Source organism: Hyaena hyaena, unplaced genomic scaffold (assembly GCF_003009895.1).
Source record: "Hyaena hyaena isolate Hyena2069 unplaced genomic scaffold, ASM300989v1 scaffold_585, whole genome shotgun sequence".
In the NCBI taxonomy this organism is placed as follows: Eukaryota; Metazoa; Chordata; class Mammalia; order Carnivora; family Hyaenidae; genus Hyaena; species Hyaena hyaena.
In genome coordinates this window covers 675,916-816,497 of record NW_024081217.1, presented here as the reverse complement: position 1 = coordinate 816,497, position 140,582 = coordinate 675,916, and the positions used below count along the sequence as shown (strand labels likewise).

The 140,582-nt window shown below is 40.1% G+C and overlaps 3 protein-coding genes and 1 long non-coding RNA gene across 10 annotated transcripts in view; 2 read left to right on the top strand and 2 right to left on the bottom strand.

The window, feature by feature from the left end:
- RBM27 (RNA binding motif protein 27) overlaps positions 1 to 12,076 on the bottom strand; it is a 77,363-nt gene extending 65,287 nt beyond the window's left edge. For all 4 annotated transcript variants that reach the window (XM_039256698.1, XM_039256700.1, XM_039256699.1 and 1 more), the window contains exon 1: positions 11,829 to 12,076. In XM_039256698.1, coding sequence (XP_039112629.1) covers positions 11,829 to 11,887 — 59 coding nt within the window. In that variant the 5' untranslated portion in view covers positions 11,888 to 12,076. The remainder of the gene's footprint in view (positions 1 to 11,828) is intronic.
- A 13,280-nt stretch (positions 12,077 to 25,356) lies between these two features.
- On the top strand, positions 25,357 to 97,649 carry LARS1 (leucyl-tRNA synthetase 1). 2 transcript variants are annotated; one of them, XM_039256694.1, is made up of 32 exons: positions 25,357 to 25,525; positions 33,142 to 33,260; positions 36,920 to 37,007; positions 37,607 to 37,687; positions 40,792 to 40,929; positions 44,564 to 44,725; positions 45,292 to 45,404; positions 46,256 to 46,319; positions 47,996 to 48,063; positions 48,167 to 48,392; positions 50,593 to 50,680; positions 50,767 to 50,843; positions 53,845 to 53,898; positions 54,687 to 54,827; positions 56,393 to 56,470; positions 60,450 to 60,535; positions 60,629 to 60,694; positions 60,788 to 60,870; positions 61,944 to 62,085; positions 63,131 to 63,343; positions 65,842 to 65,899; positions 68,279 to 68,342; positions 76,380 to 76,563; positions 77,610 to 77,700; positions 78,929 to 79,069; positions 80,096 to 80,236; positions 80,492 to 80,602; positions 83,895 to 84,005; positions 86,291 to 86,395; positions 88,646 to 88,741; positions 92,265 to 92,397; positions 97,257 to 97,649. In XM_039256694.1, the coding sequence occupies exons 1-32, from the start codon at positions 25,520 to 25,522 to the stop codon at positions 97,460 to 97,462; spliced, it is 3,534 nt and encodes a 1,177-aa protein (XP_039112625.1). In that variant the 5' UTR covers positions 25,357 to 25,519; the 3' UTR covers positions 97,463 to 97,649. The 2 variants fall into 2 exon arrangements, with proteins under 2 accessions (XP_039112625.1, XP_039112626.1); XM_039256695.1 differs by lacking the exon at positions 25,357 to 25,525 and adding an exon at positions 25,609 to 25,681.
- LOC120248360 lies at positions 50,738 to 51,317 on the bottom strand. The gene is made up of 2 exons (XR_005532561.1): positions 51,177 to 51,317; positions 50,738 to 50,819 (listed from the first exon to the last, which is right to left on the bottom strand). It is a non-coding gene; the product is annotated as an uncharacterized LOC120248360 (long non-coding RNA).
- Positions 97,650 to 100,538: 2,889 nt separating the features above from the next.
- On the top strand, positions 100,539 to 128,315 carry PLAC8L1 (PLAC8 like 1). Of its 3 annotated transcripts, XM_039256685.1 has the most exons (5): positions 100,539 to 100,821; positions 106,400 to 106,505; positions 113,089 to 113,225; positions 126,841 to 126,977; positions 128,115 to 128,315. In XM_039256685.1, the coding sequence occupies exons 2-5, from the start codon at positions 106,444 to 106,446 to the stop codon at positions 128,253 to 128,255; spliced, it is 477 nt and encodes a 158-aa protein (XP_039112616.1). In that variant the 5' UTR covers positions 100,539 to 100,821; positions 106,400 to 106,443; the 3' UTR covers positions 128,256 to 128,315. The 3 variants fall into 3 exon arrangements, with proteins under 3 accessions (XP_039112616.1, XP_039112614.1, XP_039112613.1); XM_039256683.1 differs by lacking the exon at positions 100,539 to 100,821 and having other exon boundaries at positions 106,180 to 106,505; XM_039256682.1 differs by lacking the exons at positions 100,539 to 100,821; positions 106,400 to 106,505 and adding an exon at positions 107,579 to 107,757.
- Positions 128,316 to 140,582: the final 12,267 nt, after the last annotated feature.

Here is a 140,582-nt window from a genome sequence, read left to right as displayed (position 1 = left end):
GGTCCGACTTTCGCTTAGGTCATGATCTCGCGGTTCGTGGGTTCGAGCCCCGCATCGGGCTCTGTGCTGTCAGCTCAGAGCCTGGAGCCTGTTTCAGTCTGTGACTCCCTCTCTCTGACCCTCCCCTGCTCACACTGTCTCTCTCTCTCTCCTAGAAATAAATAAAAACATTAAAAAAAAAAAAAGAAATGCGTATTTCTTTTTTTTTTTTAAAAACTTTTTAAGTATTTTTGAGAGAGACCAAGCGAGCATGAGCGGGGGAGGGGCAGAGAGCGAGGGAGACAATCCAAAACAGGCTTGCTCTGGGCTGTCAGCACAAAGCCAGATGCAGGGCTTGAACTCATGAACTGCGAGATCATGACCTGAACTGAAGTTGGACACCTAATCAACTGAGCCACCCAGATGCCCCAAACACATATTTCTTTTTAAAAGTTTACTTATTTGGGAGAGAGGCGTGATAGGGGGAGGGGTAGAAACAGAGGGAGAGAGAGAGAGAATCAATCCCAAGCAGGCTCTGCATGGTCAGTGCCAAGCTCCCCTGGGGGCTCCAACTCACAAACTGTGAGATCATGACCTGAGCCAAAATCAAGAGTTGGACGCTTAACTGACTGAGCCACCCAGGTTCCCCAATCCCAGATATCTTATACATGTACGCAGTATTCAGACTCTGAAAAAACAAATGCAGAGTAGTTTACTTCCACTGAAATACATTTTGATAGGACGGTGTTAAAACTCAAGATGAGGGGCACCTGGGTGGTTCAGCTGAAGCGTCCGACTTCAGCTCAAGTCATGATCTCACAATCTGACCTCTCACAGCGAGGTCAGAGCCTGGAACCTGCTTCAGATTCTGTGTCTCCCTCTCTCTCTGTCCCTCCCCTGCTCAGGAGGTCTCTCTCTCTCAGAAATAAATAAAAAACATTAAAAAAAAAAAAAAAACCTCAAGATGAGTAGTTACAAGAAGGCAAAAGAGCAGGAAAAAACTAGACACTAAGAGAGTATCTGTGCAATATGAGTAAAGAACTGTTTGTTAATAACTGATAGAATTCTGTACCCAATTTAAAAGCATGTTTCCAGCCAAAGGAATGGGACCATTTAAATTGAACAGTTCCTAATATGTACCCATCAACTACTATGAAGGAAATTACCAGTCTGAAATAATAAAGTCACACCAAGTGAATGGTGAAACTTAAATACACAGAAGAGTTTTTATGCTGTAATTTTCTGTACCTTTATGACTGTTCTTATATATTCTTTCATCGCTCCTTACTATATAATCTCTAAAAGCTGACAATTACAATACTGTAGTAGCTATGGCAGCAACAAAACTTCTAAAAGCATGTCACAAAATCAGGAATGACTAAGACTCTTGGTAATTTATGAGACAAATGCAGGACCACTTCTTACTTCTCTTACTCCGGAGTATTTTAAATCTTTTAGCTGTTTGTAACCAAGGCATATGGAAACTTATTTCTGCTTAGCTATAGGGACAAGTGTGTTTGAGAATAAAAAAGATTTTAAAATTTTGGTTCCATGGCTGTATTAAGCACACACATTCCCAGACAGAAAGGGGCTTCTATTATAACAAAGATTAGAAAACATAATGATACCCATCTGAATTACTATCCTACTATAGTCATTAAAAGGCCTTAACAGTACAATGAATTATTATTCATTTTATAGATACCTAAATTTCTAAATATGTAAAGACAAATTGGGCAATCCACTTAGGATCAGGCAGAAAGCACACCTGTGGAACTAAAACTCAGCTGCAATTCCACAGAGTAAAATCTATTTTACAGCAAATACACTTTCCTACTGTAAATCTGTATGACAAATTAACATATTTGAAGTCTCAACCAATAGTTATCTTACAGTTAGAATAAAGAACAAAAGAAACTTCCTTAGGTTTAATGGAAATTAGAAATAGGACTCCTTAAAATTCACATCCTGCATAATAATGTACTAAGAACACGTTTCAGTTATCTTCTATTTTATTTTTAAAAATCAACTGTAATGAATTTTCATCAGGGGAAGTTAATAGAAATACTGTCCTAAAAGAAATCTGTAAAATCCTCAAATATGTCCTTTCCTCCTGAATGAAATCTGCACTACAGGTTTATGACACATCTGCTCTGGTGGCACATCAGCTTTACAGATTTCAGACATATACCCAATCCCAAGACCAAAGAATAAAGATCTTTCCTTGCCTTGGGCCCTAGCCAAAAAACACTACTTAAAAGTTAGAATTCTTTGTTTTCTTTTTTCTTTTTTTAGGAAAAAACGAACACTATTTAGACCTCTCCCACTTTCAGAAAAATCTACATGCTGCTGAATAAGGGCCCAATTCTAAGTTCTACCTTATTGTGGTATCTGTTTCAGAAGTGAGACAATGAATATGTTACTGAGCCACAGGGGAAGAAAACCTGATCTTAATGTGTATCAACAGCCATTAAAAATGTTCATATTCTCTAAATAGTAGTTGTAGTTACGGGAAATTAGCCTCAGGAAATAAAGCCAAACATAGAGAACACTATACCTCATTAGTGCTAAATACATATACAATTAAATATATACATGATATAAAAACAGCATTATTTTTTAACAGAAAAAGTAAAATCAAGACATTCATTCTTACCGTTTTTTTTTTAAATGTTTGTTTTTGAGACAGAGAGAGAGTGTGCGCGCGCTTGCGAGAGCAAGGGAGGGACAGAAAGAGGGGTACAGAGGATCCAAAACAGCCTCTCTGCTAACAGCAGAAAACCGGATGAGGGGCTCAAAATCAAGAACCGTGAGATCATGACCTGAGCCAAAGTCAGACTTTTAACGGACTGAGCCTCCCAGGTGTCTACCCACTCTTATTGTTAAATGTTTATGAAACATAAGGCATCTAAAGTGATGGTTATAAAAATACACAAATGAGAAAAACATTTCTGATGTAAGGTCAAATAGAGAAATCAAGATAAGAAATTTTACATCTGAGGGCACCTGGGTGGTGGCTCAGTTGGTTAAGCATCCAACTCTTGGTTTCGGCTGAGGTCAAAGAGTTCTTGAGATTTCGTCTCACTCTCTCTCTGCCCTTCCCCTGCTTGCTCGCTCTCTCTCAAAAAGAAATAACATTAATGTTTATTTTTATTTTATTTTTATAAATTTTTTAATTTTTTTTATTTATTTATGAGAAAGAGAGAGACAGACAGCATGAGCAGGGGAGGGTCAGAGAGAGGGGGAGACACAGAGTCTGAAACAAGCTTCAGGCTCTGAGCTAGCTGTCAGCACAGAACCTGATGGAGGGCTTGAACCCACAAACTGTGAGATCATGACCTGAGCTGAAGTCGGACGCTTAACCAACCGAGCCACCCAGGCACCCCTTATTTTTATTTTTGATGAGGAAAGCACACGTGTGGGAAGGCAGAGAGTAAGGGAGACAGAAGCAGGCTTCAAGCTCTAAGTTGTCAGCACAGAGACCGACATAGGGTTCAAACCCATAAACTGTAAGATCATGACCTGAGCTAAAGTTAGAAGCTTAACCAAAGCTTAACGAGGTGCCGCAATAAGTAAACATCATAAAAAAATTTTTAATTTTACATTTGATTCTGATTATAGCTACACGAAGTTCAAACACACATGAGAAACTAGAAATTAATATACGCAAGTAATTTTGTTTTTTCTTTCTGCATTTTCTGTAATATAATAATGCTTTTAATTTTACTTTGTTAAGAAAAAATAAACTAAATAAAACACCAAAATGTCTGATCCTGAGATCTGTGTTCAGATTATTCCTTTGATAAAACAACACTGGAAAAACAAGTACAGGGGGCACCTGGCTGACTCAGCTGGAGCATGCAACTCTCGATCTCAGGGTTTTAAATTCAACCCCGTGTTGGGTGTAGAGATTACTTTTTATCTTAGGGGCGCCTGGGTGGCTCCATCAGCTGAGTGTCCCAACTCTTGATTCTGGCTCAGGTCATAATCTCAAGGTGCAGTCCTGAGATCGAACCCAGGTGGGCCTCTGCACTGGTCATAGAGCCTGCTTGGGATTACCTCTCCCTCCCCCTTACCCTCAGCCCTCACATGCTCTTCTCTCTCTCGCAAAATAAATATTTAAAAATTAAAAAAATAAAACCAAATCTTTTAAAAAACAGGAACAACACCCGGGTGGCTGAGTTGGTTAAGCATCCAACTCTTGACTTCAGCTCAGGTCGTGATCTCTTAGTCATGAGATCGTGGCTGCCTCGGGTTTCTGGCTGGGCAAGGAGTCGGCTTAGGATTCTCTCTCTCTCCCTCTTCCCACCCTTCTTTTGAAAAGAAAAGAACAGAAAGAGAAATATAATCTGATTTGACTTTATTAAAAGAGTTAAAGTGAATAACATTAAGTTCTAAAAACCTGTTAACAAATATTAAAGAGATAGAAATGGGGCACGTGGGTGGCTCAGTTGGTTAAGCGTCCAACTTCAGCTCAGGTCATTATCTCACGGTTTGTGGGATCGAGCCCCGCGTCAGGCTCTGTGCTGAGAGCTAGCTCAGAGCCTGGAGCCTGCTTCAGATTCTGCGTCTCCCTCTCTCCTTGATCCTCCCCTGCTCACAATGTCTCTCTCTCTCTCAGAAATAAAACATTAAAAAAAAAAAGTTTTAAAAAAAAGAGAAAGAAAGAATGGAACTTCTCAAACGAAAGCTTTCATCTTCCCTTAATTAATTAGAGGCTTTCATCAATGGAAGAAAATACCCCTAGATTTATTTTGGAGGAAAAAATATATACACATCTGTCAGTTGCAAACATCGTTTTAATATTTGGACTACATCTTACAGAGCAATAGTCACCAGCTAAGTAAACCCTAAAAATTAGACTATTAAAAAAATATGGGGCACCTAGGTGGCTCAGTTGGTTAAGCACTGGACTTCACCTCAGGTCATGACCTCATGGCTTATGAGTCCAAGCCTGAGCGTTGGGCTCTGTGCCGAGAGATCAGAGCCTGAAGCCTGCTTTGGATTCTGGGTCTCCCTCTCCCCTTGCCCCTCCCTCACTTGTGCTAAGTTTCTCAAAAATAAATAAACATTAAAAGAAAATTAAAAAATAGTACTGGAGCACCTGGGTGGCTCAATCAGTTAAGCATCTGACATTAGCTCAGGTCATGATCTTGTAGTCCCTGACTTCTAGACCCGCATAGGGCTCTGTGCTGACAGCTCAGAGCCTGGAGCCTGCTTTGGATTCTGTGTCTGCCTCTCTCTCTGCCCCTCCCCTGATCATACTCTGTCTGTCTCTCTCTCTCTCTCAAAAAACAACAAATAAACATTTAAAATTTTTTTTAAATAGTACTTTTTAAAATTGTCTATCGGGATGGCTGGGTGGCTCAGTCGGTTGAACATCTTAACTTTGGCTTGGGTCACAATCTCATAGTTCATGAGTTCGGGCCCCGTGTTGGGCTCTGTGCTGACAGCTCAGAGCCTGGAGCCTTCAGGTTCTGTGTCTCCCTCTCTCTCTGCCCCACCCCTGCTCAAACTCTGTCTCTCTCTCAAAAAAATAAATATTAAAATATATATATAAAAAAACTGTCAACCGTGTAAATATACATAAAAGGACACTGATTCATTTAAACATTTACTGAATGTTTACTAAGTACCAAGCATCTTGCTTGGTAATGGAATTACTCTGAGCAAGACAGATCTTGCCCTGCAGTCTAGTGGCCAAGAGATGAAAATGAAAACAAATAATTACAGTACAAAATAACAAATGGTTAAAATAAAGATTCACAACAAAGTAATAACACTGTCAGAGTATGAGACAAGACAGTGATAGGAAACACAGGGCTATAAAAGCAACTTCTGGCTTCTAACCTATAGCAACTGGGCCAAGAAGAATGAAGTCAGACATATTTAGGAGGCAGACCAAAGGACATAAGAACAAGTATGTCCTTAAACTTAAAAAACTAAAACTTCCCAAGGGATGCCTGGGTAGCTCAGCTGATTAAGTATCCAGCTTTTACTCAGGTCATGATCTCATGGTTTGTGGGTTCAAGCCCCGCATCGGGCTCTGTGCTGACAGCTTGGAGTGTGGAGCCTGCTTTGGATTCTGTGTGTGTCTCTCTCTCTGTCCCTCAGCCACTCAAGCTCTGTTTCTCTCTCTCCCCCCACCAAAAATAAATGAACATTCAAAAAATTTGTGAGGGGTGCCTGAGTGGCTTAGTCATTTAAGTGTCCAACCATGAACTCACGATCCATGAGTAGAGCCCTGCATCAGGTTCTATGCTGACAGCTTGGAGCCTAGAGCCTGCTTCAGTTTCTGTGTCACCCTCTCTCCTCTGCTCAAGTTCTGTCTCTTTCTCTCAAAAATAAATAAAAACACAAAAAATTTAAAAAAAAGAAAAAAACTTGCCAAGAAGTCTTCTGGTCAAAATAAGTCCTTTTCTGTGAAATAGATAAGGGTCTCCTTAAGTCCGACAGCACTTTAGAGGCACAATAATTCTTTGAAGCCACTAAGCACACTATCAGAACTTCTCAATCTTTAAAGAACATACTTCCAAAATACTCATTTCCCCCTCCTAACTTATGTAAGAGGCCAGGTCTCATAGCTGCTAGGTGATGATTTTCCTCCTATTTGAGCAGCCACAGACCTTACTAATCGGAACTTAATGTGATAAGGATTGCAGATCTATGGCAGCATGTAAAACTCTACAGAGTTCAAAGTATACTCCCTCCATGACCACTGAACCAATACAGTGATTTGTCTGTGAAGCTTACTGCTACCTTTTCCATCATACTCAGAGATGACAACATATTCAATCTCCTAGTGCACTTAAAAAAAAAAAAAAAAAAACGTTGCTATGGCTGAAGTCACAGAAACTACAGGTCAAAGTCATGGCTTTCACCAGCAATTACCAATCCTACCTACAGGGCCCGCAGTGATACTCTAGCTCTGCCATGCACTAGGCTATTATTTTGTAAGTGGCAGTAATGCTTAACATTATTAAGTAAAATATTTTTGCAAGAAGAGTTTAACATGTTTTCACATTTCAAAAACCAGGAAATTTCATTTATACTTAATGATTCTAAGGTACACAGGCACTTTTTATAGTCTACACATTATTATTGACACCATATTTGAAAGACAGGTAGATGGCTAATATGATTAACTGTTTAGAGAAAATTTTAAAGAATTTCTCCAAAGTCACACAGTAAATCAGAGATAGATACAGTACTAGAAATGAGATGCCCTGATAGTGTTTTTTACTACAATAAATACATGCAACTGTACAAAAAAGTATTACAAACCCCATCACTCGTTTTAAAACATATACCAAGGTGGGGGTTGCCTGGGTGGCTCAGTCAGTTGAGTGTCCAACTCTTAATTCGGCTCCGGTCTTGATCTCAGCGTTGTGGGATGGAGCCCTCCATCTGGCTCCCTACTGAGCACAGAGCCTGCTGAAGGTTCTCTCTCCCTGGCTTGTACTCTTTCTCTCAAATAAAAATAAATAAATGCAGACGTTTTCAGGTAGAAATGTGTGTTTGTTATTAAAAAAAATGCTTGCCTGAGGGTGCCCAGATGGCTCTGTTGACTCTTGATGTGAGTTCATGAGTTCAACCTCCAAGTGGGGCTCTGTGCTGGCAGCGTGGAGGCTGCTTGGGATTTTCTCTTTCCCTTGCTCTCTGACCCTCCCCCACTCGCTCCCTACCTCTCTCAAAATAAACATATTTTTAAAAATTTTTTATGTTTGTTTATTTTTGAGAGAGAAACAGAATGTGAGCAGAGGAGAGACAGAGAGAAAGGGAGAGACAATCTGAAGCAGGCTCCAGGCTCTGAACATAGGACTCGGAACACAAACACAAACTGCTAGATCATGACCTGAGCCGAAGTCGGAACCTTAATTGACTGAGACATTCAGCACCCCAAAAATATTTTTTAAATAAGAAGAAAAATGCTTGCTTGAATTTTTTTAAATGTTTATTTATTTCTGAGACACAGAGAACTAGTGCAAGCAGGGGAAGGGAAGAGAGAGAGGGAAAGAGAGAACCCCAAGCAAAGCTCTACTGCCTAAACTTTTTCTAAACTTGTGGTTTCTTCAGTTTTTAACTTATCCCTTGGATTTACTTAGACTTTACTCTTCAGGGGCTCACCTACTGAAAATGAGAAGTTATTTCTAATAGAAAGAAACCATGATGTCTCCCAATCGTACATAATCCCTACATGGTCTCTAAGACTGACATCTAGGATATTTTGAAAGTGAGGAAAGATAAAGACCTTAGACAAGGGGTGCCTGGGTGGCTCAATCAGTTGAATGTTCGACTCCTGACTTCAGCTCAGTTCATGATCTCAGTTTCTGATATTGAGCCCCGCATCCAGCTCTGTGCTGACAGGGAGGAGCCTGCTTGAGATTCTCTCTCTCCCCCCGCCCCAACCCCAGCTCCGAATCGTGCTCTCTCTCAAAATAAATAAATAAACTTGGAAAGAAAAAAAAAGACCTCGAACAAGACTTGTGAATTCAGTCTGTTCATGCAGCAGTACGAAAAGAGATATAAACTTCTTGACTGAGATGGTTTCTCTCCCTTGACTGCATTGCCAACAAAAATGGTACTAGGTTTTCCCAGCCAGTTAAGAAAGTCATTTCTTGGGGCGCCTGGGTGGCTTAGTCGGTTAAGCGTCCGACTTTCGCTTAGGTCATGATCTCGCGGTTCGTGGGTTCGGGCCCCGCGTCGGGCTCTGTGCTGTTAGCTCAGAGCCTGGAGCCTGTTTCAGTCTGTGACTCCCTCTCTCTCTGACCCTCCCCTGCTCACGCTGTCTCTCTCTCTCTCTCCCCTAGAAATAAGTAAAACTTTAAAAAAAAAAAAAAAGAAAATCATTTCTTCCGGACACTGTCCTTTTGTCTTTTGTCTAGTAAAAATAATAGATAGGTCTCTCATCTACAAAAGGAATGGAAGGTAACAGATCAGTGCTAATATATGATATTTCTAATTTGTCTACAGGGAATAATTATATGTAAAATGGCTTGGTTTAGAAATACCCCAATGCATGAGACACACACAACATGCTTAAAAAACCCTAAAAATTATAATCTTTTATAAATTTAGTTAACTTTAAATTAAGCTAAATGAAACACAATAGATCATGGGCATGGACAGTATGACTCTACCATATCCACTTCAACTCCATTATCTGAAACCCTAACAACTGCTCTGAAACACTATGTCGTAAAAAGATGCCACGCTGCCATGAAAATTTTCTTCAATCTGTAATATGCAAATTTACAAATTTACAAATACAACCCATTTTAGCCTATCGTTTATTACATTTTAGGGTGTTTAAAAAAAACAAAAAAATAATATCCCATGACAACTAATGAAAATACACATATCTGCATTTGTTACTTCTTTCCTTTTTGCATTTGCGATTTCTTATTAACACTTCCATCTAAAACCATACTTCTATGAGTTAAAAATTAGTATTTTTTTAATTTGTACTTCCAGGAAGGCCTCAGTAGTGATTTTTGGCTCTTTTTTAGCCCCAAAAAAGTAATAATTTTTTTATAATTAAAAAAGCATTTTGTGTTTTCAGTTGAACCTGCAACTCAAATGGGGAAATTAAAGCCAAATAATCACTTTAAAAGAAATTATAGAATACCTATAAACTTACCAGTATTAAGAGTCAAAAAAGTGAAGAGAAAAAACACTATTAGGTTTAAGTTTGTACCCAAACTAAATTTCCACATTAAGAAAAAAAAAAAAAACCCACTGTCCAGAATAAAACATTTTAGGCATGATTAAAAGAAAAAAAAAGACAATTAACTATAACATTGAAACTAGTTACCTTCTACCAAAGACATATACATATAATTCTTTTTGCAGAATCTCTACCTACAAACAAAATCAGAGTGATTTGCAAAACTGTCACTCACACACACACGGTTGTTTTTTTCTGATATTAAGTAACATGAAGGTAAACAATTTTTTAAACACGACTTTTTTTCAGCCTTTTCCACATATGGTCAATTTCATTAATCTATTTCACTTATTTTCCACCTCCATCACAATGCTTCTCCATCTCTGCTCCCAAACTTTACCACAGAAAAAGGTAGCCAACTCAAGACACCCATACTCTTCTACAGAACTTTCAAGGAGACCATCACTAATGTAAAACCCAGAAGCCCTTAGTGTACTTTCAGTCATACCTGTACTCTCACATACTCCTCACCCTCAGAACGTAAATAGCATTTCAGACACCAGCATTCCCCTAATGCTGCCTCCTTGAACCATCCTACCTTCACAAGGCTGACACATGGGACTAAAGAGGACTGACTCTCTTCTTAGGTGTTCACATCCAAGAAATCAAAGTAGCAAAACAACAACAAAGTTAACAAGATTTCTCAGGAGGACCAGTAAATAAACTGTGAAGTAGCTGTCTCCCAACAGCCCCAACTTTACCACACACGCCTCCAGGCCTCCCCAAACTATCTCAGTGGAAAAACTCAGTGTTTCCACGAAAATGGTCTAATCTAATGAATCATACAGCTGCCCATCTCTTCCTCTACCCCCTTCCTTTCAGCCAGCAAGTCCTCACCTCTAACGGAGAATAAACTAAGCACAAGAAATGAGGAGGGGGCAGGAAATGATCCCTTCCCTTCTCTTTCCATACTTTCTTTCCCAAGAGAGTTAGAGAGCATCTCTCTCCATCCTTCCCTTCAGCACTCCTCCTCTTCCCTCTGTGGGATGTTTCAGAAACTAGCTATCCCCCAATATCCCAAATAAACTCACCACAATCCTAACCTCTTAAAATGGTTACAAAACAAAACAAAAAGCTGGTACCTTTGTTATCTCTTTCAAGAGTCTCAGAATTTCCATAACTAATACTACCCAAAATATTTTTTTAAAAACAAGCCCTTCTGATTCTTCAGCCCCTCAACAATAATCCTACACCCCAGTATGTGCAGGTGCCCTCACAATCCTTCAACAATATTTACCAAACTCTTAGTGTTTCTACTACCCCTTTTATTGTTCCAACGACTGTACCTAAAAATTCCTACAAACTGTAGGTATATCCCCTTTCAACTACTCCTCCAATAATATTAAATACCAAGGTAGCCCTTTGAACCCTCAGACTTCAAAATCTCAGTATTTTCCAACTCTTAATGGTATTTAAAAGTTATCAGTTCTCCTAGCACTAACAACTCCCGGATAATATTTTAAAATCCCTTCATATCCTTGTTATCCTATTTAACAGCTTTCCAGTAATTCCCAAAAACACTTGAACGCTCACATAACCCTTCCGACTACCCCATGTTTCTCAAACCCTTCAAAATTCTTGAACCCTTACAGCTCATCAATAATCGCTATACAGCCCTCAATGTCCCTACTATTCCTTTCCGTCTTCATGTTTATAAAAGGCCCTCGATACTCTGCTTCTGGATCTTCTAGTCTCGTACTAATGTTGTTAATAAAGCCCTCGACATCCTGCTACACCCTTAATTTTCACATTCAAAAATCCCTCGATAGCCTTGCGATCTACCACTGTTCTCAAAGAGTAAAATTTTAAATTCCCTCACTATTCCTGCTACCCCTTCCAACAACCCCAATATTTATATTTTAAAAGCCCTCGCTGTCCTTGCCGCCGCCCCCCCCACCCCCACCCTCACCCTCCGGTCCCACAGCCACACCGCCTCTACGCCCCTGGCTCCCCCCCCCCCCCCCCCCACAATGGTGATAGTACTACAGAGAAGACGTCGCCGGGACCTACCGACCGCGGCCCCTCCGCTCCGCCCTTCCCCACGCCGCCTCCCCTCCCCCCACGCCCCCGCGGGCCCCCAACGCCCACGTTCGCCGGCCCTGGCCCAGCCTGGCTCACTCACATCGGCTCCAGTAACTTGGCCAGCCAGGACTTGAGGGCATCCACATCCTCTATGAGCATGGTGCAGGGAAGGCGGGCTCGGCCGCGGGTCGTGTTCAGGCCTGCCACGGGTCTCCCCTCGCCGCCTCTTCACGCTCTCTTCACAGACCCCAGTGCCCCAGCCCACCGGGCATCTTAGGAGACTTCAATCTACTCCCCCGGCCGGGGCCTAACAGGAACTAACCCAAGAGCCCTCGCTCAACCTAGCATGACGGCTCAGGCGGGCGGGAGATAGCGCCAAGTGGCGGGCGCAATAACCAATAGAAATAAGAGGGCCGTGCGCGCAGAGCCAATGAAAAAGCTCGCTCGCCCCGCCGGCCGGCCGTACCCAGTTAAGGAGGAGGGCTATAGCAAGGTAGGTAGAGAGCTTACGTGAACTCCTGGTGCAAGATGGTATCTTGGAGAAGGTGCTGTGCCTCTTAAAGGGGCCGCAGCGCCTTTTTTGACCACGCCGTCGCCCGCCGCGCAATACCGGTATCTGCTACTGGGAGTGCCTGGGGGAACCCGGCAAGCCCCTCAGCCTGGTTCCTTCCTCTCGTTTTTTCCTGGAAACACACTTGTGTCCCGAAATGACTCAGCTGTAGTAAATCTGCAACACAACGTGCAATACGTTCACGTTCGGCACATTGCACAGAATGCAAAATTTTACTTATTTTTCCTTACACAATCATTTTGCTCAGCACACATGCTTGTATTTTTCGCCGCTCTGCTTAAGTTACGCAGAACGTTTCCGACAACCATTCCTTGGACTCCAGTAATCGTCATTTTTAAAACGTGGCGCACCGCTGTGAAAGGCTGAGGCCATTACAATTTTACCAGTATTTTAAAAACATGCTTTCTTTAGAAAAAAAAATCTATTATTTTTTTTAAATACTCTGTTCCCTGGATATCTAAAATTCAGTAAGGTTTTTTTGGAGGAAGAATTTTCGTCAGCAAAAAAGTTTTTAGAAATATGTTTTTTCAAATCGAAATTCCAAAATTAGGCAACTTAGTTTGTATTGGATCAAAAATTTCCTTTTGACGTTTTGAAATTACTAGCTTGGCACTGGTCGTAGAATGCTTATTCAACAACAAATACTGAGCACCTGCTCTGTGCTAGCACTCTGTAAGGCACTAAAGATTCCAAGGGTGAGCAAAACAGTCTCCTCTTAGAAAACTGAACAGTGTGTGGGATTGTGCAATATAATAATATTTTGAAAAATACCTGATGAGCGCAAACCTCATGTAAAAGAGATGGGCCAGCCCCAAATCAGCAGGTATGCTTACACATATAGAAAAGGAAAAAGCAAACTTTCTCTCAGAAGGGCTAAATACTAAATATCTCCTTTATTTTGTGGGCCATATGGTCTCTGGCAACTACTCAACTCTGCCCTCTTGGCATGAAACTGTCCATAGGTAATATGTAAACAGATGATTATGACCGTGTCTGAATAAACTTTATTCAATTTTAGATAATTTTCAAATGTCACAACCTATTTTCTCGATCTTTTTCAAAAACCATTTAAAAGTGTAAAAGCCATTGTTACCTTACAAATATACAGAAGCAAGCTTGTGGACCCCTTACATAGAGTAATAAAAGTGAAATGCACCTTGAAATCATCTAATGAACCCCTTCACTGACACCTCCTTAACTTTGCAAATAAGGAAACAAGGCCAGGGACTAAGTGGTTTACCCAGAATTACACTTATCTGTAGATGAGGCAGAATTTGCATCTAGGTCTTCTTACAGCAATTCCAGAGCTTTCTCATATCCAACTGTTGCCTCTTCTTTCCTCTCTCCTCCTCCCCTTCGTTATGCTTATCCACATTTCCTTCACTTCTTCTTACTGCATGGATGAAGTGTTATCCAAAAATGAAGAAATTTTTTTAAGTGTAAAAGTGATATGTTTCGGCTTAAGGCTAGGAAAGAACTTGACAGTGTGATAGAAATGGAACAGGAATTGCTTTTATCACAAATGTTTGAAAAGTTACATCCATTTATATCGATCCCTCCTTTTGGGAGCTCAGATTCCAGTAGTCAAACAGTCATGTATTGTAAATAATAATGAGAGCCACAGTTGTTGAATACAGACTCTATGCTGACTCTGTGATGAATATTTGAATGTGTTGTTGCTTCTCATCTTCACAGCACCCCTGTAGAGTAAACAGTATTCACAGATGAGAAAACTGCATCCCAGAGAGATCATGAAACTAATGAGTGGAAAGACCCAGCCTTGACCATGTGTCTTTGGCCACAAAGCCCACACATATAGCCTTTGCTTAAATATCTCACTAGCAAACACTGAAATATTAACTATGTGGTTCATTCAAAATTCATTCAACAAATATGTATTGAGCCCATTACCGTCTATTAAGCACTGTTCTTGGGATAATAGAGAGTAAGAGTAATATCAAATGAATGCTCTTTCCTTAGTTAAGTGGACGTTAAAGTGGATACTTGACAAAGATTGACTTTTCTCTCAGCTTTATCTTCACAGGAGGAGAAAGGGATGCCAATTTATCTAAGAGAGATTATCGATACAAGGCACTGAAAAGAAAGAGTGACTACAAGAAGAATACACATCTAAGCCATCCTGATTCAAATTAAGTTTGCTTTCTTGGCTTGAGGGTAACTGCGCCTCAACCAGGAAGAACTGTTAACTATGCAGTTTCACACAAGTGTTGACAGAGGGAGATGGGCCTTCCATAATCAGAGTGGATTTGTCCACTTTTTTTTTGTCCTATTCCCTACCCTGTGGCTAAGAGCTGTCCCGATGTATGATGACAGAAGTTGAGAGTAATTTTTCAGATTTAAATTTCTGTGAAATTTATAATCACAATGTCATCAGACAAAGCTTTGGTAGGATTTCAAACAAGGAAGTTCATAGTTACAAACAGCCGCTCTCATTTCTGTATATTTATGGTAATTATCTGATTAAAACACACCCATCAAAATATCAGTGCCTCCTGAGTCTGGATCACCAGTTGCAGCCCATCTGGCTCAGAGAAAAGTGTCTTCAGTAAAAGTCACTTAGGGGTACCTGGCTGGCTCAGTAGGTGGAGCATGCAACTCTATATCTTGGGGTGGTGAGTTTGAGCCCCACATTGGTCTGGTTGTAGAACCTACCTAAAAGTAAGCAAGTAAGTAAGTAAATAAATAAATAAATAAATGTCACTTGAATGTTGGTTATGCAAAGGCAAGGTGACTTAGCAGAAAAATAGCAAGTCAATTGGAATTGTCTCTCTTCGTTATGGAAATGTAGATTTGTTTTCTTAGGAAACTATGTTATAAGGTTTTTTTTTTTTTTTAAGTTCTGTCACACTGCGTAACTGTAAGAATGGCTAAGATAAAAGGCAAAATGGTACAGCCACTCTGAAAACCGGTTTGGTATTATCTCTAAACATGAATGCAGCTACTGTATGACCCCACAATTATGCTCCTGAGGATTTATCCCAGAGAAATCCAAACATGTTTATAGACAAAAACCTGCATACAAGTACTTACAGCAGTTTTGTTTACAATAGCCCAAAACTGGAATCAGCATCAGATGACCTCAAACATGTGAATGGTTAAACACACTGTAATACATACATATCATCATACCATGGAATATTACTCAGCAAAAGAAGGGAACTATTGATAATATGCAACAATTTGGATGAATTAGGCTGTGTGAGGAAAAAGAGCCAATCTTCAAGGTTATATATTGTATGGATCCACTTACATAACATTTTTTAAATGACGTAATTTTAGGAATGGAGGACAAAGATGAGGGTATAGAGGGAAAGTTGGTGTAGTTCTTAAGGGGCAACATGAGGGATCCCTGTGGAGTTGGAAGTGTTCTGTATCTAGACTATGGGGGTAGACACAGAGGTGATAACATTGTTAGAATCAAATTCATATGTGGGGTGCCTGGGTGGCTCAGTTGGTTGAGTGTCTGACTCTTGATTTCAACTCAGGTCATGATCTCATGGTTCATGAGTTTGAGCCCGGTATCAGGTTCTGCACTGTCAGAGCCTCCCTCTCCCTTTTCTCCTTCTCTCTCCCTCAAAAATAAATGAATAAACATTTAAAAAAAGAAGAATCAAATTTATATGTATATACCCATGCAAACATGTATAATGAATAAGCATAAAACTTGTATTGATGTCAATATTCTGATTGTAATATTATACTATGGTTTTACAAATATTACCATTGGGGAAAACTGGGAAGCATGCAAAAGTTCTCTCTAGCATTTCTTACAGCTGCATATGACTGTACAAGTATTTCAATTTAAAAAACAGTTGCTTCTAAGGGTGCCTGGGTGGCTTACTCAGTTAAGCGACCAACTCTTGACTTTGGCTCAGGTCAGGATCTCACGGTTCCTGGGTTCAAGCCCCATGTCAGGCTCTGGGCTGACAGTGCAGAGCCTGTTTGGGATTCTCTCTCTCTCTCTCTCTCTCTCTCTCTCTCTCTGTTTCTGCCTCTCCTCAGCTTGTGCGCACGCTCTCTCTCTCTCTCTCAAAATAAATAAATGTAAAAAAAGGATTCTCTCTCTCTCTGCCTCTCTACCCATCTCATGGGCACACTCTCACTCTCTCTCGCTCTCTAAAATTTAAAAAAAAAATTTAAACAGCTTTGTTAGAAAAAATAAAAGTAAAGCCATGGTCTTGGATAATATTATCTAAGAAGTAACTATATCTAGAAAGGCCATTAAGGTATTCCTTTATTTAGGAAGAAAGTGAGTTAGTTTTTCAGTAAAATAAACAGAAAAAGGCAGGGCTGTGAGGCAGGAACACAGAGAAGAAATTTATCTTAGGAAAGACGGAGTTTTCAACTGTACCATTTGTATAGTTCTTGGGTCAAGTAAGATGAAGATATAGAATTGACCACTGAATTTGGTGGTGTGGAAATCACTGATGACCTGGACTGTTCTACAGAGTTTAGATAATAAACACCTGATTGGAATAGGTTCAGGAGAGGAATTAGAGACAGTAAGACAGTTCTCTTGAGAGTTTTACTCTAAAGGGGAGTACGGAGGAGCAACAAAGGGCCTGGAAGGCATTGTGGGATAGAAGGCATTTTGTTCTGTTTTTTCTTTCTCTTGTTTGTCTGCTTGCATTAGGTGAGATGCTATGTATGAATTCAGAGGAACATGATGTAATGCAGAAAGAAAAATCTGCTGATGTGAGAAGTGAGGAAAGCAACTGCAACAATAAAATCTCTTACTTGGAAAAAAAAGAATGGGATTTAGTGTGCAAATATCATGTAGGTCTTTTTAAAAAACTAAGCTTATTTATTTATTTTGAGAGAAAGAGAGAGCACAAGAAGGGGAGGAACAGAGAGAGAGAGAGAGAGAGAGAGAACCCAAAGCAGATTCCACGCTGTCAGCACAGAGCCAGGCTAGAACTCACAAAACTGTGAGGTCACGACCTAATCCAAAATCAAGAGGTGGATGCCTAACCTGACAGAGCTACCCAGGCGTCCCCGTAGTATAGGTCTTTTTTTTTCTTAATTTTTTTTTAATGTTTTATTTATTTCTAGGAGAGAGAGAGAGACAGCGTGAGCAGGGGAGGGTCAGAGAGAGAGGGAGTCACAGACTGAAACAGGCTCCAGGCTCTGAGCTGGCAGTCAGCACAGAGCCCGACGTGGGGCTCGAACCCACAAACCGCGAGATCATGACCTAAGCGAAAGTCGGACGCTTAACTGACTAAGCCATCCAGGCGCCCTGATCTTTTTTTTTCTAATGTTTATTTATTTTTGAGAGAGAGAGAGAGAGAGGGACAGAGAACGTGACCAGGGAAAGGGCCGAGAAAGAGGGAGACACAGAATCTGAAACAGGCTCCAGGCTCTGAGCTGTCAGCACAGAGCCCAATGCACGGTTCAAACCCATCAACCATGAGACTATAACCTGAGGCCAAGTTGGATGCTTAACTGACTGACTGATCAACCCAGGCGCCCCATGTAGGTCTTAATAGGAGGTCCAGTTGTGAGAAGTGGAGAAAAGAGCACGTGTTGATGGAGGTATGGTGGTACATGTAGTAAATGTAACTCACAGATGTTCTTAACTGATTGCTTCTATGTATTTACTGAATTAAGAACTCAGAGTTCAATTCAGAAGAATACGTAGGGGGTGGTGCTGGATGTTTGAGAAGAGGGGAGTGAGCACAAAGTATCTTTGGCTTCTCATCCATTTTTTTTAATGTTTATTTATTTTCAAAATAGAGAGAGAGAAAGAGAGAGAGAGAGCAGGGGAAAGCAGAGAGAGAGACACAGAATCAAAAGCAGGCTCCAGGTTCTGAGCTGTCGGCACAGAGCCCAACGTGGGGCTCAAACCCATGAACCGTGAGATCATGACCTGAGCCGAAGTCAGATGCTTAATCGACTCAGCCACCCAGGCGCCCCAGGTTTCTCAACCATTTCAAGCTCCTTCTGACCTCAGGGCTTTTCTGGTCCTTTTGCCTGGAAATCTTTTCCATACATATTTGCATCTTTTTTTTTTAATGTTTTATTTATTTCTAGGAGAGAGAGAGAGAGATAGCGTGAGCAGGGGAGGGTCAGAGACAGAGGGAGTCACAGACTGAAACAGGTTCCAGGCTCTGAGCTGGCAGTCAGCACAGAGCCCGACGTGGGGCTTGAACCCACGAACCGCGAGATCATGACCTAAGCGAAAGTCGGACATTTAACCGACTAAGCCACCCAGGCACTCCACATATTTGCATCCTTGACATGTTCTTATCAGCTCAAATAGCCCCTCCTTAGGAAGGCCTCCCCTGACCTTCCCATCTAAATTAACACCTTGACTTCCCTCCTCTAGTTATTTTCTAGCATGCAATTCTGTTTCATAGCATTTATCATGGTCTGACATTTTTTTTATTTATTCATTTTCTCTATCTTGTCCTAACTAGGCTATGAATTTTCATGAAGTCAAAGATTTTGTCCTCTTTGTTCCTTGGCACTGAAAACAAAACCTGGTAGGTAATAGATGTTCAGTAAGTACTAATAAATGACTATGACAACATCACAACACTATTACTACGTGAGTACTATTATCATCAAGTTACTGGCCCAGATAGGCCAAGTGATTTGCCCAAGGTCACACAACAATATTGGAATAGAGGAAAGGGGGGTGTCCATGATTCAAAGCCAGGCTAACACTAGAGCCCACATTTTCAGACATTATATAGAAGAGCATCTAGAGAAAGATACTGACTTCTGGATACCAAGATGTTGAGAACCTCACCAGTTTGTTAGGAAAAAAAGAAGAAAAAAATTTTTTTTAATGTTTTTAATTTATTTCTGAGAGAGAGAGAGAGAGACAGCGTGAGCAGGGGAGGGTCAGAGAGAGAGGGAGATACAGAATCTGAAGCAGGCTCCAGGCTCTAAGCTAGCTGTCAGCACAGAGCCCGATGCAGGGCTCAAACCCATGAACTGTGAGATCATGACCAGAGCCGAAGTCGGCTGCTTAACCGACTGAGCCACCCAGGTGCCCCAGAAAAAAATTTTTAAAAATGGGGATAGGAAGGGTGCACCTGGGTGGCTTAGTCAGTTGGGCATCCAACATTAGCTGAGGTCATAATCTTGCAGTTTGTGAGTTCAAGCCCTGTGTCAGGCTCTGTGCTGATAGCTGAGAGCCTGGAGCCTGCTTCAGATTCTGTGTCTCCCCCTTTCTGCCCCTTCTGTGCTCATGCTCTGTCTCTCTTTCTCTGAAAAATAAACATTAAAAAAAAATCAACAAGAAAAAAAAAGAAGAGTAGGACAATGGTTGTGCTGCAAATTTATATGGTTTAGGGCTATAATATTTCATTGATAGTGTAAAAATAGGTATCTTTAATATTTTTTAATGTTTATTTATTTTGAGAGAGAGACAGAATGTGAGTAGGGGAGGGGCAGAGAGAGAAACACACAGAATCTGAAACAGGCTCCAGGCTCTGAGCTGTCAGCACAGAGCCTGATGTGGGGCTCGAACCCACAGAAGGACCGTGAGATCATGACCTGAGCTGAAGTTGGACACAACCAACTAAGTCACCCAGTTAACCCAAAAATAGGAATCTTAAACATCATAAATGCATAAAGTAAATTTTAAAAATATAGTCCTTAACACTGGAATCTCAGTAATATGTAATTAGTTGTCTTTAGCTCTTTCTTTGCTCTTTCTCCTCCCTTTCTTCTTTTCCTCCTCCCTCCCTCTCTTCCTTCCTTCTCTCTTTCCTTCAGTTCTTTAAGGAACCCTAGGACTGCTCCGTGATGGCGATGGTAATGCTGGTGACCATATGGATAAGTAGGCTATTTAGGAACTACAAGCAGTGTTTTGATGACTCAGGTGTCACGTTTCCCATATGAGCCCATGACATAGCTGGTAATGCTCTATGGAATGTTGACAAGATGGCAGGCTGAAGCTTGTGGGTCCTGACTCTGGAGTGATATAGCATGAGTGAGGGATTGCTAATTCCTGAAAATCACTAGTATCAGTGCTTTAAGAGAAATCTAGGCAACAGAAATTGTAACAGAAAGTTTCAGTTGAGAAACAGAGTTTCTCAGAATTTTAGTACCCGAGAAGTGCAGCTTCTCAGATTTGGTTACATTTGTCTGAACATCAAGGCTTCCTAAGATTTGGTTTCATTTGTCTAAACATCAAAGTCTCCCTAATTAACATGGCTACTTGTTCCTAGCTCATGTCAGTCCAGTTTAGAATTTCCATTTATTAAATGACTATCTTAGTCTATTTGGGCTGCTCCAACAAAACACCACAGGCTGGGTAGCTTATAAATAACCGAAGTTTATTTCTCATAGTTTTGGAGAATAGAAGTAGGAGATCCAGGTGCAAGCATGGCTGGGTGACGGCCCTCTTCTGGGTCCCACATTTCTCTTTGTTTACTCACAAGGGGGAAGGGTTTCCCTTTTTTGTTTGTTTTGTTTCACTTGGGTTCTCTTTTATAAAAACACTAATCTCATAAGGGCTCCATCGTGCTTACTTAAACACTCCCCAAAGTCCCTACCTCTTAATACTATCAGATTGGGCATTGGGATTTCAATATATGAATTTTAGGAGGGAAACAAACATTCAGACCATGACATTGATCAAACTAGCTTTCTGTATTCCCTTCCTTCCTTCCTTCCTTCCTTCCTTCCTTCCTTCCTTCCTTCCTTCCTTCTCTTTAGTTTAGTATTTCTTGAGCATTCACTTACTATTAACCAGGTATTGGGCTTATCACCTTGCTTAGTGTACCTCATTTTATTCTCACAGCAAGCTCAAGAGGTAGGTTATCATAATCCACATTTTACATACGAGAATCCAGAGTCCCAAGGTTGAAGGAACAGAACTAGCATGGGACAGAGTCTCAATTTAGACCCAGGCACCGTACTTCAAATCCTGTGAGCACAACCACCACACACACTCTTTCTTTGCTGCCCATTCACTTTCAAAGACTGCACATAGAGCAATCTCAAGATCAACAAAGCCCATAAGTCCAAGAAGGAGTCTTCCTTTCTCTCTTTATACTCATTGCTTGTATCATTACAAACAAACAAACAAAACTGTTCACCATTCAGAAAGCATAAAATTAAAGATACAACATTGATGTAGGAGAGGCGCCTGGGTGGCTCTGTCGGTTAAGCATCTGACATTGGCTCAGATTCTAATCTCATGGTTCGTGGATTCAGGCCCCACGTCAGGCTCTGTGCTGACAGCTCGGAGTCTAGAACCTGCTTCAGACTATGTGTCTCCCTCTCTCTCTGTCTCTCTTCCACTAACGATCTATTTCTCTGTCTCTCAAAAATAAATAAACCTAAAAAAAAAAAGAAAAAAGAACATTAATGTAGGAAAAAAACAATTTAAGTAGAAATGATGTCTAATAGGGCAGAGAACTGACAACCTATTCTTTGAGTGCTGCATGCCTGTGGAACTGAAGTATCAAAAGAAGTGTCCCAGGGTGCCCTGGGTGGCTCCTTTCGTTGAGTGTATGGCTCTTGATTTTGGCTCAGGTCATGGTTCATGGGTTCTAGCCCTGCTGTGGGCTTCGCACTGGTCTGAGAGCATGGAGACTGAATGGGATTCTCTCTCTCCCCATCTCTCTGCCCGTTCCCTGTGCATGCTTTCTCTCTCTCTCTCAAAATAAATAAACTTTAAAAAAAGTGCCCATAATTCCTTCCTCTGACTCTGTCCTCTCAAGATAAGGAAGTGAGGTAAATATGCATGAAAAACAAATACAAAGGGACTCAGAGACAAGCCAAAGCTAATTATAGCTTTATGAATCTAAATTGAGAAGCGGTGATTCAGTTGAATTTAGTAGAGTGACTGATGGCGTGAGTTTGGAAAAAAAAACCCATAGGAAATTAGTTCTGTTGTGGAGTTTTGAAGAATGACCAGTATGGTCTGACCGTCAGAGAAGGTATATCACACAATAATATGGTGATAAGTAGCTCAGTGACGTTAGGGAAGAGATTAAAATGGGGCACAGGTAAGCTTTTCTATTTTAAACAGCCTTAAAATACACCAGACTGGTTTATAGACCAGTTTTCCTAAAATAATAATCAATATAGCTGACATCTTAAAGTTCTTACTATATGCCAGGCATACATATATATGTACTTTGGTGTATATGTGTATTATTATACGCATACGTATTATATACATATTATTTCTTTAATCCTCATAGAAATCCTATGAGGTACTTACTTTTATGACCCTTATTTTACAAAGTGGTTAATTGAATTGCCTAAGGTCACCCAGCTATAATTGATGAACTCAGTCTGATTCAGACCCTGAACTCTTATCCACCATGCTGCCTTTCCAATTTCATTTGTCTAGAAAAGGTATTCCACATGGCATAGCAAAGAGCCAACAATTCTCAATCAAAAAGCCATATTACTATGGTGTAACAAATTGCAGTCTCCTAATACATCTTGAATGTGTTTCCTGTTCTCTACCTTGACTGCCACTACCATAGTGCAAACCATCCTCACCTTTTACCTGGACAATCGCCAATAGCCTCCTGCTTCTACCTTTGCCTTCTTCCAATCCTTCAGAGTGATCTTCTTTACATAAACAGGACCATGTCCTATGTCCTCACATAAAACACTTCCGCAGGCTCCCATCTCTCCACTCGTTTCAATGTTTTCCTCTTCCACTAGGCTGGAGGTGACTGCTCCTGTCTTGTTCAAATGCTGTTATCTCCAGCAACTAGCATAGTGCCTTATACTTAGTAGAAACTAAATTAAATTTTGTTAAATTAATGGAATCTAAATGATCCTTCAAAAAAAATTAGTTCCTTAAATACGGAATAGGCTAATAAGGAATAAGGGATGGGGGCATTTAACTAGCGGAGAGGCTTTCCATAATTTTCATCATTTGTAATTACATAACAACTTGTTTACCCTTTTCTTCTGTCTTGTTCCCTGCTATACCCTAGCTCTATGTCAGGTTCACAGGAGGTAACCAATGAATATGTATTGTATGAATAATTTCAGTTACCAACTTGAGTTGGAAGCTGAGGAATCAAAGATGACAAATAGTACTGATAAGGGCAGAATTGGAATTGGAACAGAAGACTATAAGCATAGTTATGGGAGCTGTGGAGGATGAGGATTCTTTTTTTAAACATTTATTTATTTTTGAGACAGAGAGAGACAAGCATGAGTGGGAAAGGGACAGAGAGAGAGGGAGACACAGAATCCGAAGCAGGCTCCAGGCTCAGTCAGAGCTGTCATCATAAAGCCCATGCGGAGCTGGAACCCACAAACTTCAGGATCATGATCTGGGCCAAAGCCGGATGCTTAATGGACTGAGCCACCCAGGCGCCCCAATATTCGTTCAATAAATATTTATTAGTCACCTACTATGTGCCAGATTCTGCAAGGCAGCCTCTGCTGTAAGGAGCTTACAGTCTAGCGATAAATAAATAGGCGATTAAATTCAATGAGAGAAACTTCCTAAGAGAAGACAGGAAGAGTGTCGTTCAGGGAAGATTTAGGAGGGGACATTTAACCCAGACTTGGTTAAAATTAAGTGTATGTCTAAACTGTTAGTTGCTAAAGTAAGAAGATATGAATAGTGATGGAGAGTATTTGTATGAGCAAGCCTGGAGGCAGGAGAGCCACTGGTTGGTTCTCTGTAGCCTAAGGTTTCTCGTTAACTCCTTTTCATCCAACACATTTTATTGAGCTCATACCATGTGCCAGGCATTGTTAGGCCATCATTAAATTTTTATTTTAAAAGTAGTTGTTGAGCATGAAGGAGGGCACTTTGGGGATGAGCACTGAGTGTTATGTAGAAACTAATTTGACAATAAACTATTTGTAAAAAAAAAAAAATAATAAAATAAAAGTAGTTGTTGAAAAATGTCAATACACGCACATATATAATTTTAAATTCATTAATTTATGAAACTATTTAGACATTTTTTCTTTCCCTTAGTTCTTTAGGAAGACACAGTTCTGAGCTGGGCACCCTACCCCCATCCCCAAAGTGCTTTGCAGATGCTTTATATTTACTGAATTAATAAATAAGTGCATGCAAGAGTACCTAATCTGACCCCAGAAAGTAAAAGCCTTGCATCGTTGCTTATCAATACATCTTTCTTCCTATGATGGAAATGTTCCAAATCTGCACTGTCAAATGATATGGTAACTACTAGCCACATGGGCTACCAAGCACTCAAAAGGTGGGTGCGGCCGAAGAAATAAATTTTAAACTAAAAAAAAAAAATAAGTTATAAGTTTATTGATTTGTGTGTGTGTGTGTGTGTGAGAGAGAGAGAGAGAGAGAGAGAGAGAGGGAGGGAGAGAGAGATACAGACAGAGCTTGAGCCAGGGAAGGGCAGAGAGTCCAGGCTTGGAGCTGTCGGCCCAGAGCCCTTTTCTGGGCTGGGGGCTCCAACCCTACTCCAACCCACAAATGGCCAGACTGTGACCTGAGCCGAAGTGGGAACCTTAACCCTGAGGCACCCAGGTGCCCTTTAAGAACTTAATTTTAACTTTTCCTGCATTTTATTTTAAACGTAAATAGCCACACGGGACTACCCTACGGGACAATTCAGCCTTGGATGGCAGAGCAGTTGAAATAATGGGCTTGGATTGGAACCGGTAGGTTGCCAGCCTCACGCTTAAAAATAGAGATTGTTAATAAATGGTTATAAAATGTCTGACTCCTGGGCTGTTGGATGCCACTGACAGCATTAAATATCTATGCACAATGGCAAGCCATAATTAGCACTTCGGTCACTTCAGACGAATAACCCGTGCATCCTGGCATCCTGACAGACACCTTAACCCAGCGCCACGGGGTGAGAAGGTTGAAGGCCAGGCAACTGGACCGGAGGCGCGCTCGCGACTTCGAACAGCCTCATGGACTTTGTAGTTCAACCTGCCCCTGACGTCACTACCGTTGTCACCGCCGCGTGACCTGGTGGGTCATTTCCGGTAGCCCTTAGTTCCTCTATGGGAATTGTAGTCGACAGGTGACTGCTGGACTGGGGCTCTAGTGATCTGGAAACTACAATTCCCGGCGGGCGAGGAGATGCACGAGGCAGCGTTCGCTGTGAGCGGGCGATTGCCTCATCAGGTGTGAAGTGTGTGCTCTAGGGAACTGAGAAGCCTGGCTGCCCCCCGACGGAAGGGAAAGGTTGTGATCACTGCTTTGGGAGGATCGCCGAGGTCACTGTCGTAGGTTGCAGAGTTGGCTGGGCGGTGCCATGGCGGTGAGTGCCGGCGGGAGCAGAGTCCGCTCAGCCCGGCCTATAACCCGGCTGATGTCTGCTTTTGCCAGAAGCTAGGGGGCTCCATGTGGTAGCCGTTGTCCTACAGGGAAAAATCCTTTTCTAAAGAAAGGGAACGCCTTGACCCCCACGCTCAAGGTGTGCATGTTGTGAGGATATGCCTTTTCTTGCTAGCTGTTGAGCCCGGAACTCGTATCTTTAACTTTACACACTATTTAGTGTTATGTGTTTTAATTTTACTGAAGTGTCTAAAACCCATTTGGAGAGAGAGAAGTAGGTAACCTTGTACCTTCTTTTAACATAAAAATTATTGAGTGCTTCCTTTTAAAACAGACTAAACTCTCTATATTCATGGCGTTTACAGGCGTGTGTGTGTGTGAGAGAGAGAGAGAGTTATATAGTAAAATATTTGGCAAAATAGCCAGGTGACAGTAAGTGTTGTAGAAAAAAATAGAGCAGGAAGGGGAGACTCTTAGGTGTGAGGTGGGGTACGGTTGCAGGTTTAAAACGGTGATCAAGAAAGGCTTTGCTAAGAAGGTGGCGTTGTGGCAAAAAGGAGGTTAGGGAGCAAGCCAGGCAGCTCCATTGAGGAAAAGGTTTCTGGACAGAAGCCACGCTGAGTGAAAAGCAAGGAGGGTCCTGTATCCAGTGATACTGGAGTTAATGATAGTGTATGTGATGTATATTGATGGGTGGATGGATGTAGGTCATGTAAGGCTGCTGGGTTCAAGAAGGCATGGGAAGAAGGGGACTGGAGATAATGAGTATGGATAAGTCTTGAGGTATTTTATAAAGGAGAGCAGAGGATTGAGGTAATAGATGAAGGTCAAAAGAGGACTTTATTTTCTTTTTTTAAAAACAGAAGAAATTACCAATACTTGTGTGCTCATGGAAATTGGCTCGTAGGAAGGAAACATTGATGTGGGAAAAGGATGATTGCTGGGGTGCTGTTCCTGAATAGAACAGAGGGGAGGAGATCAAGTGCATCTGTGGAGGGGTTAAACAGGACCACACTCATCTATAGTTAACAGGAAAGAAGACAGACTATATAGGTACATAGGCATGTGGGTAGGTAGATGCGATGAGGGAGGCTGTGAAAATGTTCTGTTCACTTCGTGTTCTCATTGAATTAAGAAAGAAGGCTATCAGCTAGGAATAAGGATGGAAGAGGAAGTGCTGGAGGCTTGAGGAGAGAGGAGAAAGTTTAAAACAATTGTCCAGGACCTTTCTGTCGATAGAACTTTCTGTATTTGCACTAATTGGGTAGCCACTAGCCATATGTGGCTATGGAGCACTTGAAATGTGGCTAGTGCCGTTGAAAGCCTGAATTGTAACATAACTGTAAAATTAAGTCACGTGTGGCTAGTGGCTACTGTATTGGACAGCATCCACATTAAAGTTTGAGAAGCGCTAGTCTAGGAGAAGGAGTAACTAAGTGGATTTCAGAAATTAGTGTTGCTGACATCACTTGATATTAGTGGACATGAATTAAAATTTTTTTTTAACATTTATTTATTAAGAAAATGTTTAATGTTTATTTATTTTTGAGAGAGAGAGAGAGAGAGAGAGAGAGACAGAGTGAGGGGGTGGGGACAGAGAGAGAAGGAGACACAGAATCTGAAGGAGGCTCCAGGGTCCGAGCTGTCAGCACAGATTCCCGATGCGGGCCTCAAACTCACGGACTGCAAGATCATGATCTGAGCCAAAGTTAGACACTCAACCAACTGAGCCACCCAGGTGCCCCATAACATTTATTTATTTTTGAGAGAGAGAAAGAGACAGAGTGTGAGCAGGGGAAGGGGAGAGACAGAGGAAGAGAGAGAATCTGAAGCAGGCTCCATCCAGGCTCTAAGCTGTCAGCACAGAGCTCCATACGGGGCTTGAACTCACCAACCTCACCAACGGTGAGATCGTGACCTGAGTTGAAGTTGGACATTTGACTGACTGAGCCACCCAGGCGCCCCAAGTGGACATGAATTTAAATTGAGGCCAGTGAACATGGTTGAGTGCTTATCTGTTGCCACTTTGAGCTGCCCACGTGAAGGAACAGAGCAGGTGGATAGAAGGGATGGAGTTTTGCCAGGCAAGAATGGTAAAGGGAAAAGCAAAGGATTATACAGATGGATTTAAGGAATAGAAAAGAGGACGTAGGGTGGTAGGCGCCTGAGGATTAGTGAAAAAAGGTCATGGTCAGTAGGACCTAGTGGGGTTGAGGAATTACTGGAGTTGGAATTCTAGCAGAGTTGGGATCAATAATATCAATAACTAAAATTTCTTATTTGTCATGCTTTGTGTTTAGCATTTTATTTGAATTGTCTTATTGAGCCTCCACACTAATCTATTCGAGGTAGGCACTTTGCAGTTCACAGGTGAAGAACCCCAGGCTTAGAGAGCTTACCTAACAGGTCTGACTTCTCATAACTAGGACAGGATGAAAATGATTAGACCTCAAAGGGATTGATTCATTTTTCAGTCACTGTGCCATCCTGCTTTCCAGGAAAAACATGCCTTCTGATTCCTGGTCCAGGGCTTTTTCTGCTGTTCCAAGTTCCTCAGTGCCTCCCCACCATCTGCTCTCCCCCATGATGATATCCTTAGCTGATGTGGAATTTGCAGGTCTGTCTTTTTCTTTCTTTCTTTCTTTCTTTCTTTCTTTCTTTCTTTCTTTCTTTCTTTCTTTCTCTCTCTCTCTCTCTCTCTCTCTCTCTCTTTCTTTTTTTCGTTGGTGTTAATGGGAATGAGCTTTTCAGTTTGGAAGACTTTAATATATTTTTCTTCATTTTAGGTCTTATATAAGGAACTGGCAATATTTCTGGTAGATCTGATTGTTTACTTACTTCTTGGCCTCTGGAAATATTCATGTTTTACACTGTCATGGTACTGGGCTGACATTAAAGTTAGTTTCATAGGAAGAATTCAATAAGAACTCCCTTTAGAAAGAACAAGTAACAATAAAAAATAATTAAATGTACTGATTACTTATTCTGTGCCATTAGTGTTTTACATAATTTTTACCAGAACAACCCTATAAAAGTAGATGCTATTATTATCCCCATTTTATTGATGGGGAAAGGCATCAGGTCTACTTAGAGGAAGAATTAGAATTCATTTGGTCCCACACTGGAGCCCAGTCTCCTTTTTTTTTTTTTTTTTTTTTTTTTACAAATAGTTTATTGTCAAATTAGTTTCCACATAACACTCAGTGTGGAGCCCAGTCTCCTAATCTTTGTGCTACCCCTGAGTGCAAACTAATTAGAAAATTTCTTTTGCAAACATCTCCCCTAAAGAAAGTTTTCTCTTGCCAGAGGAAATCTTACCAGTAATGAAGTGTGTAAGACAATAAACATGTGATAGCATTGATAGGATACTAGTTTTTATTTTATAATTGAATTTATATATAGCAAACTATAATTTTTTTCATATCAGAGTAGTTTTTATTAAAACAATTTTTTTAATGTTTATTTTTGAGAGAGAGAACACGTGCACGACCAGGGAAGGGGCAGTAAGAGCCAGGCTCATCACAGAGCCCAGTGCAGTGAGGGGCTTGAACCCACGAACCGTGAGCTCATGACCTGAGCTGAAGTCAGATACTTAATAGACTGAGCCACTCAGGTGCCTCTTTAAGATTTTATTTTTAAGTAGTCTCTCTACCGAGCACACAGCTGGAACTCACAACCCCAAGATCACGAGTTGCATGCTCCACTAACTGAGCCAGCCAGATGTCTCCATGACTTTTCAAAGTATGGAAACCTTTCTCGTTTCTTCTGTGCCTCTGTGGCAAAGTTATTCCTTTAATCCGTCATTTTACCTCCTCCTTAAGCAGATATTTCATCTTTCTGTTGCTTGTCTTTGTCTCCTATTTTAAACGTAGTTAAAAAGTAGGAAACCATTCTTCGGTTTAAAATATAGGAAACAAAATAGTACAACAGAGCGGATGCCTTTTAGTAGATGGGTATTAAATCTTAATTTAAATAATATTGGTTATTATATAATACACAAAGTATATTTAAGATGGTTCTTGGAGAAATAGTGTTAAGTTTGGAGTTTTTTTGATTGCACAAAATCCCTCTTTGCAAAGTGCTCAAAATTGTGTAGCCATTTAAAAAGTAGCTAAGAATCCAGTATTTTTGATACAGTGAGAAAACTTATTGATTGATTGATTGAGAGCAAGGAGGAGGGAATGTGAGTCGAGATGGGCAGAGACAGAGAGAGAGAGAGAGGGAGAGAGAGAATCCCCAGCAGGGTCCACACTCAGCAGAGAGCCCAGTACGGGGTTTGATCCCACAAACCATGAGATCATAACCTAAGGTGAAATCAGGAGTCAGATGCTAAACCAACTGAGCCACCCAGGCACCGTGAAAGCAGTTTTTGTAAGCTCTACATACATTGTGGGTCTTTGACTCATAAAACCGAGATCAAGAGTCACATGCTCTATTGACTGAGGCAGTCAGACATCCCATTTTTTTTTTAAAAGTAATATAAAATATATGTGTATGGATATATATTAATTTTTTTAAATGTTTATTTCTTTTTGAGAGAGAGATACAGTGCAAGCAGAGGAGGAGCAGAGAGAGGGAGACACAGAATCTAACGCAGGCTTCAGGCTCTGAGCTGTCAGCACAGACCCCAGTGTGGAGCTCCAACCCACCAGCTGTGAGATCATGACTTGAGCTGAAGTCAGATGCTTAATCACCTGAGCCACCCAGGTGCCCCCTTTTTAAAAAAAATTAAAGTTTTAAAAAATTTTTTTAGTTTTTTAAAAAATATGTATTTATTTTTGAGAGAGTGCCAGCAGGGGAGAGGCGGGGGGGGTGGATAGAAGATCTGAAGCGGTGTCTGCACTACAGCGTGAGCCTGAGGCAGGGCTCGAATTCATGAACTAGAGGATTATGACCTGAGCTGAAGTCGGATGTTCAACTCACTGAGCCACTCAGGTGCTCCAATTTTTAAAAATATTTATTTGAGAGAGAGAGAGCGCGTGCAAGCGAGCGTGCGTAAGAGTTGGGGAGGGACAGAGAGAGAGAGTTTAAAAAACTTTTTTTTAGGGGTGCCTGGGTGGCTCAGTCGGTTAAGCGTCTGACTTTGGCTCAGGTCATGATCTCACTGTTCGTGGGTTCGAACCTCTTGTCGGTCTCTGTGCTGACAGCTAGCTCAGAGCCTGGAGACTGCTTCAGATTCTGTGCCTCCCTGTCTCTCTGCCCCTCCCCTACTCACGCTGTCTCTCTCACTCACTCAGAAATAAATAAAATGTTAAAAATATTTTAAAAGAACCCTTTTTTAAATGTTTATTTATTTTGGAGAGAGAGACAGCATGCTTTTTCTAAACTTAAAATTAAAAAAATTTTTATTCTAGTGTTTATTTGTTCTTGAGGGAGAGAAATACAGAGTGTGAGCAGAGAGGAAAATCCAGAATCCAAAGCAGGCTCCATGCTCCAAGCTGTAAGCACACAGCCTGATGTGGGTCTTGCACTCATGAACTGAGAGACCATGACCTGAGCCGAAGTTAGACACTTAACCAACTGAGTCACCCAGGCTCCCTGAGCATACTTTTTTTTTTTTTTTTTTTAAAGTAAGCTCTATAACCAATGTGGGACTTGAACTCATGACCATAAAATCAAGAGTCACATGCTCTACTGACTGAGCCAGCTAGGCACCCCACGTTTTTTAGTAATATAAAATATATGTTTAGATATATAAATGTATATATATATATTAAAGTTTATTTGAGAGAGAGGAGAAAGAGGGCACAGGGAAGGGACAGAAAGAGAGGGAGAGAGAGAATCCCGAGCAGGCTTTACACTGTCAGCGTGGAGCCTGATGTGGGGCTCAGACTGATGAGCTGTGAGATCATGATCTGAGCCACCCAGGCACCCACCCCTAAATATATATTTTTAATTGAACTCTATGCTCAGTGTGGGGTTTGAACTCATGACCCCAATATCAAGAGTTGCGTGCTCTACCGACTGAACCAGCCAGTCGCCCCAATGGAAAGCATTTTTTTAAATTGTTGGGTGAAAGGACAAAGAGAGGCACTATTAAAGGAGACTGAGTTGCAGTTATTAGGTAACTTTTTTTTTTTTTTAAATGTTTTATTTATTTCTAGGAGAGAGAGAGACAGCGTGAACAGGGGAGGGTCAGAGAGAGAGTGAGTCACAGACCAAAACAGGCTCCAGGCTCCGAGCTGGCAGTCAGCACAGAGCCCGACGCGGGGCTCGAACCCACGAACCGCAAGATCATGACCTAAGCGAAAGTCGGACGCTTAACCAACTAAGCCACCCAGGCGCCCCAGTCATTAGGTAACTTGGCAAGGTCGTCTTGTGTAGTAGAACCCAGGGGCACCTGGCTGGCTCTGCTGGTAGAGCATGTGACTCTTGATTTTGGGGTTGTAAGTTTGAGCCTCATGGTGGGTGTAGAGATTACTTAAAAAAAAATCTTTAAAAAAAGGTATGAGTAGATATTTCCTCATTTGAAAATTTGCAGAATCTGGAAGTGTTCACGTGTAAGAAGGGGAGCAAAATCTAATTTCAGTTCTGATAACTTTACCAGAAAATACAATTGTAGAGACTAGTACTAAATTCCAAAACAGAATTTGATTTGTGTATGGTCCATTAGCATCCAGCTTTCACACTTCTGTTCCATAAGTGTTCCATTCCACTCCAGCTTTTGCTCACTTGCTTTTAGAGCATCTGGTTGTTTTTCACAGAGTCGTAAACTGAGAAGGAAGCTCTAACCTTTTTTTTTTTCAGCGGTAGAACGATCATGCATGTTTTTGTGCGTTTGCTTTCATCCACAGGGAGCTTATGGAATGATGGCAATGTTGCTGGTACAGCCGATATGTTAGAGACATGCTTGCCCTTCTTTGTTTCATTTAAATTTCATATTAATAGTCTATTAACCAATTTGAAGAGAAGTTCTTCATCAGTTGCCTTGAGAAACACATGCAGATGACTAACTCTTCCTCAGCCTCTTCCCATTGGGTTTCAGCATCCTTCTTTGATTGGGCATAATTGCAGCTTGGCCATTTTGTACTTTTCTCTTTCTTTAAAAAAAAAAATTTTTTTTTTAAATGTTTATTCCTTAGAGAGATAGAGAGAGACAGCATGAGCAGGGGAGGGGCAGAGAAAGGGAGACACAGTATCAAAAGCAGGCTCCAACTCTGAGCTGTCAGCACAGAGCCCAATATGGGGCTCGAACTCACGAACTACGAGATCAAGATCTGAGCCAAAGTCAGACACTTAACCAACTGAGCCACCCAGGCACCCTGATCTTGTGCTGAATACCAGCCAAGTATTCATGCATCTTAACTGAACAGGAACTATCCTAACTAAATATGAACAGTATCTGTTTCGGTGTCTGATTTAACAAAAGTATTTCAAAGCTCTTTATGTATTTTAGTAATTCATTAACTAATCCCTTTGATGTTTAAAGTAGACGGGTCCTGATAACACTGATTTTTAATCTTGTTTGTTTAAAGTTCATGATGATGATGAAAAAATTGCCTTTCAGTAAACAGCTTGTTCTGTGTGAACCTATTTTTTTTCTTTTTCAAGTAAGACTAAGTATAGAGTGGATTGTGGTACCTCTTTTGTGTCTATTAGGAAAGAAAAGGAACAGCCAAAGTGGACTTTTTGAAGAAGATTGAGAAAGAAATCCAAGAGAAATGGGATACTGAGAAAGTGTTTGAGGTTAATGCATCTAATATAGAGAACCAGACTAGGTGAGTAATACTTTATGATGTTGAACACCTGTGTTCCCCACATTGTTGGCTACAGAAACCCTTTGTGGAAAGGATAAGGCAGATAGTATTTATAATGTCTGAAACGGGCTGAAGGAGGTAACTTTTACTTTCTGGATTTCAAAGTAAGATTTTTTTTCCAATAGAATTTTTTTTTTTTTTTAAGTGAGCTCTGCCTACTGTGGGACTTGAACTCACCACCCTGGGATCAAAAGTTCAATGCTCTACTGACTGAGCCAGCCAGACACCCCTCCTACAGAATTCTTAAAGGACTTTTTTTTACATAAGAGTTTTTTTTTTTTAACTACTGTTTTTCATATTTAGACAAAGGAGAATGTTTTGAAGTTTTGTCTTCCCTGACTGATAAAATGAGATCATTCTATCAGAGATTGATATTATGGTGCTACTTATTTCCAAAGACACGAAGTATTAAATTTTGAAGGGTTTCAGGGGCACTTGGGTGGCTCAGTCAGTTAAGCGTCTGACTTTGGCTCAGGTCATGATCTCGTGGTTTATGAGTTTGAGCCCCGCGTTGGTCTCTCTGCCATCAATGTAGCGCCCTCTTCAGATCCTCTTGTCTCCCTTTCTCTTCCCTCCCTTGCTTGCTAGCTTGCGTGTGTTCTCTCTCTCTGTCTCTCTCTCTCATAAATAAATAAAAAACTAAAGAAAAAAACAGGCCCAACTCTTTAAAAAAATTTTTTTCAAGAGTTTCTGTATTTGAAGATCTTTTAAAAATAAATTTTTTTAAACGTTTATTTGTTTTGAAAGAGACAAGAGACAGAGTGAGTAGGGGAGGGACTGAGTGAGGTGGAGACAGAATCTGAAGCAGGCTCCAGGCTCTGAGCTGTCAGCACAGAGCCCAACGTGGGGCTCGAACCCATGAGCTGTGAGATCATGACCTGAGCCGAAGTTGGACACCCAAACGACTGAGCCACCCAGGTGCCCCAAAGATCTTATTTCATAAATACTATATTGCCTTAGTGTTAAGCATCAATTATAAGACAAGCCTCAGATAATGATATGATACTAGGGAAAAACAAAAACAAAATCAACTGCCCCCAAACAGTACTGTAACAAATGTGTGCATCAATTATAAGATGCATCTCAATTTCAGATACGTTGAAATGTAGAAAAATGTTCTTGTTACAATGATGAAATGCATTGACAATAATTATGATAGTAGCTAATCTGAAAAACTTATTGGTCATTATGCAAAAGCTTAGGAAATAGGCCATTTTTAATATACACGTTATCATTTAATCTTTTTAGTAACCCTTTAAGGTTAGCAGTATTTTTATCCCTATTTTATTTTATTCATTTATTTATTAATATATTTTTTAAGTATTTATTTACTTTTGAGAGACAGAGAGGGACAGAGCACAAGCAGGGGAGGGGCAGTGAGGGAGGGAGACACAGAATCAGAAGCAGGCTAAAGGCTCTGAGCTGTCAGCAGAGAGCCCGACACGGGGCTGAAACCCACAAACCGTGAGATCTTGCCCTGACCCGAAGTCAGATGGTCAAGTAACAGGGCACCCACCTTATTTTATAGATAAGGATACTGAGGTACAGGGAAGCTCAGTAACCAGTTCAGGGTTGCTTAGCTAGGAATTGACAGGGCCTGGACTACTTTTTAGGACTTTTTTTTTTTTTTGAGAGAGAGACAGCATGAGCAGGGCAGGGTCAGAGAGAGGGAGACACAGAATCCAAAGACAGGCTCCAGGCTCTGAGCTAGCTGCCAGCAAAGAACCCGACGCGGGGCTCAAACTCACAAACCGTGAAATCATGACCTGAGCTGAAGTCAGAAGCCCAACCGACTGAGCCACCCAGGCGCCCCTACTTTTTAGGACTTTCTGATTTCAAAAGATATCTTCCTTGCTACTAAGCAACACTCTACAGGATTTTTTCTTCTATTTCTTTTTTTTTTTTAATTTTTAATGTTTTATTTATTTCTGAGAGAGAGAGAGACAGCGTGAGCAGAGGATGGTCAGAAAGAGATGGAGACACAGAATCTGAAACAGGCTCCAGGCTCTGAGCTGGCTGTCAGCACAGAGCCCAACGCAGGGCTCGAACCCACGAGCCGTGAGATCATGACCTGAGCCAAAGTCGGACGCTTAACTGACTGAGCCACCCAGGCGCCCCTCTAGAGGATTTTTTTTTAATTTAAAAAAATTTATTATTATTATTTTTTGTTTATTTCTGAGAGAGAGCGAGAGAGAGACAGCATGAGCAGGGGAGGGTCAGAGAGAGAGGGAGACACAGAATCCGAAGACAAGCTCCAGGCTCTGAGCTGTCAGCACAGACCCCGACGCGGGGCTCAAACCCACAAACCGTGAGATCATGACCTAAGCTGCAGTCGGACGCTCAACCGACTGAGCCACCCAGGCACCCCTAGAGGATTTTTTTTTTTTTAATGTTTATTTATTTTTGAGAGTGAGAAAGTGTGCATGTGCAGGGGCGTACAGAGAGAGAGGACAGAGGATCCACAGTGGTCTCTGCATTGACAACAGAGAACCCCATGTGGGGGTCAAAGGCACTAACTGTAAGATCACAACCTGAGCTGAAGTCGGACACTTTACTGACTGAGCCACTCAAGCGACTCTGAATTTGGATTTTTTTTTAAGAGTTTTTTTTTTTTTTTTTTAAAGAAATTAAGAGTGTCACTGTGATATAGTCTCTGATGTTATACTTTATAGCTTTTGTTGGTTCCAGAATTTTGGCCAACTTCAGGGAAAGTTACCGAGAGTGAACTGAAAAAGCTGCTTTGTTCTGTGAAAGAAAATGAAGTGAAGAACTTAGAAATTAACATTGAATGAAAAAAAGTTTTTTTAAGTAATATCTGCACCAACATGGGGCTTGAAATCCCAACCCTAGAGGTGCTTGCTGTACCAAGTGAACCAGCCACATGCCCCTGTATATAATTTTTAATGAAGCTTACACGTGAGCAAATAAAAGTGATGCATTGTTTAAGGACACAGACTTAGATACCCCCTATTCAAAATCAAGGGTATGACAAAAGTAGAGGGGAGGGGTAAGGAGCACACCATATAGATTCAGGGGGCCCATCACTTGGATAGTGTGTTTACAGGCATTCATTTTATTGTGCTTTGTAACTTAACATAGGTACGTTATACATTTGTTTATAAGAGAAGGTAATATAGTATAAATTAAAAAGCTTTAGAGAAGTGCTTTTTAACTTAATTTACCATGTGTCACGTAATACTGAGAATGTTTTATTTTACCTGATGGGCTTTGAATTGCTCTATATATATCTTATGAAGGCAAATCTCATTTAATCATGAAAATATTAAATAAATCCGGTTTCCTAAGAGTATTAAAATTATCTTTAGTAAATTATTTTTACTCCGCATTTTAGCTTGTTAGACCTTCAGTGTTTGCTACAAGAATATTTATTTCTTTAATATCTAACTATAAATATCCTATTTTTTCTGAATCAAAAGTAAGTTTCAATTTCAGAGGGCTTTTAATTTCCAGATTCATATATCTGCTTTTAAATGTCTTTTGAATAATAAAGTTTAAACAAGTTGTTTGTAGTAAGCCTTCTCTTCACCCTACCTCCTCATTTTAAAAGGAACTTAACGTTTTCTTTTCTGTACTTTGTTTTTCTCATGGTTGTTTTGCAGCAAGGGCAAGTACTTTGTAACCTTCCCATATCCGTATATGAATGGGCGCCTTCATTTGGGACACACATTTTCTTTATCCAAATGTGAGGTAATGTTTCCTCTGTGTTTAACATAATGGGATGGAGGGTCTTTGATAAACACTATTTTGAAGAAAATGGCATGTATAGAATTTATTTCCTGTTAAGTGAACTTAGGATTCCTGAATTTTAAGCATAAATTTTATGTTTTTACTTAAAGTATTCTTATATTTAATTTGCATGTGCTGTGTGTATGTGTGCAGGGTTCTAATTATTTATGCGTGGTCATAAGTAATTGCTTTTGGTGAAAAGACAGTAAAAAAGAATTTTGGAATGACTTCCTTTTTTTTTTCCCTTTAATATTTATTTATTTATTTTTGAGTGGGGTCGGGAAGGGCAGAGAGATGGAGGCAGAGAATCCCAGGCAGGCTCCACGTTGTCAGTGCAGAGCCTGATGTGGGGCTTGATCCACGAACCTGAGATCATGACCTGAGCAGTAATCAAGAGTTGGACTCTTAACCAACTGAGCCACCCAGGTACTCCAGGGAATGACTCCTTCTAAAGGAAGAGGGGAAAAGGAAATCTGAATCCATGATCTTCTTGAACAGTCAACATTCTATATTCATCTAGCATTTAAACTTGTAATTTAAATTTATTTTTCTTTTTGTAGTTTGCAGTAGGATACCAGAGACTGAAAGGAAAAACTTGTCTGTTTCCCTTTGGTTTACATTGTACTGGAATGCCTATCAAGGTAAGATTGCTTTTGGGATTGGTTCCTACTCTTTTTAGCTTAAAGCAAATGTAATGACCAATTTAAGAGGTTGAAATAGTATTTTCAGGTATTTATTATAGTGCATTATCTTGGAGTGGATCGAATTCATTATAGTGAAAATTATTATTTTTTTCAATGAGTAACAATTAACATTTTTTTAATGTTTATTTATTTTCGAGAGAGAGTGTGAGCAGGGCAAGGGCAGAGAGAGAGACAGACACAGAATCCGAAGCAGGCTCCAGGCTCTGAGTTGCCCGCACAGAGCCTGATGCAGAGCTCCAACCCATGAATGGTGCGTTCATTACCTGAGCTGAAGTTGAATACTCAAACAACTGAGCCATCCAGGTGCCCCAAGAGACAATTTTTTTGAAGTTTATTACGTATTTATTTATTTAAATGTTTTATTATTTCTGAGAGAGAGAGAGAGAGGCAGCGTGAGCAGGGGAGGGTCAGAGAGAGGGGGAGATACAGAATCTGAAGCAGGCTACAGGATCCGAGCTGGCTGTCAGCACAGAGTCTGATGCGGTTCTCGAACCCATGATCTGTGAGATCATTACGTGAGCTAGAGTCAGATGCTTAACTGACTGAGCCATCCAGGTGCCCTTTTATTTATTTTGAGAGAGATATAGAGTGAGCAGACAAGAGGGATGGAGAATGAAAGGGAGAGAATCCCAAGCAGTCTCTGTGCTGTCAGTGCAGAGGTCAATGCAGGCCTTGAACACACAAATTGCAATCATGATCTTGAGCCAAAGTCAGATGCTTAACTGAGTGAGCCACCCCCGTGCCCAGTGAAAATTAATTTTTATAAGACATTTGAAGAAGTGCTTAAATAAAAGGCACACATTAAGGTCTAAGTGATTTCTAAGTAATCTTGATATTTCTCTTGGTGACCTTACATATTGATATTTCTGTTTTCAGGTTAGATAATAACTATTCTCAAGTATTCTTTTTTTTTAATGTTTTATTTATTTCTAGGAGAGAGAGAGAGACAGCGTGAGCAGGGGAGGGTCAGAGAGAGAGGGAGTCACAGACTGAAACAGGCTCCAGGCTCTGAGCTGACAGTCAGCACAGAGCCTGACGCGGGGCTCGAACCCACGAACCGCGAGATCATGACCTAAGCGAAAGTCGGACGCCTAACCGACTAAGCCACCCAGGCGCCCCTGTTCTCAAGTATTCTTGACATACGTAGTATTTTGGCATAAAGTAATGAACAGGTTTTTTTGAGTTGTATCATATTTTGATCATGTTTGCAAATGTCTTCATTTGTCATAAATTTATATTAGAAATAATTCTCAGTAAAGAAGGGGCCAATTATTGTTGAAAGGATTCCTTAAATGAAAGAGGGTTGGGAAATTTAACTCCCATTTCTTTTGGTTCTCCAACCTTTTATTTTGAAAAGTGTCAAACCTGCAGAAGAGGTAAAAGGATAGAATGAATACACATATACCCTTCACTTATAGTTACTAAGTATTAACATTTTCCATAATTCCTTTGGTTTTCTTAATGCACATGCAATACATGCATACTTTGTTTTCTCTGTTTCTGTGAACTCATTGAAAGTAAGTTACACATATCATGCTGTGTTAGCCCTAACTACTTTAGCATGTATCTTTTGAGAACATAGTTTCATTGTCCCTTCCAAGAAATTTAACATTGATGTAATATTGGCATCTTTTTTTTAATGTATGTTTATTTTTGAGAGAGAGAGAGACAGAGCACGAGTCGGGGAGTAGGAGAGAGAGAGGGAGACACAGAATCCAAAGCAGGCTTCAGGCTCTGAGCTGTTAGCATGGGGCCCTACATGGGGCTCCAACTCACTAACCATGATCATGACCTGAGCTAAAGTCGGCTGCTTAACCGACTGAGTCACCCAGGTGCCCCCGTATTAGCATCTTCATCTAATCTCTAGTCAGATGTTTCTAGTTGTCCCCAAATCTCCTTTCTGGCCTTTTTTTTTTTACATTGTATGTTGTAGGTCACACGTTGTATTTGGTCATCACTTCTTTTTGGTTTCTTTGAGTTTGTCATGACATTGATGTCGTTGAAGAGTGTAGGCTAGTTATTTTTGCAGAATGCCCCATATTCTAAATTTTCTGATTGTTTCTTCATGATTACATCTGGATTAAATATTTTGACAAGAATACTACCTTGGTGAGGTGTAAACTTCCTAATGTATCACTTCAAAAGGCATATAATGGCACTTTGTCCCATTTTAGTGATATTAAACTAATAACTGTCAGATTTCTTCATTCTGAAGGTGGGGTGTTGAAAAGTAATTTGTGGATGATATTTCGAGAGCCTCGGAATATCTGGTTATTCCGTAACCCAGTGGCTTTAATATCCTTTGATGATCCTTGTATGCTTCACTTATTGAATAAGTGGTTATAAAATGGTAACTTTCTAGTTGTGTCATTCTTTCCTTATTAATTAGCTGAAATTCTTTTGCATGGAAGAGTCCCCTTCCTTTTTAAAAGTCATACTCCTCTATTTGCATTTTTCTCTTTACTTTAACTTTGTATCATCTTTGTTTTTGACCGTGGACTCATTATAGTAATTGAGAGGAGCTGGGGTGGAAAGCTGAAGTTCATGTGTTAGTTCTCTGCAGCTTACTAGATTTGTAACTTTGGATAAACCCCTTCATCTCTCAAGTGTGTTTTTCCTAACTAAATGCCTTTCCTATCTACCTTGTAGGGTTGTGATGATGATAGAGGTAAAAGATAGTAATCTTTACAGTGAGAAATGCTGTGATTCATATTATTATTCAAAATGATAACGCTATGTCTTATGTATTTTTGAACTTCTAATGTCTAACAAAGTGTACTACATTAAGTACTTTGAGTGTTGAATAGATGCTTGCTGATAAATGCAGTAAAATACTAAAGTATAAAAATACTAATGTATATATTAGTGAAATTTGAGGTACATGAATTTTATCTTTTGAGTTTTCTATTGTGATCCACATGTGTATAGATGTATTGCAGAAAATTTCAGAGTCCATTTTAGTTGGCCACAGAAATACCAAAAAATTCAAATTGTTTCTACCTCAAGTTTTGAATTTCACTCTAATGTTGTATTTGTTATAGGCATGTGCTGATAAACTGAAAAGGGAAATAGAGCTTTATGGTTACCCCCCTGACTTTCCAGATGAAGAAGAGGAGGAAGAAGAAATCAATGTTAAAACAGAAGATGTAATAATTAAGGATAAAAGCAAAGGAAAAAAGGTTTGGTGGTTAATAATATTAATTTGGTTGAAATTTTATATTTGTCTAATTTATATTTATCTTTTTTTTTAATGTTTATTTATTTTGAGAGTGTGTGTGTGCGGGAGGGGTAGAGAGATGCAGGCTCTGTGCTGTGAGTGTAGAGCCTGAGGCAGGGTTTGATCTCACAAACCATGAGATTACAATCTGAGCCAAAATCAAGAATCAGTCGCTTAACTGACTGAGCCACCCAGGCACCCTTGTCCAATTTATCTTTGTATTCCCAGGATTTGGAACGTAAAAAGTACTCAGTAATTTTGAAAAAGTACAATGCCAAAAATTATTTTTCTAACTTTTCAATGGCTTTTTTTCCCCTTTTTTACTTTTTTTGGAAATAATTTTTGGATTTAGAGAATAATTGCAAGGCAGAGCGGAGTTCCCTCATGATCCCCTAAGTTCCCGTAAGGTTACATCTTATATAACCACATGCAGCCCTGAAAACTAAGAAATTAACATTTGAACAATACTATTCTCTGAAATACAAACTTCATTTGACATTTTTTCTTTAACATCCTTATTCTGTTTGTAGGTCTAATCCAAGATCCCACGTTGCAATTACTTGTCCTATCTCCTTAGTATGTCTCCCTAGTCACTTCTGTGTTTGTCTTCCTTGATTTTGACACTTTTGGAGAGTACTGGACAGAAAATTTATAGAATGTCCCTCAATTTGAGTTTGTCTAATGCTTTCTCATAAGTCATGAGTAGATTGAGAGGTGACATGTTTTCCTTATTGTATCGTATCAGAGATTATATGATATTGGTATCTCATTCCTGGTGATGTTAATCTTGATCATTTGGTTTAGGTGGTGTCTGTCAGGTTTTTCTACTGTAGAGATTCCATTTTTCCCCTTGGTTCATAAATATTTTGAGAGATACTCTGAGGCTATGGAGATAATATCTTTTTAAATTAATTAATTAATTAATTAAAACATTTATTTATTTTTGAGAGACAGATCATGAGCGGGAGATGGGCAGAGAGAAAGACACAGAAACCAAAGTAGGCTCCAGGTTCTGAGCTGTCAGCACAGAGCCTGACCCAAGGCTCGAACCCACACACTGTGAGATCATGACCTGAACCGAAGCAAACGCTTAACTGATTGAGCCACCAAGACACCCCAATATTTTCTTTTTAAATATTTTTCTCATTAATTTTAGCATTCATCTGTGGATCTGTGTGATAGTTATTACTGTGTTGTTCCTTTTTTTAAAAAATATTTGTTTATTTTTGAGAGAGGGTGGGTGGCGGAGTGGCAGAAAGAGAGGGAGAGAGAGAATCCCAGACTTCACACTGTTACTGCAGAGCCTTATGTGGGACTTGAACTCAGAAACCATGAGATCATGATCTGAGCTGAAATTAAGAGTCAGATGCTTATCTGACTGTGCCACCCAGGCACCCCATTACCATGTTGTTCTAATAGTGATTTTCCATTTCCTTCATTCTTTTCTCCATTTATTACCTAGAATTCTTCTGAAAGGAACAGTTGTCCTTTCTTCCTTGCTTAATTATGTATTCAGTCTCTTTTTATATCAATGTGGATTTATGCGTATTTTATTCTTTGGGTTATAGGTGTTTTGGAGGGTTATCATTGTAATTACTCAACTTGTTCTGATTTTGGTCACTGAGAGTCTTTTACGCTGGCTCCTGTGTCCATCTGACATTGCTCCTATCTTTTTGCTTTTCTTTTTTAAGCACTTTATTATTTTCTGATGACCAAGATACTCCAGGTTTATCTTGTTTTTTCCGTGATCCAGCCCTGGAATCAACCACTTCTCCAAGGAGTCCTGTTTCCTTTTATTGAGAAATGGTATTTAGAAAACTAAGTTCTGAGTGCTAGGTACACTCATTTTGGCTCCTCTCAGTAGACAGAGCAACGAAATATATATATTAACCCTGGTAACCTACACATATGCACCTGCCTATAATAGTTCTTTGTTTATCTCTATATACGTTTAAATAGTTCATACTGTGAGGCACCAGGCTGGTTTATTTGGTAGAGCATGTGACTCTTGATCTTGGGGGTCATGAGTTTGAGCCCCATATTGGGGTTAGAGTTTACTTTAAAAAAAAAAGTTCATACTGATAACCTTGGCTCCCTATTAGCACTATGAAGCTCATTCCAGCATTCTCCTTTTGCTAATTTGTGACTTCTTTTTCTGACAGTGAGAAATCTGGCCCTCATTATTTATACTTTGTAATTTATTCAGTACTAGTCCACTGGTAGTTTCAGAACTGCTAATCCATACTTCTGGGAGAAACAGTTTTACCAACTGAAGTATGGTGTTTTTGTATACTTTTTGTCCTTACAATCTACTCAACCATTCTTTTCAGTTACTTCTCCCCCCCCCTCTTTTTTTTTTGAGTAACTCTGTGCTGAACGTGGGGCTTGATGTCAAAGTCTCTGAGATCAAGTTGCATGTTCTACTGAATGAGCCAGCCATGCACCCTCCAAAGTTCTTTTTATTTATTTTTTAAATGGATTTTATTACTTATTTTTGGGAGAGTGTGTGAGCAGGGGAGGGGCAGAAAGAGAGGGGGACAGAGGATATGAAGCGGGCTTTGTGCTGATAGCAGCAAGCCCAATGTGGGACTTGAACCCAAGAACCTTGAGATCATGACCTCAGCTAAAGTCGGATGCTCAGCTGACGAAGCCACCCAGGCACCCTCCCCCCCAAAGGTACTTGTAAAGCCCCTTTCTTTTTCACCCACTTCAAACTGTGTTTGTATCATACATTAATAATACTGTTAGATACATTTGTCACAGTCTACATCTCATCTTTGCTTCCTCCGACATCCTATTTGATTTTTTAAACATGTATGTACAGTAAAATTCAGTCTTTTTAGTAGATAGTAGTGTTGGTTTGACAAAGACATTGAGTTGTCTTTTTTTAATTTTTTTAAATGTTTGTTTATTTTTCAGAAAGTGAGATAGAGTGTGAATGAGGGAGGGCAGAGAGTGAGGGAGACACAGAATCCAAAGGAGGCTCCAGGCTCTGAGCTGTCAGCATAGAGCTCGATATGGGATTCTAACTCACGAACTGTGAGTTCATGACCTGAGCTGAAGTCGGACTTTTAACCAGCTGAGCCCAGGCGCCCATGGAGTCGGGTTTCTAACACTTGAGTACCATACAGAGCAGTTCTATCACCTCCAAAATTCCTTGCTCTGTCTTTTTATAGGTTTATAGTTCAACTTCGTTACCTACCTCCAACCCCTGACATTTGTTTGCCTTTTTGATATTGGTAAATATTAAAAAAGGACAGAACTCTAGTTAGTAGCTTATTCATAACTAAAAAAGTTGCATGTGGTATTAGGAAAAAGGAAATCGAGATTGATGCTGACATCTTATCTTTGATGATAATTCTTTATGGTTCCAGTGATTTAGTTATCTCTGGTGTCAAGGTCTTAATATCAGACTGTACAGTTTGACAGAATAGTACATCTCAATCCTTTAGTATTCTGACATATCAATAGCATATTTTGGAATAGAAAAATACTACTAAATGGGATTATTTACTTAAAATGACTGTGGTCCTAGAATTTGCTAACCAGTTGTTGGTTGGTCCTTGATGGAGTTTGTTTTTACTGGTTATTTTCAGAGTAAAGCTGTTGCTAAAGCTGGATCTTCTAAGTATCAGTGGAGCATTATGAAATCCCTCGGTCTGTCTGATGAAGAGATAGTCAAATTTTCTGAAGCAGAGCATTGGCTTGATTATTTCCCACCACTGGCTATTCAGGACCTGAAGAGAATGGGCTTGAAGGTATGTCCATCACCCCTGTGGTTTAAGAAAATGCGAAGAACACATTTGTATTTATGTGATTATATGAGTTTGGACCACCTCATAATTTAGAATAATTTATTCCACCTGTATTCCACTAATGACTTAGTAGTGTTATTGTTATGGGCCTGATGTAAGCAGTGAAGTACCTTAATATTTGTTGTATTGAAATATATTTTAATATACTAGTGATTAGAAGGGAATTCTGTTCAAAGACTGTGAAGAAGCCAAAGGTTAGCTTGTATATTTAGGAATTATTTGTATTAATAATACAAAGGTATTATTTAAGTGTTCCTTCTTAACTTTTTATAATTTCTATACATTTGTGCATATGAATGTGTGTTTAAAAACTTGTAAGTTAAACACAAGTTAATATGATATATATATTTAATAGGCGGAACCTGAACATTGTTTTCCTTTTATTGTTCGATATAATTTTAAGTTGGAAAATAAAGAGTAGAAGAGTAAATAATTGATTGGTGGGCATATTTATTCATAGAAATTCTGCACATTTCTCAAAAATCACCTATTTCTTTTCTTTTCTGTAGGTAGACTGGCGTCGCTCCTTCATCACCACTGATGTTAATCCTTACTATGATTCATTTGTCAGGTGGCAGTACTTAACGTTAAGAGAAAGAAAGAAAATAAAATTTGGGAAGCGGTGAGTTTGTTGTCCTTCAGTATAATAAAGCAAAAATCATTTAAATCCTGCACTGTAATTCAGTGCCTGACAGATAGTCTTCTTTTTCCTGTGATCCTTTCTCTTCTTATAACTTTTTTCCTTTTTGTTCTCTTGTCTTCTTTGTTTTCCTTTTTGTCTTACCAGTGTTTTAATGTTTTACCCGTGTTTAATGTCTCTGAGCTGCTAAAAACAGGGAGAATAGGAGTATTGGCTGTTAATGATCTCCCTGAAGATTCTTTTCAGTCTTTCCAGCCAAGCAGAAAAACAATTTTATTTATGTGTTAGTTTATCCTCTTTTTCTATAAAGTGTTTATGATTTTTCCTTGATTCTATGGATTAATTAAAAGCCACATGTACTTCATAACTGAATTTATATTTTATTTTATTAAAAATTTTTTTAAATGTTTTATTTATTTCTGAGAGAGAGAGAGACAGCGTGAGCAGGAGAGGGTCAGAGAGAGAGGGAGATATAGAAACTGAAACAGGCTCCAGGCTCTGAGCTAGCTGTCAGCACAGAGCCTGACGTGGGGCTCGAACCCACCAACTGTGAGATCATGCCCTGAGCCGAAGTTGGATAGTTAACCAACTGAGGCACCCAGGCGCCCTTATGTTTTAGAATCTGTTTCATACCACAAAGCCATGACCGGTGTGTATTTTTCAGGGGTATTATCTTTGATGAAGGTGGAAAGTTTTCATTAAATTGGCTGGCAACTACTCATAAAAGCATAAATAATTGATGTAGACGTTTGTTCAGTTAAAAGTTTTAGTTAGAAGAAATATTGTTAGATATATATTAAAATAATATTTGTCACTTTCTATTTACTTTTTAGGTATACCATTTATTCTCCAAAAGATGGACAACCTTGTATGGATCATGATAGGCAAACTGGAGAGGTAATTATTTGTGATGTAGAGTAGCTATTATAATAATTCTCACTATGGCCATAGAGTTTATGGACTAGATCAGGAACCTAAAAATAATTTTATTCCAGTGCTGAGGTATATTCTGGGGGCTGTGAAGAAGGAAACAGAATGTTATTGTAAGGGTCTGTGTCTTGTTTAGGACCTTATTATGCCAAAAGTTCTGGTACCAGCTGTATCTCATCTGCCTGTGATAGAAAAGCACATTCTTGGGCCTCATCCCCAAATTGCTGAATCAGAAGCCCTGAGGGTGGAGCCCAGGAATCTGTCTTTAATAAGCTCTCACTGTGACTCACATGTAGGCTCATGTTTGAGGAGCGCTCCCTGGAGAATACACTGCTCTAAAAAGAGTATGGGGCAAGGAAATGAGATATGTGGCTAACTGATATACACAGATTCGTTTTATACTTGCTTTGATCATGTGCTTCCTTGCCTATTTCTAAAGCACCTCTAGCCATGCTGACATCAGTTCTTTCTGCATTCCTGTAAGACACATTAGTAACATTATTCTTTGTAATACTTGAGTAAAGCCCGGGTCATTTGCCTAAAGCCGTGGCGCAGTAAATCAACAACAATACCAGAATCTGAACTTAGGATTCCCTATGAGTGCATCTTCCTTTATTACCATCTTTGAATGCATCTGTAGTCTAGCGACTGCTTTTCAAAGTTAGCATTCAATTATGGTGCAACTTATCTAACAAAAAGTGAGAATTGATCAAAATTTTGAATTCATAAGACCCAGTTTACTGACTGTATTAAGTTTTAATATGGTCAACACCAGCAGTTTCCTAAATTCCGGTAGTATGTCAGAGGGTTTTCAAAGCTATTTATTTGTCTTTTGTGTTCTTTGGGATAGTCCCGTGTGAGTCACAGTACAGTTATATTATAGTTGAAGAAATGCAGTCTCAGAGAGACTGTGACTCCCTTGGATCAAGGTATCAGTAACAGCCCAAGCTAGGCTTTGAGTGCAGGTGCTCTGGCCCCTGGTCCAGTGTATTTCTTTTTTTTTTTTTTTTTTAAATTTATTTATTTATTTATTTATTTCTAGGACAGAGAGAGAGACAGCATGAGCAGGGGAAGGTCAGAGAGAGAGGGAGTCACAGACTGAAACAGGCTCCAGGCTCTGAGCTGGCAGTCAGCACAGAGCCCGACGCGGGGCCCGAACCCACGAACCGCGAGATCATGACCTAAGCGAAAGTCGGATGCTTAACCGACTAAGCCACCCAGGCGCCCCAGGTCCAGTGTATTTCTATGATGCCTGCTCTACGGGATTGTTTGATTACATACCCTGACTCCCATTTTGGTAAACACCATTTTGGGTGATTACTCTAAGTCACTCCCCTCCCCTCCCCTCCTCCACTCTCAAGTGAGTTCTTAGCAAACTGTCCTTATTTGTAGAATAAGGACTTCCTTTACCAGTTCTGATTTGGTGTGGAGTGGGAGAGTGGTCTTTCAAGTCACTTCTTATACATGAGACTTTATGTGAATGTAGTCAGCTCCCTCATGGCTGTCTCCTCATTGTAAGAAAGAATTATTCTAACAATGCAAGAATCCATCTAAGAAATTTGAATCCAATCACTCACTTACATGAGTGGGTTTAATTCAAATCTTTTTTCTTCTCAAAGTTTTGTTTGTTTTATTTTGTTTAGGGTGTGGGACCTCAGGAATATACTTTAATCAAGTTGAAAGTGCTTGAGCCGTACCCATCCAAATTAAGGTAGGTTTGCCAAAGAGTTACTGCTTTATCTTTCTGAAATAACAGATGCAAGAGAATCCACAGCACTTTCTTTGCATACACATATATATTTTTTTCTTTGTAGTGGCCTGAAAGGGAAAAATACCTTCTTGGTAGCTGCTACTCTCAGGCCTGAGACCATGTTTGGACAGACCAACTGTTGGGTTCGCCCTGATATGAAGTACATTGGATTTGAGACGGCGAATGGTGATATATTCATCTGCACCCAGAGAGCTGCCAGGAATATGTCCTACCAGGGCTTTACCAAACACAATGGCGTGGTGCCTGTTGTTAAGGAATTAATGGGGGAGGTGAGTTGGGTGGCAGATTTCTTATTTTAGTGCTTAAATTTAGAGGAACATTTCATCTATTACACTTGAGAAAAGAACATTGAAAAAAAATTTGTAATTGAGGAATACATGCAATGTGCAAATCGTAAGGTCTCTATTCTGGTGCAGTTTTATTACCTGTGTACACTCCCATAAGCACCACTCTAATCAAAGTACAGACCAGTTCCGGTAGTCCAGAAAGTGCTCCCACATCCATCTTGCAGTCGGTACCCACCCCTCTCCCGCACAGGTAACCACTGCTCTGCCTTTAGTCACCAAAGATTATTTGCTGTTGCTGAACTTTATGTAATTGAATTATATAATCCGTACTTTTTTGTGTCTGGCTTCTTTTTCTCAGCATTATGTCTTCAAAATTCATACATGTTGTGTGTAGGAGTAGTTTTGTTCTTTTTTATTGCTGTGGAGTATTCATTGTGTGACTATATCACCATAGCATTTTTGACTCTTACGTTTCAGTTCAGTAAGTGTCTGCTTGAAAAATATAGATAGTCCTCCCCAAGAGATTTAATGGTTGCAGTGGAATATGATTACCTGTGTTCCTGTTATAGAATTGCAGCTATTTTTTTTCTGAAGAATCTTGGTTGATGGTAACTAAATCTGGACAGTTACATAGCTTTGATCCTTACACTTTATTTGCTTACTAGAATTTCAGGATATATTTTATTCCCTTTTGTAAATGCTAATCTTAGGTATCTTGATAAATAACATTTAAAAAATTTTTTTTAATGGTTATTTAATTTTATTATTGTTTTAATGCTTTTTTTTGAGAGAGAAAGACAGAGCATAAGCAGGGTAGGGGCAGAGAGAGAAGGAGACATAGAATACGAAACAGACTCCAGGCTCTGAGCTGTCAATTTGGGGCTCGAACCCACGAACCGTGAGATCATGACCTAAGCCAAAGTAGGACGCTTAACCGACTGAGCCTCCCAGGCGCCCAGTGCATCTTGCTTTCTTGTTTTTCTTTTTTACTTAGCTGTGACTTGGTATTTGCCTTATGGTGCATAGCTTCCTAATACCTTATTTGCAACCACATAAGGAGTCCATTATGTGGCCATACCTCAGCTTATTTAACCACTCTTTTTTATGGATATTTGAATAGTTTCCTGTCGTTTTCTGTTACAAGCAGTGCTGCCACATCTCATCAGCTGTCAGAGTTGTGTCTGAGAGGTTTTTTGTAATACTGTTAATGACACAGATTTTTCCTGTTCCTAACACATTTTCTTTCTGTGTAAATTTGAACAGATTCTGGAGTGAAGAAAATGGGTGGTATTAATTAAAAAATAGCTTTTAACTCTTAAGACTGTTAGGATATTTGGCCTTCACCCACATGACTGTAGGTTCCATAAAAACAGCTTCTCTTTGAATAACGCGGATGGCTGGGAACTGTGTGTGTGGAACTGAAAAGTGCAGTCCTTGGCTCAACAAAGAGCTGTGTTTTGAGAGTATGGGTTCAGTATTGTTGAATCTTTGGATTTTCTTTTTTTAAGAGAAACTAGATGTATGTTTTTCATTCAGCTTGTCTTCCTAGTCTTTATTTATTTACTTATTTTTATTTGAAGAGAGAAAGCAAGTTGGGGAGGGGCAGAGAGAGGGGGAGACAGAATCCCAAGCAGGATCTGTGCTTTCAGCACAGAGCCCTATGTGGGGCTTGAAATCACCATGAGATCATGACCTGAGCCGAAGTCAAGAGTTGGACGGTGAACCAACTGAGCCCCCTGATCATTGTTTTAAATGGATATACAGTATTTTATTTTGTTTATATCTCATATTTTGTTAAATGATTTTTCTGTCATTTAAATTTCAGCTTTTTTTTTTTTTTCCTTTTGAGGTAGATTCCTAGACTGGATTGCCCGGTCCAAGTTGTGTGAACGTTTGTGTATGTGTCTGTCGCTATGATTCTTAGATCGTTTCCCTGAAGGGGTACAATGTCACCAGCAGTGTATTAGTAAACTCATTTCCTCACAACCTTACCACATCACATTTGGGAATTATAATTATTTACAACTATTTTTAGTCTAGTATGTATAAAATAATGAGTTTTGTTTAACTTCATTTATTTTTTGAATGTTAGCTTCTCAGGGCTTAAAAATATTAACACTTTGAAATTGAGTGGTTAAAATAAATTTTTTCACCTTTTATGATGATTTTTTTTGCTGCACAGGAAATGCTTGGTGCATCACTTTCTGCACCTTTAACATCTTATAAGGTGATCTATGTTCTTCCAATGCTCACCATTAAGGAGGATAAAGGTAAAGAGTTTCTTTCTTTCTTTCTAGAAGTACTTTGGTGATTGCGTTCTGATTGTATTGATTCATTCCATACTTTATTTTATAAGGCACTGGTGTGGTCACAAGTGTTCCTTCTGACTCTCCTGATGATTTTGCTGCCCTTAGAGATTTGAAGAAAAAGCAAGTGAGTATCTGAGTATCATGTTCTTATTAATTCTTTATCATCTCATTACGTACCACTGAACACAATCTGAAATGAAAAAGCTATCGTATCTTTGAACTATTATTTCTACCTTGTTTCTAGGTTTAATATATTTTCCTTGGTTTGAATTTGAAACATACGACTTCTAGAGTTAGGTGTACAATAAAATGGAGAGGAAGGTACAGAGATTTCCCATATTCCTTGCTCCCAGACATGGGCAACCTCCTTATCAACATCCCCCACCAGAGTGGTGCATTTCTTACCACGGAGTAACCTACACTGATGCATTATAATCCCCCAAAATCCATCGTTTACTTTAGGATTCAATCGTTGTGGTATATATTCTTTGGGTTTGGGCAACTGTATAATGACCTAGATTCATCATTATAATATCATATAGAGTATTTCACTCTTAAAGTCCCATGTGCTCTTTCTGTTCATCTCTCTCCTTTGTGACCGTGCTGTCAGTGCAGAGCCCGATGCAGGCCTGATCTCACAAACCATGAGATTGTGACCTGAGCTGAAATCAAGACTTGGACACCTAACTGACTGAGCCACCCAGGCGCCCCTTGTCTTTTAATTCTTGATACTGTCTTTTGCAGAGCAGCTTTTAACGTTACTGAAGTTTAATTGTCACTTCTTTCACAGATTGTGTTTTTGATGTTGTGTCTAAAAAGGCACCACCATAGCCATGGACGTTTAAGTTTTCACCTATATTAGCTTCTAGGAATTTTATAATTTTGTTTTATAACTAGGGCTGTGATCTTTTTTGAGTTAATTTTTATGACAGCGTAAGTTCTATGTCTGGATTTTTTTTTTTTTTTTTTTTGCATGGGGGTGTCCAGTTATTCCAATAACATTTGTTGAAATGACTGTCTTTGAATTATTGTATTGCTTTTGCTCCTTTGTCAAAGATCAGTTGACTGTCTTTATGGGTATTTTTGGGCTCACTGTTTTGGTCCACTGAACTATGTGTCTCTTCTTTCCAGCACTGCACTGTGTTGATTACTGTAACGTTATAGTAAAGTCTTGAAGTCAGATAGTGTCTGTCCTCCAATTTGTTTTTTCAGTACTGAGTTGACTATTCTGGGTCTCTTGCTTCTGTATACAACTTTGCAATCACTTTGTTGATATTCATAAAATAACTTGTTGGGATTTTGGTTAAGATTGCACTGAATCTGTAGGTTAAATTGGAAATTGGGAATAATTGACATCTTGACAGTACTGAATCTTCCAGTCCATGAACATGAAGTATCACTCCATTTATTTAGTTCTTTGATTGTGTTCATAGAGTTTATAGTTTTTCTTATGTAGCTCTTACATATGTATTGTTACTTTTGCACCTAAGAATTTGATTTTGGAGGGAATGCTAATATCAGTGGTGGTGTGGGGTTTTTTTGTTTTTTTTTTTTATGTTTTATTTATTTCTAGGAGAGAGAGAGAGAGACAGCTTGAGCAGGGGAGGGTCGGAAAGAGAGAGGGAGTCACAGACTGAAACAGGCTCCAGGCTCTGAGCTGGCAGTCAGCACAGAGTCTGACGCGGGGCTCGAACTCACGAACCGCGAGATCATGACCTAAGCGAAAGTCGGACGCTTAACCGACTAAGCCACCCAGGCGCCCCAGTGGTTTTGTGTTTTTAATTCTGAAGTCCACCTGTTTATTTTTAGTACATTGGAGTACAATTAAATTTTTTTTAAGTTTATTTATTTATTTTCAGAGAGAGAGAGAATAGTAAGTGAGGGTGGGGCAGAGCGAGAGAGGAAGAGAGAGAATCCTAAGCACAGCTCTGTGCCGTGCAGAGCTCGATGTGGGGTTGAACTGCGGAACCATGACCTCAGCTGACATCGAGAGTTGGTTGCTTTTAACCAACTTAGCCACCTGAGTCACCCCTGGAATATAATGAACCTTGTATATTAACCTTGTATCTTGCAGCTTTGCTATAATTGCTTATTAGTTCCAGGAGTCTTTTTCTTTCATTCTTTTGAATTTTCCTACATAGATGATCATTCCATCTGCAAACAAAGACAGTTTTATGCCTTCCTTCCCAATCTGTATGCCTTTTATTTTCTTTTCTTCCCTTAGTGCAATGGCAAGGGCTTTCAGAACAATATTGAAATGTTGAGAGAGAACATCCTTGCCTCATATCTCATCTTAGTGGGAAAACGGAATTTTTCATCATTAAGTATGATATTAATTATGGGGTTTTTTTTGTAGATAGTCTTTATCAAGTTTTAGAAGGTTTGCATCTATTCCAGTTTACTAGGAGTTTCTTTCAGAAATGGGTATTGGATTTTTTCAAATGCTTTTCTTGCATCCCTTAATAGGATCATGTGATTTTTCTTTTTTAATGTTTTGATGGATTCCATAAAACTTAAAAAAGTTCTGATGTTCGTATTCACATTTTCATTGCAACCTAGAATATGAACTACATTTTCAGTGTGTGTGTGTGTGTGTGTGTGTGTGTGTGTGTGTGAGAATTTTTTGCTTTTGGCTATTTTTTAATCTTTTTAATTTATTATTATTATCTTTTTTTTTTTGAGAGAGAGAGAGCATGAGTGGGGAAAGGGCAGAGAGAGAGGGAGACACAGAATCTGAAGCAGGCTTCAGGCTCTGAGCTGTCAGCACAGAACCCGACGCTGGGCTCGAACCCACAAACCGTGAGGTCATGACCTGAGCTCAGGTCGGACACTTAACCAACTGAGCCACGCAGGCGCCCCTTTTGGCTTCCTACTTCATCATTTAAGCAGTTCGCTCTAATTTAAACTGTTGAGTTTTTTAGTGTCATAGATCTCTTCCTGAGATGTTTGGTAAAATAAAACAATTTCCAGATGAAGGGGAGAACGAATAGTTTATATTTTAAAGTATTTATTTAGGAGAACAAATATTTTTTAAAAAGTTTTGTTTGAGTTTGTTCTCTCACTAATTATGCCAATAGCCCATAAAGTGTTGATCATTAGTGTTAATTTGCAAAATTATTTTGCAGGCCTTACGAACAAAGTACGGAATTAGAGATGACATGGTCTTGCCATTTGAGCCGGTGAGTGTACTGAGGACTCGGAATCTTCATACCCTTCTCTTTATCACTGAAAAAAAGAGCTAGCATTTTCCTTGTAACAAAATTAAATAATTGGTGGATATAAAAATAAGAGGGAGTTTGGCATAGATTCGTTTACTTGAATTTGTTATCTACTGAGGCAGTTAAGAGTGAGAGAAAGACTAACAATAAACATTTTCTTAGCACCGGCACCTGCAATTCTGGAACAAACAAACAACTTTTTTAGCATCGCTGGTTTTGTAGTAGCCTATTTTGCTAGCAGGGCCAATTTCCAAGCCTCTAAAGACAAAATTTTGCCGTGTTAGCCATGACTGTTTATGTTTTCATATTAGTATCTGGAGAAGAGGAAAAAAAAATTTAATTACCAGCAAATAACTTTCCTGAAGAATCTAGAAGACTTCTTCTAAGCCAGAAATAAGATCATCTGTAGATTTAGTTTTTCATATCGTTTTACTAGTTTCATAATTTATTATTTAGTTAATGATATGCCAATACAGGGTTGTGAGCTGGGGAAGGTGTGTTATATAGTGAGGAAGGGACAATTTAGGGGTTGGTGCAGAGAATTTGGGTAGGTTCTGTGGAGGAGAGTAGGAAGACCACTACACATCTGGTTGTTGGTCACTGTGATTATCTAATGTGGTGCTCTTGTAATGATATATAAAATCTGAAATGACTTCATTGGATAGTAGAGGCCAAAGAACTGTGCACCCCAGGGCTGTTTTTATGGTCATTCAATGTGAATAAGTTCCTGAAATTGCTGTTCTTTGCAGGTCCCAGTCATTGAAATCCCAGGTGTTGGAAATCTTTCTGCTGTAACCATTTGTGATGAATTGAAAGTTCAAAGCCAGAATGACCGAGAAAAACTTGCAGAAGCTAAGGAGAAGTTATATCTAAAAGGGTTTTATGATGGTGTAAGTAATAAGTTTTTGGTTTTGCTCTGTAATTTTTTCAGTGACTTAGAAAAAATTAGAAAATTTCAATATAGCTTCACCTATATACTGATTTGAGACAGATTAATATGAGATTGTGTTCTCCTGTTTCCAAATTTACTTAATCTATTTTTTGTCGATTGCATTTATAGAAATTATGTATTTGTGCCCTTTAGGAATCTCTAAGAAATGTTTCTTGAGAAGATTATTTAAAGTTAGTTTATGTTACTATGCAGTAAGTTTCATAGGTTTATTAAATGGACAATACCTAATCCCTTTTGCTTTTTTAATTGAGGAGTTCCTGTTTCAAGTAAGCAGTTTTACTCAATTAATTTACTTGTTAATGCCCACGAAATGCCAGGGTAGCACAACAGACATGGTTTGAACCTCTCTTTTCTCCTTAATTGTGCATGTGTTAATGTGGCTTACACATTTCCATGGGAAGAAGACTAGGCTAGAGAAAAAAAAATCAAAAGTTGCTAGTGACTTGAGGTTGAAATTAAGATTTTTAAGGCTATACATGAGAATTCTTCATTTTTACCTTTACTCTAATTTCTCTAGATAACCAACAAATGGTTATTATGTGCCTTTTTAAAAAGAGATTTATACATTTTGGGTGGTAACAAAAGCCATCCCTTTTATAAATAGCACTTTTGTGTTAACTTATTATCTCAGAATAACCTTGTGAAGTAAGCCCTGTTATTCCTGTTTTACAGACATTAAGTAATTTACCCGAGATCAGCAGATAGGTAGCCAGTGACAGAACTGGCCCTCACACTTGGGCAGCTTGGCTCCAGGGTTTGTGCTCTTAACCACTTTATGAACATGATCAATAAGTATAATAATTTCATAGTGGTGAATTAAATACATGTGAGCACTTCGGCATGTTAGGGGATTGGAAGGTCGAAAAACTTATGTCTTTTCCATTTAAGATAGAAACTATTTCAGAGAGAAACAGGAGTCACATAGCTGGAGGTCAAAATATCTGCCGGAAGGGGATCATGTGGCTTGGATCTGAGACAAACATGGACAAGCCAATACCCAGCCCTAGAATTAAATTTCCTCACTACGTAAAACGCAGAGTTGGAAAAACCAGCCTTCCTATAAGGGCCGGTCTTATCACATGGCCAAGCGAAGGAAAATGCTGACTGGCAACAGGCAGAATTGGAAACAGAAGTCTAACTGGGGCTGGGCTGCGTGAGCTCCGTTCATTTCCCCAAAGCCTTCAGGAATGAGCCGAGTGAGCCGACTGAAATTCTCTCCACGTGGAAATCTGAGAAGTGGGAAGGAAGCAAGAGTTCCTTCCTAATCTTGCTCATGATAGCTATCCTAGTTAAGGCAAAAGAAAAACAAGTATGTTATATATATTAGTCACCCAAGTTATGGCAAAATAAAAACTTAAGATTACAAACGTGGTAGATTGCACACTAAAAATTTCTTTGGTTGTGGATGGAGATAAATGTAGTTAGGGAAAAGTTTGGAGGGAACGCAAGGCACATTTTAATTGTTTCATCTCTGCTTTTTCTCCCCACTTCTCATCCTTTTAGGTAATGTTGGTGGATGGATTTAAAGGACAGAAGGTCCAAGATGTAAAGAAGACGATTCAGAAAACAATGATTGACAATGTATGTGATTATGTGATAGGCCATCCTCTGGAGGCTGTTTTAGAGAAAACCTTTTTTTTTTTCTTTTCATTGCCTTCGTGCACAGCACGGAGCCCAAAGTGGGGCTTAAAGCCACAGCCTTGAGATCAAGACAGGAGTTGAGATCAAGAGTGTCCCTGAATTAAATTTTGATATTTGACAATTATATATGGTCGTCACACAGAGACAGTGGTCTGTAAAGCTTACTAAAATAAAAAACTGGCTCTTTCCTCTCCATCCTTCCCACATTCTCTTCAATTTCTCTTCCTTGGACAGGATTACTTTCAACTATTTTGGTTGTTTTCTTTTAATATTAACCTTCTCTCAGATCTCTAATGTAAATGGTCGTAGAGTAATTTAAAATTTTTGATTTTTAAATTTTTTGATTTTTAGCCATTGACTTCCTACTGTGGAAAATCAAGATTTAACTTTTTCTTCTACCCTGTGTCTTTCTTTCTGACCTCACCACATTCTTGTGTCCTTCTTCGCCTCCCATCTTATTATACGTATATTATAACTTATGTGAGAGCACTAATCATTGCGTACATTTAAAAAAAGTATTTATTTTAATATGTTAATGTGGGAATTCTGTGTTTAATTCACTAATCTCTTTTTAGGCTTATTTATTTTTGAGAGAGAGAGAGAGAGAGAGCACGAGCGAGCGAGAGAGAGTGCACATGGGAGAGGGACAGAGAAAGAGAATCCCAGGCAGGCTCTGCACTGTCTGTGCAGAGCCCGACATGGGACTCAAACTCACAAACCATGAGATCATGACCTGAGCCAGAGTCAGATGCTTAACGAACTGAGCCACTCAGGTGCCCCCACTGATACACAACAAAGTGTACTGTGAGAAGTTTTCTTCCCCAGCTTTTGTTTTTTCCCTGATGTTAGTAATTCTCCTTTTTTTTTTTTTAATTTCCTTACTTTAAAATAGAATTATCAATGCTCTATACACAGAATCTGTCACAACTCTTTATTTCTTCTTTCAGTACTTTGTCACCTCAGTATGCTATTGGTTCCATCTGGGAGAAAGCTCTTCCAGCACCTTCTGACCTGGTTTAGTCTGGACTGGTTACTTACTGTCCTAGTGCATAAATGTCCTCTTGGATCTTCATTTATATTAAGAATTTTCTTGCTTTTCTTGAGTTGGATCTCATATTTCCTTGACCCCATGGCTGCTGCTTAATTATTCCTTCTCTCAGTGTGATGAAGCTTACTCTAGTAGCTTTCCTGAAAAGGGATACCTGGAAGGCAAATTTTTGCAATTTTCCATGTATGGAATATCTTTAGCCTATCTTTATACTTGGTTGCCTGGGGACAGAATTCTAGATTGAAAGTAATTTTGGGGCGCCTGGGTGGCTTGGTCGGTTAAGCGTCCGACTTTCGCTTAGGTCATGATCTCGCGGTTCATGGGTTCGAGCCCCGCGTCGGGCTCTGTGCTGACTGCCAGCTCAGAGCCTGGAGCCTGTTTCTGTCTGTGACTCCCTCTCTCTCTGACCCTCCCCTGCTCATGCTGTCTCTCTCTCTCTCTCCTAGAAATAAATAAAAAATATAAAAAAAAAAAAAGTAATTTTGCCTTAGAATTTGATGGACATTACCCATGGTGTTCTGGTTCAGAATGTTGTTGAGAAGTCTAAAACCATTTTAATAATAACTGATTTTTTTATAAATGTCCTGTTTTTTCCCCCTCTCCCTCTCTTTCTGTAGAATCTTGTCTTTCTTCCTGATATTATGAAAGGTCATGATTTACCTTGATGTAGGTCAATTTTTATTCATTTTTCTCAGTGGTTGGTGGGCTTCTTCAGTCTGAAGACTTACATGCTTTAATTTGAAGAAAATTTCTTGACTTTTTCTTTGGTTGTTTCATCTCTTCCTGTTCCTTATTTTCCCTTTCTCAATTCTTATTTAGTTATTGGTTCTCTTAGACTCTGCACTTCCTTTTCTTTCTGGGAGAGTCCTTCACCTTTTTCTTCCTATGAGTTTTTGTTTACTGTGTGTTTTTTATATCTGCTATTTGTGTGTATTTGCAAAAAATTTTTTTGGTATGGAAAATTTTTAAATCTTTGTTTTTTATAGTTTTTATTTTTTTCTGAGACAGAAAGAGACAGAGCATTAGCAGGGGAGGGACAAAGAGAGAGGGAGACACAGCATCTGAAACAGGCTCCAGGCTCTGAGCTGTCAGCACAGAAACCGATGTGAGGCTCGAACCCATGAATCGCGAGATCATGACCTGAGCTGAAGTCAGACGCTTAACCGACTAAGCCACCCATGTGCCCCTGAGTATGGAAAATTTTAAATTAAAAAAGTGGAGAGTAGTATCATGGTGTACTTATTATCCAGCTTCGCGATTACCAAGGCAGGGCCAGTTTAGGAGCTTGTTGTTCTTATCTAATTGATCCTTTTTTATAGGATGCTATTGTTTCATTAATGTGAAATCTTAATCTTTTATTTCTCTGAGGAAGATTGTTGATATTTAAGAGTAGGTACAGAAAGATGATGGAACCATTTTGGATGTGAGTAGGGCTGCATTGATTGGAGGTGATCTAGAGGGTTGTTTGGGTCTTTGGCAAAGCCTTTATTTAGCCCTGATGTCAGTTATATAGAGCTTATTGGATTTATTAACTTCTTCCTAGAAGGTTCTTCCACTTTCTAGCTTGAAAAGTCTAAGCTAACTGGGAGCTGAAAAAATTGCTAGGGGTAATACCAAACCCCATTGTGCTGACTTTCCTCTTAATCCGTCTGTTCCCACTGTGATACCAATACCCTCAACCCTGTCTGGTTGAGTGAGTCTTGCATCCTCTCCAGAGCCTAAACCTTCATTGTTCTGCTGGCCTAGGGAGAGGCAGTTGCCTGTCTGCATAGTATGAGATTAGGGTATCTGGGGTCCTGACCTCTTCTTTAGAAACTTCAGTTAGTCCTCTTTTCAGCAGAGTTCACTGTCTGTTTTTAATTTACCGTCTTTATATCTAAGTTTTAGCTATTTAAGTTCAGTATGAAGAGTCACATTAAAAACATAGAACAATGAATGATTTTATGAATAATAATGCTGAATATTATTTTAAAAAATAGCCTGACAAGTGTGGGACCATAATACATTAAGAGGTATTTATATTTGGTAAACAATTAAATCCATGGTTAGTTTTCTAGTGGACGTTTTTCATGGCACTATAAATCTTTAGCAATAATATGTTTAATTTTTGTGCATCTAGTGCACTAGTTTTTTTTTTTTTTAAAACAGTGGCTCCATGCATTTAACTTCATGTTTTCTTTATATTCATGTTTTCTTTTTAGTTTTTAAAGCGAGAAATTGAGCATGCGCAGGGAGAGGGGCAGAGAGAGAAGGAGAGGAGAGAGAATCCCAAGCAGGCTCTCTGCTCACAGTGCTCACATCTCCCCTTCTTTATATTCTTATTATAACAAGGATAGGGGCGCCTGGGTGGCTCAGTCAGTTAAGCATCCGACTCTTGATTTCAGCTCAGGTCATGATCCCATGGTTTAAGGGTCTAAGCTCCGAGTCGGGCTCTGTGCTGATAGCATGGAGCCTGCTTGGGATTCTGTCTTTCCCTTTCTCTTGGCCACTCCCCTGCTTATACTTTCTCTCTCAAGATAAATAAACTTAAAAAAAGAAAGTAACAAAGGTAAAAGGCTTCTATAGGCAGTCTAACCTTCAAGCCATAGAATTATAAACTAGTGAACATCTTTCACATTCCCCTGAAAAGGAGTAATTTATATATAGGAAAGATGATCCATTGGACAGAGATACACACCTTTTCAAAAGCAAATGATGTATAGAAAGAATGGCAGATAACTTCTGGGAAGAGGGAAGACATACTGATGATGGGGGGTTTTGGTTATTGGTAGTGTAACATTTTTTTTTTTAGAAGTTGTTTTTTTATTGTCCCTGAGGAATAGAGATTGACTTGACATAATATCTGATATATTTTTATTTGCTTTCATGTAGGGAGATGCTTTTATTTACATGGAGCCAGAAAAACAAGTGATATCCAGATCTGCAGATGAATGCGTCGTGGCCTTGTGTGACCAGTGGTTAGTCTCTCTTAGAGGAAGACATTTCCTTCAGTCACTCTACTTCTTCTTTTGACTTTTATTTTTTTTTTTAATCAATCTGTCCACTCCCAGGTACTTGGATTATGGAGAAGAGAACTGGAGGAAACTGACATCCCAGTGCTTGAAGAACCTGGAAACGTAAGGAGGGAAACAGTGATGAGGGAAGGGAAAGGAGATAAGAAACATGGAAGACAGGGAGGATGAGGAGAGACACTTTATCTTTTACTCCAGATTCTGTGAGGAGACCAGGAGGAATTTTGAAGCTACCTTAGGTTGGCTAAAAGAGCATGCTTGTTCGAGAACTTACGGTTTAGGTAAGCATACTTCAGATTCTTCTGCTTGAATGACTTTGCCAATGAACACTTTTACCTTTTCTCTGTCTTTTCTAGTATTAAAAAATTTTTTTTTAATGTTTTATTTATTTCTGAGAGAGAGAGAGAGACAGAGAGAGAGACAGTGTGAGCAGGGGAGGGTCAGAGAGAGAGGGAGATACAGAATCCGAAGCAGGCTCCAGGTTCTGAGCTGTCATCACAGATCCCGACACGGGGCTCAAACTCATGAACCGTGAGATCATGACCTGAGCTGAAGTCGGATGCTTAACTGACTGAGCCACCCAGGCGCCCCACTAGTATTTTTCTGAATTGAGAGGTTTTGGTTAGAGGATGAGGGAAACTGGGATGTGGTGCCCTACTGTCTACCTGCTGGTAGAAGTATGACCTCTCAAACCCACATAACTTTATGGATGACTTTTTTAATAGAAACTTTCTCATGCTTCAACCATTCTGCCCTTTAAAAAAATGTTTGTTTATTTATTTATTTTATTATTTTATTATTTTTATTTATTTCTAGGAGAGAGAGAGAGACAGCGTGAGCAGGGGAGGGTCAGAGAGAGAGGGAGATACAGACTCTGAAATAGGCTCCAGGCTCTGAGCTGGCAGTCAGCACAGAGCCCGACGCGGGGCTCGAACCCTTGAACCGCGAGATCATGACCTAAGCGAAAGTCGGACGCTTAACCGACTAAGCCACCCAGGCGCCCCTGTTTATTTATTTTGAAGCGTGGTTGAAGGGAGGCAGAGAGAGAGGAAGGGAGGGAGAGGGAGAGGATCCTAATCTGAACAGTCAGCCCCTGGATGCGGGGTTCTTTCTCACAAACCTTGAGGTCACGACCTGAGCTGAGCTCGAGAGCCAGATGCTCAACTGACTGAGCCACCCAAGTGCCCCCATTTTGCTTTTTATTTACAAGTTTATTTTATTAATTATTTAAACAAATTTAAGACTTTAAATAAGTGGCTTTGTAAATACTGTAGACCTTGAAAATACGGATTCTCCAGATGAAGTGTCTCTCTTACGTTCCTCATGAATTAGTTTTCTTCTTTTTATCTTGCAGGTACTCGCCTGCCGTGGGATGAGCAGTGGCTGATTGAGTCGCTGTCTGATTCCACTATTTACATGGCATTTTACACAGTGGCACACCTGCTGCAGGGGGTGGGTAACCTGAGTGGGCAGGCAGAGTCTCCGCTGGGCATCAGGTGGGTAAATGGATATGGCAAAGAAGTGCAGTTTATTAGCAGGAGATGTGATCTTTCTTAAATTATTTTATTTATTTTTTTTAAACTTTTTAAAATGTTTATTTATTTTTGAGAGACAGAGATCTCAGTGTGATTTTGAGTGTGAGAGGGGGAGGTGCAGGGAGAGAGGGAGACACAGAATCTGAAGCAGGCTCCTGGCTCTGAGCTGTCAGCAAGGAGCCCGATGCGGGACTCAAACCCATAGACCGTGGGATCATGACCTGAGGCAAAATTAGATGCTTAACTGATGAGCCACCCAGGTATCCCTTTATATTTATTTATTTATTTATTTATTTATTTATTTATTTATTTATTTAGAGACACAGAGAGTGTGCGAGTGGGACTGGGGCAGAGAGAGAGAGAGAATATCCTAAAAAAGCTCTGCATTGTCAGCATGGAGCCCGATGTCGGACCTGAACTCCTGAACCATGAGATCATGACCTGAGCTGAAGTCACATGCTTAACTGAGTTATTTTTTTTTAAGTTTATTTATTTATTTTGAGAGAGACGGAGACACTGCAAGTGGGAGATAGGTAGGGAGAGGGAGACAGAAAATCCCAAGCAGGCTCTGCACTGTCATCATGGAGCCTGATGTGGGCTTGATCTCATGAATTATGAGATCATGACGAGCCAAAACCAAGAGTTGGACATTCAAATGACTGATCCACCCAGGAGCCCTGAAAGTTCCTTTTTTAAAAATAGTTTTCATTAAGAATTCATTTAGCAGAATTTTTGTTAATGATATTTTTGCTTTTTTGCTGTTGAACTGAGAAGAAGTAACAAATAGCCTCTCTATTATTGTTAGAGAGGCTATTATTGTATAGTCTCTCTATTATTATCTATTACTATTCTTTATTCTTAGGGGAGTCTATTGTCCTCATTTGTTTCTGTAACTACATTAAGAAAGAGGTTCCTACTTCATGGTTAGATGAAAATTCGGATTCTTTCAAGGAAAAAAAATATTTTTTTGCTGCTGTTTTTTTTGTTTGTTTTATTTTTATTACAGACCTCAACAGATGACTAAGGAGGTTTGGGACTATATTTTCTTCAAGGAGGCTCCATTTCCTAAGACTCAGATCCCAAAGGAAAAGTTAGATCAGTTAAAACTGGAATTTGAGTTCTGGTATCCGGTGGATCTCCGAGTCTCTGGCAAGGATCTTGTTCCAAATCATCTTTCATATTACCTTTATAACCATGTGGCTATGTGGCCAGAACAAAGGTGAGTGCTGAAAAGCATGTAGACTAAACTTATGCCTTGTGGCTTCAAATATTTAAGATGTTACTGTGCACGGTATAGTTATATTTGCCATTTACTTTCTTTTTCTTCTATTAAATGCATACTGAAGCATAAGGCACACCTTCCCCTATCTGGTACATCCAGAAATCCTTGTACTTAACGTTAGGCTCACAAAGCACGTCCTTTAGGCTCACAAAACTTGTCACATTTCAGGTACTTTGACAGCCTTTCATTACTTCACTTGACATGTTTTGTGACTCATTTGATGTCTTAGGTGCAGGAATAGAGGTGATTTAAGACAAAGCCTAGAACATTAGAATTGGAAACATCCATTTAGAGTTGAGATTCCCCAAGGTTACGGTATTGTTTGGTAGCGGTATTCTGACTAGAGCCTGAATCCAGGAGGCCTTTTTAAAAAAGGTTTGTTTTGAGAGAGAGAGAGAGCAAGCATGTGTGTGAGCGAGTAGGGGAGGAGTAGAGAGAGAGAGAGAGAGAACCTCATGGAGGCTCTGTGTTGTCAGGGCAGAGCCCAGTCTGGGGCTCAATCTCACAAAAGGTGAGATCCTAACTTGAGCCAAAATCTCGAGTTGGATATTTAACTGACTTAGCCACCCAGACGCTGCTCAGAGGCATTTTTAATATCCTGTGCTCAAAAGTAATCCTTCTCTCATCATCTCGCTTGACCCAGACATGTCTCTGTACCTCTCCTTCCAGTCTCAAATCGCTGAAGCAACAGCTCCTCCCTTGTTCAGATTTTATTTCATATAATCAAAACTGTGTCTTGTGACTTCAAGTATTCAGGATTGGATGCATTTTCTTTTCTCAAAAATAAAAAGATTTTGAAGTAGAAGAATAAAATAAACCTGATGTGGCTCTTGTTACCCAATTATTTTGTTTAAAATGTAGTTTTGGAGAAATTGGATATCTCAGGAGTACTTATAGGTAATATAGTGACGTCTTCATCCCTTTACATCAAGTTTTTGACACGTATTAGGTTTTAAAAATTACAGGTAAGTAATAACATCAGGTGCTTACAAGTAATAACATAGGTAACACCAGGCACTCTTGTAATCACAGTAACTCAATTTTCATGACAGTTTTTCTTTTAAAAAAAAAATATTTTTTAATGTTTTATTTATTTCTGAGAGAGAGAGAGAGAGACAGCGTGAGCAGGGGAGGGTCAGAGAGAGAGGGAGACACAGAATCTGAAACAGGCTCCAGGCTCTGAGCTGTTAGCACAGAGCCCAACGCAGGGTTCGAACCCACGAACCGTGAGATCACGACCTGAGCCGAAGTCGGCCGCCCAACCAACTGAGCCGCCCAGGCACCCCTCATGACAGCTTTTCGAGGAAGGTCTGTAATACCCGGGTTTTATAGGCAAGGAACATGAGCAAGTTATCGAGAGCTCAAATAACTCACCCAGTTACCCAGCAGTGGCAGAATGAGGATGCAAACCCTAGCAGTGTGGCTCCAGGACTCTCGCTCTCAGCCACTATCCTCACATCATCTCATTGCTAGAACAAGTGAACGGTATGTATGTAGTTCAAACATCCAAGTGGGGCGCCTGGGAGACTCCGTCGGCTGAGCGTCTGACTTCAGCTCAGGTCATGTCTCACGGTTCAAGAGTTTGAGACCCGCACTGGGCTCTCTACTGACAACACAGAGCCCACTTTGAATCCTCTGTCCTCCTCTCTCTTTGCCCCTCCCCTGCTCACGCTCTTTCAAAACTAATATGAACATTGAAAAAAAAAATCCAAACAGTTCATAAAAGTAAGAAGTGAACTTTCATCCTTGCCCTCTCATCACTCTACTTCCCAAAGGCCATCCTGCCTGCTGCTTTCTTGTGGATAAATTATTTATGGTAAACCAGTGTCTCTCCTTACTTATTTTGTAGTTTATTTTTTATTATTTTTAAGTTAAAAAATTTTGTTTATGTTTATTTTTTTGAGACAGAGAAAGAGAGAGCACAGGAGGGGCAGAGAGAGAGGGAGACACAGAATCGAAAGTAGGCTCCAGGCCCTGAGCTGTCAGCACAGAGCCTGATGTGGGGCTCAAACCCACAGACCACAAAATCATGACCTGAAACAAAGTCAGACACTTAACTGACTGAGCCACCCAGGCACCCCAACTTATTTTGTAGTTTATACAAAGAAATGCTGTATTATAGATAGTTTTTTTCCTACCCGGTAGTCTATTTCTAAGATCTTTTTATATCCACACATCTAGCCCTGCCTGTATTTTTTAAATAGTTATTACCTAGTATTTCAATGTATGCCTGCACCATAGTTTATGTAACCATTCCTTTACTAATGGACACTTTACTTGTTTTCATATGTTTCGTTATGAACAGGACTCTGAATATCCTTGTACATTTGTCTTTACAACATTTTATAAATAATTTTAGCATTTATCTCAGCTTTTTAAGCTTAAACTAGAACCTTTATGTTGTATTTTCTGTCTTTAAACATTGACCTGTAAAGTGACAAATGGCCTGCCGCTGTGAGAGCAAATGGACATCTCCTACTCAACTCTGAAAAGGTAAGGCTGATGGCCTCTTGAAAGCTTAAAATTCTGCAGAAAACTTTTCAGATATAGGAAGTTGTATTTCTTTTTTTTTTTTTTTTTAATTTTTTTTAATGTTTTATTTATTTCTAGGAGAGAGAGAGACAGCATGAGCAGGGGAGGGTCAGAGAGAGAGGGAGTCACAGACTGAAACAGGCTCCAGGCTCTGAGCTGGCAGTCAGCACAGAGCCCGACGTGGGGCTTGAACCCACAAACCACGAATTCATGACCTAAGCGAAAGTCGGACGCTTAACCGACTAAGCCACCCAGGCGCCCCTAGGAAGTTGTATTTCTTAAATAAAGAGTATAAAAGGCAGAGAGTTAGTCTTCCATTTAAAATGTTTAGGACTACCAGCATAAATTAGGGAGTGAGTAAATAGTATTAATTGAGGGGAGGGAGAGAGTGGGAAAATTTTTTATGTTATGTTATATCATGTTATATAGAGAAGGAGAGAGAGAAAGTATGAGTGGGAAGAGAGGCAGAGGGAGAGAGGGAGAGAGAGGAAAAAAAAAAACTCTTAAGCAGGCTCCACGCTCAGCATGGAACCTAATGTGGGGCTCGATCCCATGACCCCACGGGGACTATGACCTGTGCCAAAATCAAGAGTCGGGTGCTCAACCGACTGAGCCAGTCAGGCACCCCAAACTTACCTATTTTTATTTATATTTAGACAGAAAGTAACACAAATTGTGACTGGAGGAGAGAGAGAGAGACAGAGATAAGAAACATAAAGATCCTAGCATTGTGACCCTAGAATATCTTTCTCATTCAGTTGAGAAGATAATTTGGTGGGATTTGTTTTATACTATGACAAGCCACTGAATTGCAATAATAGAATTTTGAAATTTCTAGGATTCTTGACTGTCATTTAATGTTTCTTCCCAGGAAATATAATATTCATGTTTATACTACTACTGCTTCCAATATTGTTAAAACTAATAATATATATGATTTTTAATAGGCTATGTAAGACTTTATCTCATTAATCAATATCTTCAACAGGAGGTTATGCAAACCTCATAACCAAACCCTTGTTTGTTCCTGTGATGGTTTTTGTGCACATTCGTAAGGGGTAGTAGCCCTCTTCACCCAAACCCTAAATTAAGTTACTATGTTAATTATTTCTTAGTAATACAATTGTAGCAAGTTGGATTTGTTACAGTGAGTGAATTTTGCTACACCTGTTGGAATATTAATGGCAAAAGAGGATCTTTGCTAAAAATATGTCATAATGAGAATAGGTGTAGATTTAAACAAATAATAGATGGTTTGAATTGCAAAATGAAACATCATTTAACCAGTGCCCTAATATCGAAAGAGAATAAAGAAAGTTCATTTAAAATATCTCTATATTAGGCTGAAAAACAGGTCTTTGATTAGAAACATGGGCTATTATGTGTGCCTGGCTGGTGTAGTCAGTAGAGCATGTGACTCTTGATCTCAAGGGTTATGCATTTCATCCCCATATTGGTTGTGGAGCCTACTTAAAAAAAAAAAGAAAGAAAGAAAATCTTGAAAAAAGCATAGGCTATTTTATAGATTTTGTTAGATCAACAAGGACTTTTGATTATCAAACTCATTTTTTACTTTGTGAGTCAAAAGTGACACAATGTATATATTTATATGTATATATATGTGTTTATATGTATATGAGTATGTATCATGGTATAACATGACATTCTCTTTGGTCTCAACATTGTTATATATGGTACTGAATTTCTTAGAACTAGATACTTTATTGTCATGTAGCATAAAACTGGATAATCACCTCTGTTTGGTATCAGCAAAGTTAGGATAAAGATACAACAAATTCTTAAATAGTAAAGATTGCTAGGCCGTGCACTGTGCCTCCTTTGATGTGGTTCCCTCAGGTAGAACACATCTTGAACAACCAATTATTGTGATGCCATTGACAGGATGTTCTCCCAAGTCCTAACTCTGACATTATACACTAGTCCATTCATTTCTGAAGGACTCTAATTGCCGTAAAGCTCTTCTTTTTGACCAGCTGAAATGTTGCAAAGTTACAGTGGAATCGTTACACGTGTCTAAACCCAATTCCCAGGGGCCAGTATAGTCTAATAGTCTATAGTCTATAGTCTATAGTCTAATGGAAAGAGCACACTGAGACCGGAGACCCCGTTCTAGCTCTGTCATTGCCTGCTTGAGTCACTATATTAACCAGACTTTACTTTCTACCTCTGGAATATTAATGCAAGATAACTTTTCCTTTCCCTGTTTCTAATATTTTTTTCATGTTTATCTGATTGTGGTGAACCCATTTATTTTGATTTGGCTGATGTGGTTTATTTTATTTGTATGCTTAATAATGTCCTGTCATTGACTTATTTCAGATGTCAAAATCCACAGGCAACTTCCTCACTTTGAGCCAAGCTATCGACAAATTTTCAGCTGATGGTGAGTATACTTTTTTATTATTGCTATTACTTTATAGGGTCTAATTCTCTTCACATTATAGAAAACAGTTGTTAAAATTGTTTCAGTTTTATTGCTTTTTTTCTCTTGCTTTTACCAGTAGTTTAAAATACTCGTGTTTTCTTTGCGTACAAGCAATGTAATATTTAAAATGTAAGAATTGCTGATGTGCTCTTTTTAGGAACACATTCGAGCTAAGATTATTAGAGTCTTTTGTAAAAGACTGGAATTGCTACCTAGCTTGTTTCTAATTTCTTACTACTTCTAAGGTGAAAGAATTGGTTTGTAGAGATGTTGACTAGGAAGCTTTTCTAAAGTATTTCCTTCACACTTGATATAAACATGGGTCACTTAAACCTGTGAGCATTCGTTTTTTTTAGAAGAATCTTTTCTCCTTGGCCTCAGTACTATTCCGTTTGATTATTACTTTTTCAAGGGAAGAAATAATACTGTGTTGCCTGAAGGAACTATTTATTACTTTCATCATCCTGGTACTTGTTTCTGCTCATCATGGCTAGCACGGTTTGAGGTCACATTGATGGGAATGGGAAGGAATTCACCTAACTAACTTGGAGAAACAGTGTTTTGACTAGACACTGTAAACCAAAAAGAGCAGCCTATCAGTGCCGTAATTGGTAAGACCGTTTATTACAAGAGGTATAGATTAGCAGTGTGTGCTTGGATTGAACAAATAAATCTATTGTAGATGAGCACTCACTGTCAAAAAAAGGTACAAATAATAAAGGGGAAATGCTAGAAGGCACCCTGTGGCATTGGATTGCAATTGGCAATATCTAATGATTTTAATATTGTATACAGATAGATTGATGCAAAAATTAACATAGGTGTATGCAGTGAGTCAGTGCGTGGGCATACGTTTCCCTAGCTGTGTCTGCCAAGAGGGCTTATGAGCAGTGACACCCCAGTAGCAGGGGTACACCTGGCGTTCAGATCTTGGTTTCTAAATACCATTTTCCGATAAATGGAACTAGGGTGCCTAGGAGAAGTGACTGATTTGCGGGCTAAAGTAGGGAAAATAACAAGATGGGTGTGGAACATCTTGTGCCAGAAAATAAGGAAATGTTTCAGTAAGGATGGGGACATTTGAAAGGGCACACATTTATTGAAGACAGAAGATGGCATCAGAATAGGAGCATCCTAGGCTTGCCTTTTCCCAATGAATACAACTGAGTAACTGTCAGGTCATCCTAAATACCCCAGAAATTTATATAAAGACTGACAGAACAAACTCTACAACTAAAGATAGAGAAGAGGCCATATTGAAGAAGGTAGAAAGTGTGGTGATGTGGTTTGGGAAAGAAACAGATCATGACTGCTGATGGGGAGAGGGAGCTGTAGTCATGGAAAAGGATGAGGCAAACTGGCACATGGGAGCACCTGGGGAAGATAAATCCATGTAGCAATTGGCTTGGAAAGCAAGAAAGCCTGAATTTTGAGTTCTTATATCCGTTGGGGGAGTTTTAAAGGTCAGTGTGCTTGGCTCTGGAATAGCCTGGGGGACACTGCGGCTGTGTTTGGAGAAAAGGCAGGCAAACGTGCAGACATACAGCATGGAAACAGTGATCTGAAGAGCACCTGGGACACACAGTGGGGAAGTTAGTTGCTCATCTCATAGTGTCCCAGAGTGGCAGCATTCACAGAGGGACCCCTCCAGGAACATAGGAATTGGGAGGTGCCATTTCCCTTCCCCATCCTTCAGCATAAGCACGGGCCACAAGTAGGAGCCAGTGCACTGCTGATCCTTCCACCTAACTTGCTTAATCAAGCCCCATCCCTCTGCACTCTGGTGGAGCCAAACCTCCCAGTGCGTCAGGCCCCCTTCCCCAGAAGACTGGCTCAAACCCCTGCCCACACCATGTCTCTTGAACTGAGACTTTTATGAGGCCTTGGTTCTGGCAATAACAGTTCTCATTTCACAAGACCAGAGCACACCTAGTTTAAATGCACCACATTCAGTCCAGGGACCAAACATTGCTCACAACTGGCAAAGAGAGGCTGTGTAGATGACTGGCCTGAAGGATAAAGCAGCCAGGAAAAACAGCAGAGCACACGCAGCACACATACTCCTGGCAGCACCAGGCCCTGAGGGGATGGGGATACTATACAGTAGTGTACTAAAGGCTCTTCATAAAGCCATTACCCTCAAGAACAGGAGAAGTTAGCTGACTTTCCTAATGCACAGAAACAGGCACAGACTTGGACGAAATGACAAGACAGAGGGAGAAATTTGTTCCAGATGAAAGACTAAGAGAAAGCCATGGCTGGAGATCTAAGCCAAACAGATACAAATAACATGCCTGATTAAGAATTTAAAGCAGTGATCATAAGGATACTCATTGCACTTGAGAAAAGAGTAGAGAACATCAGTGAGACCATCAACACAGAGATAAGGAATAACAGCACAGATAATGGGCTCAGTAAACAAAATGAGAAACACACTTGATGGAATGAACAGAAGGCTGACAGAAGCAGAGGAACGAATTAATTACTAGATGACAGAGTAATAGTAAGTAATCAAACAACAAAAGAGAGAAAAAAGAATTATGTACAGTGAGAGTAGACTTAGGGAACTCAGTGACTCCATCAAACATAAAATGTTATAAAACATAATAATAATATAATAAAACATAATAATCGTATTATAGAGTCCCAGAAGAAGAGAGAAAAGGGGGCAGAAAATGTATTTGAAGACATAATAGCTGAAAACTTCCCTAATCTGGAGGAGGAAACAGATCCAGATCTAGGAAACACAGAGAACCTCCAAGTGTCCTTGGTATGTCTATACTAAGACATACTGTAATTAAAATGGCAAAACATAGTGATAAAGAAAAAATATTAAAAACATCAAGACAAGGAGTGCCTGGATGAGTCATTCGGTTAAGTATCCAGCTCTTGATTTTGATGCAGGTCCTGATCTCATGGTTTGTGGGTTCAAGCCCTGCGTCGCACTCTGTGCTGATGTACAGTACCTGCTTGGGATTCTGTTTCCTCTCTCTACCTTTCCCCTGCTCATGTTCTCTCTCTCTCAAAAATAGATTTTAAAAAAAGGAGCAAGACAGAAGATGGTTATATGCAAAGGAAATCCCATAAGACGATCAACAGATTTTTCAGCAGAAACTTTCTAGGCTAGAAAGGAGTGACATGATATATTCTAAGTGCTAAATGGGAAAAACCTGCAGCCGAGAATACTTTGTCCAGGAAGGCTATCATTTAGAATGGAAGAATAGATAACTTCCCAGACAAAAACTAAAGGAGTTCATGACAACTAAACCAGCCCTGCAAGAAATATTAAGAAGGATTCTTTGAGTGGAAAGGAAAGACCAAAAATGACAGTATGGAGGTAGGAAACACAAAAGCAGTGAAAAATTAATATATCTATAAAGAAACAGTCAAGGAATTCACAAAATAAAAGGATGTAAAATGTAATATATACGGGAGTAAAGAATGGGTTTAAACTTAAATGACCATTAACTTAATACAATACAGACCATGATATGCAGAAGGTGTTATGTACAAATCTAATAGTAACCACAAATAAAATACTAACAAATAGACAAAGAATGAAGAGAAAGAAATTCAAATGAAACACTAAAGGAAACGAGCAAACCTTGAAAGAGAGAAAGACAAGAAAGGATCAGAAAAAGTCTTCAGGAACAACCATAAAACAAGTAATAAAATTTGGACAATAAATAGGTATCTATCAGTAATTATTTTGAATGTAAATGGACTGACTAAACACTCCAGTCAAAAGACATATGGTGGCAGAATGAATAAAAAAAGCAAGAGCCATTTATATGCTGCCTACAAGAGACTCATTTTTTTTTTTTAAATGTTTTATTTATTTCTGAGAGAGAGGTAGAGACAGTGTGAGCAGGGGAGGATCAGAGAAAGAGTGAAACATAGAATCTGAAGCAGGCTCCAGGCTCTGAGCTAGCTGTCAGCACAGAGCCCTATGCGGGGCTCAAACCCACAAACTGTGAGATCATGACCTGAGCTGAAGTCGGACGCTTAACTGACTGAGCCACCCAGGTGCCCCAAGAGACTCATTTTTTTAAAGATTCTATTTTTAAATAATCTCTATACTGAATGTGGAGCCCAAAATCACAAACCTGACATCAAGAGCTGCATGCTCCATTGACTGAGCCAGCCAGGCATCCCTACAAGAGAGTCATTTTAGACTTAAAGGAACTTGCAGATTGAAAGTAAGGGGTTGGACAAATACATGTCATGCATATGAATGTCAAAAGAAAGCCAGAGTAGCAGTACTTATATTGGACAAAATAGACTTTAAAAACAAAGACTGTAACACTAGGTAAAGAAGGACACTGTATAATAAAGGGGACAGTCCAACAGGAAGATATAACAATTATATATGCACCTAAGTACATAAAACAGTTAATAACAAACGTAAAAGAACTAATCAATAATAATACAATAATACTAGGGGACTTTAACACCTCACTTACATCAATGGACAGATCATCTAAGCAGAAAATCAACAAGGAAACAATGGCTTTGAATGACACATTGGAGCAAATAGATTTAACAGATATATTTAGAACATTCCATTGTGAAACAGCACAATACACATTCTTTTCAAGTGCGCGTGGAACATTCTCCAGAATACATCACATACCAGGCCACAAAACAAACATTAACAAATTTAAAAAGATCAAAGTCATACCATGCATCTTTCCTGATCACAACACTCTGAAACTAGAAGTTAATCACAAGAAAAAAGTCTGGAAAGACCACAAATACATGGTGGTTAAATAACTTGCCATTAAACTTTGAATGGACTCTGGGGTGCCTGGGTGGCTCAGTCAGTTAAGTGTCCCACTCTTCATCTTGGCTAAGATTATGATCTCACAGTTCTTGGGTTTGAGCACCGTGTGGGGGTCTGCTGTCAGTTTAGAGCCTGCCTGAGATTCTCTCTCCCTCCCCACCCTTCTTTCTCAAAATAAATAAACTTAAATTTTTTTTTAAAAAAAACATTGAATGATTCATCCAGGAAATAAAAGAAGAAATAAAAAAATACATGGAAAGAAATGAAAATGGAAATAGAATGGTCCAAAACCTTTGAGACACAGTGAAAGCAGTTTTAAGAGGGAAGTTTATAGCAATCCAGGACTACCTCAAGAAGCAAGAAAAATCTCAATCTAACAGTACACCTAAAGGAGCTAGACAAAGAACAACAAACAAAACCTAAAACCAGCAGAGGTAAGGAAATAATAAAGATTAGAGTAGAAATAAATGATATAGAAACTAAAGAAAAAACAAAAAACCACCCAGTAAAACAAATCAGTGAAACTAGGAGCTGGTTCTTGGGAAAAAAAAAAATCTATAAAATTGATAAACTTTTAAGCAGACTCATCAAGAAAAAAAGAGAAAGGACCCAAATAAAATCACAAATGAGAAAGGAGAAATTACAAACACCATAGAAATACAGACAATCAGAATATTATGCAAAAGTATATGTCAACAAGTTACTAAACCCAGAATAAATGGATAGATTCCTAGAAATACATAACCTCCTAAAGATGAAACAGGAAGAAATAGAATATTTGAACAGACTGATTACCAGCAAAGAAAGTGAATCAGTAATCAAAAAACAAAGGTCCAGAACCAGATGTCTTCATGGGGGAATTGTACCAAACATTCATTTAAAGATTTAATTTTATTTTAAGAAATGTTTATTAATTTTGAGAGTGCAAGTGGGGAGGTGCAGGGAAAACAGGAGGAGCAGAGAGAGGGAGGGAGAGAGAGAATCCCAAGCAGCCTCTGTGCTGTGAGCCCAGGGCCTTACATGGGGCCCAATCTCATGAAACATGACCTGAGCTGAAATCAAGAGTTGGATGGATGCTTAACCAACCGAACCACCCACGCACCCCACTAAGATATTTTTTAATCACGAAAGGAAAAACAGTAGCTTTGTAATGGAGGAAAGTCGACAGCCACTACCTAAGTGATGAAAGCTTGCAACACCAGTAAAAAGTCATACCAGTATCTCGTACCTACCTGATAGTGATGCACTGGGAAGAAACATAACATCACTTCTGTGATATTTTTGCCAGAGGTTTATAAGCTCAGCCTAATCATGAGAAAAACATCAGACAAACCAAGTTGGAAGAAATTTTATTAAATAACTGACAAGTACTCATCAAAAACGTCAAAGTCATGAAAGAAAAAGACTAAGAAACTGCCACAGATTTGAGGAAACCAAGGAGATAAAATGATTAAAGGCAGTGTGGTTTCCTGGACTGGATCCTGCAGCAGAAATAGATTAGAAGAAAAACTAGTGAAATTTGAATAAGATCTGTAGTTTAGCTCATCGTATTGTACTAATGTTAACTTCCTGGGTTTGAAACTATGGTTATGTAAGTTGTTAATGTTAGGGGAGCCTGTTAAATGTCTAATGTTTATGTCTATTCTCTTGCATCTTTTCTTTAAGTGTAAAGTTATTTGAAATAAAAAAAGTGTTGAGCTTCTGTGTGTTATAATGTATATTTAATGCTTACGTAACTTAATGTGACATGTTCTCATCTCCCTTGTAGGGACACATGGTAGAATATAATACATACTCTTCTGAACTTTCACTTTTTCACTTAAGTATTTCACTTATGTATTGATAATATAGTTTCCTCACTCTTTTGCAGCAATATAGTATTCCATTGTGCAAGGATATTCTGTAACCTAATTGGGCTCTTAATTAATTTTTTTTTCAATATTTTAGAATGAAGATTTTGGTTGAAAAGTAAAAGTTTGTTAGAAGGCTTAGAAGAATTGCTTTTAGAAATAAATTAAATATATTTTTGTACATGGAAGGCACCAGTGTGTGCACTCATGCATTAAAGTATAGGATTTTGCTCCCTCTAAACGAGGCTAAGATGCTGATAGGGATTTCTGTTGCCAGTTTATCATTTTCTTCCCCTTCTTCATTAAAGACCACTTTATCTCATTAACTCAGCTCGCCTGAGAAGAAACACATATTGATGCTAAGTATATGCAAATCAGTACACGTGATTCAAATATTTGAACAACATCGTGGATCCTACTTTTGATTTTGATTTTTGTTTTTGATCCATAGCAGTCCTTTATTTTTTTAAAATTTAAAAAAATTTTTTGAAGGTTATTTATCTTTAGAGAGAGAGAGCACAAGCAGGGAAGGGGCAGCGAGAGGAGAGAGAATCCCAAGCAGGCTCTGTGCTGTGAGTATAGAGCCCGATGCAGGGCTCGATCTTACAGACTATGAGATCATGAACTGAGCTGACAGCAAGAGTCTGACATTTAACTGACTGAGCCACCCAGGCGGCCCCATGCAGTCCTTTTTTTTTTTTTTTTTTACAAATAGTTTATTGTCAAGTTGGTTTCCATATAACACCCAGTGCTCATCCCCACAAGTGCCCTCCTCCATGCCCATCTCTCCCCTCCTCCCCCCACACCCATCAGTCCTTAGTTTGTTCTCAGCATTCAAGAGTCTCTCATGGTTTGCCTCTCTCCCTCTCCCCCACCATTTCCCCCCATTGTCCTCCGTTAAGTTCCTCCTAACCCTCCTATACGTGCAAACATATGATATTTGTCCTTCTCTGCCTGACTTATTTCGCTCAGCATAACACCCTCAAGGTCCATCCAGGTGGCCCCATCCAGTCATTTAAAGCATTTGCTATTTCTTAATTTATATGTAAGTTTTGTAGTATACCTAATTGGATACATCATTGGTATTTAAGTAACCATATTTTGTTTTTAAATTATTTTTTAAAAGTTTATTTATTTATTTTGAAAGAGAGAGACATTGAGTGTGAGCAGGGGAAGGCAGAGAGAGAGAGGAGGAGAAAGAATCCTAGGCCCCACTCCGGGGCTCTGTCTCAGGAACTGCAAGGTCATGACCAGAGCCGAAGTCAGAGTTGGACGCTTAACTGACTGAGCCACCCACGTGCCTCGCCAACCACCATTTAAAATCATCAGTTGATCTTTTTTTTCTTTTTCCTCCTCCTGCAGGAATGCGTTTGGCGCTGGCTGATGCTGGCGACACTGTTGAAGATGCTAACTTTGTGGAAGCCATGGCAGATGCAGGTCTTCTCCGTCTATACACGTGGGTGGAGTGGGTGAGAGAAATGGTGGCCAACTGGGACAGCCTCCGAAGCGGGCCTGCCAGCACCTTCAATGATAGAGTTTTCGTCAGGTAATCTGTGGGCCCCGGCTACTTTGTACTTCAGAATTGCTCAGTCCTCGTGCAGTTTTAGCTTTTCTTTTTTTTTCTCCTAAAATAAATTAGATGTTAATAATATACTATTCATTGAAAGCTTACTTATTCTAGGTACTATGCTAAACCCTTTGCATCCATTATCTGATTTTAGCTTCATAGCACCCTTCTGTGATAAAGATATTATTAGCTCTGTTTTAGTTAAAGAAATCGAAGCTTAGAAAAATTAAGTATTAAATGCCTCAAAACTAATAGTTTCAGATAGATGATATGAATTTGCATCTTTCTCCACAGCCTTTTCTCACTACCATTTTACCATGCTGTCTTGCATTAGATTGGGCAGAATGGTTAATTGAAAAGTAAATTAAAACAGTAAGAGAATTGTCAGGGTTTTTTTTCTTTCAAAAAATGTTTATCATCCTCTTTGTATCAGGAGCCATCTTAAGAACTGGTGTTACAAAGTCGAATAGGACTTGATCCTTCACCTTAGTTTAGCAGGAGAAGAAAATATATCCAGCACATTACAAGTGCAGTAATATAGATGGAGGGAATTCTGAGGAGATGGCTTGTGAGTTCTGGGTTTCTTGAAAAATAAATGGATTTTTACAGAGAGAGGAGAAAGCCATGGAGAGAGTGGTATTTATTTGAAGTACCATATTTGGCGGGCAGAGTAGGAGATGAAACAAGTTGGGGCCAGATTAGGCTAAATTATGAAGGGCTGTAGGTGGTGTGAGCAAACATTTTTTTAACAGCCAGTGTCCGTTGTTTATAATGCAGCAAGTACACCTGACTAGTACTTTTGGTAAGCTGTTTTCATATTGCATTTTGGGCTTCATGATAAAGTTTCTGTTAAGAAATGGTTAAACAAGGCCACCACTAACTGTTGTTACCTGGTTTTGTGGCTGAGCGGTCTTAATGTTTCTGGCGTTGTTCTCATTATACTGTTTATTAGTATGTGCAGCAGTGTTTTATATTTTTATGTGCTTGCATTTAAACTCAATCATCTTTTCCCCCCTATTCAATAGTGAGATGAATGCAGGAATTATAAAAACAGATCAAAATTATGAAAAGATGATGTTTAAAGAAGCTTTGAAAACAGGGTTTTTTGAATTTCAGGTAGGTTTTTCTTTTAGTAGCTTTAAGATATAGTAGTGTGAATATGATGTATTTCACCCTTTTTCCCTCCTGCTATAACATAAGAACTCATCTAAAGTAGAGAATGATGGGTAGCCTGGGTGGCTTAGTTGGTTAAGCACCTGACTTTGGCTCAGGTCATGATCTCACAGTTTTGTGAGTTCGAGCCCCATGTCGGGCTCTGTGCTGGCATTTCACAGCCTGTTAATAAAGAGGTTAAGTCTAAAAATCAGCCACATTTTGCAGGACAACATTTTTAAATTGGTAAAACATAAAGGCAAATTTGTCTAATTGCCATTGGTTTGAAAAGAAGCATGTTCTGCTGTTTTCCACAAGGTGTCAGTATTTCCTCAAGTTTGGCAGTTTAAGTGCTGAAAGTAAAAATGTAGGTTTCCTCAATCAGTTTTGTAAAATATCACATTGGGATTTATGTAACTTGCTTTTCATAGATGTGGTTAAATAAGGATAAGTGCTGAACATAGCAATGTGTCATATTTATAGCCTTTTTTGATACTTAGTATCTTTCTTATAGGCTATTCAGAGCATCATCAGCCCTTAACACACAGTTTAAGTTGTGCAGCTTTTATGTCTGTTAATGTATTTTTATTATTTTTATTTTTTAAATTTTTATTTATTTTTAATCTTTTGATGTTTGTTTATTTTTGACGGAGAGAAACAAAGTACAAGCCGGGAGGCGCAGAGAGAGAGGGAGACATAGACTCCAAAGCAGGCTCCAGGCTCCGAGTTGTCAGCTCAGAGCCTGATGTGGGGCTCCAGCTCATGAGTGGTGAAATCATGACCTGAGCTGAAGTTGGACGCTCAACTGAATGAGTCACCAAGGCTCCCCTGTTAAAGTATTTTAAAAATGTATTTTTAAAAAATTTTCCTTGAGAATCATTAATACAAAACCATAATATCCTTTGACAAAGATTGGTACACATTTAATTGCAAGGTGTTAAAAATGCAGTAAAACTGGGGTGCGTGGCTGGTTGAGCCTGTGACTCTTGATTTCAGGGTCATGGGTTCAAACCCCACATTGGTTGTAGAGATTACTTAAAAAAAAGAAGTAAAACCTTTATGAAAATTCATTATGGAATTTGAAAAGACTAAAAGCTTAAAAATATTAAAATAGAGGTACTGCATTTTTTTCTTTAAATTTTATCTTAAAGAAGTATGGGGAGAAAATGGTAAATAATTTCAAATTTTGTAGGCTGCAAAAGATAAATACCGTGAGTTGGCCATAGAAGGGATGCACAGAGACCTTGTGTTCCGCTTTATTGAAGTTCAGACACTTCTCTTGGCTCCATTCTGTCCACATCTGTGTGAGCACATCTGGACACTCCTGGGAAAGGTACCTGTATAAGTTTAAGATGTGGGTGGTTTGATTTGGCCTTATTAAATAAATACAGAATAATGTTACTTAAGAGGAAAAGACTGAAAAAGAATATTTCAAGACTCATGTTGGACTCATCATCTCATAACTATTAAAGTAAGTTAAACTGAAGCTACCTTCTGTTTAGACAAATACATAATATATGTGCCTTTATTATATACACGCAGTGTATGTATTTTAAAAACATGAGACTATGCATTTTGTTTATCATCTAATTCTTGTTAGGAAATGTTAAAATACATTTAAATGTATTTTAAAGACACATTTAATTTGAATACATGTATAACCAATTCTGTTTTTCAAACTGTTAAAAGGTGAAAATACTGACAGAGATATAAATGACTGTTATGATCAGCTTTTAGCAAGATAGAAGTGTCTCTTTGCATTAATATTTTTGTTTTATATAAAATTTCTGGCATATATAGGGCCATATATTTAGGCATTTGTGTTAACATCCTTACTTACTGTGAAAATAAATTCAGTTATTTCTCCTAAGCTTGCAGATAAACAGATTGGATGGTTTAATAATTCCTTTTCAACTTTATTAGCCAAACTCTTTGTATTTTCTAATGTATGAACAGTGCAAAAATGTGCTCATGTTATATATCCTGAATAGCCATGCCTTCAAAATTGGATGTATTAATAGGATAAAAACTGAGAGTTTGTATAATTTATGTAATAATGGTTAAATTTAGGCAAATTAGCATTACATAATTTTCTTTGAAAGTGAGCATATGTGTGTGGGTATTAATACGCTTGTACAAATGGATGCTAATTAAGAATGTAGAGTCAGACTTCACAGCTTGAATTCTAGGGAACATTAGATCAGGGGCTGTGGAAGTGTGTTATGGGTAGTCAGGTTTGAACTCCAAGCACGCAATTACAGATGGTACCCTTGGTATGGATCTGTTATCAAGAACCGTAAAATAGTTGTGTAGTTTAATCCCACTGAATTGTTTTTGTCCTTTTTTTTTCCCCCTAAAGCCTGGCTCAGTTATGAATGCTTCATGGCCTCTGGTGGGTCCTGTGGATGAAACCTTGATACGTTCCTCACAGTATCTCATGGAAGTAGCACACGACCTTAGGTTGCGACTCAAGAACTATATGATGCCCGCTAAGGGGAAGGTAAAGTTTTTGTTGTTTGGTTTTTTTTTAATATTGTTCTTTTAAAAGTATTAGTTGAGTAACATTTGCTGGTGATGAAACTTAAGACAACTATGGTTCACATGTGGCAGGCTCTCTTTATTGCTCAAGCCATTTTGTGGTATGTGTGTGCTTGTTGACGTCAGAGGTGGTATTGGTATATTTCGGGAGAGGGTTCTCTTTTTTTGGTTTATACAAAGTGATTGAATGTTCTTTTCCCTTTCTTTTGCCCTATAGAAGACTGACAAGCAAGCACCTCAGAAGCCTTCACATTGTACCATCTACGTGGCGAAGAGCTATCCTCCGTGGCAACATACCACCCTGTCAGTGCTCCGTAACTACTTCGAGGTGATGCTCTCCGCAGACTGTTCCCCTTCATGGTTGTGTCCTGCCTGTGCTGTTTTCTTTGCAGGATGCTGACAGTGTCTGGGAGAAGGAAGATGGGTGACTTTGTTTAATTATCTTTAGGCATGGAGTGTTTTTTGTTAACCTTGCTGACTCTTTTAAGTGGATCTTGACGGAAAAGATAGTTTGTTTGTTTTTTTTAAATCATTTTGGAAACTTTTGTACAAAAACACATTGGATCTAGTCATATGTAATTAAAAGATATGAGGACTTTCTCCCACGTGGTTAGGATTATGAAGCAAAAGGACTCAAAAGTTTGCCTTTTGAGTGTATTGTGGCTTGAACACCAGGATTCATGAAGCCTTAACCGTGTTATGTTTAAAAAAAATTTGAAGCTTGACTCTTGAATAATTTAAAACAAAATGGTCAATTTAGTAATTATCCGTAGAAATAGAGAGCTCGTTGTTTTTAGCTCTGTCAGGTAAATAGCTGTTAAATATGATTGTCCTATTTTTTTTTATTTTTATTTTTTTTATTTTTATTTATTTCTAGGAGAGAGAGAGAGAGACAGCGTGAGCAGGGGAGGGTCAGAGAGAGAGGGAGTCACAGACTGAAACAGGCTCCAGGCTCTGAGCTGGCAGTCAGCACAGAGCCTGATGCGGGGCTCGAACCCACGAACCGCGAGACCATGACCTAAGCGAAAGTCGGACGCTTAACTGACTAAGCCACCCAGGCGCCCCTACAATTGTCCTATTTAAAGGAAACTCAACACTTAAACTTAGTTCTAAGTTTCCCTTAAGAAAAAAGTTCATCTCCCTTCTTTCTTGCACATTCAAAAACTAGAAACTAAGTATATGTTGTGCAAGTTTTGCTCAGGTTATTAAGAACACTTAAAAAAATTTTTTTTAATGTTTATTTTTGCAAGTGGGGGAGGGACAGAGAGAGAGGAAGACAGAGGATCTGAAGCAGGCTCTGAGCTGTCAGCACAAGCCCAATGTGGGGCTCAAACCCATGAGCTGTGAGATCATGACCTGAGCCACGGTCGGATGCTTAACCAACTGAGCCACCCAGGCTCCCCAAGAACACTTACTGATAGACACAAACTGTTAAGGTGCATTTGAAGAAGAGACAAAATAGTAATTCTGGCCAAAGCATGAAGTGATAACATGATGGGAAAATTCTTAGCTTTGAGTTTTGAGAACTTTATTGAGATTGTATTTCAGCACTTTTCATAATTAAAAATTTATAAAATTTGGGGCGCCTGGGTGGCTCATTCGGTTAAGCATCCAACTTTGGCTCACCTCATGATCTCATGGTTCGTGAATTCGAGCCCCATGTCAGACTATGTGCTGACAGCTCAGAGCCTGGAGCCTGTTTTAGATTCTGTGTCTCCCTCTCTCTCTGCCCCATCCCTTCTCATATTCCGTCTCTCAATAATAAATAAACATTTAAAAAGTTAAAATTTGATGCAAAGAGAAGAGCAAGTGTTTTTGTACTCCTTGTGAGCCTATTTTTATGGAGAGCTACCTCACATTTGATTGTGTGTAATGGAAATAGAATGCAGTGTTTAGAACTGCTTACAGATTTTGACTTAGGCTAACTAAAAAAGTAAAAGCTGCTTTGGTAGGTAGAGAAATGAAATTGTGCCCAGTGGGTTATATATTCATACCAGCATTTTCAAGGAAGCAGTGGTAGAACCAAACACAGAATGTAATGTCCCAGATATTTGAAAATGCATCTTTTATTAAAGACTGCTATTCTTTGAGAAGGCAATATTTTTATTTAGTAATCAGTGATTAGATGTCATATGGTTTCAAAATAGCATCACCTTTTGGCATTATTTGGAATGGTCAGCTTTTTAATTTTTTTTTTGTTTGTTTTTTAGTATTTATTCAGTTTTGAGAGACAGAGAATGAGTGGGGAGGGGCAGAGAGAGAGGGAGACCCAGAATCTGAAACAGGCTCTGAGCCGTCAGCACAGAGCCCGATGTGGGGCTCAAACCCACAAATCGTGAGATCATGACCTGAGCTGAAGTCGGATGCTTAACTGACTGAGCCACCCAGGCGCCCCTGGAATAGTCAGCTTTTTAAAAAAATTTTTGTTTTCATCCCAAAGAACTAAATGTTAGTTTTTATAATAAAGGAGGATGCTCTTGTGCTGTGTATAGTACCTTTTTGGTGACATAAGGAAAAGGAGTGTTTCTTGCCCTCTTTTCTCTTCCATACGTATTTCAGAACAGCACATTGGCAAGTGGAGAAAGTATTTTTCCCCGGTGCCTTAGTAAAGGTTAGAATCGAAAGTAAATAGATTATCAGAAATCTTACTATACCTTACTTTTCACTTAGATTCATTCCCAACCCTTGGTTTTGATGCCTTGCTTTTAGAGTAAGGAAAACATAAGTCACCCAAAATTCTGAAAAGCCCACTTGCTTCATTTCTCACCCTGTGGAAAGGAATACTTGTGTTTGCAGAAATGAAATTAAATTCAGGCAGCACATTTGGGACTCTGTGTATATTAATGATATATGATATAGGCATTTATTTGTGAGTAGATAGGAATGATACAATTTTTAAAGTTTATTTAAGAGAGAGAGACAGAACAAGCATGGGAGTGCGCAGGTAGGGGAGGGGCAGAGAAAGAGGAAGACAGAATCCCAAGCAGGCTCTGTGCTGTCAGTGCAGAGCCAGATTCAGGGCTCAAACTCATGACAGATCATGACCTGAGCCAAAATCCAGAGTCAGACTGGTAACTGCCTGAGCCACCCAGGCGCTTCCAAATGATACTATTTTTAACAAGTTGATAGCTAAGGCTTTTATTTTTTTCACATTTGTGGTAACAGTTTATAGGGAAGAGTGTTGAAAAGCAGACATTATATAAATCTTGTATAATAGTTGTGCAGTTTTCATTTTGATATGACTAGTGAAATGTTTTTACAGGTTTGGAGACAAGACCTTTATAAGACTATTTTCTTTTCTCACCAGATAAGATCTAATGTTATAATCATGGAGGTGTTCTCAGTGTAAGGAAAAATTAAATGTTTAAGAGGATGCACCTATTTTCTTTTTTGCCCTAAAAAACATATATCCTTTACATTTAGAGGGAATAGGAGACTCCCTTCTGTATTATACATTAATGTTCAACTTTCCCATGATGCTTGGGGCTGCACAATTTTCTGCTGTTTTCTTGCAGACTAGTAGAGGCCACCATTCTATGGCTGACTTCCTCCATGTGTACTATTTTGTGTTTTTTATAAAATATTTTTTCTCCACTTTCCTCCCAATTTATGTTTTTTAGGCCAACAGTGGAAATTTGCCTGATAACAAAACCATTGCTAGTGAACTGGGCAGTTTGCCAGAATTAAAGAAATATATGAAGAAAGTGATGCCATTTGTTGCCATGATTAAGGTAAGTTGTGGACCTCGTGCGGCAGTGACTGTGTGAGTAATGGTTAGATGGTAGAAGCAAGGGGGAAACTTTGAGTATAGTCTCTCCCAGGAAATCTGCTAAAATAGCACTTTTTAATCAGTGGTTTTAACAAATGAGCGACCATCTTAGGGGTTTATCTGTACAATTGCTGAGTATGTGCAAATATGCGTTGTGGAAGAAAAACTGGTTTTGAGTTGCTGCACTCAATGATTCTCTTGTGTCCTACCTTCTTTTCTGCTTAGGGGCAGAGCCATATTCTTTTTGGCTTTTACATTAGGGTGTTTTTGTTAGCTCCTGTTGCTGGAACCAAGATAGTACATTTGCATAGGTTTTACTTAAGAAGATAAACATTGTTTATAGTGGTTAGATCAGTTTCTCAACAATGGTTCTGTTCATACTGTGGGCTGATAGTTCTCTGTTGTGGGAGGCTGTCCTGCTCATTATAGGATGTTTAGCAGTTGTTTGGGCTTCTACCCACTAGATGCCAGTAGAACATCCTCCTCACCTGCTCAAGTTTTGACCCCAAAATGTCTCCAGACATTGACAAATGTCTCTTGGGGACATAATATGTTCCCACCCCCCACCTCTCCCATTGAGAATCATTGCATTAGGCTCTTAGCTTCCTTCAGAGAAATAACTGATGTTTTGCATTTCTTAAAAAGAAACTGAAAGATGGCTGTATGTTGCTTAAGATCTCAGGCTCTGGGATCAGACAGATCTTGGTCCAAATCCTTTTTGTCCATCATTTCTTAGTTTTAAGACCTTAGGTAAATCACTTAAATTCTTTGGGCCACATGGTTTTTCATCTGTAAAATGAGGAAATTAATAAAACCTACATTTTAGGAGTGGTGTGAGGAATAAATGAAATAATATACTTAACACACTCTAATACTCTCTGTCAAAAAGTAGGCCCAGTAAATTTTTTTTAATGTAAATTAGTATATTTCAGCCTGCTTGGAACATGGTGGTTATTCTTATAGCTTAGGTTAATTCTTTAATCTTCTAGGCTACAGATGCCTGCCTGATGGAGACCAAAAGATTTAGCTTGTCCTGTATTGGAGTAGATTGTATTCTTAGGAAAGCCTTTTCATTCTCCTAGACCAGAATCAACTCTCTGAGCCTTATGGTCTTTGAAGTTTGAGAAATAATATAGAATTTTGAATTGACCTACACCAATCAAGTTATAACTGCTGATATGCTCCTAATTCATTGGTTCCCTCTGTAGCTAGTGTCACTGGTCGAAATGCCAGATCCATTGTCAATACATGGATCCAACAAAATATTTCATTATTGATTGCACAGGTAATTAAGTTTCATGTTGTGCCTTACAGAATTCAGTGAAATTGATTTAACAAGTTCTGTAGTTATAGGATACTAGATCTAAGAGTTGGTTTTTTACAAAACCAGTGTTAGATTGTGTCAGTAGTGATATTTTTTTCAGTAAAATTGGGGATGTGCCAGGCAAATAAGTGGTTTGAAACTTCTTCAAAAAGCGTTTTGTAAATCTGAGAGTAAGAAAATGGCTTCTAGCACTTTTTCACAGGACAAGAAACAAGTTGGACAGTAAATGAAAGCAGTATTAGGAATCTTCTCAGGTCCTGTTCAGTTAGTGCCGCGTGTTCTATGCGGTTAGCTATACTTGTTCAGATGAGTTTGGATCTCGAAGGTTACATTTTTAGTGGCAAATATTTTGTTTCATGTTCAAGAATATATTGTTCAAGCAAGAATAAATTGTTTTTCATGTGCTGTAGGATTATCTCAGTACCATTATGACCTAATTTTTTTTTAAGTTGTAGAAATTTTTTATTATTAATTCACTGTTCTCTGAACCAACTTTAAAGATATATTGTCTTAGAAAATTTAAAAAAAGACTTTCTTTTTTCTTTTTGGTTACCTGAAGGGATATTTCCACACATTTCTTTGATTCCTTGTCAAAGTGAATTCTTTGGGCTTGCATATTAAGTCATTCTAAATAAACAGTGATAAAATTCTATTTCTTTTATAAATCTGAAAACCTTGTCCCTTCAGGCTTTTCGGTGTTGCCTTAGTCTTATCATGCTTCAACTGATAATTATTCTGAGCCAATAATTTCATTAACGAGCAAACATAGATAAGGGAAACCATGAGTCCAAGGCCTTTCCTTCAACTGTTCAAATTTGAAGATTTTATCAGTTGAGAGAAGAATGATTGCTTTGGAGGAAATGTATTCTTTTCAACATATTCTTAATGTGGTTTTTGTTTTTTGACACTGTTTTGGCTCTTAGGAAAACCTGGAGAAGGTGGGACCTCGTGTTCTGGATTTGCAGTTAGAGTTTGATGAACAGGCAGTGCTAATGGAGAATATAGTCTACCTGACCAACTCCCTTGAGGTAAACAGGGCCAGGGATTGTAATAGCTAGCTAACTGTAGTAAATATAATCCACTTCCTTTGTTTTATAATATAACTTTTTTATAAACATCTTCTGTGTTTATTACCTTTGCCAAATATATCTGTCAGCAATGTTTTTGGAGGGAAAGAGAATGGATGGGTATAGAAGTTGCAGGAATTAAAAAAAAATGATTGTGATCTTATTCAGTTACTTTATTATTTATTTATTTATTTGAGAGAGAGAAAGAGAGAGAGCAAGAGTCGGGGAGAAGCAGAGGGAGAGAGAGAGAGAATCTGGTTTTTTTTTAAACACTGGTCTTTTTTTTTTTTTTTAAACATTTATTTATTGTTGAGAGACAGAGACAGAACATGAGCATGGGAGGGTAAGAGATTGGGGGAGACACAGAATCCGAAGCAGGGATAGAGAGAATCTGAAGCAGGCTCCACACTCACTGCAGAGCACAGTGTAGGTTGACCCCACGACCCCAAGATCACTACTCAAGCTGAAATCAAGAGTCATTCGCTCAACTGACTGAGCCTCAACCCATTTATACATAAAATACTAACTATATGTGCCTGTTTTCCTCTCAAAATCCTTCTTAAAAAAATGACGGGAGACCTTATATTTAAATGCTTTCAAGATCTCTCATATTATGGGGCACTCTGAATTGCTTCTTTTTTTTCCACCTCCCATTGAGAACTCTGATTTACAGTATTGGCTTAATTAGAATCCTTTGTTCATGAGATAGTATCAAGGTCCATGCCTGGCCGTGTTTTGTATTGTTTAAATTTTTTTGTTTTTTAATTTTCTTTTAATGTTTTCAATTATTTTTGAGAGAGAGAGAGAGAGAGAGAGACAGAGCAGAAGCGGGGGAGGGGCAGAGAGAGAGAGAGGGAGAAACAGAATCCAAAGCAGGCTCCAGGCTCTGAGCTGTCAGCACAGAGCCTGATGTGGGACTCGAACCTGTGAACCACAAGATCATACCTAATCCAAAGTCAGACGCTTAACCAGCTGAGCCATCCAGGTGCCCCAGTATTGTTTTAAAATTAATAATGTAATGAATATCCATGAATCTACCACTCAACTCAAGAAGTAAAACATTACTAATAGCTTTCACGTAATCAGGAGTTCGTCTCTCTCTGAGGACATTTCACCTCTCTGCCCTACTTTACTATATAGATTCTAAAAATGCTCTCTCTCCGACAACTTAGGCAGAAGGAAAGATAATTTGCTCTAGGAAACTGTGTTAGAGGACTCAGAAAAGGGGTTCTAGTGATAACAACGACTCTTGAGTTAAAAAATGCAAGTTTAGATTTTGAATGAAATTGTTCTATGAAATATGGTAATAAAGTTATTTCTAAATGAACACTTTGTCATAAAATTATAAATGAATTAAAATTGATAAATAATGGTAGTCATTTATTTTGTGTATATTTCTAAATGTTCATATATCAAAAAAGTTCTTGGATTGTTTTCATTGGGTCAATGGGGACACCTTATATGAGGGTCATCATATATTCAGGCATATACAATAGACTACATTTCTGAGTTTTTCCATTTATTTAAGTGGAAGTCGTTTTTGCTGATTTTCATTTTCTCTTATATAGCAGATAGATGCTAGATTTCATTGTAGAAAATGGTAAACAGGACTATATAAAGAATAATACCATGAGACATTTAAGAAGAGTTAAATAATTGATTATAGATTTCATTTAATGCTTATTTGGAAATTAATAAAATTGCACTTACCATGTTCTTATGAAAAAAATCTTTTTGTTGGACATTTAAATGATTTAGTCTTTTGCTTTTCTTTTTCTTTTTTTAAAATGTTTGTTTATTTTAGAGAGAAACAGAGTGCAAATAGGGGAGGTGCAGAGAGAGAGGGAGACAAAGAATCCCAAGCAGGCTCCAGGCTCTAAGCTGTCAGCACAGAGCTGGACGCAGGGCTCAAACTCAGGAGCTGTGAGATCACGACCTGGGCTGAAATCAGACATTTAACTGACTGAGCGACCCAGGCACTCCATAGTCTTTTGCTTTTCAAACAATGTTATGCTGTGGGGGCATTTGATCCTGAGTTTCAAAGTGCTCTCTCAGTCCTGTCCTGTGCATGGCTGGCTTCTTGAGGAATACACAGACCATTTCATGTTAAGTGGAGAAGCTAGTTTTCTTCTATGTGTGAAATGAGGTGATGATTAATTTCAGTCATATTAAGTGATACTAATGACTTTCATTTTCCCTCCTTCTGTTTAGCTAGAACACATAGAAATCAAGTTTGCCTCTGAAGCAGAAGATAAAATCAAGGAAGACTGCTGTCCTGGGAAACCACTTAATGTTTTTAGAACAGAAGTAAGTTGAAATGATCTCACTGAATCACTGTATTTTAGAGCTGGATGAGACCTTACATATTGTGTCCAAGCTCATCATTTAAAAATGGAAGGAAGTGCGGTGCAGAGATGTGAAGTGATTGCTTTGGTCTAGGCTACAGTTTGTTAGAAATGAACCCTTCTCATTCTCTGGTTGGCGCTATGCTCACTTTCCTTTCCTCTGCTCTTATGGTTGGCATCAGATGTTATGTGTGGTTTAAAAACCAAAATATGATTTTTATTAAATTAATTGTTTTTAAAATTTATATCCAAGTTAGTTAGCATATAATTCAACAGTGATTTCAGAAGTAGATTCCTTAATGCCTGTTGCCCATTTAGCCCATCCCCCCACCCCCCACAGCCCCTCCAGCAACCCTGTTTGTTCTCTGTATTTAAGAGTCTCTTATGTTTTATCCTCTTCCCTGTTTTTATATTATTTTTGCTTCCCTTCCCTTATGTTCATATGTTTTGTATCTTAAAACCCTCATATGAGTGAAGTCATATTTGTCTTTCTTTGACTAATTTCACTTAGCATAACACCCTCTAGTTCCATCCACATAGTTGCAAATGGCAAGATTTCATTTGATTGCCGAGTAATACTCCATTGTGTGTATATATTTGCACATATATATAGACCACATCTTTTTTTTTTTAAATTTTTTAGTGTTTTTATTTATTTCTGAGAGAGAGAGAGACAACGTGAGCAGGGGAGGGTCAGAGAGAGAGGGAGACACAGAATCCGAAACAGGCTCCAGGCTCTGAGCTGGCAGTCAGCACAAAGCCCGATGCGGGGCTCGAACCCATGAACCGTGAGATCATGACCTGAGCCGAAGTCAGACGTGTAACTGACTGAGCCACCCAGGTGCCCCCAGACCACATCTTTATCCATTCATCTGTTGATGGACATTTGGGCTCTTTCCATACTTTGGCTATTGTTGATATCGCTGCTAGAAACATTGGGGTGCATGTGCCCCTTCAAAATATGATTTTCAAAACCTGATTTTTTTAACTTTTTTTTAATTTAAGTCTAATTAATGTACACTGTGATAACTAGTTTCAGGTGTACAATATGGTGATTCAGTATTTCTATACATGACAAGTTGGTGCTTGTCATGATAAATGTACTCTTAATCCCCTTCACCTATTTCACCCATCACCTCCCACCCAACTCCCCTCTGGTGACCATCAGTTTGTTCTACATAGTTAAGAGTCTGTTTTGGGATTTGTCTCTTTTTGCTTTGTTCATTTATTTTGTTTCTTAAATTCCACATGTGAGTGAAATCAGTATGGTATTTCTCTTTCTCTGACTGACTTATTTCATTTAGCATTATAATCCCTAGATCTACTCATGTTGTTGCAAATGGCAAAATTTCATGTTTTTTTTTTTTTAGGGCTGAGTAATAGTCCATTATATATACATATATGTATATATATATGTATGTATGTCATTATATATATATATATATGTCATTATATATATATGTTCATATTTTTACACAAACACACACACAGATACACCACATCTTCTTTATATTCATTAATTGATGGGACACTTGTGCTTCCATAATTTGGCTATTATAAATAATGCTGAATAAACATAGGGGTGCATGTATCCAGTTGAATTAGTGTTTGCCTATTCTTTGTGTAAATACCCAGTAGTGGAATTACTGGATCATATGGTAGTTCTATTTTTAACTTTTTTTTAGGAACTTCCATGTTGTCTTCCAGAGTGCAACAGTTTGCATTCCCGCCAACAGCGCATGAGAGTTCCTTTTTCTCCATGTCCTTGCCAACACCTGTTGTTTTTTGTGTTGTTAATTTTTAGCCATTCTGACAAGTGTGAGGTGATATCTCATTGTAGTTTTTATTTGCATTTTCCCGATGATGAGTGATCTTGAGCATCTTTTCATGTGTCTGTTGGCTATCTATCCATCTTCTTTGGAGAATGTCTGTTCATGTCTTCTGCCCATTAAAAAAATTTTTTTTAAATGTTTAGTTTTGAGAGAGGGAGAGAGTCCGAATGTGAGCAGGGGAGGGACAGAGAGAGAGGGAGACACAGAATCCAAAGCAGGCTCCAGGCTCTGAGCTGTCAGCACAGAGACCAACATGGGGATCGAACCCACAAACTGTGAGATGGTGACCTGGGCTGAAGTCAGACACTTAACCAAGTGAGCCAACCAGGTGTCCCAAATGCCGTACTTTTCTTGATAAGTATCCTGTTACTTACAAGTATCCTGATACTTTTACCACATTTAATTGAAAATGCAACAAAGAGAAAAGGCCTATTTTGAAGGAATGAGGTGATCATGATCATGGATGCTTCCTAAATTTATTGTATTATGAATACCCTCATTACATTTAAATATGTTGGCTGACGGGGCGCCTGAGTGGCTTAGTCGGTTGAGTGTCCGACTTTCGCTTAGGTCATGATCTCGCGGTTTGTGGGTTTGAGCCCCGCGTCGGGCTCTGTGCTGACTGCCAGCTTGGAGCCTGGAGCCTGTTTCAGAGTCTGTGCCTCCCTCTCTCTCTGACCCTCCCCTGCTCACGCTGTCTCTCTCTCTCTCTCTCTCTCCTAGAAATAAATAAAACATTAAAAAAATTAAAAAAAAAAATAAATATGTTGGCTGTTTATTTATTTATTTTAAAGTTTTAAAATTTATTTTGAGAAAGAGGGAGCAGAGGAGGGGCCGAGAGAGAGGGAGAGAGAAAGACTCCACAGGCAGGCTCTGCACCATCAGTGAAGAGCCCGACCTGGGGCTCGTACCCATGAACCATGAGATTATGACCTGAGCCAAAGTTTAATGCTTAAATGACTGAGCCACCCAGGTGCCCCTGCTGTAGATTTTTAAAGTGTAGTCCTTTGGCCCATGGATAGGTGCATGAAATAGAGTTCCCTTTACAAATATGTTTCTGTCAGGCTACTTTCAAGCATTCTCCTAAGCTATTATGTCTTTAAGTTTTTCATAAGACTCAGTTAACTTTTTCCGCTTAAAATAAGGAGCAAAGTCTTTGACTATATACTTATATAATGTGGGAAATAGTATGGCATAAGATGGGGTTTAATCCTGGCTCTGCTTTTTACTAACTACGTAACCTTGGAATACTTTGTTAATGTTTCTGATTCTCAGCTTCTCATCTGTGAAAAGAGGTTTTAAAGAACTACAGGTTGTAAGAATCATGTCTATAAAATGCTTAGTACAGTGCCTGGTATATAGTAGAAATTCAGTAAATGATAGGAGTTAAAGAAGAGAAAATACAGTTATTGTCATTATCCATCATCAGTCTTGATATGTATATAGTCATAGCCATTTTCATCTCGGCATTTGGTTGTAAGCATAAGCTTTTGTACACCTTTTATTTCATATTTGAGTATACCTTGGTCTTGATATTAGACTACAAGAATTAAATTTTTCATTGAGCCTTAAAAATTTTATAGAGATTTTCCCTCTCTCAGCAGTATTCAAGTTTGATTTTGTGAAATAATCATTTTCTCTTTGTTTTCTTAGCCAGGTGTGTCAGTTTCCTTGGTGAATCCCCAGCCATCCAATGGCCACTTCTCAACCAAAATTGAAATCAGGCAAGGAGATAACTGTGATTCCATAATCAGGCGTTTAATGAAAATGGACCGAGGAATCAAAGGTAAATGGTTTCTCTGAAATGTACATTTGACAGTAGTTTGCAGACATGAGTTTTTTTTTAAGAGGTTTTTTAATGTTTGTTTATTTGAGACAGAGAGAGAGAGCGCGCACGCGCATGAGTAGGGAAAGGGACAGAGAGAGAGAGGGAGACACAGAATCTGAAGCAGGCTCCAGGCTCTGAGCTGTCAGCACAAAGCCCATTGCAAGGCTCCAAACCCACAAATTGCGAAATCATGACCTGAGCCGAAGTCGGACGCTTAAGCGACTGAGCCACCCGGGTGATGCTGTACATGATGAGTTCTAAGCAGAGGGGAGAAGGAAGAGCAACTGGTCTGCTAAGGGACAGTGGTGCCATGTTATGGAAAGAGTATTGGACTCAAAACTGGGAAGCCTATATTCTCTTTGGGATGTTGTGGCTGTGCAGCTTAGTGACTTGGCCATGTCACTTGAACTCTAAACTCATCTCTTTTTTAGTAAAATGAAGACAGTTGGATTAGATGTATTTCCAAGACTCCCATGTAGCTTTAAAACTGTAGCCAGCAATTTCTGTCTTTTAAAGGTTTTCAGACTGAAAGTGTGTGCACATACACTTAATATTTCAAATTAACCTGCTTTCTAGGTCTGTTCCTGGAGAAGGAAGAGACACAGAGTAAAACTTATTGAGTATCTGCCATGTATTAACCATAATCCTTTTACTGCCCTAGAATGTAGAGGGTCTTATTATTCCCTTTTTACAGATGATGAAATGGAGGTCAGAAAGGCTAACTAAATAACTTGCAAATTTCATTAAGGTAGTAAATCCTGGAGCTGGAATCCACACTCAGGTCTGTTTGACTCCAAAGCTTGTATTCTCTTTACTACACAGTATGCTTCCAGTTAAAATAGTAAATAATCTTAATTTCTTACCAAGATTAAGTCTAGATCTTCCATGATTAGATTTAATATAATAATTTATAGCTTCTTTTTATATCATTTAGCCAGGTTTCAGGTTGATCAGAGTGAGAAGGGGGTTAGTGTATCTCTCCATTATTTTTCTTATTAATTACAAAGACAAATTAATCTTGAGATTGCCTATTTTGCATTCTCACTCTCTTCTTGATGGCAATCAAGAGTTGATTGGGGTACATTCTATCAGTATAGGAATTTTCTGAAAAGATTTAGAAATCCAAGACGGTTACCTAATTTATGGAACTCTATTCAGGTCAGCAATATCACATTAACATAGAAGATTTAAAATAGCCCTTTGGAATTCATTCTACAGGTATTTTTGGTTCTCTTGAGACCATTTGTGCATCTCCTGTGGACATTTCTTAAGAGACTATCGGAGTGTATGCAGTATACATGTAGAGATGCGTGTGTATGTACCTGAGGCTTTGGGCAGTCTGCAGTGTACTGTTCATTAGGCGGCTGCATCTAGTGAAGGAGCAAGGTGCGAAGCTATTCAAGTACATGATCATAACCTAAGGACGAGCTGCTGCATACCGTAACGGAGGTGTAGATAAAGTTTATAGCATAGAAAAAAGTGAGATTTTTTTCAGCTGTGGTGATCAGGGAGGAATTTACAGAGAAAATACTGTTTGGATGGGACCATGGAAGTTACATCCAAGAGGGTGAGGGAAAGGGTGTGCCAGCAGGAGGGAAACACTGATGTCTCCCTGTATAGCAGCAGTGTTAGGGCGACGGGGTTTTCATCTGCAAATATTTGAAAAAATCGTGGTAAAATATACGTAACGTAAGATTGGCTGTTTTTGTGCTTTTCGAACCTACAGTTCAGTGGCATCAAGTTCATTTACACTGTTATGCAACCGTCGCACTATTCATTTCCAGAACTTTTTCATCATCCCACACTGAAACCCTGTAGCTGTTAAACAGGAACTCCCCAGTCTACCTCCCTCTAGTTCTTGGTCACCATTGCTTTCCTGTCTCTTTGTATTAGACTGTTCTAGGTACCTTGTGTAAATGGGATCCTACAGCAGTGAAGAGGTGGCTTATTTTGGTTGGCAAAATGTCAGGGACCATTCATGTTGTTACATTTATCACGTTCCCTCAGTAAACCAGGTAGTGCCTTCCTTTGAACTTACAGTCTGCAAAATGCATAACTTGAAAACTGTGGAATGTAAACGTCCTGGGAGCCATCTTGTGGCCTTCCACTTGGCTGTTTTGTGTCGCATATATTTGGTCCCGAGAAGGTTTTGGGAAAGGCAGAACTCTTATTTTTGAAGAACAATAGGTGGCTTTTAAAGAAAATAGCTGTGGGGACCCACTGGATGGGATTACTCTAAAACTGTAGCATGTGAGAGGATGTATTCCTCTATTGAAAATTGTATTTTGTAATGTCAAAATTGCTTCCCTTTAAAATATGCTTAGATACAGCGCTGACTGGGCTCTTCAGCATTGTACTAAAACGTGTTTCCTGTATCTTGCCTTTTCTCGCTGGGCCTTTGGCATGATTCTTACATCCTTTGTCATACTGGCTGTGAATAGTATTATAATAAAGTATTTTAAGTTTGATGTTCATAGCTGCTGTGAATTTTTGAAAACGGATAGAAACGTTATGGTGGAGTTTGAAATGGATGCTTCTTCAAGTATCTGCAGAAGAGCTCTACCTTTGAGACTTTTCCAAAAGCCTTCAGGATGCTTTGATACCCAAGGGGGCCGAGTATATTGAGTGTATGAGATGGGAAGGGAGTGAAATTCAATAACATATTTCTCAGTCTGTTTGCTGCATAGCCAGTAAGTTGTCCAATTAGTGCCAATTGCATTGAGGGTGATTATGATCTAGGTCCGGGAAGAACTGGAGTAAAACCATCATTTCTGTCCACAAAGGCCACTGAGCAACTATTTGATGATAATGACTTTAAATCAATCACTCTCAGCCCATGCCGTGCATGAACTGATACCATGGAGGTGAAAGGCTCCATTTCACATTATCAGCCCCTAGAGACTTTCAATCACTCTCATCTTTTCTCTAAGTGCCTTAATTCTTGTGTAGTTGCAGACTTAAATTTCTACATTTTCAGTGACGAGAGGTCTGGGAGAAGAAAAGATAGTAAAACCGCTCCAAGAATTGGCAGTAATGAGCTGCATGGTGAAACATCAAAGCAAATAACGTTTTGTCACTTAGATGCCGGATTGAGTATTAAGGCTTTTTTGAAATAGTTTGATTCAGAATTGCTTGGACTGATAAGGGAGGCCTGTTTCAGAGAATAAGGGAGAGAAAGAGAGAGAAGGATAGAGAAGGACAGGGATGGGGAGAGGGAAAGAGCGAGAGGTGGGGATGTAGATCCTCAGTATTTTATGTATTTTATGCCTCATGCATAAAATCCGCTGGTAGGACTTGTCACTGCTTCCATAGCAAAATATTTCGTATCAGTGTGCATGTTGAATTGTAATAGCTGTTGAGATGAATTGTACTCTCTCCCCCATAGGACTCCAGGCAGGGTTTGCGTTCATGGTAGTCTCAGGTGATTGTTCGTAAGCGTCAGTATCCCTGTGCTAAATTTGCCATCTTTCAGTCTTTGTCTCCCAAAGAGAACATAATGCCTGGATAACTTGTACTCCTGGCATAGTCACCAGCTGCATTAGTGTCTGCTTTTATCTCTGATCCCTCTCATGCTAAGCTTTATACTCTCAAGGCAACATGAGGGAGTGTAGCTCACAGACCACCTAGCAATCTGCTTTAGTAAGGGGTGGGAAGTAAATCAGAAAATATCTTCTCTTTCTGTCGATCGGGTTAAGTATAACTAGCCATGCTACACTTAGAATGAGATATAAACGCACAATCAGCCTCTGTAGTCCTTTGTGATGTTTTTCCACTGTATAAAAGAAAAGCATTTGATGTTGGGACATCTCAGAATTGCTGAAATAAATTTTTATTTTCAGGCTCAGTCGTTGGCAGGGTTTTTGGATCATAAATTTGTTCAAGGGACAAGTGCTTTCTTTGCCAGGAGCCATCTTATCAGCTTGCACAAGAGCAGATCAGGAAAATCTGAATCAGAGCAGCGCTGGAGCTCATCCAGAAGCTCAGCACTCCCAAAGTAGTGCCCTTTCCCCCATCCTTCCCTGTCTCTCCTTGTCTCTCATCAGCTTGGTAATGCATACACTTTTCATCCTTTGAGCAAAACAAGAAACTGGTAATGCTGTTTCTTAGAGTAGTAATTCTTTCTCTCAAAGTGTCCTTCCAAAAAAGCAGTTTTAATGTACTCCAGGAAGCAAGACAGGGAAGACAGCTATGTTTTAGACTGATTGATATTTTGAAAAATGGTTAATTGAAGCATGTAAAAAGTGATTTGAGAAACCAGACAGGATAATGCTCAAAAATATACCCCATCCTTCCTCTTGGTTTATAATTCCAGGAGACGTGTTACGTAGAATCTCTGTATCTCTGAACCTTTGATCTGAGTAGAAGCTGACAGGATGAAGACATGTTAGATTTAGGTTGGCTTTCTGAGATGGAGTCTTGTTTATCTATCTATCTATCTATCTGTTTATTTTTTAATGTTTTATTTATTTTTGAGAGAGAGAGAGAGAGACAGCATGAGCAGGAGAGGGTCAGAGAGAGAGGGAGACACAGAAGCTGAAACAGGCTCCAGGCTCTGAGCTAGCTGTCAGCACAGAGCCCGATGCTGGGCTCGAACCCATGAACTGTGAGATCATGACCTGAACCCATGAACCGTCAGATGCTTAACCGACTGAGCCATCCAGGCACCCCTATTGTATCTTATTTAATAATCTCATGAAATTATCTTTTAAATAAACAACCAGTGTGTTTAAAACAAGAATTGTCAGGTTCAGGCATGGATTTGAGTCAGCGACTATAATTACATGCTCAATTGATCCATTTTTTCCCGCCTCCTATAGACCTTTCTAAAGTGAAGCTGATGAGATTTGATGATCCGCTGTTGGGGCCTCGGCGAGTTCCTGTCCTGGGAAAAGAACACATTGGGAAGACCCCCATCTCAGAGCATGCTGTTTTCCACGTGGACCTCACGAGCAAGAAAATTAATCTCACTGAAAATGGGCTAGGGGCAGATATTGGTGATACAATTGTCTATCTGGTTCATTAAACTTATGCGTATTAGAGATACAGCCTGGCTTCTGGGGTTATGACTATTCTGTGTCTACAGATTGACAAGGAGAACCATAGACTGAACCTTAATAGACTTCATTTCTAATGGTCAAATTCTGCATGTAATCATAATTTCACCAAGTCGTCCTGGGTTCCTTGACCTAATAAATAATTTTTTCCTCCTTGGGACCTCTGAGAGGAGTAGTTTGTACCATACTTATTTTTTAAATTTTTAAATTTTTTGGTCTTTTAACAAATTATTGCTATTTCCCTGAAGCTTCTAGTCTTCCTTTTTTAAGTTTATTTATTTATTTTGAGAGAGAGGTCAGGGGCAGGGTGGGGAGGGGGAGGAGAAGCTGAGAGAGGGAGAGAGAGAATCCCAAACAGGCTCCACACGGTTAGTACAAAGCCCGATATGAGGCTTGAACTCACAAACTGTGAGATAATGATCTGAGCTGAGACCCCATAGTCGGACACTTAACCAACTGAACCACCCAGGTGCCCCCAGAAGCTTCTAGTCTTTCAGATTAACACAGAAGTGTCAACATGTTTCTTTTATGAAGGATACTTTATCTAGCAACTTTTCATATTATATCCATTATGGAGTCAGAGGTAAAGAAAAAAGTGAATTTGGGGCACTTGGGTGGCTCAGTCCGTTAAGAATCCAGCTTTGGTTCAGATCATGATCTCACAGTTCTTAGGTTCGAGCCCTGCGTTAGGCTCTGTGCTGACAGCTAGCTCAGAGCCTGGAGCCTGTCTTCAGATTCTGTGTCTCCCTTTCTCTCGGACCCTCCCCTGCTCACGCTGTCTCTCTCTCTCAAAAATAAGGAAAACATTGGGGTGCCTGGGTGGCTCAGTCGATTAGGCATCTGCCTTCGGCTCAGGTCATGATCTCATGGTTTGTGGGTTCGGGCCCCGCCTCAGGCTCTGTGCTGACAGCTAGCTCAGAGCCTGGAGCCTGCTTCAGATTCTGTATCTCTCTTTCTTTCTGACCCTCCCCTGCTCACACTGTCTTTTTCTCTCAGAAATAAATAAATTTTTAAAAAAGCCATTAAAAAATAAAAACATTAAAAAAAATTTAAAATGAATTCGACAGCTTGTTTTACCTTTTAACAAAAACAGAACTCTCTTGATGATTTACAAAAACACATGAGTATATTTTGGCTTAATTATGATTACTAAGTATTTTGTATAAAGAATAGTCTTGTATTTATAAGAATTTTTTAACTTTAATGTATTTGATTAACCACCAATAATATTTTTTCAAGGCTAATAGTAATAGTTCAGAAGCAGTTTATATAACCACCTGTACTAAATTTAGATGTTTTAATGTATATATGCTTTTAAATAAGGCTCCATTGCCAGCATGAAGCCCAATGTGGGACTTGAACTCACAACCCTGTGATCAACACTTGAGCTGATATCAAGAGTCCGGCGTTTAACTGACTGAGCCATACAGGTGCCCCTAAATTTAGGCATTTTTCCCCCCAGAAATCTTCATTTATCAAATTTGTCTTGAGTCCAATTGTGTTTAAAGATCATGCCCACTGTACTGCAAATTTATTTTTTTTACTCTTGCTAGAATGTCATTTGATATGGTCTATGCCATTCCTCTTCATATGAGGAAAAAATATTAGGTATTAAGTGACATTGGAGAAAAACATTTCCATTTCTTGAAGGGTTCAGTTTGTGCAGAGACCAATTCTGATAACCCTAAGGAATCAGAATTCTAATTTTCAGGTTATGTCAAGAGATTTTACTGAGCTTCTTTATTTTGCAACAGTTTGACATTACTGGGCCACAATGAATGCTTTGTCATTGAATCATTGAAGTAAGTCATAGAATGTTAGAACTGAAAGATCCCTTAGAGATCAAGCACAAGTCATCATTTATCTGCTGAAGCCTGGCAGCATAGCCTAGCAGGCAAGGTTACATACTCTGAAGTCAGACAAACCAGGTTAGATTTCCAGTTTTTCCATTTGCTACTTGGGGATCTTGTCCAGTTACTCAGCCTCAGTTCCTTCATCTGTGAAATGGAAGTAATAGGGTGTCTATTTTCTAGTCTTACTGTGAGATGTCTAGATGAAACATCTAGGAAATCCATATATATAGCATAGTACCTGACAAGTGGTAAGCCTTCAGTAGGTGTTACTGATTAATAATAATAATTTATTTAAAAAGCCCCAGGATGTATTGGCTTAAGATTACTATTAGCTCTAATCATGCATGTCCTTAGTATTGGTTTCCATGAGGCCACCATGGTGTTGTTTGCCCTCCTTTAGATGCTTTTGCTGCCTCAATCTGCACAGCTTTGGTTATTCTCCAAATCAACTAATCTTTCCTGGTGCTTAAATATAATCTTATGTTTAACTTAACTTACAAGCAAATTAAACTATATGTGCTTGGCAAAAAACAAAAAGCAAATAAGGAGGAAGGAAAATAATTTTATTATTGTGCATGATTATGCCTATTTTATTAAATGGGCCTGTGAACTTATGCTGCCTTGGATTAAGTGTGAGTTGGGATTCTTGGATACTCTGTTCTCTGCAGGTTCAGTTCCTTGGTATCTCTCTTAGAATGAGCCTCTTGCTGGGCTGAACATGCTTCTTGTGTTTAAAGATATGTAAGTTTTGTATAAGGAAGCCTCTCAGCATAAGCCCATTGCTTCATCTGGTGCTCAACTGAAGGAGCAGTAGTTGGTTGAAATGCTGAAGGAAAAACAAGTTGCTTTGGGCTTATGGAATTGATAGGAAATTGGTACCTTCCTAACATTTTGCCACCTTTGCTTTCTCTCTACATTTGCATTTTTAAAAGTTTGTTTATTTATCTTGAGAGACAGATCATGAGCAGGGGAGGAGCAATGAGAGAGGGAGAGAGAGGGAATCCCACACAGGCTCTGCGCTGTCAGTGCTGAGCCTAGTGCAGGGGTCGAACTCACAAACCATGAGACCATGACCTGAGCCGAAATCAAGAGTTAGATGCTTAACTGACTGAGCCACCCGGGCGCCCCTCTGAATATGCATTTTTAAATAAAGCTTTTATTTTGGAATAATTTTAGAAATATAGAAAAGTTACATCTATTAGAGTGTTCCTGTACACCCTTCGCTCATTTTCTTCTGTTAACAGATATCTCCTATGACCTTGTTTCTGTTGTCAGAACTAAATTAGCATTGGTATTTTACTATTAACTACATTCTAGGCTTTATTTGGATTTCAGCTGTTTTTCCACCTATGTCATTTTGCTATTATAGGATCCAACTCAGGATACCATGTTGCATTTAGAATACACTTTTAAGAAATTTTGAACCATTTGACAGTAAGTGGCACACACCAAGACACTTTTCAGTACTTTAGCAGGTAACTGCTAAGAACTAAGACAGTCACCTGTATAATCACTATATGTACACACGCATGTATTTTGCTCAAGAAATTTAACATGATGCAGTAATGTTAGGAAATGAGCTTTCCTAATCAAAATGACGTAATAAAGTTTCCCCAATAATTCGTCAGTAATTTTTTTAAACTCTTAGGATCTAATCAAAGATCAAGCATCACATTTTGTGATCATGTCTCTTAACCTCCTTTATTTTTTTATTTTTATTTTATTTTTTATAGTTTTTATTTATTTTTGAGACAGAGAGAGACAGAGCATGAGTGGGGGAGGAGCAGAGAGAGAGGGAAACACAGAATCTGAAACAGGCTCCACGCTCTGAGCTGCCAGCATAGAACCCGACGCGGGGCTTGGACCCACGAACCATGAGATCATGACCTGAGCCAAAGTTGGACACTTAACTGACTGAGCCACCCAGGTGCCCCTCTTGACCTCCTTTAAACTAAGAACATTTCTCAGCTTGCTTTTCTGTTTTTGGTCTTTTGTGACTAGCATTTATGAAGACTGTGGCATCTATTAGTACTTTATCTCACAATCTGGATTTGTCTATTTTCTCAATATTAGATTCAGATTTAAAAACTTTGACAAGATTGACTACATGAGTGGTGTTTCCCATTGTATCACATCAGGATGGATATATTGATACATTGTTGGTGTGTTTCCATTACTGGTTTAAGTGGTACTTTCAGATTTCTTCATTGAAAAGATAACTTTTCCTTTTTATAATGAATAAGGTGGTATTTTGAGACTTCCATGAATACCCTGTTTACCTGCAGACTTGAATGAAATGGTAGCATTCATTGGTCATCTTTCTGCTGCTTATTATTATGCTGGTAGTTATAATAAGGTGATTCTTTTTTTTTTAATGTTTTCTTATTTTGAGAAAGATAAAATGCGAATGGGGGAGGGGCAGAGAGAGAGAGAAAGAGAGAGGGAGAGGAGAGAATCCCAAGTAGGCTTTGTACTGTCAGTGCAGGGCCCAATGCTGGGCTCGATCTCATGAACTGTGAGATCATGACCTGAGTCGAAATCAAGAGTCAGACGCTTAACCGTCTGAGCCACCCAGGCGCCCCAATAAGGTGAGTTCATAATTTTACCATTTCTTTTACATTTATTAGATATTGTTTTTCTGTAAAGAAGAGGTTTCCCTTTTGCTCTCAATTTTTTTCTTTCATCATTCTTTTCAAATCACTGTGGACTGATGGACTCTTTTTGTTCATATATGCTGTAATCTCAATACATTTACTCATTTCAGAATTACCAGTCCAGGAGCTCCTGGGTGGCTCATTCAGTTAAGCGTCCGACTTCGGCTCAGGTCATGATCTCACGGTTCGTGGGTTTGAGCCCCGCGTCGAGGTCTGTGGAGGTCTGTGCTGACAGCCTGGAGGCTGGAGCCTGCTTCGGATTCTGTGTCTCTTCTCTCTGCCCCTTTCCTGCGTGTGCGCTGTGTCTCTCTCTGTCTCTCTCAAAAATAAAGAAACATTAAAAAAAAAATAAAAAAACAGTCCAAACCCATTATCACCAACAGATCTACTAAGTAGAGCTCAGGTTTTTTTGAGTAAGTAAAATATAGGGCTCAAAAGTCAAAACTTGATCCACTTAGAGCACTTCTACCCTGGTTGAACCATATTCCCAGCTAACCATTCTCATTAGTTTCTGCCTTGTCTTCCCTGTGTTTCTTTTTCCAAAAATAAAGTGTTTATGTGTACTTTTTTTTTTTTTTAATATTTTATTTATTTCTAGGAGAGAGAGAGAGACAGCATGAGCAGGGGAGGGTCAGAGAGAGAGGGAGTCACAGACTGAAACAGGCTCCAGGCTCCGAGCTGGCAGTCAGCACAGAGCCCGACGCGGGGCTCGAACCCACGAACCGTGAGATCATGACCTAAGCGAAAGTCAGACGCTTAACCGACTAAGCCACCCAGGCACCCCTATGTGTACTTTTTAAAAACTGCAGTAGAGTTGACACGATGTTACGCTGGTTTTAGGTGTATGACAGAGCGATTCAGTAAGTCTTTGTTAGGCTCTGCTCACACATGTAGCTACTGACCCTAACCGTGCAGCGCTATTACAGTCTCACTGACTGCAGTCCCTGTGCTGTGCCTTTCATTTCCATCACTCCTTCATTCCATACCTGCAAGCCTGCACCTCCCACTCCCCTTCCTCCCCTTTGCCCACCCCCCACTCCTTTTCCCTCTGGCAACCGCCAGCTAGTCCTCTGTGTATATGTACTTTATTTTCTCTTTTCTCGTACAAAAACGGCATGTTTTATGTACGCATTTTACACCTTGCTTTTTTAAGTTAACCTAGCTTGGGTAGTTTTTCACTTTAGTTCACGGAGATCTTTTCCTTTCCTTCTCCTCCTTCGTTTCCTGTCTTCCCCCCACCCTTTTGTCCTTCTACTATAAATGTGTACCGCAGTTCATTCAACTAACCTATGGGTGGGGGTTTTGGTTGTTTCTGAGCTTTTGATATTTTATAGACTTTATAGGATTAGTGAGTTACTTTGTGAATACGTGATTTTATATTTATTTGTGGAGGTGTATCTTTTTTTTTAAGATTTTACTTTTACGTAATCACTTCACCCATTGTGGGGCTTAAACTCAACCCTGAGATCAAGAGTCACACACTTCACTGACTGAGTCAGCCAGGCGCCCCTCTGGAGGTGTATCTTAAGTGTAAATTTCTAGGGGTGCCTGGGTGGCCCAGTTAAGCCTCTGACTCTTGATTTTGGCTCAGGTCCTGATCTCAAGGTTCATGAGAACTAGCCCGTCTTGGGCTCTGAGCTGATAGCACTGAGCCTGCTTGTGTTTCTTTCTCTCCCTCTGTCTGCCCCTCTCTCACTCTCTCTTAAAATAAATAAACTTAAAAAAAATGTTTAAGGGTAAATTTCTAGCTGTGGGCTTGTAAGTCCAACGGTAAATGCATATATAGTTTTGTTAGCCTATAATCTGGGCAAAAAGGTGTTTTAGGCAGAAGTTACAGCAGGTATAAAGGCTCTGAGGCAGGGGCACGTAGCGGGTGTGCTGAAGGAATAGCAGAAAGTCCCCATGAAGAAACAGGGAGGAGAAGAGACCTGCTGAAGATGTTTTGTACTAGCGGCAGAGCTCAACTAGAGCCCTTGCCTCCATCCAGTCAGTCCATTGCAACACACTTATTTTGTTTCTTTAATGTTTATTTATTCTTGAGAGAGAGAGCATGATCAGAGGAGGGGCAGAGAGAGAGGGAGACACAGAATCCAAAGCAGGCTCCAGGCTCTGAGCTGTCAGCACAGAGCCCAACGCAGGGCTCTAACTCATGGACTGTGAGATCATGACCTGAGCCGAAGTCGGACGCTTAACGGACTGAGCCACCCTGAGTGCCCTGCAACACACTTAGTAAGCAAAGAATGCATACATGCAAAACAGGAATGTATTTGACCAGGGCCACTGTTGTCAGAACTATCAGGGATGAGTAGAGAGAAGTTTATATGGACCAGAGTCCAGTAAGACTCCACAGATGAGGTGGAAGATAATGTGTAAGATCGGAGTAGCCCTTGAAGCAGGGCCATCCATATTCCTAACTTTTATTTTATTTTTATTTAGTTCTTAATTTTTTTTTTTTTTTGAAAGAGAGAGACACAGAGCATGAGTGGGGGAGGGACAGAAAGAGAGGAGGAAACACAGAATCTGAACAGGCTCCAGGCTCTGAGCTGTCAGCACAGAGCCCAATGTGGGGCTCAAACTCACAAACTGTGAGATCATGACCTGAGCCGAAGTCGGAGGCTTAACCGACTGAGCCACCCAGGCGCCCCCTATTCCTAACTTTTAGAAGTAGGTGTGGATAAGGGCTTGAGATAATGCCAGGAATGGAATCTTTATCTGGGAGGAATGAAAGGGAAACTGGAAACAGTAAGTAAATTGGGCCTTATTATAAAGATTCTCAGATTCCAGGATGAAATTTGAAGTTGATTTGTCTGGAGAGTCACTGCCAAGTTTTGATGTGTGGATGAGGTAATAAGTGTCTTCTCTGTCTTCTCTAGTTTGTGGTAGTTGTGTCCGTCTCTTTTCACTGTGAAAAATTCGTTCCTTTAGTAGTTCTATGACTATTTAGTAGACACCTTTGTGCCTGGCTCTGGTAGGGACTTCTTGTTAGCTGATACTTTGTCTCACACTGTTTTTCTCTTCTTGATGCATTTGGACATAACTTCACATGAGGGGTGCCTGGGTGGCTAAATGCCCAACTCTTGATTTTAGCTGAGGTCATGATCTTATGGTTTGTGAGATTGAGGTCCATGTCAGCATGGAGGCTGCTTAGGATTGGCTCCCTCCCAGCTCTCCTCTCTCTCTCTGCCCCTTCCCTGTTCTCTCTCTCTCTCTCTCTAAAAAGAAAAAGAAAAGGGAAGGGGAGGGGAGGGGAGGGGAGGGGAGGGGAGGGGAAGGAAGGGAAGGGAAAAGAAAAGAACTTAGATGCCACCCAAGACTTGCAGCATCCATTAAGTTTTCTAATTGCCCCCTGTTGGGCTTACAGCTCGATCAGTTATAAGGTGGGAACCCTTTTTCTCACTTCCAAAGAACAAAACAACAGGCTAGGACATGATCCCTGCTCCTAAGGGCTTTAGGAATGTGACAAAGGAGTACTTGATGTATTTTCACTTTGGAGGAGCAGGTGTTATTTGTTGTTCCATCCCTTGTTCTCCTTATCCTGGGGTCCGGTTAGAGCTGTGCTGTGCAGTAGTTTAGCTACTAACCACGTGTGTCTAGAGTACTTGGAGCTTGCTGGTCTGACCTGAGGTATGCTGTTAAAAAATTTTTTTTATTATTTATTTTTGAGAGAGAGATAGAGACAGCATGAGCAGGGGAGGATCAGAGAGAGAAAGAGAGAGAGAGAGAGGGAGACACAGATCTGAAGCAGGCTCTAGGCTCTGAGCTCTCAGCACAGGGCCCAACATGGGACTCGAACCCGCTAACTGTGAGATCATGATCTGAGCCGAAGTCGGATGCTTAACCAACTGAGCCACCCAGGCACCCCTGAGGTGTGCTGTTAAGTAGAACATGCTTTCCATTCCACAGACTTAGTATGACAAAGAGATATAAAATGTCTGTAATAATTTCCTTGGATGTCAGTTACATGCTGAAACAATGCTTTGAGTAAATTGTGTTAAAAATACATTAAGAGGCACCTGGGTGTCTCAGTCAGTTAAGCATCTGACTTTGGCTCAAGTCATGGTCTCATGGCCCATGGGTTCAAGCCCCGCATCGGGCTCTGTGCTGACAGCTCGGAGCCTGAATCCTGCTTTAAAATATGTGTCTCCCTCTCTTTCTGCCCCATTCATCTTCTGTCTCTCTGTCTCTCAAAAATAAATAAACATTAAAAAAAAATTTAAAGAGGATGAAATATGGAATCTGCTTACATGTACAGTGGTTGTTCACTGTTTAAAGGAATCTTATTGTACATCTTTTTTGCAAAGCTAGTAATCACCCATTTATTTCTGTTACCCTTACAAACTTGAATTTTCATGTAGAACACATTTATTCGACAAATTCTTGAATGCTTATTATGTTGCAGACACTGTGTTAAGCACACAGAGTGGAGTGGTTAGCAGAAGAAACATGGCTGTCCTTCATGGAAGATGCATCCTTCTAGATCAGGAGACAGAGTTGCCCAGAACCCAGTGAGTGAAGGCGAGTGGGAGGCTGTCTCTGCATTGGGAGGTGTTATATAGGCTTTGGTTCACAACCCTGCTCGTTACATGCTTTGAAGTTCAGACCAGCAACAGTCATTCTCTGTGGGTCCAATGAGAATATATAGCATAGTTGGCAATTCCCTCCTGTTGTCTGTCTGTCTGTCTTTCCTTCTTTCCTTCTTTCCTTCCTTCCTTCCTTCCTTCCTTCCTTCCTTCCTTCCTTCCTTCCTTCCTTCCTTCCTTCCTTCCCTCCCTCCCTCCCTCCCTCCCTTCCTTCCAAATAGTTTATTGTCAAGTTGGTTTCCATATAACATCCAGGGCTCATCTCCACAAGTGCCCTCCTCCATGCCCATCTCCTCCCTCCCCCCCACACCCATGAGTCCTCAGTTCTCAGCATTCAAGAGTCTCTCATGGTTTGCCTCTCTCCCCCTCCCCCACCATTTCCCCCCTTCTTCTCCCCCATGTTCCTCCGTTAAGTTCCTCCTAATCCTCCTATACGTGCAAACATATGATATTTGTCCTTCTCTGCCTGACTTATTTCACTCAGCATAACACCCTCAAGGTCCATCCATGTTGCTACACATGGCCGGATTTCACTGTTTCTCATTGCCATGGAGTATTCCATGGTATAGATAAACCACATCTTCTTGATCCATTCATCCGTGGATGGACACTTAGGCTCTTTCCATGTTTTAGCTATTGTTGAGAGTGCTGCTATGAACATTGGGGTACATGTGCTCCTCCTCCTGTTGTCTTTCTAATGTAATGCTGAATTATGATTGTAGACCCCTTCCCTCAACTGCAGTTTTGTCTAATTTTTTTCTCTCTCTGGACATTTTCCCAGCATTGCTGGAGTCCACGCCTCCACAAGGCATGTCCCAGAGGCTTACTTCAGAGACTCCTAAATACCCCGAACGTGGACATGTCCAGTTTGATGTGTACCTGTCTTTAAAGAAATAAGGTGTCAGTTACAGTGCTATGACCTCAGGTTCCAGAATATCAATGCAACATTCTTTAGAAGAGATGTTTCACTTTGGAGGAAGTCTAAGTTTGGAATCAGTCAGGCTGTTGTCAAAGGGAGAAGGTTAACCTCAGCAGGAGGAAAGCATCCCACTATGAATTGGTTCGGAAATTCCTTCTCTAGATTTCGTGAGGATGTTTCCTTACTCGGCATACACTCACCTATGTTGCTTTCACTCACGTCATCCGAAGATGAGCAGCATTTTATTTCCAGTGCGAGGTAGAGAGTTCTGTGATATTCTTCTAGGTTTTTCTCTTTGGGTAGCATATCAAATCTCTCTGTCTCTCTCTCAATCTCTCTCTTTCTCTTCTTATTAGGAGCCAGAGAGAATAAAACTGGGCTTGAGAAGAAAGTAGTTGCTATCCTTTTCTATGGGTACTTGCAAAGGGGCAACCAATGAGTTCCTTCTGGCCATGCTTGGCTAGTGAAAAGAGAAGGGTTGGCTTGGGTGAAAGGGTGTTGCTTTATTCTTAACCAATGTTGAACCCTGAACAAGTGAAACTTTACTTCTGGTGGCTGCTAGTAGTTTCTACCCCTTTGGAATAAAAACTTGAGGACTTTGGCTTCAGTTAAATTTGAAGTAATCAAGGAGGTATGAGTGGAAGGTGAAATGACACCTTAGTATTTCAAGTTTCATGGAGGAAGAGAGTGAGAGGAAACCCCCCTCAGGCAGAAGCACCAGGCAAGTGGGGCCATGGCATGGGGAATGCGCTCAGCTTTGGGAAGAGAAGGAAAGAGTGAGGTCAGAAAGGGGGAAGGGTGTGCGTATTCGGTAAGAGCAGAGAACTGGAATGACTTGAGTCAGTGTCCTGCCCCCCATCAGATGAAGCCTCCCTCTGCTTCTGTCTCTTAGGGTGACCACACTTCTTGGTTCTCCTGGGACTGTCCTGAGGTTCTCACTGGAAGTTCTCTATCCTGGAAAAACTGGGATGATGGGTCACCATGATTGAAGTTTTAGGTGTTTGGGCAGCACACGTGACAACTGAGAAGCTGCCCCAGGTCTCCTCCCTCCATTCTTTGTTTCTCAGAAAAGGGTACAGAACGCCCTGGGGTAAGTGCAGGATCACTAAGTTACAATAATAACCGCAGCCACCATCAACTGCATGCCTACTATGTGCCAAGTGCATGATCTTGTTTCATCCTCCAGGCAATGGGGGAGATGTGATGTTTTCAATCCAGTTTTATGGAAGAGAGACCAGAGCTGAGGGCTCTGACAAAGTGTGTTTTCCAAAGTCAAACAACTAGAAAGCAGCTGAGCCACATTTGAATTTTAGGGTGCCTAGGTCTAAAATCTGTCCTCTTCCACTAAATAAAGAACTTGCTCAATTTGATGGCAAATGGACAGCTGCTGTGATTTAGCAAAGCTCTGTGACCATCAGCCTCATCTACTGTGACCATCTTTCCTGTTCTTAATGGTAGTAGAAGATTCCTTGGGATACATACAGAGCTCAAAGCTGTGCAGGAAGCTACAGTAGGTGCTCTAGTCTGATACTTGTGGCAGCCCCTGATTAATTATCCAATTTTTAAAGGAACTACTAAGTGCCTGGCACATAGAAGGTGCCCAGCGAAGGGAATCTCTGCTTGTTTTAATCATGACACAGTAAGCTATAATCTTGAGCTGCAGTTCTTTAGTCAGTGCATGTCAATTGAAGCATATTTTAATATTAAAATCACCTAAGATTCAGGGTATTAAGATACTCAGTAATATACTTGCTGAATTCAAAATTAGGCAAACACACAAAAAAGAACCCCCCACCCCCACCCCAAGGAGAAGCTGTTGTCTTTGCTGTTTGATTTGGAATAGAAGACAACCTTCCTTGCCATTATAAAAGCCGTTACACACAAAATGCTGAGATGGAAGCAGAATATTTTATTCTAGGGCTGCAAGCTGTAAAATGGTTCATTTCAGGGAAAAAATCTAATCCAGAGGCTCAGCCCTACAAAATTCCTTTACTAATATCAGAGATAATTGGAAGCTCTCAGTTAAGGACAGAAGTCCCAAGTTGTGAGCATCACATTGAGAGGTAAAAGCTCTGGCCTGTATGGAGGGAGGGATGTAGGAAGCTTTTAGGCCACTCTGCTTTTATTTCCTCTTTTAACACCTGAGAGTTGTACCTTTGCTAGAGAAGGAAACACAGTTAAGATCATATAATTTAGGGGCATCTGGGTGGCTCACTTGGTTAAGCATCTGACTTCAGCTCAGGTCATGATCTCGCTGTTCGTGGGTTCGAGCCCTGCATCAGGTTCTGTGCTGACAGCTCAGAGCCTGGAGCCTGCTTTGGATTCTGTGTCTCCCTTTCTCTCTGCTCCTCCCCCACCCCTACTCATGCTCTGTCTCTCTCTCTCAAAAATAAGTAAAAATTAAAGAAACATCACATAATTTATAACTAGATTGGAGGAGGACTCGAAGATCCCAGAAGAGACATATTTATTCAGTTTGGTCCAGTTCAACAAATAACCAACCACATGGCCACTAGGTGTTAAGGTCGTGTGTTGATTGCTGGGCTTATAGGGAGAAGCAGCATGTGCCCACTGACACCAAGTTGCTCACATGGAGGCAGAGGAAGTAATAATAAAAAATAAAGGTGGTTTCCTCGGGACCAATTTGAAATCTTCATGGCTGTCTTAATCTGCTTGGGCTTCCATATCAAAGTACCATAGACTGGGTGTCCTAGTGAGCAGAGGTTAATTCTCTCACAGTTCTGTAGGCGGGAAGTCCAAGGTTAGGGTGCCAGCAAGCTCAGCTTCTGGTGAGGGCTCTCTACTTGGCTTACATCTGTCTCACTGGGTACTTAATGTGGACTCTTAACATGCCACTTCTATCTGACCAGGATCTCACCTCTATTCCTCATTTAACCTTAATTACCTCCTACAAGCCTTTTCCAAACGCAGTCACACTGGGGCTTGGGCTTCAACATAGGATGGTGAGGGAACACAATTCTGTCTATAACATATGCCCTAACCCACATCGTTAAAATGTTTTAAAATGTACCCATACCATACTTTATATCCGTGTCCACATTTTTTTCCTTTGCTGTCCAGTAAGTGAAATGATTTTTATAATTCTGAAATTATTTGGCTATCAGCGATTAATTCATCTTATGATTGGCGCTTGTTTCTTAGTAATCATTCATACTTGGGATTTTTTGCAAAATGAGAATTCCAAGTTGTTTCTGAATGCAGTGAAATATTTGTGAGTTTGTAAATTGGCTGTTAATGAGATCGGCATAATGCTAGATTTTTGTGTTTCGTCGAGCATTAGCTAATTTTGTAGTCTGTCTTGCAGTTTTTGTATTTTGGAGCCACTACCTTTTCCACGTCTCTAACACTTTGGCAGGCTCTTGGAAAACTTGTTAGCCTCTAAGCGTTGCCTATAAATACCTGAGGGATAAAGGGGCTTCTAGACAGGGAGCTCCTGACCTCAAGCTCTCTTCCAGGCTCTCACGTCTTTTCCAGCCTGTGTCTCATGGGCCCTGAAGACTAGCTCTGTTCCACCCATTCTCTTTCCCGCCAGCCTACCTCCTGCTCCGTGTTCCTTGCCATCTCTGTTACGTTGACATCACCACCCGCCTAGTGGAAGACTCACAGGCTCCTGTGGTCATCATCAGTCTCCATATCCCCCTGTACCAGGTTTCAGGATGGTGTCAGGATGACTGTATAGGTAATTGTCTGGCAACCCTGTTAGGAACACTGATTTCTGTACCTCATGTCTGGAGACCCGCGCTGTTGGCTTGGGGTGAGACTTGGGCATTTGTGTTTTCAGCAAGCTCATGTGCTTATTAAAAGCACACCAGATTTGGGAAGGTGTGGACGTGGGTAGCATTGGTGGAATGAAACAGAGATATAGATCTGAACAAGAACAGTGCACTCCTGTTACATTTATTCCCCCGATTTAGAGGTTCTTGGAGGGCCCTTCTGCTGTTTCCTAATTTTTTTTTTAATGTTTATTTATTTTTGAGAGACAGAAAGAGACAGAGTGCGAGTCAGGGAGGGGCAGAGAGAGAGAGGAAGACACAGAATCCAAAGCAGGCCCCAGGCTCCAAGCTGTAAGCACGAGCCCGATGCGGGGCTTGAACCCATGAACTATGAGTGAGGTCATGACCTGAGCTGAAGTGGGTCGCCCAACCAACTGAGCCACCCAGGTGCCCCCCTTTTGCTGTTTCCAAGATACCCTGAGGGTGTTGCCTTAAAGATGCCCAGGAATGTTCCACTCTGGCCTCCAGGGCATGGGTCCCAGGTGCGGAGCATGGGTGACTAGTACTATAACAACAGCTATTACAGGAAGAAATTCTGCTGTCTTTGTTTATTTTGTCTCAAGCATGAGGCAGGTTCTTTAATTCTTCACAGCACACCAGAGACAGGTACAAACAGTTAATGAGGCTTGCCAAAAGGGAAGCACAATCTAGAATAATTACTACCACGTACAGGCTCCCTCCTCTCCATCTGCCCCTTCTGTAAGGCTGGGTACAACTTAGCCTTCACTGTGGGGCTTACCTCAGGTATCCCACGGTAGGAGCTCAGGCAAAACTGTCCCTAGAAAGAGAAAGATGTTTTCCCACCTCACTTTTGAAGCCCATTCTATTTCCTACTTCAGAATGAGAGAGTAGAATATCTATTCCCTTTAGCGAAAACTAACCCAAAGTTGTACTGTGTGGCCCCACTAGGATATGTTTACAGTAATTTGAAGTCAAGACATCTTTTTAAAATTTTATTAAAAAATGTTTTTAAGTTTATTTATCTATTTTGAGAGAGAGTGAACAGAGGAGGCACAGAGAGAGGAAGGAGAGAATCCTAAGCAGGCTCTGTGCTGTTGGCACAGAGCCGCATGTGGGGCTTGAACTCACAAACCTGAGTTGAACCTGATCATGACCTGAGCTAAAATCAAAGAATCAGACACTTTAACTGACAGAGCCACCCAGGTTTCCCTGAAGACATCTTCTGAAGTCTTGGTTGTTCACTTAAATGATACTGTATGTTCAACTTCCATAGCCTACTCCCAGTTTCCATGTCTGATTCCTTATTAATTTCTGCAGTGAGCACTCAAAACCCTTGGGGTGTAGCCTCACTCAGGTCACATTGTTACATACTTTTGAGGCACAGCAAACTAGTTATATGCCCTTCATTTGACATATTAACCATATGAGGTCATTTTTCTTCATTTCATATTTGAACAAAGGGAAACAGGTTAAGCAACTTAAAACAAGGTCACGCTTCTTGGGAGTGGCATGCTGGGATTTGAACTGAGGCCTCTTGGTTCCAAATTGGTGAATTTATCCATTATGAAACACCGAGGAAGTCATCTGGGCATTAAGGTGGATTGACAGGATCTGGAATAATCATGCCATTAACAGAGACAGGGCACAGTCAGAGGAGAAGGAATAATGAAGTGAGGGGTAGGGAGTGGATGAAGAGGAGCTTGGGCTCTGAAGTAAGAGCCACTTGGCATCCCTGGGTCCCTTTCTCCCCTTTACCACTCTGTCTTGGCTTAATGCTTATTCTTCTGAACCATTATCTTAGTTTTCAAGTTACTCATCCTTTCTGACTCTGCAGGAGCCATGCACCAGCCCAAGCTGTGGTGAAGCAGCCCATCCGGGGAGCCACTGGGAGGACCACCATCACGACGATTGTCCACACTGGTGGAGACTGGAGCACCGGCCTCTTCAGTGTCTGCAGAGACAAGAGAGTTTGTACGTTTTTCCGCTTCATTTTGAGTTCTCCTCTACTATTTTCTTTCTCCAGGCATCAGATGGGTGCAAAAGCTACGTCAGGCACAAGGACATAATTATAATGGTTTTAGAATAACTGGACTCATCTTCTGGTGACTCATATGCACTCCTTGGCAGGAAAAGTCCTGCTTTTCAGGGATAGGAAGGCTTTTACAGAGTCGGTGGTGACTTCAGATTTTTTTAAATGAGAAAATTCGCTGTTGGCAAAGATGACTGTAGTGGGCTCCCCCATCTGCTGCTGGTGGGAGTTTAAATTGGTATAACCTTCCTGCCGGATGGCTTAGCAATACATATAAAAAGAACCTCAAGTGTTACATAGCGTTGACCCAGTAATTACATTTTTAGGCAGTTAGTCCAAGGAAATAAGTCATGTGCAAGGATTTAGCAACATTAAATTTTGCAGCATTGGATATTATAGCAACCATCTGGAACAATCTAAAATGTTCAATGGGGGCATGTGTACAATGAATTATTATACAGCCATGAAAAATCATGTTGTAGAATAACCCTTAATGAGATGAAAGATGTTTTGGGTGTTTTTTAAGTTAAAGAAGCATACTGTAAAACCAAACATGTTAGATACCATTTGTGGAGGGGGGAGGGGCATATTTTAAAAATACCAGGAGGGATACAAATATAAATGTTTATGACATGTCTCCAGATGGTAGGCTAATGAATAATTTTTATTTCCTCCTTTAATTACCTCTTACTAGTATTTCTTTGCTGAATGTGTGATACTCTTTTTTTTTTTATTTTAAAATGTTTTATTTATTTCTAGGAGAGAGAGAGAGAGAGAGACAGTGTGAGCAGGGGAGGGTCAGAGAGAGAGGGAGATACAGACTCTGAAATAGGCTCCAGGCTCTGAGCTGGCAGTCAGCCCAGAGCCCGATGCGGGGCTCGAACCCACAAACCGCGAGATCATGACCTAAGCGAAAGTCGGACACTTAACCGACTAAGCCACCCAGGCGCCCCTGTGTGATACTCTTAAAAGAACAAGAATAATCACAAAAGAAGCCTCCTTTGTTGATTGAAATATTTTCATATGCTGGTTCAGCTATAAAGATGTACCAATAACACGGTCCACTAGCTATGTGATTTTGCCCTGGGAATGAAAGTTAAAGTACACCAATTTTATTTTTATCTTAGGACATTCTGATGTGTCTCTGGTACCACATATCAGCGTTCCCTTCTAGGTCCTGCCTTTGGGAGCAACTCAGTCACAGGGTGTTTCTTGTGTATGTTGGGGTGGGGTGGGAGGTGTCCCTTTGTTGGATAAGCATTAGCCACTAATGTTGAAAATCCAACAGACCTGGGGCGCCTGGATGGCTCAGTTGGTTAAGCATCCAGCTTCAACTCAGTTCATGATCTCACAGTTTGTGAGTTCGAACCCTGTATCGGGCTCTGTGCTGACAGCTCAGAGCCTGGAGCCTGCTTCAGATTCTGTGTCTTCCTCTCTCTCTAGCCCTCCCCAACTCATGTTCTGTTTCTCTCTCTCTCTCTCCTTCAAAAATAAATAAACATTTAAAAAAATAAAGAAAACCCAACAGACCCTGGATGTAATATTTTTGAACACTATGGCTTTCCCTCCTGTTGCAGGTTTCTGGGAAGATCTAAATTTGTTCCTCAGACAGATTCCTCAAACCTCACAGAATTGATCCATCAACAATTGATCTGAGCTGTTACATGGTCCATGCCCCTATTCACCCAAGAGTCTTGCTGAGGCTAAGGTTCTCCCACCATGTTTTGGTGCTCTAGTCACCCAGTCTTGAGCCCTTCACTCTCTGCCTGGGCCTCACAGAGGAGAGATTGCTCAGTACAAAGCCTTTTCCTCCATCCCTGTCCCTTTGCTTATTGGACCTAGAGTTCAGAAGGCTTTTTCCTGCCTCTCCTACCCATGTGGACTTCTGACCAGATAATGATGGCAGCCATTCTTTGATTCTCTCAGCATTCTTCCTTGTTCTCTTCCAGATACTCTGATTTTGGCTCTCCCCTAGTACTGAGGTACAGAAGGCAGAATAGCCATGTGGACATGTGGAGACATAGCATTGCATTGGGAAGTGGACTCTTTTCCTTTCCTAGCTCGTAGGTGGGGGATGGGGGACCACCAGTGCATTTTCAAGTAGGACAGAGCCTTGAATATTCTGTAGTGGTGACGAAAACATGTTTTTATGAGATAGACCTTGCCAGATAGGGATCATAACTCTGCCTCTTACTGGCTATTTGACCTTAAACAAATTCTCTGGATCTTCATGTTGCCACCTTAAAGTGAGTATAGTAAAAGTGCTCACCTAATGGGTTGTTGTTAAGATTAAAACATAATGTCTGGAACCTATTAACACTAGCTTGGGACTTAACTGAATCAGAGTTTTTTGGGTTGCATGTTATACTGAGTTGAATAGTCCTCTCAAAATTCATGTCCACCTATAACTTCTGAATGTGACCTTATTTGGAAATAGGGTCTCTGCAGTGTAGTGTAGTTAAAAAGAGGTTATAGTTGATTAGGATGGATCCTAATCCATTGGCTGATGTTCTCATAGGAAGCAGGAAATTTGGACACAAACATTCAGAAGAAAAAGCCTGGGGAAGACAGAAGCAGAGATTGGAATAATGAATTCACAAGCCAGTGAATGCCAAGGATTGCTAGCATCACCAAAAGCTTGGAGAGAGGCATGGAACAGACTATTCCTCTGAACTTCTGGAAAGAATTAATACTGCTAACATCTTGATTTCATACTTCTAGCCTCCAAAATTCTCCAGTGAGAGAATGATTTCTTTAAAAAAATTTTTTTTAATGTTTATTTTTAAAGAAGAGACAGACGGAGTGTGAGCAGGTGAGGGGCAGAGAGAGACACAGAATCCGAAGCAGGCTCCAGGCTCTGAGCTGTCAATATAGAACCTGACGCGGGGCTCAAACCCACAAACTGTGAAATCATGACCTGAGCCAAAGTCGGACGCCCAGACTACTGAACCACCCAGATGCCCCTAGAATAATTTCCTTTTAAAATTTTTATTTAAATTCCAGTTAGTTAGCATACAGTGTAATATTAGTTTCCTGTGTACCATATAGTGATCTAACAATTCCATATATCACCCTGTGCTCATCACAACAAGTGCCCTCCTTAATCCCCATCACCTAATTTGCTCACCGCCCCCCCCACTCACCTCCCCTCTGATAACCATCAGTTTGTGAGAGAATAATTTCTATCTCTTAAAGATGCCCCGTTTGTGGTATTTTGTGATGGCATTCCCAAGAAACTAATATACAAACACTGGACTTCATTAGAAGGCTTTGGGGGTAGCTCACAAAATCAAAAAATCAACTAAAAATTAAGCTCAGAAAAGACAAGCTGCATTATCAGGAGCTAGCCAACAGTCTGGTTAACTCCAAACATTTTTATCCCTTTGAGACTAAAAGGGATAAAAATTTCCTCTCTGAGAATTGATGGAGCAGATGGAGTTGGATTTGCCGGGCTTAGGTCATTCGGAAGGGCAATCCTATCAGTATTGCCCATGGTAATGAAGGGATAATTTCCCAGAATTACTATCGGGGTGCTGTTATCAGGAAATGACCAAAAATACACAATGCACTCAATCAATCTTAGTTATTAATATTGTTGTTACTGTAAGTTGTTACTATCCTCTATCATGTTGGGAGCAAAGAGTAGAGTCTGGAGACTTCGACTGGCTGCTGCACAGTGATCTCTACTCCATCCCAAGAGCACCTAAGAAGTTGGCTAAAAAACCACCATCCTGGGGTGCCTGGTGGCTCAGTCAGTTAAGCATCTGACTTCAGCTCAGGTCATGACCACACGGTTCGTGGGTTCAAGCCCTGCGTCGGGCTCTGTGCTGACAGTTCAGAGCCTGGAGCCTGCTTCAGATTCTGTGTCTCCCTCTCTCTCTGACCCTCCCTTGCTCACACTGTCTCTCTCAGAAATAAATAAAACATTAAAAAATAAACCCACCATCCTCACCACCCCCTCTGCCTTAAATGTTGCCTCACTGCTTACCTCTCTTCCCTACCTCCATTAATGTTTCTGAGGAGTCCTTGCTTGTCCATTTGATAGCCCATTCTAGGGGCAAGGTGAGAAGGGAGAAAATGTGGAGAAACAGAATATTCTTTACATTTGGCATGATCCATGGAGAAGAGGCCCAGGGTATACAGTACAAGGTGCTCTTGAATGTTCTGTTTTCCAATTGTTATTCCCCAGATGGGCCTCCATTTTATGACTGCTCAGTGTGTCTCTAAGCTGACTGTTTCAGAAGAAAACTTAAGGATAATATCACTTCCGTCCCTCGTTCTCTGCACTGTAATTCCCGGGACACGGGTGGAGTAGGAGTGCTCTAGATCCTGGGTTTCTTTCCTTTGTTGTTAAAAAGGGCTCCTTTATCCACAAAATTCCACTTCGAGCAAACCACTGTGAAAACAGTTGTGACAAACTCGGGAACAAAAAGGAAAGCTGCTTTCCATGACCTTGTCCGAGCCAGATTCCTGTCCTGGGACACCTTTCCATTGAATGTTGAGAATTACTGTTACAATTTGTCATCCATTAGACAAAGGGTATGTTGCGAACAGCAATGATTTTCATTTCTTTTTGACATTTTGCTTCTTCATTTTATTGCAGTTACTTTTCTTTCTTTCTTTTTTTTTTTAACTGCCTCCCTCTTCCCACCTTGGCGCTTTTATCTGAATTCACAGTGCACTGCAGTTGGCAAATGGGTGCTTCCACATCCTTGGAGATGGGGTTTCTGAAAGCTCAGCTGTGAAGATAAAGCCGAGGGGAAGTGTGTGGCTGCTAAGTGGCATTGTGAGTAAAAGGCAAGCTGTCCCGGCTTTGGGAATGTTTGTGATGTTGCCCCAGAGAAGGTTTACATGGAAGGTGGAATCAACATTGGTTTGTCAGTCAACCCATATTGACTGAGTTCTTACCTGTGTGTAGCCAAATGGTGGGTGTTACAGACATAATAGTGAATAAGAGAGAGATGTAGATAGACAATAAGCATGTAAATCAATAAGCAAAAACATTACAGTTGTGATAAGTGCCACGAAAGAAATAAATAGGGTGCTATGGAAGGAAACCACAGGGGAGTGGGGTCAAGGATGGCCTCTTTGAGGAAGTGACTTAAGCTGATTCCTGAAAGATGGGAAGAAAGCAGGCATTCAGACAAGCTCCCTGTGGTGGGCATCATAAGCACCAGGGGGTAAAGAGCTTGGTGCTGCTGGTAATCACCAGTTGGCCAAGATGGGGAGAATGAAGAGGGCCAGGATTTTCTGTGGCCTTCGAGAAGAGGAAGAAGGCACCGAAAAGCCCTCAGCCTGGGATTTGTGTTCCTGAACTGTATCTTGGGTAAACTATACACTCCCTGAAGGCAGGGTCCACTGTTGTCTCACTTACCACAGGAGGCACTTAGAACTATTTCCTGGACATCCCATTGATGAATGAATCTTAACCTGTATTCTCACTCGATTCTTTCTTGTCCTTCATTGAAAGAATCATAAATCTGCTGAGTTGGAAGGGCTTTTGGAATCAGCTGGTCTGGCCTCTCACCTGCTTGGTTAAATCTCTTCTGCACTATGCCTGGCAAGGAGAACCTGATGGTCTTGGCTTTCTAAACATTTCCAGGAAGGAAGAATGGCTTCTCTCCTTTGAGCCAACTCAGTGCTTTGAAAGAAAAAAAGAAAAGAAAGAAAAAAAGAGAGAAGATTTTGAATAGGTTTGCCTGCACATGATGTAAAATTCAAAAGTACCCATACCTTTTGTATATTTGCCATCTGTCCACCAAGTTTCCCCCAGAGACACCTGCTCTTACCTGAGTCCAGGTAGAGTCTTTATGCTTCTAAAGGTATAAAATAATTTTAAATGAAGATGGGTTAATCTTTTTATTATAAAGCTATCATTAACCATCATAAAAAAGAAAAACACACAGTGCTTATACATGAAAAAAGCAGGGTCCTGTAATCCCAGCTGTCAGAGATAATCATTATTAATATTTTGGTATCTGTCCTTCCAGAAATTTTGCTAAATGTATATGTATATAATTTCCACAAATAGTAGAATTGTAAACATACAGCGTTCTGCACCTTTGTTTCAGTTTAACAATATACCCTGAGGATCAGACCGTATCAGCACTTCTGGAGCTAATATTTTAAATTGCTGCATAGATTCCCTTGTATGAATGTACCATGATTTATTTATCCAGAAATCCCAAATGGTGCAGCTTCATGTGTCTTCCAGCCTTCTTGCTATTCACATCAATAGTCTGTGAATGTCTTTGTACAGATGTCATTTTTGCACGTGTGTGAGTTTACCTGTTGGATAATTGCTGAGGAATAAGCCTGCTGGTCAAACAGTATGTCCCATTTAAAATTTTGATAGATGCTGCCAACCGGATCTCCGTTTGGAAGTTGTACTAATTTACACTCCCGCCCACAGTGTATGAGTGTGCCCCACTTCTTTTTTGAGCATCTCTTACTGTTAGATGGTTCTGACTTTCTGTAATAATTGATCTGAACTGTGCCTCACTGCAGCTTCCTCCCACCTTCCCTACTTTTTGTTCTCTGGGGCTCCGCATTCTGGTTTTGTGTAGGCTTTTTCTTTTTATCTTGCCTCCTCTGTGAGTTAGAAGGATGAGTAATGAACCACATTTCATGCATGAGGGTGGAGCCCATCTCAGAGGACAAGCCAGGAATATTTAGGCTGTGGGTGCTGACATAACCACCAGGCCTTTGAGTGTAACATAAGAGGAAGAGGCCAAATTTATGGTTCAAATCCCTTTGTGAGCCTGAGCTCCTTTTAATATACATATATGTAAAACAATATATATTTGCATATATGTTTATATACAACATGTGAGTATGTTCACCTTGTAAAAAAAAAGGAACATTACAGAACAGGAAAACATGTCTTCTCTTTTTTATTAAATTAGTTTGGAGGGTTTCCTTCCAGATATTTTTCTCTCTGTTTATATACGTATCCATTAGTGGTATATACTATTGTTTTATAACTCTTTTTAAAAAGTGCTTATTTATTTTTGAGAGACAGAGAGAGGCAGAGAGAGAGTGAGACACAAAATCTGAAGGAGGCCCAGGCTGTCAGCACAGAGCCTGATGCAGGGCTTGAACCTGTAAACTGTGAGATCATGACCTGAGCTGAAGTTGGACACCCAACTGACTGAGCCACCCAGGCACCCTTGTTTCATAACTCTTTAAACAAAGCATAAATAGGGGCACCTGGGTGGCTTAGTCATTTAAGCGTCCGACTTTCGCTTTGGTCATGATCTCTCTGTTCGTGTGTTCTTGCCCTTTGTTGGGCTCTGTGCTGACTGCCAGCTCAGAGCCTGGAGCCTGTTTCAGAGTCTGTATCTCCCTCTCTCTCTCTGACCCTCCCCTGCTCACGCTGTCTCTCTCCTAGAAATAAATAAATAAATAAATAAATAAACAAAGCATAAATAGTTCTATGTTGTACATATCACAATGCACTTTGATTTTTTAAATTTTTAATTTAATTTAATTTTAATTTTAATTATTTTTGAGACAGAGAGAGACAGAGCACGAACAGGGGAGGGACAGAAAGAGAGGGAGACACGGAATCCGAGGCAGCCTCCATGCTCTGAATTGTTAGCACAGAGCCTGACGCAGGGCTCAAACCCACGAACTGCAGGATCATGACTTGAGCCACAGTCAGCTCAACTGACTGAACCACCCAGGCTCCCCCATTTTGATTTTTTTTTTTTTACTCAAAATATGTCTTAGAGATTTAATTCTGTTGGTATTTAATCTTCCATGGCACTCTAATTATTCCATAGTAGGATTTATACCGTTGTGGCTTATTTACACTCTCATCTATTAGTGCACATTTAAGTTTTAAATCTCAAGCTACAAATAAGGCTGCAGTGGACATCCCTGTGTTCCCTCTCTGTGTGCCTGTGTAAATGTACTCTAGGGTAGATATTCCTAAGTGGAATGACAAGATCCTAGAGTACTTAAGGTTTTTTTTTTTTAATGTTTTTTATTTATTTCTGAGAGAGAAAGGAGGGTGAGAGCATATGAGCAGGGGAGGGTCAGAGAGAGAGGGAGACAGAGAATCTGAAACAGGCTCCAGGCTCTGAGCTAGCTGTCAGCACAGAGCCTGACACGGGGCTTGAACCCACAAACCGTGAGATCATGACCTGAGCCAAAGTCCGACGCTTAACCGAATGAGTCACCCAGGTGCCCCGAAATGGCTCCTTAAAGTTTTACTAGATTCACCTCCATTGCCTTCCAAAGTGGCTGTGCCAATGCCGCTTCCAGTGGGTACCTATTTCTCTATGGTTCCCAGCAATTTAAAATTTAAAAATTTAGAAAAATTTGGCATGCTTTTCAGTCGTCTTCATATGGATTTTATTGATGACTACCAACAATGAATAGCTGTTATTGGCTGTTTGTGTTTCCTCTTTGGTAAATTACTTGTTCATGTCCTTTACCTATTTTCTTCCTTCCTCCTTTCCTTTCCTTTCCTTTCCTTTCCTTTCCTTTCCTTTCCTTTCCTTTCCTTTCCTTTCCTTTCCTTTCCTTTCCTTTCCTNTCCCCTCCCCTCCCCTCCTTCCCTTTCTCCTTCCCTTTCTCCTTCCCTTTCTCCTTCCCTTCCCTTCCCTTCTTCTTTTTAATCTTGTATCAATTGATGTATAGGAGTTCTTTGCATGTTCTGGATACTTAGCCTTGGCCGGTGATGTATGTTACAAAATTTTCTCCTACAGACTCTGTGGAACTGTTTACATCTTCCCACTCTTGTGCCTTCCTCTTAAGATGTGAGCCAAGGTTACACTGGAGCAGTAACATCTGACAAAAAGGAACTTTCCTAAAGTTGTATGACGTAAGCATGTCCCATGGGAATAAATACAAAGTAGTGGTAGTAAGGCTACTGTCTTGGAGCAACAAGCATTGTGGCACACTCAATACACAAAACATGAGAACATGCGGTGTTATGTGTAGTAGTTAAAATCTTGGGGTCAGACTGCCTGAGTTCAAATCTGGTCTCTGTCCTTTCCTTTTTTTTTTTTTTTAATTTAAGTTTATTCATTATTTATTTTGACACGGACAGCCAGAGCCAGAGCCAGAGCGAGCGCAGGCATGAGAAAGGGAGGAATATAGAGGAAGAGAGCAAATCCTCATCAGGTTCTGTGCTGTCAGCACAGAGCCCAGTGTGGGGCTCCATCTCACAAACCGGGAGATTGTGATCCTGTGAGATCATGATCTGAGCAAAAATCCAGAGTTGGATGCTTAACTGACTGTGCCACCCAGGTGCCCCTGCTGATTCCTAATAAATCTATGAAGTGGGTGAATTATTTTTTTTCTTTTCAAATTTTTATTTAAATTCTAGTTAGTTAACATATAGTGCGATGTTGGTTTCAGGAGTAGAATTCAATGATTCATCACTTACAACACCCAGTGCTGATCCCAACAAGTGCCCTCCTAATGCCCATCAGCCATCTAGCCCCTCTCTCACCCACCTCCCTCCATCAACCCTAGTTTTTCCTCTATCATTAGGAATCTTCTATGGTTTGTTTCCCTCTCTCTTTTTCCCCCTCCTTTATGTTCATCTTCTTTGTTTCTTAAATTCCACATATGAATGAAATCATATGGTATTTATCTGTGTCTGACTGACTTATTTTGCTTAGCATAATACACTCTCACTCCATCCGCATGGTTGCAAATGGCCAAGATTTCATTCTTTTTGATGGCTGAGTAATATTCCGCTGTGTGTGTGTGTGTGTGTGTGTGTGTGTGTGTGTGTATGTGTGTGTGTATACACCACTTCTTTATCCATTCATCAGAGTAGTTCTGTTTTTAACTTTATGAGGAACCTCTACACTGTTCTCCAGAGTGCCTGCACTAGTTTATTTTCCCACCAACAGTTCATGAGTGTTCCCGTTTCTCTGTATCTTTGCCAACACCTGTTGTTTCTCGTGTTGTTAATTTTAGCCATTCTGACAGCTGTGAAGGGTATCTCATCATGGTTTTGATTTGTATTTCCCTGATGAGTGATGTTGAGCATCTTTTCATGTGTCTATTAGCCATCTGGATGTCTTCTTTGGAAAAGTGTCTATTCATGTCCTCTGCCCATTTCTTCACTGGATTATTTGGGTTTTGGGGGGTGTTGAGTTTTGATAAGTTCTGTAGATATTGGATATAACCCTTTATCAGTTATGTCATTTGCAAATATCTTCTCTCATCCTGTAGGCCGCTTTTTAGTTTTGTTTATTGTTTCCTTTCCTGTGCAGAAACTTTTTATCTTGATGAAGTCCCAATAGCTCATTTTTACTTTTGTTTCCCTTTTGTCTGGCAACACGTCTAGTTCGAATTTGCTCTAACTGACATCAAGGAGGTTGCTGATAGGATTTTGATAGTTTCTTGTCTCATGGTTAGGCCTTTAATCCATTTTAAATTTATTTTTGTAGAAAATAAAGAGTATAAGACAGTGGTCCAATTTCATTCTTCTGCATGTTGCCATCTAGTTTTCTCAACACCATTTGTTGAACAGATGGTCTTTTTCCCATTGGATATTCTTTCCTGCTTCGTTGAAGATGAGTTGACTCTATAGCTATGAGTACATTTCTGGGTTTTCTATTGTGTTCCACAAATCTATGTGTTGGTTTTAGTGGCAGTACCGTACTGTCTTGATGACTACAGCTTTGTAATATGGCTTGAAGTCCAGAATCATGATGTCTCCAGTTTTGCTTTTCTTTCTCAAGAATGTTTTGGCTATTTGGAGTCTTTTGTGGTTCCATACAAATATTAGGATTGTTTATTCTAGCTCTATGAAAAACACTGATGGTATTTTTATAGGGATGGTGTGGGATGTGTAGATTGCTTTGGATAGTATCAACATTTTAACAATATTTGTTTTTCCAACTCATGAACATGGAATGTTTTTCCATTTCTTTATGTCCTCTTCACTTTCTTTTATAAGTGTTCTATAGTTTTCAGAGTACAGATCTTTCATCTCTTTGGTTAGATTTATTCCTAGATATCTTATGGTTTTTGGTACACTTGTAAATGGGATCAATTCTTTGATTTATCTTTCTGCTGCTTCATTATTGGTGTATAGAAATGCAAATAATTTCTGTATGTTGATTTTTATATCCTGTAATTTTGCTGAATTCATGAATTAGTTTGAGCAGTTTTTTGGTGAAGTCTTTCAGGTGTTCTATATAGAGTAACATATCTGCAAATAGTGCAAGTTTGACTTCTTCCTTGACAATTTGGATGCCTTTTTTTTCTTTTTCTTGTCTGATTGCTGAGGCTAATACATCCAGTACGATCTTAAATAGTAAAGGTGAGAGTGGACATCCCTGTCTTTGTTCCCGACCACAGAGGAAAGGCTCCGGTTTTTCACCATTGAGGATATTAGCTGTGGGTCTTTCATATATGGTTTATGATGTTGACGTATGTTCCATCTTTCCTTACTTTGTTGACAGTTTTTATCAAGAATGGATTCTGTATTTTGCCAAATGCTTTTTCTCTATTGACAGGATTATATGGTTCCTACCCTTTCTTTTATTAATGTGGTGTATAATATTGGTTGCTTTGTGAATACTAAACCACCTGGGTGAATTACGTAAGTCCTCTTGCCATCAGTTCGCTTATCCATTAAGATGGATATAATAAAAGAATCTATATTATAAGATTGTGAGAATTAAGTGAGTTAATGAATGCAAAGTATTTTTAGCAAGGCTTGGCACATGGTGAAATCTAATATTAGCTATTACATAATAAGAATTTGGCTTTCATGTTGTTTTTGATCATATCTGACTTCTGTACCAAGGTAATTGAATGTGTGTTTTGTTGTGTGGCCTTCAGCATTGAGTACTTCATCGTAATGAACACTTAGATAACACAGTTGTATGATGGAAAGGATTAAAAGTAAAAATAACAGCATATATTTTTTAAAAAGGCATAACAGTCATAAAGATAAGATATAGGAGTTCCAATGGGCAAAACAGCTTCTTTACAATATATTTACTGAGGATGGTGGGCATTTCTCTTTGCCAGTTAAAATGGTACAGCTTGGGCAATTGTGTAAACACTATCTATTGTTCACTTGGCTTGCCAGCTTTATAATTATACAATTTTGATTAATTTTTTTATTTGCAGGCATTTACAGTATTTCATAATCCATGCATAAAATGAGATTTGATAGATTTTGTTTTTATGTGCCATTGATTTCCAAGTCTCCTAATCTAGATTGCATACAATGTGACTACTGTGAACTCACAGTAAGTTTACTGGACCATCTGTCCTCTGAGCTCTTCATACCAGGGGTCAGTGCTTGGTGGGGCCCTCTGATCTTGCTGGGAGTAATGCTTTAAAAAAATTTTTTTTTTTGAGACAGAGAGAGAGAGAGAGCACACACATGTGCAAGCTGGGGTAGAACAGAGAGACAGAGAGAGAATTCCAAGCAGAGCCCAATGCAGGGCTCAAACTCACAAGCCATGAGATCATGATCTGAGCAAAACCAAGAGTCAGACAGTTAACTGACTGAGCTACCCAGGTGCCCCTGTGCATTTTTTTGTGTATAAATTATGTCTGAATAACATTTATTGAATACATGCTTTAAAGATTATGGCTAGCTTTTTGGTATTTAATTGTTAATTATTATTACTATGTTTTGCTGTTTCATAGTCCTAATTATTTGTATTCTTCGAGGTCATCCTCTTTTGCGATGCTGGGTGACATAACCTCTTAACTGTATACCAGGGATTCTTAACCTGCAGTTTGTTGATAACTTTCAGTGATCCTTGGACCCCACAAAACTGAATGCACGATTTTGCATGTCCGGGTATCTTTCTTTTCCCTTGAGGAGTGACTTCACAGTTATCACAATATTCTCAAAAGGGTCTGTGACCCAAAAGATATTTAAAAAGAACCTCTGCGTTAGATGTTTCATGCAGACTATGTAGGAAACAGTATCAGGAGTTAAAGATAAGTGGATGAATAAATGATAGACTCTTTCCAGTTGATGCTAAAGGAACCAAGCCTCTAATAGTTTACAGATTAAAACTGGCAGATGTCGGTGGCTCCATGAAACTAAAAAAATTAGACTAACCTTCTGGCCTGAGAAATGGAATACAGTCCTGATGAGAATAGCAGACAGAAACAGTGCAGCATAAAAGATCATTCAATCACATTGACAGAAAAAGGTGCCTGTTATTCAAAAGTATCATATACTGGATCTATTTTAAATGTTGAAAATAGATAGATGAACATAATAGAAGCAACAGCTATGATTCAACTGTAAAAAAAATTATTTAATACTTTTCTCTTGACAGGAAAAAACAATTACCATCGTGAACGCTAACAGAATTGTATCAGGTTCAGCTTTGCCAATGTTTAACAAAAGAAGACAATTTTGATGTGGCTCAGTTATGGCAATTTTCATACACTGAGTTTTGACAATTGGTTATTCATTCTCAGTCCCTGATTGCAGGGAGGCAGTACAGCATTAAATTGATGGCACAGGGTTGTAAATGCTCTTTGAGATGTGGAGTTGCTCTGAGCACATCTGAGAACCTTGGTTTTCTTTTATGTGGTTATTGACAGGTTTCTGTGGTCTGTTTTGTCCAATGTGCCTTGAGTGTGACATCGCCAGGCATCATGGAGAGTGCCTTTGTTGGCCATTGTTACCTGCGTCCACCTTTGCACTGAGAATTGGCACCAGAGAGAGGCATAAAATACGGGTAAGTGTGTTTGAAAGTGCATGTGGACTTGGATCTATATAAGAACCTGGATGTCTTTTAAACCTGTGAGTTTCAAAAAAAAAAAAAAAAGAGTCTGAATGAGGCTGCTTAAAAACACCACACTTAGTGGAAGACTTTGAGAAAGGAAAGGGAAGACACGTCTGATTTCATTCATTATTAGGATGTATGTAACCCCAAATGCCACATTATGAAGAGTATTTCCAAGGGGTACCTATTACAATGCTGATTACTGGTCACTGGGCTACTTCTGTTTCTCTCTCTTACTGCATCAAGAGAAGATGACAGGTAGTATTTCCTCCTGCACCCAAATTTGGAAGATATACTTGGGATGGTCTGACTTAAAAGGAAGACTATGTGGCATACGCAGAATTCACTTTGGGGTTTCCCGGGGGTTGCTTCAAAGAGCCAATCAATCTCCAGGGCAGCCAAGACTGAGGCATAGTGAGAGACTGAGCACAGGCAAGTCAGACCTATCAAGACGTGGACAGTTACAGATAAAAAAAGACATCTCCTTTTATATTCATGTGGAATGATCCCTAAAATATATTTTTAAGTGAAAAAAAAGTACAAGGCACAGAAGTATGCAACTATTTACATAAAAGGACTCTATATATACTTATGTAGACATAGAATTTGTCTGGAAGTGTATATAAAAGAACTGCCAGCAGCGGTTGCCCCCAGACAAATTCCCTGGGTGGCTGGGACAGCTGTGGAGGAGGATGTTCTTTTTACCTCCTATGCCTTCTTACTGTGAGAATTCTGAACCATATGCACTTAGTACCCACTCCAAAGAAGTAGATAATTATAAATATTAAGTCCTAATAGAAAATAAAATGATGTTGACAGAGAAACCAGTGGCTTCAAGTACGATGTCTGTATCAGAAGTCCTAAGCAAGGACCAGTCTGTGAAGTGCAAGGATTGATAAGTGGTTGAGCTGCTTGGCACTTGGGTATCCTAGTGGATTGGTATCCCTGGGCATGGATGTAGGACATTGACTTGGTGGATCTTGGAAGCCGTGGATGGGATAGACCATCAGGAAATATCGTAGAGGCCCCGGGGTAATGGCCATGAGCCTGTGTGATTGGGCCAGAACACAGACCTGGGTCTCGCCCTAGGGCACACTGTGTGAGGACTGGCTGGTGGTGCACTGCTGTTGGCCCTGTTCCATCTGTCAGGTGGCCCGGGAACTCAAGATGAGGGCCTCCCAACTCTATGAAATCTATACAGCTCCTTCAACCAAGGACAACTTTATCTGACGGAGCAAGAAAACTCCTCCTCCTCACCCCCCAACCCTCCTCTCAAACCCTTTTTCAGAGAGAGACTGTTCTTAAGTTTTCACTGAAATATGAAAATAAAGGATTTCTTCCCCTCTTGTCTTTACTTGTCTTTCTCTACACATGCCTCTGGTGAAGTTTCTCTGTCATTTGTCTGGATTTGCTCCTCCAGCCTCACCACATAAGACAGATTCTAGAGGGAAGTCTGTGCCTTCCACACCCACCTGGAGTTTGAGAAGTTGGCATTTCTCCCCAATTTCCTTCTACAATCCTTTCATGGGAAGCTTTCTTATGCTCCTTTTCCCAGAGCGCCCGTGGAGGGGCAGGAGATGGTCACTGTTAGTTAGCACCTGGATTGAACACTAAGTATCACTAAAACAGAGAAGCGTTGTCCTTCCCTCGTCCTGACTCCTTCAGTCCCCACGCTGCGAAGGAGACTGTCTCAGGTTGCTGCTGCTCTTGAACAACTTCCCACCACTGGCACATCTTTGGCCTCAGCCTTGAAGCTTTAGGTGGGCAACTGAACTGCATCTGCCCCATTTCCCCCCAAAAAGATATGTTTGGTTTTACTTATATGTGGTATTTGGGAAACTCAGTAGATAATCATAGAAAAAGGAAGGGAAATGTAAAATAAAAACAGAGGGAGACAAACCATGAGAGACTCTTAAATACAGAGCACAAACTGAGGGTTGTTGGAGGGGAGGTGGGTGAGGGGATAGGCTAAATGGGTGATGGGCATTGAGGAGGGCACTTATTGGGAAGAGCACTGGGTGTTATATGTAAATGACGAATCACTAAATTCTACTCCTGAAATCATTAATATAACTATATGTTAACTAACTTGTATTTAAAAAAAAAATCTGTTGAAGTCCTAACAGATCTGTGAATGAGACTTTATTTGGAAATAGGGTCTTGCAGATGTAATTAAGTTAAGATGAAGTCATTAGGGTGGGTCCTACTCCAGTATCTCTGCTGTTCTCACAAGAAGAAGAGGACACCCGCAAACATAGATGCACAGAGGAAGCCCTCTCAGAGCTGAAGGCGGAGGAAGAGATTGGAGAGATGCAGCCAGAAGCCAAGAGGTCCTGGGAGGGACGGGCAGTGAGAAGAGGCGAGGGGGGACCCTCCCCTACAGCTCCCTGCCCACATCTTGATATTGGACTTCCAGCCTCCACAACCCTGAGACAGAGAGTTTCAGTTGTTCTAAGCCACCAGTTGTGCGGCCCTTGGTTACTGCGGTGCTGGGAATCTGCCACACCAGCCATCTGTCGCGTGCATGGCACACTCCTCCTTCTGTTAGGGCGGCAGCACGGAACAGGGCTGAGAAGTCCGGGTTCTGAAGCCCAGACTGCCTCCTCTATTTGCTAATTGTGTCATGATAGGCAAGGTTTCTAATCTCTCCATGCCTCAGTGTCCTCATCTGTAAAATGATAATGCTGACTTTATAGGGCTGTGAGGATGCTAATAAGTCAAGAGTCTTATGGGGCACCTGGGTGGCTCAGTCGGTTGGGCGGCCAGCTTTGGCTCAGGTCATGATCTCACAGTTGGTGGGTTTGAGCCCCACATTGGGCTCTGTGCTGACAGCCAGCTCAGAGCCTGGAGCCTGTTTCGGATTCTGTGTCTCCCTCTCTGACCCTCCCCTGTTCATGCTCTCTCTCTCAGAAAAAAATAAAACATTAAAAAAATCTTTTTAAAAATGCAATTTCTGTAAAAAAAATAACAAACAAACAAAACAAGTCAAGACTCTCAGTGCAGTGCCTGGCAAGTCTCAAGGACTCCGTAAACATAAGCTGTTACACCTATTTAGATGCTACTTCAGATTTGCAGCAAATCATGCTAGTTTTCCATTTATGGTTGAGATACACAATATTCTTTTCAATTAAATTTTAGATTAAAATGGAATCAATTAACATAATATTAAGTAAATAATAATATGGATGGTGGATGTGGCAAACGTTTTGAAGGTGGCAAAGCACATTTTATTGACTACTTGTATATGTTCAGCGTGCTCTACATGGTTTAAGGCATTTGAACCTTACATCTCTCAAGAAGATGCTATTATAGCTCCTTTTTCCAGAAAAAGAACTGAGCCACAGACAGGTTAAGTGACTTGCCCAAGGCCACATAGCTGCTAGGTGACTGGCAGTTTAGGTTCTTGAGGCTGCGCTGCTGACCTCTGCACCTCTGACTCTACCAGAGATGGCTTCTGGCCAGGAGACCTTCCTGGGCCCATGTGGTTGTAGAAATGGGGAGTTTACAGAGATGAACCAGCTTGGCGAGCATTGGTGGCCATCGCACCCATCCTAAGCAGTTCCCGTCCGACAAAGTGATTCCTCCCTCTCCTCTCAGCCCTCCCTTTTGGATGTCCAGAGCAGCTACCAGGAAACAGTGCCCTTTGGGAAAATTAAATGCTCAATGTTGATGTTTAATCTGTGATAAAAATGCTCCCCTCCAAGCCAGCTACTGAAAGAACCAGACCTGAGGGACCACTAAACCAGTTTTATTGTTCCATGCTAAAACACACACTGGGCTTCACAAACTGACAGCTGGGAACGATATGCATTTCTGACGAAGGAGAGTTGGGGCATGTCCCCACTTTGGCATATGATGGGCCTCCTACTGCATGAGGAGCAGACGGCAGTGCGGGCCCTAGTTTCTGGTGTGGATCTCCCGTGTTGGTGGGAGGTGCAAACAGACCTGTTCAGCAAGGGGGCCCTTGTTTCCCTTTGGTTCTTCTCCTCAGTCTGGCTGGTCAAGAGCAAACTCAACACTTCACTAGAGCCACAAACCCAAACAAAACTCTGAGCTCTAAAAGTTATTGAGTCTACCACTGAATCATAGCATAGAAAACAGAATGAATATGTGGACAGTTCTTGGAAACCTGATGGTGGAGAGTGATCCCAAACTTAGGGCCTTGTCTTCTGGTTTCCTCCCAAACATGTCATGTCCAAGAAAAAAGGACTTAACAAATATAGGTGCTTCCTTCCCAGGAGTAAAGTTAACCAACACCCAATATTTAAGTGAGCGACAATAGCTTTGGTATTAAACTTCCCATTTCCTCACACTTGCAAAAAGCTGCCAGTGGTACAAATCTAGTGGAGGCATATTCTAGGTATTTTTCATCTCACTAGAAAATTCCTTTTGGTTTTCCAAGATGCAAAGTGTGGAACGGATCTCCAATGACTCCATGTGGGCAAACAACACCAACACACAAGCAACAGACATTTCACAGTAATCCATACAGATTATGGTAAATTTTACAAAACTAGAAAACACGTAAAACCCCACCAAACATGTTGCCTTTACAGTGGAATATACTAAGAAAATAAGCTGCCAGCTTTGGAACTTTCTATTTTTTTTGGAACAAAGATATGAAAACTTTGGAAGTCCTTAAGTGTCCACTGCTCTATACAACATTTTTTTATAAGTATACATTTTATATGTCTAAGGTTTATTTACACAATAGTCTATAATAGCTAAAATATTACACCTTATTTTATAAACATCATTCACATACGTTATTACCAAATAAAGATTCTCTTTTGCTCCATTAAAAATACTATACTTAAAAAAAACAAGAGGCACAAAAGTCTCTATAGCTTTACAGCTTATATTTCCATGGAGGAGTAAATTTTTCTCCCTTACCATTTTCTCTTTCCACTTCCCCCCTAAACAATACCATCTCTTCTGACCCATGTATAGTAATAAGAAACAACAATTCCAGAAGATGAAATGCAGACTTTGTGGTTAATAAACTATTCGAGGGTCAATTTCTGGGCTGACCTTATTCTAACCATCCTGATTCATCCTCATCTCCTCCCCCATCCCTTATGCCGCTTTTTTACCCATAACTATTTGGAATCTGTGTGGTGGCATTGACAGTACAGAGATGAAAACTTTAGGAAATGGGGTGGGGTGGGGCAGGAGGGCAGAGGTACTTTTCTTAAGCTTCTGGTTTTAGCTGGGAACAAATCAGGTATTCATTTAATATTTTTAAAAATTATTTGGTATTGGCTAAGCAGGTTCAGAGGAAGAGCTAAATCTTCATGAAACCCTCCACTTGATAAGTCATGGAAAGTTCCCAGACAATTAAAAAACAGCCAGTGTAAAAATTTGGAGTGGTGATTTCCTGTCACTGTCAATGTGAGAGGAAAAAGAAAGAAAATAGGAACGAGAGGCTCCTGGACACAGGGCTTTAATTACCTACTGAGGTCTAATGGTTTCGGGGGATTAGAAGTCATGCTGTGTGTTCACTCCACCCCCACCCCTCCAGTTTATTCAGTTTGCTTTTGTGTGGGCAGCTTGCCTATACTTTCCTTTTTCATACATCATCTATGAAAGTAAAATTCCTTCCAACTCTGACATTGTATGACTTTTCCTTGGGAAATGAAGTCACTGACTATTTTTAGGTGAGCTGTAAGGCCTCATGGTAGTAACAAGTAGATTCCAGAATCTGAAGGCAGCATCTCTATATTCTTTGCTGCTGAGGCTAAAGAGGGGACAACCAAACCTGAACTCATCCCAGGGGAAATAGAACCAACATTGAGTCATAGCAGGTAAGAGACAAGGGATGTCAGACACTTGGCAACTGCATCATTGACCATGTGTGAGAGGCAGTGTCATCACTGAACTGTTCTCTATGTCGTCTCTCCATACCTCTTGCCTTGTCACTCACCACCTGGCAGATACAGTCAATACAGTGGGGCGTGTTGCTTATTATCACTTTCCACTGGGGCTAATGGAGACTAGGGTATGGTTAAAAAGTCCCAAGTTATTCATCTAATTGGGAGATGGGTGCTAGGTTGAGTCCTCCATGTGGCAGCTTCACATAGAAGAAACCATTTCTGTAACCACAAAATATGTTCCTGCTCATGGTTTGGTTGATGCTTGCTTGATTGAGGTGTTTCAGTGCAACATTATAATCCTGAACTTTAAAACAACCAACAATCCAAATACTCCTGTGCTCTTGTCATTCTCTTTAATAATCAGAGCAGAAGGTGCTTTTAAGAAATTCTCATTGATGTCCTAAGATAGGGGAGAAGATGAAAATGCACAGCTCGAACAGTCTCAGGGCATTTCTGAATTGCATTTATCCCTGCTATGTCTCTCTCTAGCTAACACCGATAATTTAAAATTTGTATTTTAGGGTAGGGGTGCCTGGCTGGTTCAGTCAGTAGACAAGACCATACAACTCTTGATCTCAGGGTTGTGAGTTTGAACTCCATGTTCAATGTAAAATTTTTACTTTAAAGTGTATTTTTTTTAAACCAGGCATAGAAGATTTCTAATGTCTTGTCCTTTAGGATGATTTGTTTCTGAACAAAAAAGAATGAATGGTTTATAATTGATTTTTATATCTTTAGACTTGAAATAGCCTCACTGTAAGCACTGTAGTCTGTGGTGTCTCTATTATTACATCATCATTTTCTTCTGAGATTCTTTGCATAGCAAGCCCTCGTTTCTTTGATCAGTATGTTGTAACAGAAACCCTCTGTATCAGATGGTGTCATGGGGGAAAAGGTAGTAGTGATTCGGACTGGAAAAGAACAAAGATGTTGTGGACGGACGCAGGAAGCTTGGTGGGTGTCAGGAGATGGGGTGAAGGCTAGGGGTGGCGTGAAGAAGCATTGGCTTCTCTGGCTTGAATATTCAAGAAGAGAATGTTATACCAACCCCTGCCTGCCCTGCTTCAAATGTGAGCTGCACAGACTGGCCTGTTACAGAGCTGGGAGGAATCTGATGTGTAGTCTTCTCATTTGTCAGTGAGGTGCCAACGTGTGAGAAACTGGCGAGTAAAAGTTTGGCTTGGACAACAGAACACACTACCAAGAGGCCTGGGAATGTGCTGTAACTTGGAACAAAACATGGCTCATATGCTGTTCCCCATCCTGGCTCACCACCCCTTGATACTCTGGAGGAAGACAGATTTATTCTTTCTCTGATTACCCTTCTGTCCCAGAGGCCAGCCTGTTGGTATTCCAGTACCATCCTGATGTCCCAGGAATATCACATGGTCGACAAACACTCCACTGAGCAGTTTCCAACCAAGCAGATCATTTGTGCTCTTCAGTATCCCGGTTGTTGCTACCTCCTCCTGGGACGATGACCAAGACAGGGTCTGTGAAGGTGAAAAAGATTTCAGAATCCGTTGTGTATGAATGAACCATGGGGAGAATGGTATTTAAAATTCTTAAGCCTTGTGGACAGAAATCTGTCTTTTCATTTCACAGATGTGTTGTACCCTCAGTTCATCTTGTTGGGAGGTACATGATGTCTATTGTCCTACTACTGGTGACCCTAACTGGGGTCTATTGGTTACCACCGTAACCATGAAGTTGTCCTTTCCCCCTCTGTGACTAATAAGTAATGTGTGAGGAAATACTCTGAGTTCTTCAAGCTTTCATCCACTAATTTTAATATCTATTGATGCTTTTTGCCTGAACCAATTATTAGTGTGGTGGTTGCCAAATGGTAATTTTTTAAAAATTCCATCATTCCTTCTATATTTAGTAGTTGGCACTCTACTGTAGGGAAGAGCTTTTCCTTATATTTATATAGCATGGACTAAGCATTTCGATCTGATGCTGAGGATTATTATGTTACTGTGAAAAATGAATAATCTGAATCTAATGAGGAATATCAGATAAACCCCAACTGAGAGAGATTATATAGAATAAAAGCCATTTTTTCTTAAAAATGCTAAGGGCATGGAAGACAGTGAATCTTTTTTTAAGTTTATTTATTTATTTTGAGAGACGGACAGCATGAGTGAGGGAGGGACAGAGAGCCAGAGAATCCCAAGCAGCCTCTCTGCTGCCAGCTAGAGTCCAGTGAGGGGCTTGATCCCACAAACTGAGAGGATGACCTGAGCCGAAATCAAGAGTCAGACGCTTAGCTGACTGAACTACCCAGGCATGCCGGGAAACAGTGAATCTTCAAGAACTACTCCAGTTTAAAAGAAAGTGAAGAGAAATGTGGGGCACCTGGGCAATACCTCGCGCTGCCCCTGTGTAGGTGAAGGCAGGTGGTTTGAATGGCCATCACAGGAATTGGCTCCTGGCCCTCCTGAGTGCAGATGAAGTTCCAGCTGATCCTGCTGAAGGAGACAGGAGACAGCCAAAAGGATGATGGGAAATTGATCCCAGTAACATTTAGAAAGACTTGCCTTCTGAAAGAGCCTCACAGTTTGTCCATGAGTAAGTTCCTATGAAAATCCAATAAAAGAGGAAAGAAGCAGGAGAGGGAGGTTTTCATCTCTTGACCAATTTCTTTCATCTGGGGCCTGATTTCTTTCTCTCCGAGGACTCGAGCTGATTTAACAGACTAATATTCTCTTTGGGGAAACTTTCATGATGATCCCAGCCTCATTCTTTGCAGGAGGGTGTGGAACAGATCTTGCAAGGGGTTGATGGGACTGATTTTTGGCAGTCTTACCCAAACCCCGACTCTCCAAAGGCAGAGTTCTGATCCACTGCTACAGAGTCAGCATTGAAGAACCCAAAGCGTTCCCGCAGGCAGTCACACCTGAGCTCAACACTGAGCTGCTCTGAGCTCTTAGGGCCTGCAAATGGAATGTGTTGCTTCCTCATTTACTGACCTGCTCCATTCAGCACAACAGCAAGTAGGGGCTGTCTGAGTCTCCAGGTGGCTGTTTCCATTCAGCAAGAGAAGCAAGCCTGAATACAAAGTCTGCAATTACTAGGATGCATTCTGCATCCCACCATATCAGTAAGTTACACAGGATTTCGAATTATGCTCTCTTCACTGTATACCGCCAAACGTAGGCAGTTTTATCCTGCTCTTCATGACTTTTAGCCCTTAAAAGAGAAGGCACCTGTGTTGGATATATCCTGCTTGTCTTCCCTTTGCCTAAATTGGTGCCAGCGCTAGTGCTGGGCACATCCCCTTGGGGATGCTTTAATATCACTAGGGTCCAGAAATGGCTGCTCTCATCTGCAGATCAGGCCGGCGTCAGCAGCTGGAGTATGTCCCTCAGAGACTGAAGGCAAAATTATTTGAGATAACCGCATGTGGATCCCAAGGGAGTAGTGGTGGTTTGTTTGCTCTTTCAACTACATTTATTGCAATGTAGCATTTCTGAGAGGGTGTGCTGGGCCAGGGAACTGACAAGGAAGTAACTGCCAAAGGAAGGCTGACTGCCACATGAATCTGACCTTACAGGTTGTGCTAAATGATGTGGAAAGAACTTCAACTCTAAGATTGACTGACATTTTAATAGGCACCTGAAAATCCCATCAGTGGTAGGAGGTGCGAATGTACCAATGGCTGGCGTTGTGTAGCACTGGGCGGCAGCTCTTATTAGTGCTGTGTCTACAGGCCTGGGGTTTTAGGATTAGACAGGTAATAATTCTTTGTTGACCGAGCACTCAAAAGACAAGTCTATTTGTAGTAGAAAACCCTGGTGTCTGCAGGGAAGCCTTTGGGTTTCATCTTAAATGAGGTGGCAAGCCGTTAGCAGCAGAGACTGGAGTCAGGCTGCCTTTGTTTATTCCTGAACCCCACCGATTCCTAGCTGTGTGGCCCTGTGGAAGTTATTTATTATCTCTAGGTCTTAGTTTCTTTATCAGTGAAATGGGGCTAGTAATAGTACTTACTCTGTATGGTCGTGGTGGGATGTTTAAATCAGTAAATGTAGGTAAAGCACGTAGAAGCGGGTCTGGCATGTAGCAGGCATTTTGTGATTATTGGCATGAAAGTATTATTATAAATTAAGAGCCCTCTTGAAGGCTGTTGATTGTGATCCTGCTTCTTGATTATCTCATAGAACTTGGAAAACGCCACAGGTGGATACAGATCATTAAACTGGCTCCTTGCCACACACATTGCTTGAGTTTCTTTTGCCTTAAAGACCTAAATCTCCATTCTCTAAGTTGAGTTCTTACCATTTTACACACTTGGTAAAAGTAAGGATAATAATAGTTTAGTATTTACTTTATATGGTCGTTGGTGAAATGGTCTATATTACATAGATGAGAAAACTGAGACTCCAAGAAGTGAAGCCACTTGTCCAAAGTCACACAGTGAGTCACACCCGAGATACACTTCAAGTGTTCTAGTTCTTTAGCCTGGGCTTGTTTGTTTTGTACAGAAGTTAAGGAACTTGACTCCTTCAATTTACCTAGATGGTAAGTGGCAGGGCTACAGTTTGAACCCATACAGGATGGATCCAGGATCTGATTTCACAGCACAGCGATAGTGTGTTCTTAAGTGGGTCTTAAGGAGAGTCCTTTAATACAAAGGAGGTACAGTAAAACCCTGGATTGTGAGTAACTTGTACTGCAGGGTTTGGCAAGTGAGGCAAATATTTCTAATAAATTTTAACTTGATAAATGAGAGCGATGTCTTGTAATAGGAGTAGTATGTGATGCCAAACATCACATGATCACAGCTGAGCCAGTGGTTCTTCTCTCTCTCTCTCTCTCTGTCTCTCTCTCTCTGCCTGATAGTGGGTGATCGATTATCTCCCATGCTTGGATGTATAGCCCTGGGCTCTTAAGTGCTCTGCCACAGAAAGATTGGGGTTGAGTGGGGAGGGAAGTGACACTCAAAACATGCAGTATTTTCAGAGTGAGTAAGTGGACATGGAAATTCAGTCAGTTATATCCTAATGATAACAAGGCAGATAACAGGTCTGGCCTACACAATTTCAAACAGCCATTCTAACTGGTTCTAAAAAATGACAGATTGCTTTTGCTTGCTGCTCAGGCATTGCTTAAAGAGCTGTGAGGGCCAGGCCTCTTAGAAGGTGTTCCGATCTTGCAGTCCTGGAATGTAGCATGTAGGCTCAGCCCCTCGTCTTCGAGATGGGGAACGGTGCTGGAGAGAGGCCAGGCCCTTGCCTATATGTTTGTGGCATCTCCCCTGAGTTCATCCTTCCTGTGAGGGTCCTTCTTGGCAGGAAAAAAGAGGAAGTATCTATTCTTCCATTGTTGGTTCAACACACATTTATTGTATGATCAACACTGTTGGATAAATGAATTTCCTTGACATTTGAGCTTGTTTCTGTTCGCCTTGCCACACTGTGTGTCTGGATCCCTCGTAGCCTTCAATCTCAGCTCACACGTCACCTCCTTGGAGAAATCTTTCCTGGCCACTCTATCTAACATATCTCGTCCTTCTCAGCCATTCTTTGTTTGATCATTTTGTGTCCTTCATAACATCTGTGCTATGGAGGCAGTCCTGTGTGTTTATTTACCATTCACTTCCTTTCATGAAGGCAGAGACTTTCCTTGCATTGTTCACTGCTGTAACCCACCTGTATGGAACAAAACTGCACATGGTGGGTGCCCATTCGATATTTGTTGGATGGAAATGAATGAATGAAGAGATACTGATATCTACCCAGGAGGAAAACATTCTGTGCCTTTAAATGGAGATGGAGCAAGGGCTGGGATGCTGGCCTGCAGCCCCTTGGTCCTAATGGTGTGTCCAGCAGGAGTTTAACTAATCAGCACATGCATTTTCTGAATTACAAAGTGTGCCAGGGACATTTTACGTCTGCTAATTGGCTCTGAGGAGAAGGGGTTTTTATAGAAATCACATCCAGCTGGAAGCAAGTCCATGTCAGACCTACTTGCAGATGAGAATGGATGTTTCAAAAGCACTGGCCACCTCATGCAGCTGCAGGTCCCCACAGTCACAGCCCCAGTGAGCCCACCGGCTGTACTCGGCATCACAGACCCTACACCTTCTGCAGGTGAGGAGTGAGGTCATGGGGGGCAATCAGAAGAGAAAAGGCTGATGAGGGTTATGGCCTAAGGTGCATTTAAAATAACTGTCATATTGTCTCAACCCTGGGCCAATTACCAGCTTATCTAAAAAGTGAAGAAACAAAAATCCAGGATTTCTAGTTTTAAGGAGCCAGCCCCTTTCCTTCCTTATCATGACCTTGGTCAAGTGATGTAACCTCTAAGCCTCAGTTGTTTGATCCAGTTCACAGGTGATACTAACACTTAGCCCCTGAAGTGTTGTGAGGATTACATGAGCCACACACATGTCAACATTAAAGACAGCTAACACCACAAGCGCTACGTGTCGGGCCCTGTGTTCTTAAGTTGTGTCCATTCTCCCATTTACTCCCTGCCACACACTCAGGAAATGCATCCTTACTGCCTGTGCTTTACAAGGAAGGGGACTAAAGGCTGGGAGATTCAGTGACTCGCCTACAGTGACACAGGGAGGAAACACAGAGTCTGAACTTGAATCCGGGCTACCTGACTTGCTGGGCTCTTAACCACCCCTGTAAGTCACCCTCTGAGTGATTAGCTCAGTACCTGGTGTTCAGTACACATGTAACCAATGGCAGCTCATGAGGTTCTGTTCTTAGCATTTCTCCTGCTCACCTGCTTTCAAGGCTACAAACTCCTCCAGCAATTACGGCTTGTAGGGTTCCTTGTGCACCCCAGCATCTGGCCTCCCTGGCTCACTCGATGCTGTCAGTAACCCTTTGAAATGCTGACAGCTGTTTCCACTCTTCAGAGGTTAGTTAGCTTGGTCCCAGATCCGAGTGCCAAGAAGACCAGGATTTGGGATTCTAGAGCCCAGGTGTTTCCTCTGCACATGACAACGTTTCTCGTGCTAACATCTCTCAGAATGTGTTTCTCCTCACTGAAGCCCCCGACAACTGAAACACAACCTGGTTGCCTCCCCCCGCCCCCAACTTCTGTTTGTACTGTAGAGCCTCACTTTTTACTGTACTCTCTGATGTTGAGTTGTGCCTCCATATCCATTTCTTGGTACTCACCGCCGTTTATTAAACACTTCGTGTATGCCATTCAACAGTCAGTGCTATACATGCATGATTTCATCTAATCCTGCTGAGAACCCTATGAGGTGGAGGTTCTGATGCCCATTTCACAGGCCAGCAAACAGGTTTGGGGGGGTGTCATAACCTATCCAAGTTTGTTTAGTCATTTGCCAAAGGAAACATAACAGGAAAGGGACAAAGCTGGGATGAAACCCCTTAGGATTTGATTCCAAAACCCATCATCTGAACTATTATATTATATTGCTTTTCTGTATCTTGTAAAGTTGTAGTGGATTGGGAACATAGCTGGTGTAGCTTCTCCCAAATCCTGTTTGACCAATGCCTTAAAATCTAGTCCTTTGTTTGAAGTCTCTGTGATGAAGAAACCCTAGGTTTTCAAAATTGCCAATATCTAAAAACAGTGTAAGCTTAAAAAAGAACTCCACTTATAAATAGAATGTGCAGAATGGGCTATTTGGAAATGTGGTTCTGATATCTAAAATTCCCTTCCACCCTCTGACTGTCTGACTGCTCTGTTCCTC

Coding starts and splice junctions, on each gene's coding strand:
- LARS1 (XM_039256694.1), top strand. Junction 40,930..44,563: donor ATAAAAGCAAAGGAAAAAAG/GTTTGGTGGTTA, acceptor GGTTATTTTCAG/AGTAAAGCTGTTGCTAAAGC. Junction 53,899..54,686: donor TGGTCTTGCCATTTGAGCCG/GTGAGTGTACTG, acceptor TGTTCTTTGCAG/GTCCCAGTCATTGAAATCCC.
- PLAC8L1 (XM_039256682.1), top strand. CDS start 107,633: ATGAATTGGTTCGGAAATTCCTTCTCTAGATTTCGTGAGGATGTTTCC. Junction 107,758..113,088: donor CATTTTATTTCCAGTGCGAG/GTAGAGAGTTCT, acceptor CTGACTCTGCAG/GAGCCATGCACCAGCCCAAG. Junction 126,978..128,114: donor GAGAGAGGCATAAAATACGG/GTAAGTGTGTTT, acceptor GTCTCGCCCTAG/GGCACACTGTGTGAGGACTG.